The following is a 143,642-nucleotide window of genomic DNA, read 5'->3' as shown; positions in this document are numbered from 1 at the left end:
TTTTTTTATCCCATATGAATTTTTGGAGAATTTGTTCTAGGTCAGTGAAATATGCCGTAGGTATCTTAATGGGGATTGCATTGAATCTATAGATTGCTTTAGGTAGTATGGACATTTTAATGTTGATTCTACCAATCCATGAACATGGTATGTTCTTCCAGTTGTTTATGTCTTCCTCTCTCTTTTTTCAATGTCCTGTAGTTCTCCAAGTACAGGTCTTTTACCTCCTTAGTTAAGTTTATTCCTAGGTATCTTAGTTTTTTTGTTGCAATGGTAAATGGGGTTGTTTTTTTTAATTTCTCTTTCTGTGAGTTCATTGTTGGTGTATAAAAAAGCCATAGATTTCTGTTGTTAATTCTGTACCCTGCTACATGCTGAATTCATTTATTAAGTCTAGTATTTTTTTGATGGGTTTTTGGGGTTTTCTATGTACAATATCATCTCATCTTCGATTAATGACAGTTTTACTTCTTCTTTTCCAATTTGGATGCCTTTTATTTCCTTTTCTTGTCTGATCACTATGGCTAGCACTTCCAGTACTATGTCAAACAGGAGTGGTGAAAGTGGGCATCCCTGTTCTGTTCCTGTTCTTAGGGGCAATGGTTTTAGATTTTGCCCATTGAGTATGATGTTGCCTGTACGTTTGTCACATATGGCCTTTATCATGTTGTGATATGCTCCCTCTATTCCCACTTTGCTGAGAGTTTTTATCAAAAATGGGTGTTGGATTCTGTCAAATGCTTTCTCTGCATCTATTGATATGATCATGTAATTTTTGTCTTTCAATTTGTTTATGCGATGTATCACGTTTATTGATTTGCAAATAATGTACCAGCCTTGCATCTCTAGAATAAATCCCACTTGATCATGATGTATGATCCTTTTAATATATTGCTGGATGCACAATTTGCTAATATTTTGTTAAGGATTTTAGCATCTATGTTCATCAGGGATATTGGCCTGTAATTCTCTTTCTTTGTGGTGTCTTTATCTGGTTTTGGAATTAGGATAATGCTGGCCTCATAAAAAGAGTTGGAATTGTTCTTTCCTCTTGGATTTTCTGAAATTGTTTGAGGAGTATAAGTGTTAGTTCTTTGAATGTTCGGTAAAACTCCCCTGTGAAGCCGTCCAGACCTGGGCTTTGTTTTGGGGGAAGTTTTTCATTACTGCTTCTATTTCATCAGTTGTTATTGGCCCATTCAAGTTTTTTATTCTTCTTGATTCAGTTTTGGGAGATTGCATTTTTCTAGGATTTTGTCTATTTTACCCACATTGCCCAGCTGTTGGTAAATAGTTCTTCATAGTATTTGATTACAATCCTTTGTATTTCTGTGGTGTATGAGTTCCCTGTAAATTTTGAGGTATTCCTGTAGTGCTATGAACTTTCCTCTCAGGACTGCTTTTGCTGTGTCCCAGAGATTTTGGATTGTTGTGTGTTCATTTTTATTTGTTTCCAGGAAGTTTTTGATTCCTTTCTTTATCTCGTTGCTAACCCATTCATCCTATCTAATAAAAGAGAAACATGGTAATTAGTGTACGACCGCTACCCTTCCCATTGGCTAATCAGGGCGATATGCAAATTAACTGCCAGCCAAGATGGTGGCCAGCAGCCAGGCCGCTGGAAGCTAACATGAGGCTTGCTTGCTTCAGTGACGGAGGACTCCCAACGTTCCCCGCCTGCCTTGCCGGCCTCTAAGCTTGCAGTTTAAGAAACATTGTAACAAATATAGAAGCTAAACAAAACCCCAGAAACCTGCTTTCAGCCGGCCAGGATCTCAGAGCTGGAGTTATACATTGTTTCGATTATAGAACACAAACAAACCAGATACCTGCTTTCAGCAGCAGAGGCCTCAGAGCTGGAGCCAGAGCTAAAGCTGGCCCAGAATAAAAGAAAAAAAGAAAAAAAGGAGCAGTTGGGAGCTTCAGTTGGCCTGAAAACAGCCCTCAGCCCCTCACCCAGACTGGCCAGGCACCCCAGTGGGAACCCCCACCCTGAAGGGTGTGTGACCAGCTGCCAACAGCCATCATCCCCTCACCCAGGCTGGCCAGGCACCCCAGTGGGGACCCCCACCCTGATCCAGGACACCCTTCAGGGCAAACCAGCCAGCCCCACCCATGCACCAGCCCTCTATCCTATATAGTAAAAGGGTAATATGCCTCCCAGCACCGGGATCAGCGTGACAGGGGGCAGCACCCAAACCCCCTGATCGTCCTGTGGCTCTGTGTGTGACAGGGGGCAGGGCCACAACCTCCCTATCCACCCTGCTCTGTTCGTGACAGGGGAAGGCGCCCCAACCCCCTGATCGGCCCTGCTCTGTGGGTGATAGAGGGCAGCGCCCCAACCCCCTGATCCACCCTGCCCTGAGTGTGACAGGGGGCAGTGCCCCAACTCCCCTATCGGCCCTACTCTGTGAGTGACAGGGGGGAGCTCCTCAACCCCCTGATTGGCCCTGCTCTGTGTGTGACAGGGGGTGGCGCCGCAACCTCCCCATCGACCCTGCCTTGAGTGTGACAGGGGGCAGTGCTCCAACCCCCCAATCGGCCCTACCCTGAGTGTGACTGAGGGTGGCATTGCAACCTCCCAATCTGCCCTGCTCTGTGCATGACAGGGGGTGGCGCCCCAACTCCCCAGTCGGCCCTGCTCTGAGCCCGACCAGGGGCTGCACCTAGGGATTGGGCCTGCCCTCTGCCACCCGGGAGCAGGCCTAAGCCAGCAGGTCGTTATCTCCCGAGGGGTCCCAGACTGCGAGAGGGCACAGGCCGGGTTGAGGGACCTCCCCTCCCCCCCGAGTGCACAATTTTTGTGCACCGGGCCTCTAGCTGTTTAATAACATGCTATTTAGCCTCCATGTGTTTGAATGTTTTGGGGTGTTTCTCCTGTAGTAGTTGATTTCTAATTTCATTCCACTGTGATCTGAGAAGATGCTGGATATGATTTCAATCTTCTTGAACTTATAGAGACTTGTTTTGTGTCCTAACATGTGGTCTCTCTTTGTGAATGATCCATGTGCACCTGAGAAGAATGTATACTCTGCCGCGTTGGGATGAAATGTCCTATAAACGTCAATTAAATCCACCTGATCCAGTGTGTTCTTTAGAGTCTCTGTTTCCTTGTTAAGTTTTTGCCTGGAAGATCTATCCAGTAAAGTCATAGGGGTGTTAACGTCCCCTACTATAACTATATTGTCATCGATATCTCCATTAAAGTCCTCTAGAAGTATTTTTTTATACTTAGGTGCTCCTATATTTGGTGCCTATATGGTTACCAGGGTTATATCCTCTTGTTGGATCGATCCCTTTCATATTATGCAGTGACCTTTGTTGTCTCTTGTGATGGCCTTCATTATAAAGTCTATTTTGTTGGATATGGGTATTGCTACTCCAGCTGTTTGTTTGTTGTTTCCATTTGCAAAATTAGAAAATTGAAAATTAGAAAATTTGTTTCTATCCCTTTACTCTCATCCGCTCTGCGTCTTTTGTTTTGAGGTGGATCTCTTGTAGACAGCATTTAGTTGGGTCATGTTTTTGTGTCCATTCAGCTGCCCTATGTCTTTTGATTGGAGCATTTAATCCATTTTCATGTGGAGTTATTACTGATAGGTACTTACTTATTGCCATTCTAATTCTGTATGGCTAGGTTTCTCTCCCTATTTCTTCTTCTCATAAAAATATGGACTGTTTCACAAATTTGCTTGTCATCCTTGTGCAGATGCCATGCTAATTTTCTCTGTATCGATCCAGTTTTAGTTTATGTGCTGCCGAAGGGAGCACCTGGAGCCTCTTTCTGATGGACTTGGGCTGTCTGCTTTCCAGGAGAATCAGATCCACTTAGAAAAAAGGGAGAAGGTGAGCAGCTGTGGCACCTCTTGTGGGGCAGCAGAGAGGAGTGACAGTCATAGGTGCCCTGGCCAGCACACTCCTGGGCTCCATCCCTGCATCTTCCACTCATTGGGAGCGTTTGATAACAGAAGTGGGAGACCCCTCCAGTTGGTGGCTGGGGTTAGGGAGCGGCATCAAGGATAACCTCCTGGAGGAAGGCTGTTGATGCCCATCTCTGAGCACAGATAGGGCATGAGTGGAATTAGGGGGAAAGATGGTACCCATATGTGCAGACTCAGGACAGGTCACCTGGCCCACTCCTCACCCCTACTCAGGCAGTGTCTGCATCCTTTCCTTCCCTCTGGCCCTAGAAGCAGAAACTAATGGAGGAGATAGTGGTGCTGCAGGGGTTGCCTAGAAATATGAAATAGAGCCTGAGGAGTAATTCAGGGCCTAGTTCTGAGCCCTGGAGCAGCTCAGCGAGAATGAGAGGTGAGGCCAGGCAGGAGTTGGGCAAGAGCAGGGGTGGACTCTCCCTGCTGGTCAGTGCACAGAACCTGTGTCCATGGCTCCCTGGTCCTCCCCATACCTTGCTGTGTAGCAATTCCTGGGGCTCCTGACACTGGGAGGGACACCTGAGGTGTGGATCCTGGGAGCTCACAAGTGCCACTCTGTCCTGCAGTTAAATCCTGCCAGTGGAACACTCAGACCTTTATTCTGAGACAAACGGAAGTCATTGAATGATTGACAGGAAATGATTGAGCTCATTTTTATGGACTTTGACCTCATGGAAAACATGTTTGGGTACAAAATCTCTCATTTTGAAAACTCTTAGGTTTTATCTAAAAGTTTAATGATGTCAGAAAACACAAAATATTTTTTTAAGGGTAACACAACAAATGCCGTATATTTTGCTGGATATGTGTAATGTCCAGCAGTGAAATTCTACACGAAAACAAAAAACGATAAGAACTAAAACAATTTAGGAAGTTGTGACTTTTTCCATGACATTAATATAAATCTTTTCCTTCAGCTATGTTAGTACGTGATTTAAAAGAGAAGAAAAATCATAAAGAAAACAGCACAGCAAGAAGCTTAATGAATGGACAAGATGACGTGGAATAGAGTGGAAATAGAAATAAATATAAAATCATCAGCAGAGATCCAGGCAATTGAGTGTCCTAAGAGTATGGTGAGAAAGGAATAAGGCAGAATACTCAAGAAAACATGTGTGAGGGTGAAGAAGAGAACAAATCTGACATGTTTGGTGTCTAAATTTTATTGTATTAATTGTAATGATACAATTAGTTGAGTGCATCTGCTTCTGAATCCAGTGTCTTGCCACAATGCAATTTGATTGTAGGCCTGGGATTTATTTTTACAAGTACAATTTGGTACAGAAAAAAATTAAAACAATGGCCCACTTTTAGGCAAAACCACCCCCACTCCTCTTTCCCAGTGGATTATACTGGACACACTTCTTTATCCCCACCTTCAATCTCAAATACACCCATAATTTATATCTCAAGACCAATTTTTTCACTTTACAATAACGCAATTGGACTAGATACATTTTTTTCTTTTTCAAAATAAAAGTAGACTTTTTATTGCACAAATATTTCATGGTTATAGGTGGAAAAGAGAAAAGTTTAAAATAAGTGATCACACACTAAGTTGGAAATCATTTTACATATCTTTATATGTATCCTTTCAGATATGTGCACTGTATATATAAATATACACTTACCTATATTTATAAACCATTTTATGTTATATTGCTGTTTGATAATGTAGTCTATTAATATGAAAAATATTTCTGGAAAATTATATCTTCTAGTATCTTTTGTCCTGCTCCATCATAAATCATATAATTTGGCTGTAGTTAATGGATGTAAATTATTTTATTTTCTGCTTTATGAATAATTCTATGATGACCATCATTATATAGGTACTTCTCAACATTTATTCAATTCGTGTTGAGTCATTTCCTGCAAATAAAATTAGTTTCAAAAATACACGTATTCTAAATTTTAGTATGTATGAACTTTGAATCATCTGATCAAATTTCTTTGGAATTTTGATTGGGATCTCATCAGATTTATAGACTGGGTTAAGAGGAATTCATTCACTAGCTCCTTTATCAGGTATGTATTGAGCGTTTCCTGTGGGTCAGGCACTAGAAATGCAGTGCTCAACCCAAAGAGCTTGTCATATGGCATGTTTGCGTGAAAGAGTCAAACCAGTCAGCACATGCATAACCTGAAGTCAGGATGTGCTGCGTGCTCTGAACTAAAGGTAAAACAGAAAGAGACAAATGGTGAGGAGGTAATGTTGTGTAGGATGATATGGTTTGTGGGATTGAGGTGATAGTTGAGGCTGCTTTGGGATATGCATAGATGACCAGCAAAATGTAAACATCCCAGCTGAGCCCTCATTTTGGGCTCTGATTCCAAAGTGTTCTCAGTGACTCTGGATCTTTTTTTTTTTTTTTTTAAAGGTTGTATTTACAAGTAAAATAATTGATATTTTTAGTGTAATACTATTTTAATTCTTGAGGAATAAGAATGGTAGTGGTTTCCATTTTACATATAGTGCTGCTTATTCAGTAGCATTTAAAATTAAATTTTGGATGATGCTCAACCTCACTAATCAAAAGGGAAATACAATTCAGAACCACAAAAAATCGCTTCCCACTGCCAAAATGGCTGTTATAAAAAAGATAAGAAGTAACAAGTATTGGTGAGAATGTGGAGAAAAAGGAATCCTTGTGCACTGTTGGTAGGATTGTAAATTGGTGCACCCACTATGGAAAACAGTATGGAAATTCCTCAAAAACTTAAAATTAGAACTAGCATATGGCCCAGCAATTTCTCTTCTGGTTATTTGTAGAAATCCAAAACACTAATTCAAAAGGATATATTTGCTTCTGTGTTTCTTGCAACAGTATATACAATACTACAGATATGGAAGCAACGTAAGTGTCCGTCAGCAGATAATTGGATAAAGAAGATTTGGTACATATATACTGTAGAGTATGATCCTGTATAATAAAGAGCTAATATGCAAATGGTCATCATGCCCTCATGCCCTCACACCTTAACGGCTCAGACACTCAACACTGGGGAGAGTGGAATGGGGACCAGTCAGGCACAAAGGAGCTCATGAGACAGGAATGGGGACCAGCCAGGCTGTGGCCCAGCAGAGGGAAAAGCTGCCAGCCCCGTGGTCCTGGGCGCCAGCGGCTGTGCCTGTGCCTGCAGCCCAGGAGAGCGACAAGCTGCAGGCCTCACGGTTCCAGGTGCCAGCACCTGCTGCTGCGACCCAGGAGAGGGACGAGCCACTCACCCTGTGGTCCAGGGTGCCAGTGCCTACGGCTGCAGCCCGGGCGAAGCCGCCCGCCCACGGTCCCCTGTGGCTGCGGCCAGCTCAGGCAAAGCCGGCCCAGGTCCTTGGTGCCTGCGGCCGGCCAGAGGGAGAGAAGTCCAGGTCCCAGGTGCCTGCGACCAGCTGGAGGAGGGAATTCTGGGTCCTGGGTGTGGGGTGAGACAGAGGTAGTTAGGGGTGATAAGGCCAGTAGGAGAGCAGTTAAGGGTGATCAGACAGGCAGACAGAGGGGTTAGGGGCAATCAGGCAGGCAGGCAGGTGAGTGATTAGGAGCCAGCGGTTCCGAATTGTGAAAGCAAGTCAGATATCCCCCAAGAGGTCCCGGATTGGAGAGGGTGCAGGCCAGGCTGAGGAACCCCGCCACCCCTGTGCATGAATTTCATGCACCAGGTCTCTAGTCTATATACATAAAAGCCCAGCAACCTGAACAGTGGAACGACCAAAGCAACCAGAATGACGGTTGGCTATGACACGTACTGCGGCAGCCAGTCAGCTTGATCTGGGCCCCGATGCTGCCCCCCCACCCGCTGGCCCAGCCCCCAATGGTCCCCCTACACCACAATTAGGGGTGGGGCTAGCCAGCCAACCACCCGCGGCCCATCCCATCTGCCGAACCAGCCTCATGGGCCCTCATTCTAAAATGGGAACACACACAGAAATCTAACTTTAAAATGGGTACACACACAGAAATCTAAGTCTAGGATATAAACGGGAAATTCATAGAGAGATACAGTTGGGCTGTGAGGAAGAGGATGAAGAAGACCCCAGATTTGCATAAAATTCAGGGCTCTAGGCCTCCTGTATCTGTATAACTCGGTCTCCAAGACCCAGTTTTCCCCAATTTTAGAATAGGGGATTATGAGAGTTTCTAACCCCAAAGGATTAATACAGGTCATTTCCCTCCCCCCCTCCCCTTCTGCTGGCACCACAGGGTGGATGGGACCAGATTTCATGAAGGACGTGGCTTAGTCGTTTCTTGCTGTGGAGCAATATCCCCACTGGCCTGGTGACACTACACATTCGTGACTGTCTGACAGCTTCTGCAGTCAGGAGCAGGGCATGGTGTAAGCGATCCCTCTGAATCAGGGCTCACCAGTCCAGGGTTTTGGCTGAGACTGTGGTCTCCCCTGAATGTCTAGGAGGAAAGGAGATGCTTCTAATCTCACTCGGTTGTGGGCAGAATTCGGTTTTCTGCAGGTGTAGGACTGAGGGTGGGTTTCTTGTGGCCGTGGCTGCAGGCGTCCTCAGCTCTGAGAGGCCACAGGGAGCTTCAGGGGTAACCCCAGCCCAGCCACTTGGTGCTGCAGAGCCCACTGAGCAGAGGGCCAACAACTCCAGCAGAATGGGTGCTGCAGTCTGTGTGAGGAACCCATCAATGTGTCGGTGCCACCACGGTGGACATGTGCTCTCCTGCTGTCTTCAGATGTGTTCCTGGATGGGGCTGGATGGGATCAGAATCAGTGGGGTGGATGCCAGGGTGTCCTACCAAAAGCCACCATTTGGGGTTGAGTGACAGTGTGTGTGTGAGGAGGGTGTGGGCACGAGGAGCCTGTGGATTTAGAAACTTGAGAGAAGTGGCTGCTGAATTGTCACTTGAGTGATCTGACTGGGTGTGTCTGTGTCCCACAGCCTGACCATTCCCTGACCCAAGGCCCTGACGGTCAGCAAGTGGAGCGGGGTCCCAGGACAGGAAGCCCTTACTGGGCTTTTCCCCAAAGGCCTCGGCTGGGAGCCCAGCGTCACCGTCCATGGAACCACCAGGGAGGAGGCGTGTTCTCCTGAGGGCTGGGGCTGCATCTGTGATTCGTGGGGGCAGGAGTCCTGCAGCTGTGGGTGCCGGGTTTGCGTTTCCTCCAGCTCCCACTCTAGCACCCAAACTAGCCATCCCTGACCAGGCCCTTCATGGACTTCCACCCTCTGCCCCGTGCACAGGTGCAGGCCCAGGCTCATGCAGCCCAGCCCAGGGCCCTGGGGCCACCGCAGGGAAGTTCCCGGGTCCTTGGAGGGCAATGGGTGAGAACCTGCTGCCCGAGTCCAGCCCCCAGGGATGTCCAGGACCGATGGGTGTTGGTGTGACTATAACTTCTGGGCAGCCCTAGGCTATCAGTTTCAATAAAAGTAATTGAGGGGAAATACATGTCACACAAAACTGACCATCTGAGTCATTTTTATGTCTACAGTTCACTGGTATGACGTATATTCACACTGCTGTGCAACCACCCCTCCCCCACCTCCACAATTTTTTCATCATGCAAAACAGTAGCACGACCCCCTATCCCCCGCCCTCCCATCCTCTGGCAGCCACCCTTCCACTTTCCCTTGTTTGTGACTATGAGGGAAACAGAAATGTCATGAAAGTGGGATCGTCCATATTTGGCCTGCTGTGATGGGATCATTTCCCTTAACACAGTGCCCTCAAGATGCATGTGCTTGGTCCCAGCAGGTGTCAGGATCCCCCTCCTTCTGAGGCTAATACTGTGGGAGCACAGTATTAACATGGTGTTAGATGGCGGGGGCGGGGGGTGGCAGGGCTGGCAGCTCCCTGCCCACTGCCCCTGTGGGCTCCTTCCTTAGAGACTGAGGTTCCCCTTCAGGGCTGCAGGTTCCCAGCACCACATACCCATCCAGGTCTGGGGGCCAGGAACACACCTCCAGGTGCTCCTGGGATGTGAGGTCCTCGTCCTGGCCGCACAGACAGCCCTGCAGCTTTCACTCAGCTGGTTTCAATACTGGGCACATGTCTAATTTTAAACAAAAGTTGAATTTCTAGCATCCAAATATCTCAGCCATTCAAATATCTCAGCCCAGGCCCTTCCATGCAACAGGAGCAGCCAGTGACATGGACCCTGAGAGTGTCTCCCTGGCCTCTGCCTGTTCCACCTGAGCCTCCTGGCAGTGTCTGCTCCCCTTCTTGGCTTCCAGGCCCAGGGCAGGGGCAGGTTCTGTCCTCAGCTCAGTGCTCCTGCCTTTCCCTGGAGAAGGCTTGGCTGAGCCTGAAGGCCACCCCCTCCCCCACCCAGGAGGTTCCATCTTCCTCCAGAAGCCCCAAGACCCTGAGAAGCTCTGGCCTCAAACCATGAACAGACCCTACAGATCTATGGTCTGACCCAGCTCTTCACAAGGGCGATGTGAGGCCAGGGCAGGAGGGGACATGGGCAAGGCCTTCCATAGAGGCACTCATTCTACATTCATCCTGTTATGGAGGGCTTCCTACCATTGGCCAGGCGCTAGTCCCCTCCCTCAGGCGCTTACAGACACTGGAAGGAGGTGTTTAAATGGATTTAGAACATGTAGACACCCCCCTTGTGATATGCCAAATGTTCCCTCCATTTTTGAAACATTAATTTTTTAACACTCTCCATAGCCTCTGAGAGGATAGGCTTTTTACTATTGCTGAGTGTCCGATGGGGAAACTGAGGCACAAACAACACTGCTGTCAATCTTTGCACCCCTAGAGTACAAATACTAACACCACACAAGGTCTGTGGAGCAGGCATCGGGACATGGTTTGTCTGGGTGACTCTGCCTCAAGGTGTCAGTGAAGCAGGAGATGTGTTTCACCTGAGGCTCGACTGGGGACAGATTTCCTCCCAAGGTCACTTGCCTGTTGTTCCTTAGGGTGCAGTTTGGACTGAGAGCCCGATTTCCTGCCTGTGGCCTGGGAACTCCCTCAGTTCATGCCTTCTACATAAGGCAGCTCAACACATGAAATGCTTGTTCTCCCTGTTCCAGAGATATGACAGACAGACAGACACACACACACATACAGAGAGAAAGTAATATCGAGAGGAAGGAAGGGACCTCAAGAATGAGAGTACGAGAGAATGACGGGACCTGACACCCCATCAGCTGGGCTGTCCTCTATGTTGTTCAGAAGCCAGTTACTGAGCACTCAGCGGACACACAAGGATGTTCCCACCAGGAGGCTGGACTCACTCGAAGCCACTGTGAAGGCTTCCACCACATGGACCCACATGAGGCACATGGTCTGATTCTAAACTTAACAAAAGACACTGGAAGGTTTTAGGCCAGTGAGTGAGAATATCGGAATTTCCTGTCATTTCAAACCCTTATAGGTACAAACTTGAAAATGAGGCCAAATGAGCAGTGACTTCCCTGACTTCACATGCTGTACCCCAGGCTTGTTTTGATTGGTGTTCCTTGATGTGTCCCACTCATTCTTTTCACTCTTCCACCTCTATGTTTGTGTACCGGATTCAAGGCCATCGTGTTAGGGGCCTTGTCTCATCCACACCTGGGCAGCTTGGGAGCCTGAGGAGGCCCTGAGAGGCACAGAGGCTTCCCCAGGACACAGAACAGGTAAGAAAAAGGAGGTGTGAACACAGCTTTCTCCCCAAAGCTGGGGGCCTGGTACATTCCCAGGGAGATGGGGGAGGTTGTGTTAGGTATTGGTGTATAGGTATGAAGATGGCATGGACAAGGAGGGTGAGAGGTCAACAGCATAGAGGGGGTTTGAGGTGACTCTGATTGGAGGAAGGGCCCAGGTCATGCAACTTGAAGGGCTGACCTCACTTCCTTGGTGACAGAAATTAGAACCCTGGTAACCAGGTACCCACATTCTAGAGACAACTGCCTTTCCCGCTCACTTGACTAGAGGAGACCAGGATGTCTCTCTGTTGCTTCCCGTTCTTCCGACGCTCTGGGCAGAAGAAAGCCCAGGGTGAGAGATGTTTCGGTTGCTGTAGAAATTGGTGCAAGCGCCACTGTTGACACCTCTTGCCCTCGGGGAGGAGGCACCCACAGGTAACCAAGGGCAGCCCAGGCCAGGCCCATCCAAGCCAGGCCCCGACTGGGCTCCCACCTGGGGAGCCCCACACCTCTTGCCCCTCATCCCGGGTATGTGTGTGTGTCCGGGATGGTGAGAAAAAGCGTAGAATGAGGGACACACATCCTGGGCAGGAGCAGGTTGGTAGGTGTCAGAAGCCTGGAGAGTGTGTCATGTTCACTGCCCAGGTCATGGCTCACAGGAAGGGTAGCTGGGTGCTGAGGACTGAGCTCCACTACCCACTTGTTAATCTGGGGGTACTCAAGGGGTCATCAACTTCACTCCCTGCCTGGAAGTCTTTGCAGATGCCCCTCTCTGCCTGATCTGGGGAGCAGAATGGGTGGTAGGCATCTTCCCCACTGGTAATGCCCGGGCCCCTGACACCTCCTGGCCCAGTAGCAGGCTCTGTCTTTGCAGAGCTCCAACAAGGGCAGCGTAGAGCAGCTGGCTGACAGATTCACGTATGCCCTCAATGGGTACAAAGGACAAGTGTGTCAAGACAGAGAAACCATCCAGTGCCAAACTGAGGTGAGAGCTGGCCCACACCCAGGACCCTGAGGTGACTGGGGTGGGACCAGAAGTCAGACTCAAATCTGGGGCCTCACAGTTCTCACAGGCCCACTCTCAAAGTGATCTGTACCTTCAATCCTCCCGACCAGGTCCCTGGAAGGGTAAAAAAAACTGTGATGTGTTTGTTGGGATCATAGAGAAAACAGTTTTTGCTGTCTTTATGTTTTGCTAATTAACTCCCTGCCCCCAGTATCCCGTGGACCAGAATAGCTCAGCTGTACTTGCAAACCTTCTCAAAGCCTATACATCATCCCACTTGATAGTGCTGTGTATTTTTTTAAAAGGGGGCAAGAGGGATTAAGGTCTTAGATACTTTTCTCTGCAACCCATTATCTCACAGAGGATGACAAACCATTGTAGTGCGGCCAGGTGAGGAGCTGTGGCCTTACCCAGTTCCTTATCATCCCAACAAGGACAAAGTTTTCCTCAGTGATTCAGGCTTTCACTGTTAGGCCTTGATGTGAATCAGTTCTTGCTAGATCAGCAGGGCTGCTGGGAACATCCCCACTGTGTCCTAATAGACTGTATGAGTGTGCTAGGTCTGCCATTACACAGGAACACAGATGTGGTGGAAGATTCCGGACACCTCCTGGCTCAGTACCCGCTCTGTCTTTGCAGACCTCTAAGGAGGATATCATTGAGGTGGTGGCCCATGGGCCCGACTACACCACCTACCAGGTCAGGGTGCAGGTGAACCAGGCCGATGACACCATCCAGTGTCTGTCTGAGGTGAGAGTTGGCCCAGGACAACTAAGGACCCTAAGATGACCAGGGAGGGCCGAGAATCCAGACTTCAATCTGAACTCAACCAGGGCCCTCCCAGGGCTTTCCCACTAGTGTGTCCACAGTCCCATGACAAAGCAATCAGGTCCTCCACTTGCCCCACCAGCTACATAAGAGAATAGAAAGACACTCCTCACATGTTTGGGGGAATTTTAAAGAAAAAAAATAAGTTGTTTTATCTCACAGTAGGCCAGGAGCACATTTGGATTTTGCTATTTTGTTATTGTAACTCCCTGCCCCAGGTATCCCATGGGCCAGTCAGCTCCACTGTCCTCAAAGACCTTCTCTAAGCCTCACTCATCATCACACTTGACTGGGTGGTTTGTCAAAAAGATGGGAGGAGGCAAACTATTGGATATTTTTCCCTGCAACTTGTCATCTCACAGAGCAGGGCAAACCACCGTAGGCCCGTGGGCCAGGAGCTGTGGCTACTCACCTCCATCCCATCCCATAAAGGACACAGCCTTTCAGGGTTGTTGACCGTGACATGCTGCACCTCTGCTGCTAGTTCAGCAGGGCTGCCGGAACATCCTCACTGTGTCCTAACAGACTGTCTCAGTTTGCCAGGCCTGCCATGGGGTAGAGCCCCAGATTGGGGTGGAAGGTTCCTGAAGCCTCCTGTCCCGGTACCGGGCTCTGTCTTTGTAGAGCTCCAACCAGGACATCACTGAAGGGCTGGTTAACGGGTTCAACTACTCAACCTCCCTCGATCCGGGAAAGGTGCATCAGGCCACAGACACCATCCAGGGCCGGACTCAGGTGAGAACTGGTCTTGAGGGTCTCTATATTCACAACCCCAAGATGACCTGGCAATGCCCGAACCCAGATTCAAATCTGGGGACCCCCAGAGGTTCTCCCACGGCTCTCCTTAGATTGCCCCTCAGCCCCATGACAGGACAATCCAGACCTCCACTCTTACCTCCAGTTACATGGGAGAGTAGAAGAACACACCTCATATATTTATTAGAGAGAAAGCACATTGTTTGACTTCACCGTGGACCATGAGCACTTGAGCATTTCGCTGTTTCTGTTGTTTAAACTACCCTTGCCAGGATCCTGTGGAGCACTCAGCTCCACTGTCCTTGCAGACCTGGTCCAGTTGGGGAGGTCGTTTGTCCAGCGATGCAGCCTTTCAGTGCTGATGGACATGGGCCTAATGCAGTTCAGCTGCCATGTCAGCAGTGCTGCCCGGAACACTGAAGTGTGAGGGAACGGACTGTGTTAGGTTGCTTGCTTGCGCTGCCATAACAGAGGAACACACTGGGTGGTGTTAACAGCAGACATTCATTTTCTCACAATTCCGGAGGCTAGAAGTGAGAGATGGTGCTGTCAGCGGGGCTGGTATCTCCTGAGGGGGTCGCTCCTCAGCTTGTAGATGGCTGTCTTCTCTCTGTGTGTCACATGGACTCCCCTCTGCACTGCCACGTGTCCTCCCCTCCTCTTCTAAGGACACTGGTCAGATTCGATGAAGACCCACACCACTGAATTCACGTGACCTGAATGACTTGCTTGAAGACTAAAACTCAAATGCAGACACATAATCAAGTTCTAGGGGTTGCAAAGTCATGGGATTAGGGGTACACAATTCAGACCACAGTACATGTAATGTCCCCAGCTGGAGATGGACGCCCACTGCTGGGGGAAGGACGTGCACGTGTAAAATTTGAACGGCTGCAGGCAGATTCCAAATCCAAAGGGCTGTGGCAGGGACGTTGCCAACAGCAGTTTCTGATGATGGCTGCTGCCTTGCTCCCAGCCTGACCCGGGAAATCTCACTCATTGAAATTTTCACCTGGCCAACGTTAAGTTGTCCAACTCAAACACAGTGTTCCTTCATTGGCAATTGCCTCATGGGGACACTGAGGCACCTGTCACTTTTCACCCACCACATGGATTAGCTCCTCCCCGAGTCCTCTGGTCAGATTCCTGCCCCGTGATCGCCTTTCTCCCATCTGCAGTCTCCAGGCATTTGCCACCTTGCGGAATCTGCCATCTCCATAATGAGGGTCTTAAAATGCCCTTTAATGTAAAAGGATAAAACATAACTTTCTCTTTTGAAGTCAAAGGCTTTCACAGGCCATATCTACCGTGTACACTGTTCCCACACTGGGGAGGGACAAGGTCCCCACACCCTTTCCACCCATATCAGTAGCAGGGAAGTCCCTGGTACCTGAGAGAGAATGTCATGCAGGACAGTACCCAGTTCTGACCTGCATGCCCTTGAGCAGACATTTGATATCCCTAAGCCTCTGTGTTCTCATCGCTATAATGGGGACGTTCTTGAGGACTCACAGGGCCCGGGCTCTTCATATAGACTATTACTACAAGGAGGTTTGTTGATCCTCAGCTAAAGAAAAAAAAAAGATGCCTGGAAGGTGGCAATTGTATGAACAGGCACGGAACTTCAGTGGCACTTTGAAGACCTAGTACTTCGTCCAGCCCGGGCACTCCTGTCCCTCCTCTTGCACACGTCCCCGTGGGGCTGGGACCTCCCGACTGAGCTCCAAACCTCCATCCTTGTGGGATTCACGGTCATGCCGCTGACATGGATATCCTTCCTTCTCCCACCCAGTGTGCAGCTGAGCAAACTGGTAACCTGCATGAGTCCTGCAGGATGCAGGCCCTCCAGGAAGGCACCTCGGAGAAGGTGGCCATGGCCATGGTACCAGCTTTCCCGGCGGGAATCGTCCCCCACGTCTCCACGCTGGCCTTCTCCAGAGCCCAACGCTTCCTGGACGAGCTTCTAACTAGGTGAGCACACACTCGTGACTCTGCCCACTGCTAGCTGTGAGGCATGAAAACGTCACCACATCTTCCCGAGTCTCAGGATGCTCCTCTGAAAAGTGGGCTGCTGGGGGGGAAACCTCATAGCACTGCTGTGGGGACAAGCCATGGCAGGTCTCACCTGCTCACTGGCTCTGCAGACAGTGTAGCTGGATGTGCGGCGGTTGTTGGTGGCAATTCTTTCACTCTGTCCCATGGAAAGAACTCTGACACACCCATCAGCGGCCTGTGGCATCGGAGGTTGGAAAAGCACATGCAAAGCAACCTGTTAAGCAGTGTGAGATTTCACCTAGCCGGTCCTGGTCCTTGGTGGACCACACTGGGGATTTCTGGGGAGAGCAGGGGCCCAGGCCCACTCAGATGTATGGCATGCTTCTGGTTGGAGTTTCTTTACTCGACAATGTGCACGCACTTTTGGAGACACTTAGCCTGACTCAAGGAATGAAGCAGACACAATCCCTGGGCCTCAGTTCTGGGCAATGGGTCCAGCAGTCACGCTGTCCATCATTCGCAGGTCGTGTCCACCATCCATCAGGGCTGATGCGATCAGAGTGATTTTTCCATCTGGAGGCACAGCTGCTTACAATGACCGGGGTGACACACCGCAGGACCAAGTCATAAAGTGAGTGGTCTCTGGGTCCAGGAGGGCCCCCTGTGTCAGCAGAGTGGGGACTGTGAGAGGGGGAGTGCCTGGCAGAATCCTAATCGTATACATCATCTGATTTCCAAGAAAGGCCTGAGCTCTGGAGTCTTCTATTCCAGGAGGACAGGAGTCAAAGAGAACAGTGGGTGGGGTCCCGGGCCTTGTAGACCCAGAGGGGACGCTGGCCTGAGTTGTCCCTCAGAGTCCCCTCCCCGCCACAGACCCACCCCGCTCTGCCTGCCCCTCTCCATATCCATCTCCCCTGACCACCGTGGCCAGGCTCAGAAGAGGATTGTGGTGAGCAGGCTGCTCACAAGTCTGTCTCAGTCCTCAGCCCAGATGCCCAGGGCCTGGAGGGTGGGGGTGGGCACTGCACTGGACCTTCAGGGGAGCTGCCCGTGGGAAAAAGAGTCTCACACAGACTCCGTGTTGAACCTGCTAGATCCCATACCTGCTACAATCAGGGCAGCCACATGGGGACCGGGGGTGGCATGGGGCTGTCCCCTGGGTGGGCAAGGGGGGCCTGCGCAGAGGCTCAGTCCCAAACAAGTGTGCCATGGGAGGGCACAGTGGAAGGAAAGACCAGGACTCAGACTCTGCTGCCCACCTGCCTCTCCCCAGGGCCTTTGCTGCGATGGTGGGGACCTGGCTGGACCAGGTCCAGGGTTTGGGGCAGCCCCTTCCTTTTGCCTGGTTTGAGGTAGAGCAAGCCTTGGTACCCATCAACTCCCCTGCCTCACACCTGGTGGGCCACGCCCAAAATCTATGGTTGGAACTGCAGCATCTTGAGCCCACTGAGGCAACTCAAGAAGGTGAGGGGGACTGATAACCTGGGAAGATACTCTGGGAGGGCAGGCTCATGGGCTGGAGTTCCCTGAAAGGCGGTGTCATCTTTTCTGTCTGTGGGAAGTCACAGGAAAGCCAGGTGTGTGAGTCAATCTGTCTCTTTCTCCTCTCCAGGTCCACGCCCAGAGCTCCAGAGCCAGAGGAAGGGCCTGCTCAGGGGCCAGAGCCTGGCCTCGCAGAGGCCTGGCCTGGCCTGAGGCAGTACCTGAAGCCATTATGGAGCCAGTTGCTGTCTGCACTGGAAGCCTTCTCTTTCTTTGTTCTAAGAGTTCTAGGCAATTACCTCAAATAACTAAGAGGAATACACCCCAACTATATATTTATAATAGCAAATAATGATAATTTCCAAAAATACCTAGCTATTTGTGTAGACTATAATCCATTAAATTAAATACTCTGGAACAAATAAAGTTCTTGATTTAAAATATGTGTAGATGATATCTACTCGTGTATATAGATATATGTTTGTGTATATACGCTGATATGGAAAAAGGCTCACTATACCACACATTTTAAAAATAACTTCTGAAATTTAATTTTTTCTGGTAATTAAACAAGTATAAACTGATAAAATGATGAAATACAGTTTGGAAGTGTATAAAATGTTAACACTAGTGAACTCTAGGAAGTGGGACTGCTAGAATTGACAGTTTCTACTCTTTCTGCTTAGTACTTTTGGTTTTTACCAGAGGCCCAGTGCACGAATTTGAGCATCTTTTTTTTAAATTAAATCTTTATTGTTCAGATTCTTACAGTTGTTCCTCCTTTCTCCCCCCATAGCTCCCCTCCACCCAGTTCCCACCCCACCCTCCGCCCTCACCCCCCCGCCCCCGCCACTGTCCTCATCCATAGGTGCACGATTTTTGTCCAGTCTCTTCCCGCATACCCGACACCCCTTTCCCCCACAAGAATAGTCAGTCCACTCCCTTTCTATGCCCCTGATTCTATTATAATCACCAGTTTATTCTGTTCATCAGATTATTTATTCACTTGATTTTTGGATTCACTTGTTGATAGATGTGTATTTGTTGTTCATAATTTGTATCTTTACCTTTTTCTTCTTCTTCTTCCTCTTCTTAAAGGATACCTTTCAGCATTTCATATAATACTGGTTTGGTGGTGATGAACTCCTTTAGCTTTTTCTTATCTGTGAAGCTCTTTATCTGACCTTCAATTCTGAATGATAGCTTTGCTGGATAAAGTAATCTTGGTTGTAGGTTCTTGGCATTCAACACTTTGAATATTTCTTGCCACTCCCTTCTGGCCTGCAAAGTTTCTGTTGAGAAATCAGCTGACAGTCGTATGGGTATTCCCTTGTAGGTAACTGACTGTCTTTCTCTTGCTGCTTTTAAGATTCTCTCTTTGTCTTTTGCTCTTGGCATTTTAATTATGATGTGTCTTGGTGTGGTCTTCTTTGGATTCCTTTTGTTTGGGGTTCTCTGTGCTTCCTGGACTTGTCAATCTATTTCTTTCACCAGGTAGGGGAAGTTTTCTGTCATTATTTCTTCAAATAGGTTTTCAATATCTTGCTCTCTCTCTTCTTCTGGCACCCCTATAATTCGGATGTTGGTACACTTGAAGCTGTCCCAGAGGCTCCTTACACTATCTTCGTATTTTTGGATTCTTTTTTCATTTTGCTTTTCCGGTTGGGTGTTCTTTGCTTTTTCATATTTCAAATCTTTGACTTGATTCTTGTGATCCTCTAGTCTGCTGTTGGAACTCTGCATAATATCCTTTATTTCAGTCAGTGTATGCTTAATATCTAGTTGGTCCTTTTTCATAACCTCAAGGGTCTCACTAGATTTCTTGAGGGTCTCACATTTATCGGTGGTCTCACCAGACTTTTTGAGGGTCTTACTAAATTTATCGGCGGTTTCTAGAAAGTTCTTGAAAAACCTTAAAAGTGTGGTTTTGAACTCTATATCCAGTAGTTTGCTTTTCTCTATTTCTGTCATTTGTGTCCTGTTTCTTTGTCTCTGCATTTTTTATTCTTCCCTGTGTTGACAGAGTGGCTTTCTGTGCTAGGTGTCCTGTAGGGCCCAGTGGCTCAGCCTCCCCAATTACCTGAGGTGGACACTCTTGGTGCACCCCCTTGTGGGCTTTGTGCACAGTCTTGTTGTAGTTAAGCCTTGATTGTTGTAGGTATCACTGGGAGGAATTGACCTCCAGGCCAATTGGCTGTGAGTATCAGCTGTGTCTGCAGTGGGAGAACTTCTGTGCTGGAAACACCCCTCCAGGGCAAGACTTGCTTCAGTGGGGCTTTGGTGCTCACTGAGTCTGCCCCCTGAGTGTGTCCTTTATGGATCCGAGGAGCTGCAATCTGGATGGTCCCACTCTGACCACTGGGTAAACTGGCTCCTGGATCTCAAAGGAGGTGCTAATCTAGCCTTTGCCTGAGGCTACCCTGCAGGAGCTTAGCTGTGAAGCAATGCAAGTTGCCATGGGGCCTTGGGCCAGCTGAAAGTTTGTTAGGTAATTTTCAGATTGCAAAGGGCCAGGCCTTTCATATGCAAAAGCCGGTGCACAGCTTGGGCAGGGCGGGGGTCCCAGGGTATCAACAGGGCGGAGCAAGCAGCTATGGCTGCCCTCAGAGGCCCCGTTTCTCAGTGTCCTGGCAATCGCTGCAAGCACCTCCGAGAGAAAGCTGCCCTCGAGTTCCGACTGATGCCAGACAGTCCAGTTTCTCCCGTATGAGTCTGGGTCCCCAGAGACTCACCCGGAACTGGAGCTCAGAGCTTGAGACTCCCTACCGATTGAGAAAGACAACCGTGTTCTCAGCCACCAGCCCTCTCTGTGTGCACCTCCGTACCTCTGTACTTTACTTCCGCACCGCAGCTCCTCTGAGTCTCGGTATGCTTTTCTCTTTCCTTCTAGTTGTAGAATTTCCACTCAGCCAGTCTTCCTGTGGTTCTGGATGATGTCCGTTCCATCTTTTAGTTGTATTCTTGAAGTGGTTGTGCTAAGCAGCAATCTCCGGTGTTTACCTATGCCCGAATTTGAGCATCTTGAAAGGAACTGTGGGCTGCGAGGCTGCGGTGGGCACAGGGTCGAGTCTTGGCCCATCCTCCATGCCCCCACCCGGCCCCATTCACTGTGGCCCCCGGTCCTGTATGCCAGCAGTCCTGCTCCTACCCACTGACGGCATGGAATAGTTGGGGCCGGTGCCAGCAGCTGGTTCAAGCAGCGGCTGCTGCCCCAATTGCCCCTTAGGAGCAGGGGGAGGTGTAGAAGCCCTCAGGGGCTATCTGGGCCAGCAGCTGCTGCTCGCACCCACTGATGGTGCTGAGCGATTGAGACCAGCGCCAGGTGCTGGCAGTGGGTGCAAGCAAGGCTGGCGCAGGCAACAGATGCGAGTGCTAGGCGGGACTGCGGCGCACGGGAGCAAAGAATTTTCAGTAACCACTAGAGGCTCACCCCAATGACAGAAACCAGCGCCCCACCTTGGTCTGGTGCCCCTGCTCACCTGCTCCACCATCCTGCCGTGGCCGATGCCTGCCATGTTCCGCACGTACCCCCTGGTGGTCAGCGCACATCATAGCGACTGGTTTTTCCACTGTTCGGTCTATTTGCATATTAGCCTTTTATTATATAGGAAATTACCTTCTGTCTTAGGTTCAACCATTTCTTTGAGAAGCTTTTGTTCCTTTTATTGGAGAATGACATTAGAACCAAGACCAAGGTACAAGTGGTATCCTAGTTTCTGAGCATTATGTTCTTTCCCCCCAGATTTATGGAGGTATAACTATTATACAAAAATGCACATAATTAATGTATACAATTTAGGAGTTTGTGGTGATATCAACATACACTTACGTTGCTATCATCACAACCAAGGTATTAAATATTTCCATCACCTCTGAGTTCCTTGTGTCCCATTATTTATGGGTTTTTCTGTTTGTGCTAACAACACTTAACATGAGATCTCCCCTCTTAACATATTTTTAAGTGCACAACACATTATTTCTTAACTACAGGCATGATGTTGTGCCATAGATTCTCGGAGCTTTTTCTTTATCTATTGATATGACCGAGGAATTTTTGGCCTTTATTCTATTTATGTGGTGTATTACATTGATTGTTTTGCATATGTTGACCCTTCCTTGCACCCCAGAAATAATTCCCACTTGTCATGGTGTATGACCCTGTTAATGTTCTGTTGAAATCAGTTTGGTAACATTTTGTTGAGGATTTTCACATCTGTAATTTTCAAGGTCATTAAAATACAGTTTTCTTTTGTTGTGGTGTCTTTATCTGGACAGATTCAAAATGGTTATTTTTCTCTTCATCACAAGAATCTGGTGGGGCTCCAGGGATAAAACCCATGAAAGAGTAGCAACCTCCCTAAGACTGCAGCCTCCTGCAGTTTCTCACTCTTAACCCCAATCCACACTCAGCATTCCGCAATGTGTCACAATTACCGTTTAACGTTCCTAAGTGCTCAAGGCTCCAGCAGCTCCGGCTCCGGCAGAAATGAGAAGGCCCTGCTCTCTGGAGTCTCAGCAGGTATCAGGGTGACGAGTGCAGGAAAAGCTGTTGGTTTTCAAATTGTTCACACTTTTTCCTTCACGAAGAATAACAACTTCTAATGCTCTACATTTCAGCTGTTACCACAGTCAAAGTAGTTAATATTTTATAAAAGTTATGGTCCAATTTAGATTGCAAATTAAAGGAAATAACCAATCCCCAGGCCAGTAATGTCAGAAGTGCTGTTATTGTAGCACCAGGGGCTAATAGTAACCCCCAATGCTGCTGGTGCCACACCATCAGGAGGCGGGTGCAGCAGAGGGTGTGGAGACCAGTGTTTTGTCTGCACACGATGTGAATCCTATGTGAACAGGGCCTACATCCTCATTGCAAATGTGCTGATGGGCACGTCCCTGTGGTCATTGCCCCAGGGGCCTGAATGAAACGCAATAAAGGCAGCACCTAGATTTTCTCCCTCAGTCTTGCTATGAGACTGGAGCACAATGTACACAAATATTGAGTAAAATTTTTATTATTACACTCTGAGACTTCAGGCCATTGGACACAAAGAAAGCCTAAAATGAGGATGAGAGAAACATCGATCAGCCGCCTCCCACATGCGCCCCGACCAGAAATCAAAGCTGCAACCTTTTGGTGTACAGGATGACACTCCATCCACTGGGTTCTCACCCTGACATTTCCCACCAGCCACCGGCTCCTGCTGTTGCTGCCCATCCCCTTACCTGGGAAGGCAATGAGCTGTGAGCACTGCGCCTTGGGGGCACCCCAGCCCCACACCCACCTTAGTGCCCCTCCCTGTCAGGACCCTCCAGCCTACCCCTTGGCAGGTCCAGGGTCAGCTGCAAAGGCCCAGGGCTGAGGACACAGGGCTCCTGGAGCAGCATGGGCACAGGCTGAGACAGCTGCCCAGGCGACACCTGCCAGGTGAGGGAGGACCCAGCACAGGCGGTGTTCGTTTCCAGGAAGGACCAGCAGTGTTGAGTGTTGGCTCCAGGCTGCATCCTCAAAGCTCCCTCTGGGCAGCAGTGAGGGGGAAAGGGTCTGGGTGACAGGAGAACGGACACCTCCTCCTGAGGTCCTGAGGTCCGGGGGGGGGGGGGGGGGAGGCGAGGGGGGGGCGGGGAAGAGGAAGTGGGCTTTGGAGAGGGAAGGAAGCGAATGACTCTGGTGGAGGTGACTGCAGTGGGGCGCTGTGTGGAGTCAGGAGCTACAGCGCACAGGGGTGGTGGTGAAGAATGGACGTTTGGGACATCCTGTGAAATGTCCAGATGTTCTGGTGGCCAACCCTATCTGTTGGGCAAAATCTGTTAGGAAAATGACTGAAATGCCAAAGAAAAGTGACCTAAATCTAAAAGCCAGAGGATTGGGGACACATGGGGACGCAGCTTTCTGACCTTTATTTCTGACAAGAAAGGTGTTTTTTAAAAATTAGTTGTAACTTTAAGGCCTTAGACTCAAATGTATTTTTCACACTGTTACACTGCAAATAGGAAAGAGGTAATCAATTGGCTGATCAGGTGTGAAATGATTTTCACAAGACTTTACAGAAAAAGCTCATGTGACATCCCCTGCTTGTCAGCTGATGACAGGCCACCACACTGACGCCCCTTGGTCAGCACTAGGGCCTGTCACACTTGGGCCTCTCCTTCTGTGGTCCTGCCACCAGCAGCCACTAGAGCAGTCTTGCAGGCCCCTCGCTGGGGCCAGGCCGCAGGGACCGTGTGGGGCCACAGAGAGCCCCCTCAAAGTGCAGCACGTGTCGCGTTTGGACAGTTTTTATTTATTACTTTCACATTCACAGACTCAGGCGACCCCTTTGAGAAAGGGAAGGGGGAAGCTGCCTGGAGAAAAGCTGGGCTCATGGCACGTGGGACTTCTCACAGGGAAACAGTCCTCGGTGTCAGCAGGCACCTGGCATGGTGGCCACAGCTCGCTCCTCGGTGCCTGGGAGATGCATTCCTGGAGGCTGCCTCAGCCCAGGATTTTATTGCTGGTGAACCTCATTGTCCAACTTACAGCCCGGGATGACGGCACTAACAAAACAGGTCCAGGGGAGCAATTGGCTGAGATGAAACTGGACCATGTAAACTGCACGGACTGCCACGCTGCCCTGCTGGCCTTCAGCCCCAGGGAGGGCCTGGGGAGATGGAAAGGGAAGCCCCGCTGCCCATCCAGGTGGAACAAAGACAAGAGAGGGACAACCAGCAGGATGGGCACGCCCACATCCACAGCAGCCTGAGCTCCAGAACCCACCAGCTCTTCCTTTTCCCAAAGACGTTCGCTTCTCAGGTGGGAAGAACACTCCACTCCCCTTTTTCTGAATACGTAGCTCTTGGGCTCAATGAGAAAACCACCTGGCAGACAGAGGATCGGAAATATGGACTAGGGGTGCTCAGGCATGTATTCTGAAAGGACGGACTGCCAAAAAGTGTCCTAGGGTCACCCCGAATCCCACAGGAAGGAGACAGTCATGGAAAGAATGGTTTACCTCTGTGATTACAGCAGTGCCAAGTTGAGAGCCAGCGCTGTCATTTTATTATGCAGACTTGGTCTTGCATTAGCTCCTGCCAGTTCTGCACACCATCAGCTCCTCAGGTCTCCTGAAAGCGCGAGGTGCCCTTCCTGCCGCCCCCCGGTGACAGGCAGGCCCTTCCCCTCCTTGACAGCCGAGGGAAATGACGCCCATGCCGTGTAACTGCTCCTCCTGGTCTGTCAGACTGCAAATGTTTAGTCTTTTTACCCTCCTGGGGACCAAAGGCCTCATGGCATTGGTAGGCGTGGGGGCGAAGGCCCTCAATGCACCTGATGTCCACACTAAGCCAGAACCGTTGGGTGCAGCTTCACCGGCCGAGGTGCACATGGCCCGTGGGTGCCCGCAGGAGTCTTGAGGGGTGGGATGGAGGAAGTGTCCGTTCTGTGCTCAGATCTCCACTTGCTTAGCCTCTGGTCTAACAGAGGTATCTGAGTTCACAGATCTACGCGTTAGTTTAGCAAAAAATCTGGCTTCTGATACCCAAAGAGCTTAAAGTCCCCTTCAAAACGGGCATACAGGCGCCGGATGTCCCGCTTGCTGACGCCCAGGAAGTAGTGCTCCACCTTGGTTCTGTTGTACACGGTGATGCCCGGAGGGATGGTGGGGTATGACACCAGGTGGTCTATGCCCGCCTCTTTTAAGATGTATGGGGCGTCGTCCTCCAGGGTCTCGTGGTGACCAATCACACTGTACGATATCTCACAGGGCGCGCACAGCTCGACGTACGTCACCCAGTGAATGATGTGGTCCCCAAACTGGAGGTCCAGCCATCTGTGGTTTGGGTCGCCCAGGTAGCGCACAAAATCCTCAAACTGGATGCCCCGGGTCTCCGTCCGGTTCCGCCTGTACTTCCTGATGATGCCGGGGGCAATCTCGTGCCTGTACCAGGGTTCAAAGCGGGGATTGTGGACGAACTTGTCCTTAAAAGCAGATATCAGTCTTTCAAAGGGATCTCTTACAATAAAAAACTTGAAGTAGGTTTTCAAGCTAAGGGAAAAATGTAGATAAACAAGAGGTGAAGCCGATGCTACTGGTGGTGACGGCTGTGAGAGTGGGAAGAGTGTAGAAACAGCTGGAGCAGCTGCAGCCGCCATGTCCTGAACCCTCCCCCGGGTGAGCTCTGAGATGAGCGCATCACACACATCTCGCTTAATCCACTCAACACCACTGAGGGCAAACCTGCTCGCTAGCACCCATTTTATAGGTGAGGAAATGGAAGCTCCGAGACTAACTGTCCAGGGCCTCAGCACTCACCCTCGGGGGCCACTGTGAAAACATCTACTTAACCTATGTTTTGTTTTACTTGAGAGTTTCAAAATTTTAAAAGGACATTTAAAAGTTTTGTTCCTGGGCAGAAAATCCTAAGGACAGAAACTTTGAGTGAGTTAGGAACAACGGAGGCCAGGAAAGTTACTTTATATCTTAAAAGGCTCAATTCAAAATTGCCAGGGGCAGGAAAAATAAGAGCAGTGGTGGTAGAAGATGGAGTGAGGCTCAGGCCCCAGCGGGAGGAGAGCTGGCCCGGGAGACCTGCGGGAGTGGCAGTGGTGGCCCCAAGGCGACCATGACGACAGCGAGGCCACTGCTGCCACTGCAGCGGCTTACTCCGTGCCAGAAACTGCTCAGTGCTTTGCAGGCCCTAACCATTTCCTGACAAAAGCCCAGGATGGTAACAGGGCAGCCCTGACCCAGCTCGGCTCTGGCACTGAACAGCTGTGTTCTGAAGGGTTTGGACACGTTGGAAAGCCTCCGGAACCAGGGCTGGAAGGAAGAGAAGGTGCTGAGAGCGAGGCAGGGCCAGGTTCAGGTGGGTCCTGACATTCTTATTCCTGTTGAACTTGGCTCTGGCGGGGTCATTTCATAGCTAGTAAAGAGAACTTTTCAATCTATAGCTAAGTTTTAGCGCCAGTACCCTCCCTGCTGTGATGGTGGGTCTGTCTGCTGGCTGTGCTAGGTCCAGTCCACACCACCACTCCCAGGGCAGTGGCGGGGAAGCAGGCTCGGGGCCTTGGGGGAAAAGGAAAACTAGGTGGGGTTTCCCTGCAACCTAAATCCCTTTCTTATGAAGAAACAATCATATCCAGTATGGAGGCCATAAAACTAAACACAACCAACACAGAGCAAAAATGACCCCTCACTTCTATTGGGAAAATGACCTTCCTTCATTCCCATGGACTGCATGAAGGTGAGGGTGGAGAGCCATTCTGAAATTCCCATCAAGATTTCCGAGTTTAAATGCACTGAACTCTGGGCATGGGCGAAGCTGCCTCTGCCCCACGCTAACCAACAGCCCACTGGAGTCCTTGGCGCAGTGTGGGACACAGGGCAAGCACAGAGCCCAGCCTGGGACGTAAGGAAAAGCCCCTCCCTGCAGGAACCTGCTCCTACCGCTTCTGAATTTCTGCATCGCTGAAGGCAGAGAGGCGAGGGAGGCCGTTCTTTTCATGGTCATGAACCACGTTCTCGGGGATGTCTTCGATGGAAGGAAAGGCACCTAGGAAGTAAACAAGGGAGAAGTTGTGTGGCCCCTCAGTGCTACCTTTAAAGAAGATGCCCGTCTCTTAGGCCCATGTTCCCCGCAAGTCATCCCCAACATCCATGGTGATATCGAATTCCAACTACGACGGGTGAGACGTGGCCAAATGAGAGTGCAGACAAGCTCTGGTCACCTGTAAGCCAACAGGAGGAAACAAGAGGAGTTAGGAGGAGGAGGGCGAGGGAGCGAGTAAGGGGTGGAAGGAAGGATGATACCTAGCCCTGGTAGCGCGCTGGAATGGGCGAAATCTGACCACAGACACATCGCTGCATGCAAACAGAATGCCTAAGGCCTCCCACACTCACTCTCCTGTGAAACCGGGCTCATGAGAACCACCTGCTCACACCCACAGCACTCACAGGCCCGTCACTCCCGACAGGCAAGGTGTTCCCAGGACCGCATCCCTGGGCCTCAGGTGGGTTCCTAGGCAACCTCAGGGCATCCCAGAGATGTGGCAAGGGGCAGAGATGTTTGGTGCCGGAACAATCCAGCTAACGTCGTGGGATAGATATATTTGAAGCAAGCGTCGAGGATGAGACGGAGTGACTGGGGAGAAAATGGCAGGGTCAAGAGCACAGTGCTCGGAGGCAGGCTGATGCATGTAACCTGGGGAGGGGCATCTTGGGTTGGCGGGTTGGGCAGGTTTTTCATTCTTTTCCCAACTTAGACAAATGGAAATAAAGTGTCATTACCCGAGCTTTTAGCCAAGCCTCTGCAAACTTTTACATCCATCTTTGTGTTACTCCTGCCTTGTTACGCGTGGAGTCTGGTGGTGGGGGGGGGTGGGGGGTCTCTGTTGGGCCATCTAAGCAGTGGCCATAGCCCAGGGGTGGGCAAACTTTTTGACTCAAGGGCCACAATGGGTTCTTAAACTGGACCGGAGGGCCGGAACAAAAGCATGGATGGAGTGTTTGTGTGAACTAATATAAATTCAAAGTAAACATCATTACATAAAAGGGTACGGTCTTTTTTTTTCAATAGTTTTATTCATTTCAAACGGGCCGGATCCAGCCCACGGGCCGTAGTTTGCCCACGGCTGCCATAGCCTATTTTATTTATTCTTCCCCCAAATGTGTAAGTGCCAGTCTAGACCTCTACGCTACCTGCTGTGGATGGCTCTAAATGGGCAAGACTGTCAAATGAACCAACCTGTGGATTTGCACATGGGCCCGCTCAGGTATCTGTCCCCATCCAGGTGCATGTAGGGCCGGCAGAAGGCAGCCACAAGGACCACCCGCTTTTCTATTGCAGGCATACCTTGTTTTATTGTGTTTTGCTTTATCACGCTTCGCAGATGCTGTGTTTTTTTTACAAACTGAATTTTTACAATTGAAGGCAAGAACCTCCACCAGCAAGAGGATTGTGGCTGGCTCCCCTGCCATGTCTCCTTCACAGCAGTGGTCTGGGAGGGTCGCAGTGCCTCTTGGGTGCGCCTACATGCGCCCTGGCAACCTGCTCCTGTTTTGGACCTGCCCTTGACTGATGCTTCATACAGTGGTGGCAGATTTGTAAGAATCGTGTATTCATTGTTTCCAATTCGATTTGTAACCTCATTCTACAACATCAAAAATCCAACATGCAGTCAGATTACTCAAGCATATACATTATATACCAGAAAACGAGGCGAGTGTCTCTCTTCTCCCCCAGCCAACCTGGGAAAAGGCCAATGACAACAAACTCTGACCCCTGACTGAGGGCAGAGCAGCAGTCGGACAGGGGACAGAGGCCAGGGCCACCGCCCACAGGCCTCCCAGGTCGCATTCTTCATCCAGGGTCACCTGGCTCTGAGCTAGAGCCGTGCTTCTTTTACAGCTGAATTTAAGACACAGAACCCATTAAGTATCTTGTCAGTTCAGAGTACGTAGAGTTTAAACTAATAAACATGGTGTCTGGAAGAGCAGTGAATAATAAAAAACTAGGGTATGAGGTCACTTGCCAGTGATCTCATTTGTTCCCAAGAAAACATCAGATTTCCTGAGGCAAGTCAGTTAAATCCTCTGAATATGATGCTTGGTGTAAGATGAGGACATTTCTTTCTACCCCGTGGCACTGAATCCTTTGTCTGTGGGTAGAGGGTCCCCTCCCAGGGCCTGGGGTAGGCGCCCTTCTCACTACAGGAAGGGCAGTGTTGGGGGCGGCTTCCTGGCACTCAGTGAGCGTGGGGCCTTGGATTACAAGGACAGAGCCAGTGTCTAGTAAGAATCGATCCTGTGAATCTGAAGAGAAGGAATGGGACCCACCAGGTGAGCAGGCTGCCTGAGATGGGGGCTCTGCTGTGGAAAGTGAGGAGCTCGTGGCCTTAGGGGTGGCCCTTTGAGAACAACCAGTGTCCTCATGAACCCCACTAACTTTTAAAGTACCACACTCACAGGAAAAACACAACGGAGAACTATCTGGCAGGTTACCAGCTCCTCTTAGGAGATTTCCCTTCCTGTGGCTCCTCCCTGCCCGCTTGTCTGCCTCCCCCGACCCCCAGGTCACAGTGGCCCTCCCCGGGCAAACCCCAAAGTCACCGAGGGAGGACACACCGCGGGCCGGCACGCACCGTTTAACACGATCAGCACTTTCTTCCACTGCGTGTTGCCCACTTTGGGAGTCTGGCAGAAGAGGATCTTGTGCTTGTCACAGACAAATATTCGGTCCAGGACAAACTTGGACACGGCCGTGTGTGAGAGGTTCTGCAGGGCCGCGTCCCTGCAGACGTTTCGGATGAGCTCCAGGCGCTCCATATAGACCAAGGGCTGAGCAAGCTGGCCATCTGCGAGCATCTTCCCAGTTGGCTGCAGGGACAGGGAGGCAAAAGGGCCCGAGGGCCTCCTGAGCAGAAGACAGGCTGCCGCCGGGGAGCCCTGCGCTCTGACCTCCAGCTGGGCACACAGAGAAGCTGCATCCGACATAAGCAGGGCCTTGTGGGCCGGATTCACCTCCAGGGGCCTGGGACTCAGGTCCATGTTCAGAGAGAAGCGAACCCTCTTGTTCCTCGTCCTCAGCTTGGACAAAATGAGGGGTGGTGGGTGAGGTGTCTACCAGTCACTTTGCTGATGAAATTATGACCCTTAATTTTCTGGAAACTGCAGGACACTTTTCATTCAGGGCTTCAGGGAAGGCCAGTTCCCTCTCCCCCCTCCCTCTCCCCCCTATTCTCTATAGCCTTTCCCTCCCTGTGATTCTACGTGTGCCTGTATGGCCTGTATAGAAGGACCAGCTGTCTACATGGTGACTATTTGGGAGATAGTCTGGTTTATTAATTTAAAAAACACCTTTGCCCTAACCGGTTTGGCTCAGTGGATAGAGCATCGGCCTGCAGACTCAAGGGACCCGGGTTCGATTCCGGTCAAGGGCATGTACCTTGCTTTCCAGCACATCCCCAGTGGGGAGTGTGCAGGAGGCAGCTGATCGATGTTTCTCTCTCATCGATGTTTCTAACTCTCTATCCCTCTCCCTTCCTCTCTGTAAAAAATCAATAAAATATATAAAAAAAAATAAAAATAAAAAAATAAAAAACACCTTAGGTCATTTAGTATGTTTTGAAAACGCAGCAGCCATGACTCCATTTCCTCAGTGATAAGTGTAGCAGGAGAGTAGGAAGCTAGGAAAATCCCCGGGTAAGTGGAATGGGGAAACCGGGACAAGAAAATGAAACAAGGCCAAACAGTTTGGGCAGCTTGCAGCCAGCGTGTGAGTCGAAAGACCTTACCTTCCCCAACAAAGGACACTTGAGAGCACGTGGTCTATACCCTCCTCCCTAACCAGAGAACAGACATCTGAAACCCCCCTGGCCTGGGAAAACAGAGAACAAAGACCCAATCAAGGCCATCTGTGCCAGCTCGACCCAAGGAACAAATAACAAAACCCCCATTCATGCCCAACGGACCCAAGATAACAGTAAAACAGCCCAAAGAATAACCCCAAGCCCCCCTATGCAGTCATTTTGATGCATCAGCACATTAAAAATGCACCTGGGAAGCTGATGAAGAGTCTGGCCTGCAGGAAAAAAAGGATAAAAAGCCCTCAGGAAAGACAATGTGGGCTGGCTCTGGAGCTCGCCCCTGCCCCTTCCCAGGCATGAACTTTTTCTTTCTAAGGATCCCCATGAGACAACCAGCGGAGCAGTGGGCAGCGACCACTCCACTCGGCTCACCCTGACCCTGTCTCCAAAGCCCCTTTCTCTCTGACTTCGTGAGCTACAGCAGCCCGCCCAGGCTACCTCGCTCCTTTAACATTTCTAAAGAGCCAAAGCAGAGCCCTACCTTGTTTCTTTACCCAATTCCTTCCTCTGTTTCACTGTCCCCAGCTTTAATAAACGTTCATTCAAACCCATCTGGACTCAAGTTGCAAAACCTTTCCTACACAAAGTCAAGAACCCACACACTAGAAGCCGGCCTGCGGCAGACCTGCTCTGGCAACAATGAGCACACAATGGTGTTTCCTGTGATGCAGGTGAAGGAGGGTTTTGCTTGGTGGTCCCACAGGCATTCAGCACTATGAGCACAGGCTGGAGGGAGCACGCCAGCACTCGCTTGTTCTCTAAGGAGTTATCAACCAGATGAGAAAATCCGTGACTGTGGGACGAAGGCTCTGATGCCAGAAACCCCTACCAACCAGGAAAGTGGGCCCGAGACCAAGCAGGGGCGGGTGTGCTGACAGACTCCAGGAGCCCGAGGCCACAGGGACAGCAGGAGCACAGCCTCCTGTTGGGTTTCTGAGCTTGGGGTCCAGCTGTGGGAAACTGTTTATTGCCTTCACTATCTGATAAGCATAGACAGAGAACCCCCCCCCCCCGCCCAAGGCTGGGTGCCTTTGAAGCCCTCCCAAAGCTCGGAGCTAGGCGCCACCTCTGTTTGTCCACACAGTGGTAGCTGAAACTACTCCCCCATTTATTATTATGTAAATCCTTGCTGATGGGCTAGTCTACCTGTTGCAGGGGGTCACCTGCCTAGGGCTATGCTATGGGTGCATCCCAGATCAATAAAAGCTTGGTGAGGCCTGAGCACGAGGAGGAAGTCCTTCAGGACTTGCCGCCTGGTCCCCCAATATTGCAAAATTATCTTGTGTCTTTTTCTCTCATTTGTTATGCGGCTCCTCTTTCAGATACCGAACCCTACTCCACGGGAGTCGTGGAAGGAAACACTCAACATCCAGCCACACTAGGGAAGGGCAGCACTTCTTTGCTCTGCGATGTCACCACTTTTGAGTGTTGGTTCTGACCATCTCTGTTATCTGGAAAAGGTCTTTCAATAGCTTTTCCCCTCAAAAACATAGTACATAGGAGGCATAGCTCCTAGCTGTGCGTGCCTGAGACAGGCCCGCTGCTGCCCCCACACAGAGCAGACCCTGAATGGAAACAGAGTCACGGCTCTAGCCGGTTTGGCTCAGTGGATAGAGGGTCAGCCTGAGAGTGAAGGGTCCCAGGTTCAATTCCAGTCAGGGGCACATGCCTGGGTTGTGGGCTCGATCCCCAGTGTGGAGCGTACAGGAGGCAGCCGATCAATGAATCAATGATTTGCTCTCATCACTGATGCTTCTCTCTCTCTCTCCCTCTCTGAAACAAAACAACCCCACAAAAACAGAGTCATGGCTCTGCCGCCCAATTCCCGAGCTGAGGCCTCACTGCAGGGATCCCACCCCCACCCCCATCTGACTGTCATTTCTTTGTATGCACCCCATTTAAAAAATATTTTATTATTATTATTGATTTTTGAGAGAGAGTGAGAGAGAGAGAGAAACATCGATTTGTTGTTCCACTTATTGATGCATTCATTGGTTGCTTCTTGTGTGTGCCCTGATGGGAGATTGAACCCACAACCTTGGCATACCGGGACCATGCTCTAACCAACTGGGCTACCAGGCCAGGGAAGAAGTCAACTATTATTTATTTATTGTTTAATCCTCACCTGAGGATATGTTTCTATTGATTTTGAGAGAGAGAGAAAGAGAGAGAGAGAGAGAGAGAGAGAGAGAGAGAGAGAGAGAGAGAGATTGTTGCCTCCTGTACATGCTCCAACTAGGGATGGAACCCACAACCTAGGTACATGCCCTTGGCCTGAAATCAAATCCATGACCTTTCAGTGCTCAGGGGATCCTCTAACCACTGATCCACCTGGCCATGGCTAACCACCCATTTTAATCCCTGGGTGGCTTATAGCATTTTCTCCTCTTGATTCTAGCACTTTCAACACTTGGCCAGGAAGTGTCAGAGTGGGTCTCTTCACCGATTTGCCTGGAATACAGTGAGCCTTTCTGCCTTTATCTTCAGCTCAGGAATCTGAGACAGGGAAAGGTCATGTTAAGCTAGGAGGTGCTCCAGCATTCACCCACAGCGGCTAAACTTCCAAACCCCGCCCTTCTCCTCAATCCACGTTACAGAGAAACATGACTGTGTGCTTATCCTGGGGAAACGGAGTCACAGGCCATACATATATGCATAACACCTAAATGGGTTTTAAAAAGGAAATATACAAAAGTTGAGCTTTTTCCTTTCAATTTTGGGTATTTCTTTAAAATACACAAGTATGTATTACTTTTTAGTAAAAAACTTGATTTAAAAATATTGGCTACAGCATCGAGGCCACCGGCATGCCATCCAGACGGAGGAAGCTCCGGAAACATCAGGGCCGCGTGAGCCATGGCCACAGCCGCATCGGCAGCACGGGAGGCACCTGGAAGGCCAAGGTCCTGCTGGTGGCTCACATCATCACAGCATCAACTTGGACAAATGCCACTCATTTGGGGAAGTTGGTGTGAGGCATGGCCCCTTCACAGGGAACCTGAGCTTCTGCCCAACTGTCAGCCTCGGTAACTGTGGGCCTTGGTCAGGGAGCAGGCCCAGGTAAGTGATGCCAAACACAAGACGAGTTGCTCCCATCACTGACGTGGTGCGATCGGGCTACGACCAAGTTCTGGGGAAGGAAAGCCCCCAAAGCAGGCACCACTGTGAAGGCCAAGTTCTTCAGCAAAGAGCTGAGAAGATAAAGGGTGTTGGCAGGGCCTGGGTCTTGGAGCTCGAAGCCACATGGAGGGAAATTTATTAAATGCTCACAAATGCAACAACAGCAGCAAATATTGGCGAGGGGGTGTGGGCACCTATAGAGACTTCTGAGAAGTTCTAGAAAACTCTCCCAAGTCCTCTGTAGATTAATTCTATCCGAAGGCAGCTGGGCAAAGACAGCACAGCATTCTTCCCTCTTCCTTCAGCTCCACCTTCCACAGCCTCCACCAAGCACCCTGGGTTTCTTCGCAGGGCTGGCCTGTCCCTTCCTCCCCATCCACAGGCCCCTTCTCTTCTTCCCTCCCTCCCTGCCTCCCTCCCTTTTCCTACAGTGACAACCACTCTTCCCAGCCACTTCCTGATGCCCTCGTCAAGGCCTTCCCCCGCCCAGTGAATCACGGGGGTGAGTCATACATGGCAAGGGGAGCGGATGCATGACGGGTTCATCTGATTTTCCTTACAAGAAGCTGATGAAAAAAGCCAAAACAGAGAAAAAAGTTCAAGTTCCAAAGTACGGCACATACCCCTTGGCACGGCTTCAGCATTTAGACTATCTGTAACACAAGAACACACGCGGCACTGCATGTGTGTGCATATGTGCATGTTGGGGGCAGAAGGTGGGGGAAGGCACTGCTGACCAGGGAGCCTTTTTCTCCAGGCCCACTCCTTTGGCCACTTCGAGGTGTGGCCCTGTTCTGCAGCTCGTCTACTTATTCTGCTGCTGCATCTACTTATTCCCTTAAAGTTGCAAAGAACTTCCTCCCAAGATTTCAAAGCAGAGGGCTCCTCTAAATTAACAATTAAGTGGACCAAAATGCCCTTATCGTATTTGTTAAAATGCCGTAGGCTCCCCAAGCAATCCATTTATGGGGCAGTTGTAACACACTGTCCTTCCCAAACAACTGGGTCAGTAACAAAATGGGAGGACAGAGCCCTGGAGAACAAGGACACTGGAAATTTCGGGACAATACAGGTTTCACCCCACCACCTGGCTCCCTGCTCTTCCTTCAGGAATCGACTACAACCAACTCCCTGGCTCACATCACCTCTTTCAAGAAACTCTTGCTCTCTCCTGTGTTTGATCAAGTTTCTTGCGTTTCCCTGGAGGAGGGAAGAATGTCTTGGGGATTCCCACCTCTGCTTCCCAGGGCGAAGACACTGAGGAAGGGAGAGAGAGTGCCCCCTCTGTCCTCTGCAAAGCGACCTCTGTTCCTCCCCAGAGAACAGTCTTACCCTCCCTTTGGGTCCTTACTCATCCCAGTCACTAAACATCAATTTCCTTAACTCTTTCTATGAAAGCCACCCTCCTACTTCTTATGGGTTTGCTTCTTGTCCACCCACACCTTCCTTGCCCTGGTCTACCCCAAACTGAGAGCAACATCGCAGGCCCACCTGACAAGAGGTCTGCAGACCAGATCCTTACTGCATCCACTCTTGTGAACAGTTAACTCCAACAGAAAGTCACTCTGAGCAGGTGCTGGCTTTTTAGACTCTGGGTTCTAATTCCTCATCCTTACACTGTAAATCACAGGCAGAAACGGTCCCTCCTCTGTTTAATTCTGAGCTGATACACATCTTTAGAGCTTGTACTACCCATTTCATTCCTTCCAGCTTAATTGCAACCTAAACCTTTCAGACCCAGAATGGGGGTCAGCAAGTGAGAGGGCGTCCCTCACTGAGGCATGGCTAGGAATTTATGTGTGAAAGGAGCCTGAGAAGACAGACTTAGGTCAGAACGTCCATGTGATTCTGGATCATCAGCCTTTCTCCTAAACGCAGCTCTCACCCACACCACTCCCGCGCTGATGACCCGCTCCTCTGTCCAAGACCCTGTTAACTCTAAACTTCCCTGATTCTGGGTCAGAGACCTTTTCCCACAGCCCTGGTTTTCTCCTGACCTTGCCCAACATCCTCCACCCCCCGGCAAGGTTCACTATCAGCTGGTCAGGAATGCAGCACAACGGGCATTTACAGAGCACCCACGATGTACAAAGCCCTGTGAGGAACATAAATAAGTGTGACTGTGCCTCCCCAAAGAGAAGCTCAAAGGTGAGCAGAAAGGTGCAGAAGGGACAGAAGCAGTGACTACACAGCAGAACATGATGGTAAGTGGGAACAGCTGATGAGCTCAGGGAGCGGGCAGGCCAGTGCCCATGCAGTGATGGGGCAAACTGCTGGTGCTGGAGGGAGGGCGCAAAGAGACTGAGACGCCACAGGGAAGAGTGGGAAGAGGCAGCCCTGCTCCTCTGCTGACCAGGCCGGCAGGCCGGAAGGGACAAGGCCTTCTACCTGGCTGTGCCTACCTTCAGTTCCTCAGGAAACTGCTGCTCTCCCTGTAACTTCCCGGAATCCGGCACGGCTGTCAGGAACAGGAACTCCTGTTTGGCGCTGTAGGCTGAGAGACAGAGAGGTGAGAACTCTTCTCATGGAGAAGCAGAAAAGAGGCCTAGACCTGGGCCCACATGGACACGCCCAACCAGTATTTGACAGGTGCAAAAGCAATTGGGTAGAGGGGGATGTCTTTTCAACAAGTGGTACTTGAGCAATTGAACATCTATCTATATATATAAAAGCCTAAGTAACCGTTCTACCATTCAACGAGTAGCTATGATGTGCACTACCACCAGGGGGCAGACGCTCAATGTACAGGCATGGAAACATGGGACAGACTGATGAATCTCAGAAGGAAGGGGGGAGGGCAGGAAGAGATTAACCAAAGATCTTATGTGCATACTAGAGGCCTGGTGCACGGATTCATGCGCTGGTGGGGTCCCTCGACCTGGCCTGCGGGGATCGGACCAAATCTGGCTTTCCGACATCCCCTGAAGGGTCCCGGATTGCGAGAGGGCGCAGGCCAGGCCAACGGACCCCATCCACCAGGCCTCTAGTAGACACATAAAACTGTAAAAATAAAAATAAAAAACATAGGAGAAAAGTTTTGGAAAATTTGATAAAATAAACCTCCTCAAAATAAAAACTTTGCTTTGCACAGATCACAGAAAGGCAAACTACAGCCCAGGAGAAAAAATCTGCAAAGGATTTATACCTAGAATACATGAGAACTCTCAAAATTCAACAGTAAAAAATAATCCAATTAGAAAGTGGGTAAGACATGAACAGACATTTCACCAAAGAGGATAAACAGGTAGTAGATAAACACATGAAAGGATGTTCAACATCATGAGCCATCAGGTAAATGCAAATTAAAACCACATCGAATTGCTACAGGGTGGGGCACAAGTAGGTTTACAGCTATTGGCATGGAAAATAATACAATAATTAATAAACAATAATACAAGAATTGTGTTTCATGTACTCACAACTATAAACCTACCTTTGGTCCACCCTGTAGTTAGAGAATAGTCACAAGGATATAAAGTACAATATAGGGAATATGGTCAATAATATTGTAGTAACTGAGTATGGTGTCAGAGGGCTACTAGATTTATCAGGGTGATCAATTCGTAAGTTATATAAATGTTTAATCAGCCCTAACCGGTTTGGCTCAGTGGATAGAGCGTTGGGCTCTGGACTCAAGGGTCCCAGGTTTGATTCCGGTCAAGGGCATGTGCCTTAGTTGCGGGCACATTCCCAGTAGGAGGTGTGCAGGAGGCAGCTGATCAATGTTTCTCTCTCATCGATGTTTCTAACTCTCTACTGGGACCCTTGAGTCCGCAGGCTGAAGCTCTATCCATTGAGCCAAACCGGTTAGGGAAAGAAATTTAATTATTTAAAAAGCCAGGTTAGAAGTCAAGTTAGTGCTTACATACTAATTTAAAAATTCATGGGAACTGCCCTGGCCGGTTTGGTTCAGTGGATACAGCATTGGCCTGGGGACTGAAAGGTCCTGGGTTCAATTCTGGTCAGGGGCACATGCCCGGGTTGCAGGCTCAATCCCCAGTAGGGTGTATGGGGGAGGCAGCCGATCAATGATTCTCTCTCATCATTGATGTTTCTATCTCTCCCTCTCCCTTCCTCTCTGAAATCAATAAAAATACATATATATATTTTTAAAAACCATAGGAACTGAGATGAGACTAGAGAAATCTTACAAAATGCTAGTCCAGAATAATCAATTTATAGCCTGCTGATTTTTGGAAGACCTTTGGAGCAAAATTTGAAGATAAGTTTCAGACCTCTATAATCAAACATTTATTTTTCAAAGCTTTGCAAACACTAATACATACCTAGAAAAAATAGAGCAAATAAAATTATAAAAATCAGCAAAACGAAGCATGGACAGTTCACTTTTTTAAAAAAATCAAAACCTCCCCCCTTAGGTCATTAATACCAACACTGCACGCTCCCCTGCAGCCCCCACCTGCCCAGTCCTCGCGTCCCCCTCCCCGTCCAGCACTGCCAGGAGAACGCACAGGGAGAACTCCTTACCAACGCCCCGACAACAGTAACCCATCTCCACAGCTTCCTTTTCTGACTCCAGTAGAAATCTCTCTGCCATGCACCTTTATGAATCCCACTAAAGTATTTTTTCCCCATTTTATAGGTTTGGGTTAAAAGGCAACCTAACCAGAGCTGTGCCCAGCAGCTGTTCTGGACCTGTAACAGGGACACGAGTGTTGTTTATGGTGCGGAACTAGACAAGGCATCAGTGCCATCAGCAAAGCTGCTGGACACACTCGGGCTCTGACACCAACGTCTGTCTATCCTCCTCCTGCACAATCTGGCCACCTTTGGAGCAGCACTAAGGTGCTCAAAAAAAGGTCACATTCCCCTCCCGTCTGGTCACTTCCTGTTCCCACAGCATCTTCTACTACTAGCACTACAATGCTTACCTAGTTCAACACTTAGTTCAACAGACTTCTGTGGAAATCTAAGCTTCTAATAACATTGAAATAGGACAATGTGTTGTGAATTTTAAACAACTAACCTATCAATCAATCAGCTTTTGAAGAGCAGCCCATTTCATGTACCAGGATTTGCTACCTGCGTTTCAGGAAATGGAAGCATGATCCTGCTGTGTTGCCAGTTATTTCCTTATGATAAATATTTCACACGAGGCTTTTGGTTCAAAGGTGAAAATACTGTGACCACCAGTAAAACAAAGCCTAACACATGAGAAAAATCTCTTGCAGACACAAGTTTACAAAACTCTTTCAGTTTCCTGTTCAGCTCTCAGACCCACCAGGGGGTTAAGGCTCCCCGCTACCCCCAGAGACAGAGGGGGCAAGTGACCATTCCCACTAAAACGTAGGGCTCAGGGGCAGGAGATGCCTGAACCACCACCCGCAGTCTTCTCTGATGGCCTTCAGGGGGGTTGTTTAACTTCAAGGAGCTCAATCATCTATACTAGTAGACCCTGTGTGAGAGCTCACTGCCTTTACTCATAACTCAGCTAACAGACATCCATCTCTGTGATTCTAGCCAGGCACTTAGGGACAAGTCCTCCGTAGTCAAAGATGGCTGCGCCGTGTTGTGGGCCCAACAGCAAAGAGTTCTCACTGAGTTCAGTGCACATCATGGGGCCGACACCACCCTCCCTGGTGGCCCGTCCCCACCAGGACCCTCTCCATGCTTCACTGAGGGGGGCCCAAGTGTGCGCTGGCTCCAAAGTTCCCACCTGGAGTGGTTCACTGGCCACAGCCATCACACAGCCACACGGGGCACCAGAGGGCACGAGGAATTACCACTCACCTTAAAGGGCTGGAGATACCTGGTGAGCAGCACAGGGGACTACACCCATCTTTCCTCAGGTCTTAAATCCCAAAGCATCCAATAGATTCAATAAAACATTTCTAAAATAATAAATAAAATTCCAAAACTTTTCATCCTTCTCTGTAGGTTTTTCCTTCTTTCTCTGTAATTTTTTACTCCCCTTTACAAAACCTCTAAGCTTTAACACTTTTCTGAAAACATTCAGCATAAAATCTGCCAAATCAAAGCAGAATGAAACCTCGTTTATCAGTTACCACTGAGGAATGAGGTGTAGTTCTCTAGAGGAGCCAGAGAATAATATAACGCGAAACACACATCTAATTTAATTATTTTTTATGGAAGTCTCATAAATATATTACCTATTCTACTTTCTTAAACAAAATAAGCCATAAATACTTTAACCTCGTGACCTGCCCTGTAGGTGCCTTCCTTACCAGGAGGTGATTTTAAAGAACTCACAAGTAAAATGTGTGGTTTCATGGTCTCAGCAGCTCCGATTCTCGTTCAGCTTCCCAGCTCTGTTCACACTTGGGGTTCTCCACCGGGCCCCACTCCTAGATTCAAAATGACTTAGTCTCTGGTTGGCCTCAAGCAGCAAAGGTTTTCAAAGCCCCCAGTGATTCTGAAATGCCAGGAGGAGGAGAACCGCTGCCCTACCTCTCAGCAAGGGGCCTCCATTCTCGGTAACCACGCTGGAGCAGCGGAGCCATGTCCAAACTCCCAGGCTAAGCTCACCGCCTCAAAGTCCAACAAGGCTCCGAGACGGAGCCCGTGTCTCAGAGAGGCCCCAGTGCCCAGGGCGAGCCACAGCTCCCTGTGACGATCCTGGCCACTGGATACCCGCAGGGATGAGACTACCGTCCCGAGGCTGCGAAGCCTCAGGTTCTCATGAGGGCCATGGATGATGAGGGGTGACTTGTGAGGGGATAGCCTGTTGGGCCTCAAGCACTAAGGGCCTGGTGACTGACAACTGTTGTTAGTGGAAACTATGGAGCTAAGAACCCCGCCTTGGGGCTGATTTCAGGGCTACCCTCTTCTGCCTGCAGATCCTCTTCCAACCTTGCTGTTGCTGAACAGACAGGAACAGACAGGGAGACACAGAGACGGGAGCAGGAGATGGGGGGCACCAGGCAGCCCTCAGTGCTGCAGGGACACACCCAGGAGCTCTAGGCATAGCAGAGCCTGCAGGCGAAAATCAGGAAAATGCTCATGTGATAATTTTCTAATCTTTGCTAAGGGCCACCCTCTGCAGGATGTACAAAGAGTCGTGCAAAATAAGGATGATGAACACACCCACGGTCACAAACATCTTCCGTTAGGAGACCGCGTCAGGCCAACCGAAAACTGCTCCCAAGCCTGACACCTCCCCTGTGTTTCGCCTCACTCTGCCTCTGAAAGGAGTCACTTTGGGGTTCAAGATGACCACCACTGCACCTCCTTGTGCATGCCCAGCACTTCACCGGTCACTCAGAAAGCCTCGCTGTGCTCAGGTCAGTCTTAGGGGCTAAGACCCAGGTAAGCGAAGGACAAGAGCAAGACCTAGAAGCGGCTCTGCTGAAGCTGGGCTTGATGCTCTCTGTGTCCTCACCTGACTGCCCACATCAAGCCAAGGGAGTTAAAAATCCTCAAACACAACCTGACATGCACATACTTAAATCACCTTCTTTCTGATGCACTAAGGTGACCTGCAAACGTGTGGCCACCAGTGCACAGCGCCAGCTGGCACTCAGGCATGCTGATCAACCACAGTCTTGTCTCATGATGGTGCCAAGCAGAACACATTCTCAGATTCAGAGCCTGTGGGATGCCATGGAGGAGGCACCAAGGAACCCACCAAGAAAGCATGTTCTGTCCACCCTGAAGGGCGGAGCTGGTGAGAACCATCCCCTGCCTTTTCACCCCACACCCTCTATATGGTTAAGGATGTGGATGCCATGACCTCCCCGGAATCTTCTGGAACAAAAGTCCTTGGATTCCGTGACAGAGATCATTTGTGCATGTACTCAGAAACAATATCACAGCAATGTCTGGATTAGCCAAAATTCATTCCACAAGGCAGCATACCTACCATCCGGGTCTTTAAAGGTCAAGGTGATGAATTTGCTGGCCACCATGAACATGAAAATCACCCAAAAGCATGCAGCCAACAGAAGCCACTGGTGGTGCATGTTGTCAAACATCAGCCATTCAGTGATTCTTCCTGGAAAACAAGCGGAGTGCTCCTGCTGCTTACAAATACATCAATTAAACAAATGATCAGATAAACAATAGGGGAGTCCAGTTAATAGCATCAGTACAAATATTTTTTAAAAACCTTTTATTGATACCATGGGTATTTTGACTTAGTCTTTAACTTAACATTTTATTTTTAATTAATAATAACGTCTCGATTTGGTAATTAAGTCAAAGGTAAAACACCTGGATGGGAAGGAGCCACTTCTCTCTGCTTAGGAACTTGTGATAAAATTTTACTTTTGCAGATTTGCCTCTTGACTGCTTTCTGGGTCAGACTAACATCTAAATGTTTCCAGTCTCCTGTGCTGAGGATCGCCATCTGCAGGAGGCTGTGCGTAGTGTCATGCAGAATAAGGAAGCTGAGCACACCCAAGGCTACAATCATCTTCTGCGAGGCAGTCCTCGTCAGGCCAACCTAAAACTGCTCCCACACCCCCGACATCTCCCCTGTGCCTTGCCTCACCCTGCCTCTGAAGCGTCGATTTCGGGTTCAAGATGACCACCACTGCACCTCTTTGCAGGTACCTAGCACTTCATGCATCAAAATGTTTCTCTTACCCAGCGCCCGCCAGGGCCTAGAAGCAGGTGGGCAAGAGGAGTCCTGCCCAGGGCTAGACCTTCGAAGAGGGCAGAAGCCATACTGGGCATCACAAGCAGGCTGCTTAGAACCCTGACTTCCCGACGAGATGTAGCCACACTTAGAGAATCTGTACACAGAATCTGTACACAGGAGAAATGAACATCAAAACTTCTGTCTCCATTCACTTGCCTGCAAGGGCCAGTGCAGAAACTGCGGGGTGGGTGTTTCTCATGCTTTCGTTGCCCAGGAGGGATGCAGGTCACACAAGTCCCACTCTGCTGCAGGAGACAAAGAACCAGGAAGTCAAGTCAGTTCTCAGCAAGAGAGACAAACATGCATGTTTCATTTCACCTTTAACACAGCGCTTCTTCAAGCCAAACCAAACCCTTTAAAGGGGCCATGCTGGCTGGGCTGGTTTCTGCCAGATGGCTGAGGGCATCCATCACTCGCCAGTGGTGAGAACTGGTCCTCTCAGCATGTGTTGATGGCAAACAGCTTCAGAGAGCTTCTAAACACTAGATGGGACGGAGCTCGGGGTGGACCCAGGGGATCAAGTCTCCTCCTTGTCTCAAAAATGTTTATGTCCTAGACCAGGGGCGGGCAAACTTTTTGACTCGAGGGCCACAATGGGTTCTTAAACTGGACCAGAGGGCCGGAACAAAAGCATGGATGGAGTGTTTGTGTGAACTAATATAAATTCAAAGTAAACATCATTACATAAAAGGGTACGGTCTTTTTTTTCAATAGTTTTATTCATTTCAAACGGGCCGGATACGGCCCGTGGGCCGTAGTTTGCCCACAGCTGTCCTAGACTCTCACTGGGACCAGGCATCTGAAACCCAGATGTCCCCCACCATGTGGTTACCCAGCCTACACCTCACGCCCTGCAGCGGGGAATTCACCACCTAACGTGCAGCCTTTCGCAGGTGGCTTGTGCATCACCTTCTGTCATCCTCAGCTGCCATTCATTAGGCCCAGTGTGCTTCCTGAGGCCCCCAAGCAGGGGACCAAATTAAACAGATTAAGCAAAAACACAAGACACCCAGTTAAGTCTGATTTTCAGAGGAACAACAAATAAACTTTTTAGTATCAATATATCTCAAATAGTGCATGGGATATACTTACACTAAAAGAAGCTATTTGCTATCTCTCTGAATTTCAAACTTAACCAGTGTCCTGTATTTTATTGAGCAACACTACCCAACAAAGGGAATGCCACTCCCTCTCCACCTGCTTGAAGCCAGCTGGCCTTTCCAAGCCGAGTGCCCTTTCTCCTCTGTCATCATCTTTTGAGACAGCACTGCAGAAGCCAGAGAGACCTGGCTGGGTCCACCACTCACTGGCTCTGTGACTTAGCAAGTGACTTAGCCTCTCTGAGCTTGGCGTCCCATCTCTGAGACCAGGCCTTCCTTCCAGGTGGTCATGGGATTAAGTGTACCTACCTGGTTTGGAGCAGACCCCCTACAAACGGGAACTGGCCGACATCTCAGCGCCCTGTGACTTTCTGATTTAATCAATATACCCTTCTAAGGGTGGTGGTGGGAAACTGTTGTGCCAGGCTGCTCTGCCCCAAGATGAAAGGAAAGGGAAGGCCAGACTCAACCCAGGCGACTCAAGCTACTAGCCCTTCCTTCTAAAGACAAGTGAGGCAAAGACTGTGCCCAGCGGTGCAGGGTACCGCACTCCTGAGTCCACTAAGCTTGTCCTTCCAAGACAGTGGCACTCAGTAAAGTCCATCCCCATCGGCGGATGCCCCACCGAGAAACCCCAGCTGTAGCCTTTTCTAACAGAGGCAACGAGGATAGTGTGGACTGGGGAGTGAGTACAGAGAAAGGAGATAGGAATCCAACAGGTGGTATGTAACCTAAGCAGAGAGGCATCTGCTCCTGTGCACTGGTTCTCAGGACGAGTTAGAGGCGGAGGAAGAGGGCCGATGCTGAATGGCCTGGAGCTTGCAGTCCACATTTTGCTAAGTGCCGTAGCTAGTGAACACAGACGAGGGAACCCTTCACATATGCGCACATACTTCCACTGCACAGCAGGGATCACAAAGACCTCTTCACTGCCCACTCTCAGCTTCTTGCTCTGAGACCCTGTGCACCTCCTGGGTCTCAGGCCCTCGCACCAACCCAGCATCAGGCCCACCCCCAGGAGGTTTTCACGGTTCAACTTTCCAATGGGAACTAGGTTTTTGATAGGGTCTAATTCGAGTCCACCCAACAAGCTCACCTCTAAATCAAAGCAGGGAGATCATGAAAATGAAGAACACATCTGCTCTCCAGGAAGCCCAGTGGCTTAGGGGTAGCATTTTCCATCTGGCAAGTTGTGACGTGAGACATGCATGATCCTGAAGCCATGCCTGCCTTCCCAAGTCTTGGGTTTTCATTTAAAGTCAGGAGCACCTTGCTTCTTCCACCCAGGCCTGGGGCAGGGGCAGGATCTGGTCTACTCTCTTCTTCCCTGAGCTGGGAGGCTGGGGATTAGTCAACGATTAGCTCTCTGGGCCCCATTTCCCATCGATAAGGATAAAACAGCCACCTGCGTACTTTCCAGTGCGCTGTGAGACAGAACCTGCCTCCTCTAAACTTGTATCACCTGCCCAGCCGGCAGGGCTCAGTGGTTGAGCATTGACCCAGGAACTAGGAGGTCATGGTTCAAATCCTGGTCCGGGCACATGCCAGGTTGTGGGCTCGATCCCTAGTAGGGGGCATGCAGGAGGCAGCCAATCAATGATTCTCTCTCATCGTTGATGTTTCTCTCTTTCTCTCTCAGAAAACAATTTAAAGAAAAACGTATTTAAAACAAAGGCTATAGTAAGAGACAAAGAAAGACACTACATAACGATAAAGGGCGCAATCCAACAAAAGGATATAATCCTTGTAATCATGTATGCTCCCAACATAGGAACACCTAAATTTTAAAAGCAAATTTTGATGGATGTAAAGGGACAGACTGACAGTAACACAATCATAGAAGGGGACTTTTATACCCTATTGACATCAATGGGTAGATCTTCCAGACAGGAAATCAACAAGGAAAGTGTGGCCTTAAATGGCACACTAGACCAGATGGATTTAACTGACATCTTTAGAGCATTTCACCTCTAAGCAGGAGAATATACATTCTTTCCAAGTGCACACAGCATATTTGCTAGGATAGACCACATGTTAAGAGACAAAACATGTATCAATAAATTTAAGAATTCTGAAATTATATCAAGCATATTTTCTGACCATAATAGTTTGAAACTAGAAATCAACCACAGGAAAAAAAACTGAAAAACTGAAAAAGACATGGAGGCTAAATAACATGGAACTAAACAATGAATGGGTTAACAATGAGATCGAAGAAGAAATCAAAAGATATCTTGGGCCCTGGCCAGCATGGTTCAGTGGTTAAAGCGTCAGCCTGCAGACCAAAGGTCACAGGTTTGATTCTCTGGGTTGCAGTTTGATCCCTGGCCCTAGTCAAGGCATGTGCAGGAGGCAACTAATTGATGAGTCTTACTCACTTTCTCTCTCTGTCTCTCTCTCTCCCCCTCCCTTTCTTTTTTCTTCTCTCCCTTCTACTCTAAAAACTCAATGAAAAAAATAGCCTTGGGTCAGGATTAACAAACAACAAAAATCAATGGAGCCCTGACCGGTTTGGCTCAGTGGATAGAGCGTCGACCTGCGGACTGAAGGGTCCCAGGTTCGATTCCGGTCAAGGGCATGTACACATACAAACACACACATATATATATGCACAGAATAAATTATTGAGGGTGAGTGGAGTCATTTTTTGCTTTGTACGATTTTGTATTTTAAAAAAATTTTTGCAATAAGTACATATCCATCCTATATAATAGAGAAACCTATAAATTAACCATCCCTCCACTATGCTCAAGCCACACCCACAAGACAATCAGGCGTGAGTATGCAAATTAACCCAACTAAGATGGCGACAGCCACGGAGCTGGAACAGCAGGAGGCTTGGGTTGCCCCCGGCGATGGAGGAAGTCAAGCTTCCCACCTGCCCTGGCCAGCCCTGGGCTCCGCTCAAGGCTACAAAGTTTCAATTATAGAAGATAAATAAATCCCAGATACCTGCTTCCAGCCCACCCTGGCCTCCGCTCAAGGAGGCACTGAAAAAAAAAAAAAAAAGAAAGAAAGAAAAGAGAAAAAGGAGAGGCTGGGAGCTTGGGTCGCCAGGGGGCGTGGCCAGCCTGAAAACGGCCATCAGCCCCTCACCCAGGCTGGCCAGGCACCCCAGCGGGACCCCCCCCAAACCCTAAAAGGGCTGTGGGCAGCCTGAAAAAGGCCCTCAGCCCCTCACCCAAGCTGGCCACACTCCCATGGGGTGAGGGTCCCTAATGGGGGGCTTGGCTAGCCTGCAAAGAGCCATCAGCTCCTCACCCTGGCTGGCCAGGCACCCTGAGGGACCCCTCCACCCTGAAGGGGCTGTGGCCAGCCTGCAAACAGCAATCAGCCCCTCACCCAGGCTGGCCAGGCACCCCAGTGGGGACCTCCACCCTGAAGGTGAGGTGAAGGTGAAAACAGCCCTCAGCCCCTCACCCAGGCTGGCCACACTCCCATGGGGTGAGGGTCCCCGCTGGGGGGCTTGGCCAGCCTGTAAACGGCCCTCAGCCACTCACCCAGGCTGGCCAGGCACCCCAGTAGGACCCCCACCCTGATCCGGGACACCCTTCAGGGCAAACCAGCCAGTCACCTCCCGTGCACCAGGCCTCTATCCTATATAATAAAAGGGTAATATGCAAATTGACCCTAACAACAGAACAACTGGAAATGACTGGTCACTATGACACACATTGACCACCAGGGGGCAGACGCTCAATGCAGGAGCTGCCCCCTGGTGGTCAGTGTGCTCCCACAGGGGGAGCTCTGCTCAGCCACACGCCAGGCTGACGGCTGCCAGCACAGCAGGGGTGGCAGGAGCCTCTCCCACCTCCTCAGCAGCGCTAAGGATGTCCGACTGCAGCTTAGGCCTGCTCCCCGCTGGCAAGTGGACATCCCCCGAGAGCCCCCGGGCTGCCAGAGGGATGTCTGACAGCCAGCTTAGGCCTGATCCCCCAGCCAGCTTAAGCCAGCAGGTGGACATCCCCCGAGAGGTCCCAGACTGCAAGAGGGCACAGGCCGGGTTGAGGGACACCCCCAAGTGCACAAATTTTTGTGCACTGGGCCTCTAGTTTTATAATAAAAACCAATAAAATATAGAAAATGCCAACTATATACATGTACCCTGTTGTCTTTATTTCTGTGGTTTAATTTTTTTGTCTCATTTCTAACAAATTCAGTTTACTTACCACTTTGTAAAGTATGATAAATACTTTCCTTTCTGGGAAAAACTCATATGAAGTGGCAAAGTCAGTATGTATCTGAATATTTAGTAAATACATCTCTATCATCATTGTTTTTTAGTTTTTAAAATATGTAATATTTAAAACATAAAGTACAGAGGATAACATAACAAATATCTGTTTATGGACACTCAGCTCTAATAGTTTTGTTGTACTTATTTGAGTTTTTTAAAAGGAAATCGAGTATACAAATAAGGTTGGCACCTCTCTATGGTCCTGCCTGGTCCTAATTCCTTCCCTCTCCAGAGCCACCCCTCAACCTGGGCGATTACACTTTTACATCAGAAACTGCTCCTTTGATAGACACAGCAGCAGGGGCTTAGGAAGGTGGTCTTCCCTGCCCAGATAAAGGAAGGCAGGCTGGGGAAGGTGGGAAGGTGAGTTTACTTGGGACCTGCAGGGAGATACTGCTCTACGTGAGGATGCTTTCATTGCGTGAGGACACAAGCCAGAGGAAAAGCCTGGCATGGGGAGATACACAGTTATGAAGCACTTACTCTTTTATCTTTCTCATGGTATTGCAAGAAAATTCATAAATTGTACACAGACTCAAGTGAAAAAGCTGTCAAGGTAAACTGGTTAAAAATTTAGATAAACTGAGATTTGTTGGGGGTGGGGGAAAGGGTGGGAGGGAGGGAGGGAGAGAGAGAGAGAGAGAGAGAGAGAGAGAGAGAGAGAGAGAGAGAGAAACATCGATGTGAGAAAACACTGATGTGAGAAACATCGGCTGCTTACCTTCCGTAAGTGCCCTGACTGGAGATCAAACCTGAAACCCAGGCATGTGCCCAGACTGGGAATTGAACCAACAACCTTTCAGTACACAGGACGATGCTCAAACAGCTGAGCCACTCCGGACGGACAACTGCATACACTTTTTAAAAAAATTACATTAGTCCATGTGACTTTTCAAAAAATATGTTTTTATTGATTTCAGACAGAGAAAGGGAGAGGGAGAGAGGGATAGAAATATCAGTGATGAGAGGGAATCATTGATTAGCTACCTCCTGCACACCCCCTACTAGGGATCAAGCCTGCAACCCAGGTATGTGCCCTGACTAGATATCAAACCATTACCTCCTGGTTCATAAGCACTGAGCCACACTGGCTGGGCTGCATAAACTTTTAAAGGACACAACCTAAAAATAATTATATTTACCAATATCATCATATAAGGCAGTGATGGCGAACCTATAACACACGTGTCAGAGGTGACACGCAAACTCATTTTTTTAATTTTTCTTTGTTAAATGGCACTTAAATATATAAATTATCAAAAATATAAATCTTTTTTTTACTATGGTTGCAAATATCAAAATATTTCTATATGTGACACAGCACCAGAGTTAAGTTAGGGTTTTTCAAAATGCTGACACGCTGAGCTCAAAAGGTTCGCCATCACTGATATAAGGTGTACCCACCCATCCAACAGAACAGCAGGGATACTACACTGAGTCTCAAACCAAGACACACACACGGTTCGTGTCTTATGGAGCCTGCAGTCTACTGGAAAGACCCACATGCAAAAAAGAATCTATCCAAGAAGTGGCATGAGGCAGAGGGACGTGGTGCTGTGAGAGGACAATACAAAAGGACATGACCTGGATAGAGAGATGGGGACAACACAATTACCTAAGGAGGTGAAGGGGTCGGGTTCCAGAACAGGGGAACAGCATGAAACTAGGTCCAGAAGTAGAAGGGCGCAAGCTGGGGGCCCCTGGGTAACTGAAGGAAGGCCATGTGGCTGCAGTTTCCAGAGCTTGGTTATCAACGAGCCTAGGAAGATATGGTCAGATAATGCTGGGCCTTAGAGAGCTGTTACAGAATTTGGTTTCTACCTTGTGAGCAATGGAAAGCCACTGGAAGGAGTAATGCATGAGAAGAAGGGGGATAATGTTGTGATACACCTTAAATTTTGAAACCATTTCTCTGGCAGCACAAAGATGTAAAGTGCAACTGTCCACTTGGCCTCCCTCCAGTCTCAAGGCATTTCCAACAATGGAGCAGGAATATTCTACCGGGCACAGCAAGCCCAGCTAAGTGTTCCACATCACACATCATCCTCTAGATGCCTCAAACCAGAGAATGAACCAGTAAGATCCACAATATACAACAGGTTAGGTCTTTATAAATTCTAAAGAATGGCATGTCCAGTTAGCCATGGCATGTTTTTGCATTGTGATTGCATGCATTCTGAATCTAGATAGCTACCTAATAGTGTCTGACTTTATGTTTAGGGCAGTGGTTCCCAGCCCTGGCTGTACATTAGAATCATCTGGGCTTTAAAAACATATAGCAATGCCCTGGGCCCCAAGATCACTTGAGCCAAGACAAGACAAATCTCTGGAAATGGATCCTGGGCAGGTTTTAAAAGCTCTGCCCAGGATTCCAATGAGCAGCCTGGTCCAGGCCCTCAGCCCCTCTCAACTTTAGATGACCAAAGGAATCCGCTGGGGAATCTTGTTAACCTGCAGATTCTAGGCATTCTAACATAATAGATATTTTCCTAACACCCCTTTCCAGTATAAGGAAAATTGGTAGCAAAAGAGTATCTGCCAGCTAGAGTCTACTGATGATCTGAATTGTGTCAGAGCTCTGTAAAAACAGCTTAAAATTAATTAGAATCAAAGACCTCCACCACTGTTTTTCAGCCCTCCCATCTGTAGGTAACGGACTGTGTAGAATTAGGGTTTGGTCTGACCTTGAAACAATCATGATAATTTGACCCAACTCTTTAGACAGAAAGAAAGGCATTCCAAATTCCCTTCACCAGCTCCTCTGAGCCCATGCCAGAGTCTGCACTGTTTCCTTGAATACACATGTTCTCCATGGAATTTACCTCCTGTCCAGGAGGACACCCACAAGGCTCACTATTGCTATCTGCAGAGAGACTGGGCTTGACATCAGCAAGACGTGGCTCTGCCAAGGGCTGCGGCTGTCCTTGCAGCCTGGTGACAAATGGCCTTTAAATTTCCTGACATTTTCTGTAATTAACTCTCCTTTGTTCAAGGAGACAAGACAACTCTGAGAGTGGCTCTTGCAGCTAACAGTGGCAACCCTGAGTGTGCCCCAGGTCCCCTTTGGTCATGGTGGGCTGCTCTGAACAGAGCCCTCCAGACCCCGAGGACTTTCCTATTTCCAGTCATTAAAGGAGATTTTCACGTGACAAGGTGGCAGGGTCTAAACCAAGTCACAGGGTTGGGCTCTTTAAAACCCATAAGGCGGAACCTAAGATCTTACTGGGAAAGCAGGGGCAGGAAACCAAGAACATAACTGAACATACAAGAAATCCTTGTGTGTGTGTGTGTGTGTGTGTGTGTGTGTGTGTGTGTGTCTAAACTAAAAGAAAGCACACATTTTACATGTTGGTAATTACTAACAATGGGTTTGGTACTACAGGCACACCTTGGAGATATTCTAGGTTCAGTTCCAGACCACCTCAATCAAGTGAGTACTGCAATAAAGCAAGTCATAATCTCTTTGTTGGTGGAGGGTCTTGCCTTCAAATTATAAAAAACACAACATCTGTGAAGTGCAAAAAGCAAAGCACAATAAAATGAGGTATGCTTGTATTACCATCTTTGGGTGCAAATTCTCCCTTCCCTACATTTTCAAAATGATGCTTATAAACCCATTTTGCTCAGCTGCCAATCACATTCCTGCCAATGGCTCCCCCCACCCCCCCGCCCGGTGTTTGAGTTGTCACCCAAAAGCACAAAGCCTTTCTGAATTTGTGAAGAGCCTGACTCCCACCTGCCATGCTCCACTTCTGCCATGCATATCTGCTTATTAAAGGCTCTGAAAAGTCCTGTGGTATAAGCCCATCTAACTGTTTAAAACAGCTATTTCCCAAATGTCATTCATTCAGCAATATTTACAAAGCGCCAACTCTAGGCCAGGAGTTCTTCTAGGTCGTGGGGATATGTAAGGTAATACATACTCCCTGCTCTCACGGTGCTTGGTGCTAACAGAGGATGACAAGACATAAACAAACAGAGCCATTAATGTATAGGATCACACCTATGTATAGGGCACTCGATGCCACTGATGGTAACAAAGAAGAGTAAGGGACAAAGGGAAAGCCGCTAGTAGGGTATGATGCTGAGAAGAGGCAAAGCAGAGTGAGGAGACAAATAATACAGCCACCTGGATGAAGAACTTGGCTGGATCCCAGAATCCCAAGAGCAGCAAGGAGACCCATGACCCTCGTGGACTGAACACCAACGAAGAATCCTGTCAATGGCCCTTTACTAAGATGGAAGCTCCTGGTCCCCATCCCCATCACGCACAAACCCCAGGGGAAGGACCATGTGTCTAATGTTCAGTTTCTAAAACATTCTCCCAAAACATATCTAGACACTAAAGTAAACTGTACAAAAATAATCCAGTAATGCACAAGAAACTGATAACCCTGGGAGGACTCGCAGGAAGAAGGGAAACTAGACAGCTGAGGGCTAGAGCAACGGGGGACATTCTACAAAGAAGTCAACCTTTTCAGGCCTTTGAGTTTGAACTAAAATGTATTACCTAATCAATAAAATTATTAAATCACAACTTAATAAAATAAAACATTGCATATGATCATAACATATTATAAAGTTCTATTACGGTAACTGTGATTTTTAGATTCATAGTTAGGGTTTCTCTCAGTCTAAGTTCAGAAATTTCCTGTGTCTACTTGGCCATCATTATAATTTACCATCTTAGAATGACTGCTCATCTAGTCACATCTGTCCTAACTCAGGACGGATATGAGGTTAAGCCAGATTTTCATGAATAATAATAAAGAACAAATCATTAGCAAATACCTGTGTAGGGCTCACTGCATGTCAGGCACTCCTCTTAGCAAGTACTAAACTCAACTAATCTCCAGGCCAGGCTTGCTCCTATAATATTTAAGAAAACATTTCTTCAAAATATATGTGTACAAACTCCTATTGAGGAGTTTTAATGTTCCTAAAATCTCCACATGAGCAAGAAAGGAGGCAGTAAGAGTACAAAATGATGCAAATCTCAGCTAACTAGTGAGCGCATGTTCTCCTTCACATACCTTCTGAGGCCTGGGGTCCACATTTCCCAGCAGTATTTACTTTGCCCGGGGTTCTTGCTTCCTCCTGTCACTGTATAGGATAAATTTTAAAACCAATTAGCATCATTAAAAGCGACAAGATCAACTTACTTAACACAACTTGGTTTATACAAAGTGGTTAACCACTTTGATTATTCAAGTACATTTTCCACAACAGGTTTCTTATAGAGGTGGGTAATACTTGGATTTCTTGGTAAGTGAACAAGCATTCTAAATGTACCAACAATGCCAACTATTTAAAAGAATGACCTGCAATGTAGTAGGAAAAGAGAAATATGTTTTGTAGCAAAAATAATCAAATCCTGTTATACCTGTTTTATGTATTTGATATTGGGTAAAGAATTCCTGTGTAAGATGATCAAAACTTCCAACGCAAGGTGTTCCCTGGGTTTTGCATTTCTCTGAGCTCTAACACCCTAGCAAATTCTAGTCAAATGTCATATCATGAATAACCAGAAATAAGTAACACTCATGGAATTAGAGAGATTACAGATTTGACAACATTTAACAGAATTGTATGGCAAAATAAACAACTCATTTGACACACAATGTAGCCCAAACTGCCCAGGATGCATGTGTCACAGTCCAGCTGTGCTTCCCTCAACTCTTATGAACTCAATGTGAAAATTAAAAGCAGTTTCATGTTACGGAGATAAAAAGATTAAGCTTTATGTACTCACATCCAGATTCTTCCAGACCGGTATTGGGAGAAAACAGACTCTCTTGGCTGCTGCAATCTCTAAGGCCCTGCATTCACCTCTCTCCCTCCTTTCCAGGTCTGGCTCCCTCCCACCTTCTTATTGTATAACATCAAGCATCTGAAAAATGACCTGCCTGTAAATGCAGATGGCCTACGATATGCACTAATTCTTTCCTTTCTTTGTTCAGTTCTGTAAGCACTCCAGGTAAGGAAAGAATTTTTCTGTCCGGTATTTCTTTGAGATTCTTTTCTTCAGGGTCAAGAGCAAAGATGGAACGATTTTTCTTTTCATCTTAACCCAAGATGGACTATGTCCTCATTTTAAGGGGAAAAGGGAGAGGGCCACTTCTCTCTGTGTGTCTTTCCTTTCACCCAGCCACTCACTGGAAAGGGTAAATGCTGGAGACCAGCAAGCCGGAGCTAGACTCAGCTGCCTAATTTGAAAAATGTCTGAGACATTTCTCACCCTGGCGGTTAAAACTGACCAGTACCCAACCCTCCGTGGCTCAAAGCCCCAGACTTTGGATTTTTCAGACAAAAACTCCTTTATGACAGCGCTCCCGCTTAGCTACCCAGAACCTGGCCGCGCTGTTTTCTATTCACGGTGGGCCCCGTCAGCCTTGGAAACAAAAACGACAGCTTTGGAAGGCCCGGTTCATCTTCCCAGCCACAAGTGCAGAATTCATGCCTCAACCTCAACTTCTGACAGGCCTCTGGGTTGTCAAAAGCGGAGCTGAGCGCACTCTGGGGCCTGGCTGGAGGGAGACTGCATTTGCAACCTCCCCTTTCAGCTCACCCACCAAACTGTGCACTTAGGAAAGGGCGCACACGGCCCCGCACCCCTGCATGCTCCCTGCACCCAAGAGGAACCTTTTCTTCCTCTTTCCGCCCGCAATTACTAATGCAAAATCTCAGCCCAGGATGAAAGAAGTGACAGGTCACCGCGTGTCCATAATCCCAGCGAGCCCAGCATCCCGCGGGGAGGATGCCGCCTCATCGCCACAATGAACGCGAGGAAGGTTCTCCCCAGGAAACCCGCCAACTAGGAAGGTCCGCACGTCGCCAAACACTGGGATGCTGCTCGCAGAGAGAAGGCGGCTCGCCCCGATCAGTCCACCCGGGTGGTGTGGGGGGCGGGTGTGAACGTCCGTGGAACCAGCCCCCGGCCGGGCCCCGAGCTCACCCTCCGTTGAGCCGGAGCGTTTCCGCGGCCCTTCCGCGAAGCTCAGCGCGGCCTCCGGGGCTGGGGGCCAAGGGCGCGGGTCCCGGCGTCCGGAGCGGGCAGCCCGCCCGCCCGCAGGTCCCCCGCGCCGCCGCGCCCGGCCCGGGAAGAGCCGGCCGCGGCGCCGGAAAGAGGAACCCCACGCGCCGGGCCCTCTCGGGGGGGCGAGGCCACCACCGCCCCCCGCGGCCCCCGCGGCCCCCGCGCGCCTGTACGCGTCGGTACGTGCCACCCGCGGGCTGGGCGCGTCCACACCGCCAACCCGACGTGCGCGCGCCGCCGGCTCCTCCGTGCGCGAACCCGCCGCCGTCCCACCGGGCGCGCGCCTCCAGACCGGGCCGGCGCGAACGCACAGAGGCCGGCGCTGGCGCGGCAGGGGGCTCCCAGCGACCTTGTCTGCCCGGTTCTTCCTCCCCATGAAAACAAATTACACCCCAGGAAATTACCGGGACAAGGGCGGCCACTTCGCGTCCCACCAGGTCTCCAGCCAGAACACAGGTTTGGTGTTTCAGAACGGAAAATCGCGGGCACACACACACACCACACAAAAACCCCAAAGTTGTAAAAATAGGTGCCTGCCAACATTTCCCAATCAGCCTCGCTAGGAAAAGCGGGGCCTCTGTTCTTTGCCCAACCTCCGCGGCAGCCGGTCGGGGGATGTACCTTTGCTGTCAAGGTAGAGTTGATTAACAAACAACTGAGAAAGGCCCGAACAGTGCACAGTCCTGTGGAGCTGTAACTTTACAAACTCTAAAAAAAATTTTCATTTACAGTTGATATACAATAATATATTCGTTTCCGGTGTACAAGGTGAAGGGATTACAAAGTCCAAGTTGCTAGTTGTAACTTAACCTGCAGAAGTGGATGTGACAGCAGGATTTTAGAACCTGGTATGGAAGTCACTCCCAAAAGGGTTAGAGGTTTTATTGCCCTGGAAAAGGTAAAGTAGTTTTGTTTTGATCTAACCTACATGTTTGTTAACTACCTCACTATTCTATATCTATTTAGCAAACAGGGTAATATAGATATGTGCACACAAACACACACATTTTTGTCATGCATTCAAGAAAACAGCGTTTTTGTTTTGTTTTTGTCTACCCTGTTGGTTCCCTCCTCAATTAGTTAAATATATCAATGGGGCACGGTCTTTCAAGATTTCACTTTTTTAAAAAATATATATTTTATTGATTTTTTACAGAGAGGAAGGGAGAGAGATAGAGAATTAGAAACATCGATGAGAGAGAAACATCGATCAGCTGCCTCCTGCACATCTCCTACTGGGGATGTGCCCGCAACCCAGGTACATGCACTTGACCGGAATCGAACCTGGGACCTTTCAGTCCGCAAGCTGACGCTCTATCCACTGAGCCAAACCGGTTTCGGCAAGATTTCACTTTTAATGTGAAATTTAAGCTGGCATAGCTTAAAACGGCAAGATGTTCTACTTGGCCTAAATATCAAGACATTCAGCCCTTTGGGCACTATGGTCAACCTGAGACATTTCCTTTCTTCTTGAGGATTTGAATGGGCCCACATATATGGGAGAAGCACAGTAAGCAAAATTGGAGCTTAGATGTGACATGGAATATTGTGCAGGACTTAAGCGCCCAGTCTCTGGGAAGTAGACCTCTTGAGTTCAAACCCACATCTGTCTTGTGATCCTGTCTTCTTTTACCTTTCTCTGCCCCAGTTTCCTCATCTAGAAAATGGGATTATATGGTATTTACCTCAGAGTTTGCAAAAGAGTAATGGAGATACTGCATTTGAAGTACATAGCACAGTTCTTCCCCAGTAGTGAACCTTACAACAAACATAAGCTACTTTCGTTATTATTTATTGCATTCCCAGGATGCTGTTCAAATATTAAACGATAATAGTTCTTTCCAGGGGCTTGCACTTTGATGACTAAGATAACTGAGTATTTTTCTTGGGGTTTTCCCCAATTATTTCAGTTCCCTTTGTTGTTTCTATAAATAAACTCCAGGAAATTATTAGCAGTTAATCTTTATAACGGGAGGATAGTTTCTAAAATAGTGGTTCTCAAAGTATGATCTGTGGACCCCTAGAGGTTGCAATGTTAAAACTACTTTCATAGGACCTACAGAAGGCCAAGACAGATGGAAACATGTTCAAAGTCACTAATCATCCGAGAGATGCAAATCAAAACGACAATGAGGTACCATCTCACATCTGTCAGAATAGCTGTCATCAACAAATCAACAAATGACAAGTGCTGGCGAGGATGCAGAGAAAAAGGAACCCTTGTGCACTGCTGGTGGGAATGCAGACTGGTACAACCACTGTGGAAAACAGTATGGAGTTTCCTCAAAAAATTAAAAATGGAATTTCCATTTGACCCAGTAATCCCACTTCTAGGAATATATCTCAATAAATCAAAAACACCAATCAGAAAGGATATATGCACCCCTATGTTCATAGCAGAACATTTTATAATAGCTAAGATTTGGAAACAGCCTAAGTGCCCATCAGCAGATGAGTGGATTAAAAACAATGGTACATCTACACAGTGGACTACTACGCTGCTGTAAAAAAGAAGGGACTCTTACCTTTTGCAACAGCATGGGTGGACCTGGAGAGCATTATGCTAAGCGAAATAAGCCAGTTGGAGAAAGATAAATATCACATGATCTCACTCATTTGTGGAATATAATGAACAACATAAACTGATGAACCAAAATAGAGCTAGAGAAAAAAATATATTTTAGAATATAATAAAAGTAATCCTGTTATTTGCAGATTTTTAATATTTCCTATTCCTACAACTTTTGTGATATTATGTTAGTATAGTTTTGGTAATATTATATTTTAATTCTTTTTTCTTGAAATATTAATTTTTATTGCATGTAATATTATATTTAAAATCGTTTTTCTTGAAATATTAATGTTTATTGCATGTAACATTATTATACTTAAGATTGTTTTTCTTGAAATAAAAAAAAATTCCCTGAATGCAAGGGAACAAAAGTGAAAAAACAAACAAAAAAAATACTATCACAATAATACTAGAATGTTAGTTGTCTTCACTATACAGGTATTTGCTCTGATGGTGCAAAAGTCTTGGTGGGTAAAACTGATGACACTTAGCATGCATCCAAGCAGTGGAACAAAATTGACTTGGTAGTCACCACCATACACTTAAAGTAAAAACAAACATACCGAAGTGTCACAGAAGGAAGCCCCCTTCAGAATGGAAGGGAAAGTGCACAGAGCACTCCTGCATACCCAGGTGTGGTGGTTGTCAGGAGGCAACGCTCTTGGGCGATGGTTTGCAATGCAAAACAGCTAGCTGCTTTTTTTAATGGAACATCACCATTTTACTTGAAAGAACTGACAAACTGATTCCACAAGCATGGGTATTTGGCAGTCATTTTCTCCCAAATGAATGAAATGAGCCTATCATTTCAAGGAAAACAACTGAGAGTGTTTGTCGCCAATGGTAAAATTCAGACTTCCAAGTGAAAAATCAGATTTTTGAAAAGACTGCATTTGCCACTATGAGTTTGACAACATCCCAATATTTAAATATTTTTCTGATGAAATCAGTGGTCATACTAACAATCTTATTTTAAAAATATGTGGTATACTGATAGACTGATTGTGGCAAAATAAGAAATATATACTTGGCCTTTTCTCCAGTTCATGACTGAGACTTCTAAAACCTTTGTAAAGTCCCAAATGATAGGAGTGATAAGATCATCCCTTGTTCTAATATTTGGTCTTTGTTCCTGACAAAACGCTCCTACTCTTTGGGTTTCTTGATAATTTTTAAAATATATTTTTATTGATTTCAAAGAGGAAGAGAGAAGGATAGAAACATCAGTGATGAGAGAGAATCATTAATCAGCTACCTCCTGCATGCCCAACACCAGGGAATGAACCCACAACCTGGGCATGTGCCCTGACCAGGAATTGAACCCATAACCTTCTGGTTTATAGGTCAGTGTTCAACCACTGAACCACGCTGGCCAGGCTGGGTTGCTTAATAATTTTTAAGAACTGTACATGGGTTTGAAAACTGCTATTCTAAAATAACTGCTATTCTTTTACCAAATTCTTAATGGTAAAAGAAAAATATACCAGATTCTTTTACCCTCTATAACTGCCAAGTGTGCATCTTTAAAGTCAAAGCTAACAGTGCCTGAGCTGGAGGTGGCACTGGGGAATGACAGAAATTAACCACTAACCAAAAAGTATTGCCATCTGTTTGAACCAAACCTGTGCATTAATCAAATTGATACTTTTAGAAAAACCCAGATGCCTCTTATAGAGAGCGTGGGTTATATGAACAACCATCATCCCATGAGAGTAGGAATTTGCCATTTCATCTGAACATTCTATGGTATTGAGATTTTATAGAGAGTTCGTTTATGTTGCTTTCAGACCTAGTAGCTGCTTTCTCCAGCTCAGCCTTCAAGATGGGGAAATCCTTCACCAATTTCATGTGCAAGGAGGACTTGCATCCCGCCTCCACATCCCATATCAAGAAAGTATGGATGGCAGAACAAAAAAAATTCTGTATAATAAAAGAGAAACATGTGAATTGACTGTTCCTCTGCTACACTCACCAGCCAATCAGGAATGAGTATGCAAATTAACCCATCAAAGATGCAGCTTGGGGGGACATGGCTCCCTCGGTCACTCCTTTGAGGGGACGTGGCTCCCTCTGTCGCAGGGCGGAGAGCAGAGCAGGAGGGCCAGAGGCTTGGGGGGCCGTGGCTCTCTCGGTCGCTCCCAGTGTGGGGAGCACCAGGAATGCTGGGAATCGTAGTTCTGGTGGCAGATGGATCTCCTAGACACTAGAGCAGCTGTGGGCAAACTACGGCCAGTTTGAAATGAATAAAACTAAAAAAAAAAAGACCATACCCTTTTATGTAATGATGTTTACTTTGAATTTATATTAGTTCACACAAACACTCCATCCATGCTTTTGTTCCGGCCCTCTGGTCCAGTTTAAGAACCCATTGTGGCCCTCGAGTCAAAAAGTTTGCCCACCCCTGCACTAGAGCAAAGTAGCCTGGAGCAAGTTACTGTTACGGTGGGGGATGGAGGGAAAGCAAAGGTGAGAGACATAAGTAAAATCAGAGTGTCTAGTTTAAATTAAAGGGAAGGTATTCTAAAACTTCCAGGAAATCTCCACCAATGAAGCAAAGAAAAAAAAAACACCTCTATTATTCTGTGAGCAACAAACCAAACTGGGTTGAGGGGGTCTCAGACAATTCGCTCATATGATTGCAAAGACAGACAGAAACGCTCGGATTGGAGAGGGCTCCCTGAAGGCTCCCAGATTGGAGAGGAGCACCGGGTCCCTAGTCATATGATAAGAAGCAACAAGAATTAATGAAAAAATATCTTAAAGAACAAGAATCATATGATAATAGATTGCTTATGGGAGATGAGCATATAAAGAATGGTCTTAATTTCATGTATGAAGCCCCACCATGAGCTAAAAATGAAAATGAAGAGAAAGAAGAAACAGGAGAGACTGAATACAAATTTGAATGGCAGAAAGGAGCGCCACAAGAAAAATATGCCAAAGATGACATGAACATCCAAGATCAGCCCTTTGGTCTTCAGATTCGAAATGTGAGGTGCATTAAATGTCACAAATGGGGTCATGTCAACACAGATCAGGAATTTCCTTTGTTTGGTCTTTCTGGAATCAATGCAAGTTCAGTTCCCACCCCTGGCTCAGGACCATCAATGCACCCTCTGGAGCCAATAGCGGAGGTGAGAGACAGTGGGTTTGCACTGAAATGAAATGTACTCTGCAGAAACTTGACCGCAAATGATTCATCATAGCAATATGTTGCAAGTGAGGGTGAAGAAGATCCAGAAGTCTGATCTTTAAAGTTACTAACGACCAAACAAAAGCAGAAACTTCCCAGGAAATAGGATCGACTTGAGAAGGAACACAAGAAAAAGAAAAAAGGTAGAAAAAGCTTCAGAAGAGTAGAAATAAACACAAACACAAATCTTCCTCCCCCCCCTTCCTTCTCCTACTCTTCCTCCCCCTCTTCCTACTCCTCTTCCTTCTCCTCCTTCAGTGAGACTTCAGAAAGCAGCAGTGAGAGTGACAACAAAGGAAAAAAATACAAAAGAAAGAAAAACAAATGTTCAAGAAAGAAAAACAGTGATATGGGAGAAAAGGACAAGTCTATGAAGAGAAAACTTTATGAAGAACTTTCTAGCAATCACTGTAATAAGGAAAAAGTCAAGGAAGAGCCTAGATTTTTTAAAACAAGAGAGTTCTAGGGAGACTAGCAAATGAAATTATTTTGATTTCGACAAAAAGCCCAGGAGCCATAACCACAGCCCAGAGAACAGAGGATCTGAAAGAAATGAGAGGAGCAGGAGAAGCCGAAGCAGAAGTCATAGTAGTTACAAGGAAAGGAACGTAAGAAAATGGTCTTAGCAGAGTCCCAGTGAAGAGTGGAATACAAGAAATGATGCCAGAAGCCACGGCACAGATATATACAGAGGAGGAAAAATGGACAGAGGAAACTCGGGAGATAAGCATACTAGAGTGACACACAGAGAATGAAGCAGTAGAGAGAATAGAGACTGCATGTGACAATTAGCTGGGAATAAAAATATCTCTTCTTATCAAATACTTTTAGCAAGGGCTAATATGTACTATTGTCTTTCTAATAAAAAAGCTCTCTTTTAGTTTTCCATCTCTGTAAACTGCCATATCAAGGAAAAACTACATGAATCTCATAAGAATGAACTTTGCAAATATTTGTAAGTAATCTGTTTTGGAGCTGTAAAAATATTTTCTATTGATAAGTATTTTTGTGTCCTCTATACCAGATTTAAAAAACACACAAACACCATAAACTCTGGGGAAAAAAGATTTTACAAGTTTCTCTCCAGTTCTTTATTTTGAGTCAAGCATGTATGGATTTGGAGTCCTTTGGCGTCAGTGCTATAAGTGGACATTCTTTTTCTTCTTGCCTCTTCCCTAACCCTTGCTATGCCATAGAAAGGCTCCTCATTCTGCATGTCAGCTGGGGCAGGAGACAGTTCCCACAATACCCTTGTTTCTGATTCCATCTCAGTGGACACCAGCCACTCATAGGCTTCCTTGGGGTTTCTTTGAAAGAAGTGGGTGGAAATTATTTCTCAGCCACCCTGGTTTTTAAAGCTAATGGTAAATTACTCACCGAGAGAGCATATCCCATTTCCTTTTTCTGATCCCACTGAAAAATTGCTCTTGGCTCCTTTGATGGGCGTATGAGGAGATGCTTACCAGAGTTGAAATGAGATTTTGTCCAGGTTAAGGCTTTAGGAAAGCTGTGGTGGCCATAACCAGGCATCTGTATGTAGTTCTAGATCTATGAAATGTTTACTTAATTAGAGGGCTCTTCTCAGCAGACATGTTGTTAGAGCAGGGGTTATACAAACCCACACAAGTTGATTTCCCTTTGCAATTTATAGATGGCTGTGCAAGTCAAAGGTTGTTTTTGTTTTTTGTTTTTGTTATTTTTACCAGTAAATGGCTGACAGAAACAGGATGGAGCCCATGCTCTGGTCCTCAGAAAATCTCTAGTGAGTTTATTATGGCCTTTATGTTTTTTTCCACTATATTTTTATTTTTTAAATATTACTTTGTATTAGTTTCAGGTGTACACCATAGTGGTTAGAGAATCATATACTTTACAAAGTGTTTCCCCTGATATTTTCAGTACCCACTGGCACCATACACAGTTATTACAATATTATTGACTATATTCTCTATGCTGTACTTTACATCCCTGTAACTATTTTGTAACTACCAATTTGTACTTCTTAATCCCTTTAGCATTTTCAACCAGCCTCCCACCCACCAACCCTCTGGAAATTATTAGTCTGTTCTCTGTTTCTATGAGTCTGTTTCAATTTTGTTTGTTCATTTATTTTGTTCTTTAGAATCACATATACTAGTAAGTGAAATCATATGATATTTATCTTTCTTTGACTGACTTATTTCACTTAGCATAATACCCTCTAGGTCCATTCATGCTGTCACACATGGTAATACTGCATTCTTTTTTATGGCCAAGTAATATTCCATTGTATATGTGTATCACCACTTTTGATGGGCACTTGGTTTGCTTCCTTAGCTTGGCTATTATAAGTAATGCTGTAGAGAACATAGGGGTGCATATATTTTTTGGAATTAGTGTTTTGGGTTTCTTTGGATATATATCCAGAAGTGGAATCACTAGGTCATAAAACAGGGCCACTTTTAATTTGTTGAGTAGTCTCCATACTGTTTTCCATAATGGCTACACCAATCTGCATTCCCACCAGCAGTGCATCAGGGTTTCCTTTTTCTACACTGTTGCCAACACTTGTTTATTGATTTATTGATAACTAGAGGCCCGGTGCATGAAATTAGTGCACAGGTAGGGTCCCTAGCCCTGGCCAGTGATCAGAGCCAATTGGGCCTTCAGGCTGTCAGCTGGGGCCTTCCTTCATTCCGTGTCGCCCCCTGGTGGTCAGCACATGTCATGGCGATCGATCGAACTCCTGGTCTCCTGGTCAAACTCCCAAGGGGACAATTTGCATATTAGGCTTTTATATGTATAGATAGCCATTCTAACAGGTATGAGGTGATGTCTCATTGTGGTTTTAATTTGCATTTCTCTGATAATTAGTGACGTTGAACATCTTTTCATATGTTTCTTGGCCATCTGAATGTCCTCTTTGGAGAAGTGTCTGTTAGGTCCTCTGTTCTTTTTTTAATTGGATATGTTGTTTTTTTGGTGTTAAGTTCTTTATAAATTTTGGATAGTAATTATGGACAGTTGTTTTCTCTAATATGTTAATAATGTGTCCTAAATTTGCTAAAATATGATAGGGCTTCACATTTGTGAAAATTCACCAAAAGAATTTAAGTCAGAGGCATTTTTAAGACCTATATTTTGAACTGTTGAAAATATATTTTAAATATTCCTAAAATGAAGGAATCCAAAAAGGTGTGAATTCTTGAGATGGAAAGAGACCACAGACATGCCCAAGGTTAGACTACATTTCAAATATACTTGGATAAGGATAGAAAATTATATTTGGAAGTAAAGTGACCACACAGAGTATGTTTGGACTATGTGATTGGGCCAATTAGATGTACACAGAAATGATCTAAGCCAGCAGACGCCAACCGGTGGTCTGCGGACCACTGGTGGTCCATGAGGTCTGAAAAGTTGGCGACTGCTGGTTTAAGGAAACCTTTGGAGCAGTGGTTGCCAACCGGTGGTCTGCAGACCACTAGTGGTCCATGAGGTCCGAAAGGTTGGCGACCACTGATCTAAGCCATCTATAGGACTCACTCTTAAGAACATGCCATATGTTCCAGAATGGAAGCAGCTGTGATCCCTGAGTCACCATTTGGAGGAAAGTTGCAGTACCTGCACAGAATAAGATGAGCAAGAAATCAGTATTCACTGTGCTAAGCCAAGGACAGTTCAGGGTATATGCCTTATACAGCACAGCCTATCCTAATACAATATCCTAGTCTAGTGATAAGAACACTGGTTTCAGAGTCAGTAGACTTAGGTTCAGTGAGGTTGAACTATAAGAAAGTGCTGATAATTAGTAGTATTTAATATTCAAGAATGGCAATTTCATATAATTCATACTAATAGTTCCTCCTCTGTAACCAGCTAGATATGTAGCATTGAATAATCCACAAATCCCATTTTGATCTCATTTTCTTCATGTATTAAAATCAGACCTAATAGACCTCTTAAAACAACCCACCCAATAACAGCAGAATACACATTCTTCTCAAGGGTACGTAGAACATCCTTTAAGACATATATGCTATATGCTAAGCTGTAAAACAAACCTTAATAAGTTTTAAAGAATAGATGTTATACAAAGTATGGTCTCTAACTACAATGGGATTAAAATAGAAATCAATAACAGCAGGAAATTTGGAAAATGCACAAAATTAAATTAAATATACTCTTCAATAATAATAAGAAACCACAAGAAATTAGAAAATACTTTCAAATAAATAAAAAAGGAAAGCACAACATACCCAAACATATGGAATACACGGAAAGCATGCTCAGAACTTTATAGTCACAGATGGGAACATTATAAAATAAAACGATCTCAAATTCAACCTAACTTTTCTTTTTGTTGTTGTTAATCTCACCTAAGAATTTTTTTTCCATTGATTTTTAGAGAATGGAAGGGAGAGGAAGAGACACAGAGAGAGAAACATTGATGTGAGAGAGACACATGGATTGGTGGCCTCCTGCACGTGCTCCAACTGGGGATTGAACCTGCACCCCAGGTACAACCGAGGACCCTTCAGTCCATGGGCCAATGCCCTAACCATTGAGCAAACCGGCTAGGGCTAACCTATCATCTTAAGAAACAAACAAAAAAAGATCAGCAAACTAAACCCAAAACAAGAAAAAACAAAGAAATAATAAATATTAGAGTGAAAATAAGAGAAACTAGAAAAACAATAGAGAAAATAACAAAACAAAAAATTGATTCTTTGAAAAGATCAGCAAAGTTGATGCACCTTTTTCTAGACTGACCAAGAAAGAAAGAGAAAGGAATCAAATTACTAAAAGCAGGAATCAAAGGGGGAACATTACTACCAAACTTATGGAAACAAAAAGGATTATAAGCAAATATTATGAACAATTAATTGTATGTGAACAAATTAATGGAATAGACAAATTTCTAGAGAGACATAGACTACCTAAAATTGACTCACTAAGTAACAGAAAATATGAATAGATATATAACAAGTGAGAGATTGAATTAGTAATTTTAAAATTTTCTACAAAGAAAAGATCAAGCCGAGGTGACTTCACAGTTGAATTCTACATCTAAAGAAGAATCCATACCAATACTTAACAAACTTTTTTAAAAACCAGAAGAGGATGGTGGGATATATCTCAATGCATTCTATGAGGCCAATATTACCCTGATCTCAAAACTAGACATAGACATCATAAGAAAAATATAGACCAATATCTCTTATGACTACGCACACACACACACACACACACACACACACACACACACACAAACCCCTCAAAAAATTCAAGCAAATTGAACCCAGCAATATATATAAAGAATTATATATCATGACCAAGTGGGATGTATCCCAAGAATGCAAAGTCGTTTTAACATCTGAAGAATAATGTAATATATCATATCAATAGAATAAAAGACAAATCATAGAATAAATAGGAGCAGAAAAAGCATTTGACAAATTTCAATTCTCCTTCATAATAAGCACTTACGACAAAAACATGAACTTTCTCATCCTGATAAATTGCATCTATAAAACCTCACTGAAGTACCATACTTAACGATGAAAGACTGAAACTCCCTCCCACCCCAAATCAGGAACAAAACAAGGGTTTTTGCTTTCATCACTTCTATTTAACATTTTACTATAGGTTTTAGGTAGGACACTTAGACAAGAAAAAAAATAGAAGTATTGTCAAAATTTGTGATGGAGACCTTAACCTAGACAGGAATCTGGAGGGCCAGTGGAAGGAGCTCTCACACCCTGTGTCAGTCACAGAATCTCTACAAGAAGATCTCTAGGTTTACAACAGGGTATAACACGGCTGTGGGTATAACAGCCCTGCCCCTTAACATCCTCTCCCCTCTGTCAAAAGGGTCTTCCAGCTTCCTCTTGCTCTCTTTTAGTACATGGCTCCCCATGGCTGCATGTACTGGGTTGCAATCCTTTCTTTTTCCCAAATAAATTGCTTTGGTGAGGGAATACTTATTTGACCTTTGTTTATAGTTGACAATATTTATATTGGAAAGGAAGAAGTAAAACTCTATTTTCAGATGACATGATAGAAATTCCTAAGGACTTCACTAAAAAAAACCTGCTAGAACTAAAAATGAGTTGAACAAAATTATAGGATGTACACCCATTTAAAAAATCAATTGTATTTTTATAAACTAGCAATGAACAACCCAAAAATGAAATTAAGAGAACAATTCTAGAGGAGAACCAAGATGTTGCTGTAGAAAAATGCCTCCCACAATCACATCAAAATTACAACTAAAATACAGAACAACCATCATTCAGAACCACCTGACATCTGGCTGAATGGAGGGCCTACAACTATAGAAGTAAAGAAGAAAGTACATTGAGATGGTAAGAGGAGCAGAGGTGCTGAACAGGCTGGTTCAATGCCCATGTTTGGCATTTTTTTAGTCAAGAGAGATATCTCTGCTGTGGAGGCCTCCCATGAGAAGCAAGGGATCCCAGCCACACACCAGAGCCCCAGCCCAGAGTTCCAGAGCTGGGAAGAGAAGTCCCCCATAACTTAGAGCTGTAAAAATCAGTGGGGATTGTGGCTGAGTGACACAGAGGCTGCCAGAGTCCCAGGCTAGAATAAAAAAGACAACAGCAAGTGTTGATGAGTTGTGGAGAAATGCAACACTCATACATTGCTGTTGAGACTATAAAATGGTGCAGTTGCTTTGGAAAACTTCTTGGTTCCTCAAAATGTTAAACATAGAGTTACCATATAACCCAGCAACTTAACTCCTAGATATATACCCAAGATAAATGAAAACATATGTCTATTCAAAAACTTGTACATGAATGTGAATATTCACAACGTCACTATTTATAATAGCCAAAGAGTAAACAACACAAATGTTCATCAGATGATGAATGAATAAACAAAAAGTGTATATCCATACAGTAGAATATGACTTGGCTGAAAAGAAAAAAGGAACAGAGTACTGATACAACATGGATGCACCTTGAAAACATTATGCTAATTGAAAGAAGCCAGACACAAAGGACCCTTTATTGTATGCTTCCATTTATATGAAATGTCAAAAATAGGCATATCTATAAAGTAAGAAATTAGATTAGTGGTTGCCTGGGGCTGGAGTGGGGGTCAGGAATTGGGAATGACTAGTAGATATAGGGTTTCTTTTGGGGGTGATGAAAATATTCCACAATTGGGCTGTGGTGATTACTTTTAGCTGTTTAACTGTACGCTTTCAATGAATGAGCTGTAGAGTATGTGAAATATGTCTCAATAAAAATGTTATTAAACGGTGATGTGCAGTGGTTTTTAAAAATGTATTGCATATATTGCAATTCACTTCATTGTGGTTATCTAGTGAACAAAATGGTAGCTGGAAAGAATGCTCAGCTAACAGGAGATGTGATTTCCATTCTGGCTTTGAGGTAGACTCTGGGAAATCACTTAAATTCTGGGCTCCAGTTTTCTAATATGAAAACAGCCTGTTTTTAAATGATTTCTGTGTTCCTTTCCTGCACTAACAGCCTGTCATTCTGTGGAAGTTAGATGTGAATCTTTATAGAGCTGTAGGGAATATATATTTATGTCTGAGTTTAAGTCCTATAACAAAGTAGCAAAGTGTAGAATGAGGGGGAAAAAAGTCAGAAACATTCATCTAAGAAAAAAAATAGGAGAAATAAGGAGAAAAAAATAAGAAATGAGTAAGTAGATTTTTTTGTATATGTGGCACATAGTTAGATAATTAAGTATCCATCTAGTTGGTTGAACTAAAAATTAACTCAAAATGGATTAAAGACTTGAACATAAAACCTGAAACTATAAAAATACAGGGTGAGGCAAAAGTAGGTTTGCAGTTGTTCATATGGAAAATCATACAATAATAAGTAGTAATTCAAGAATAAATTCTATGTTTTACATAGTCACAATTGTAAATCTACTTTTGCCACACCCTGTACATAGAAGAAGACATAGGCAGTAAGTTCCTTGACATCAGTCTTAACAATGTTTTTGTGGATTTGATTCCAATGGCAAGGGAAACAAAAGCAAAAATAAACATGTGGGACTACATCAAACAAAAAAAGCTTTTGCACAGCACAGGGAACAATCAACAAAACCAAAAGGCAGCCTACTGAATGGGAAAAGATATTTGCAAATGATGCATTTGATAAGGAATTAATATCCAAAATATATTAAAAAAAACTCATACAACTCAACAACAGATATACAACCTAATTAATAAATGGCAGAGAATCTGAAAATATATTTTTCCCAAAGAAGTCATACATATGGATTGCATGAAAAGATAGTCAACATAACTAATTATTAGGGAAATGCAAATCAAAACCACAATAAGATATCATCTCACACCTGTTAGAATAGCTTTTATCAAAAAGGTAAAAAACAACAATGTTGGAGAGTATGTGGAAAAAGGGAACCCTCACACACAGTTGTTGGGGATGTATATTAATATAGTCAGTATGAAAATGAGTATGGAGGTTCCTAAAAAATTAAGAATAGGTCTATAATATGATCCAACAATTTCTTTTCTGGGTATTTATGTGAAGAATATGCAAACATTAATTCGAAAATATATTGCATATCGATGTTCATTGCGTTATTTACAATAGCCAAGATATGGAAACAACCTAAGTGTCCATTGATGGATAAATGGATAAAGAAGATGTTGTATTTATATACAATTGAATATTATTCAGTTTTTAAAAAGGTGAAGTCCTGCTATTTGTTATAGTATGGACCTAAAGGGTATTATGCTAAGTGAAATAAGTCAGATGGAAAAAGACAGATACTGTGTGATTTCACTCATCCTATATAATAAAAGCCTAATATGCTAAGTGTCCCGTCAACTGGTCGGACATTCAACCAATCAAAGTATAATATGCTAATGATATGCTGAGGCCGCTACAACTGCTCACTATGACAGCACTGACCATCGGGGCAGACACTCTGACCAGTAGGTTAGCTTGCTGCTGGGGTCCAGCCGATTGGGACTGAGCAAGATGGCCGGACACACCCTGGAGCCCCCCCGCAGCCCTCCCTGGCTGGCCAACCTCCTGCATCCCTCCCTGGCCCCGATTGTGCACCGGTGGGTTCCCTCGGCCTGGCCTGTTCCCTCTCACAAACCGGTGCCCCTCAGGGGATGTTGGAGAGCTGGTTTTGGCCCGATCCCACAGGCCAGGCCAAGGTACCCCACTGGTGCATGAATTTGTGCACCGCACTTCTAGCCTATATAATAAAAGCCTAAACAACCATTATGGCGAACGACGAGAATGACCAGTCGCTATGATGTACACTGACCACCAGGGGACAGATGCTTAATGCAGGAGCTGCCCCCTGGTGGTCAGTGTGCTCCCACAGGGGGAGCTGTTCAGCCAGAAGCTGGGCTCATGGCTGGCGAGTGCAGCTGCCAAGGCAGGAGCCTCTTCCAACTCTGCGGCAGCAGGCACAGTGGGCCAGGATGAACGTGAGTGGCACCCAGCCCTGGATTGGGTTCCTCCCTGGCCGCCTGCCACTTCACACACTGCTACATCCCCCGAAGGGTCCCGGACTGCAAGATGTTGCAGGCTGGGCTGAGGGAACCTCCCCGCCCCCCAGTGCATGGATTTCGTGCACCGGGCCTCTAGCGTGGAATATAAAAACAAAACAAACAAGAAAACAAAAACAAATTCATAGAGGCAAACAACAGGTTGGTGGTTATTAGAGGGAAAGAGGGGTGACAGAGGATTAAAAGGGTAAAGGGGGTCAGTTGTAAGGTAACATGGAAACTAGGTTTTGGTGGTACACATGATGTAGTATATACAGGTGTTCAATTATAATGTTGCACACCTGAAGCTAATGCTAGCTAAAAAAAATACAGATATACTATTTTCTCTTCAATCATGGAAGGACGGGACCTATTTTTATGTCTCTTACTTATAAGAATTAAAATAAAGTTATTACATTTCTCATTCAGGGCATGCTGCTTGGAACAGAGCAGTGGGACCATCTCTTATAGTAAAGTAAAGTAGTGCTAGGTTGACACTTTGAAAAATAGGTTCTAACTCTCTTCTAATATTGCACTCACAAAGCATAGAACAAACACTCTGCATCAATGGAAAGGTAGGCATTCATCATGCGTGCGCTCTGTTTTCTTTACCATCCAAGTCTGTTCCTAGGAATGGAAGATGTGTCTCAATTCTGCCTGGTGGGGTGGAAGTCCAGGCTCTTCACATGGTCCCCACTGACACCATGGGAAGGGGGTTGTTACTACCCAGTGGAGATAACCATCCTGACTGCCTACTCAGTCTTTTTGATTGTTTGTTTTAGCATTTAGACCCTTAATTTTACATTATAGAAAGATAATGTAAACATAAAGTTTAACATAAAGTTTATACATCATATATTATTTATGTCCATAGTTAAAAAGAATATAAGAAGAAATCTAATTGATTAAAAAAAATTTTAAACATCACATATTGAATCCTATTCTTCTGATTACTTTTCAACTTAGAGCCACTGACAGAAGTGATTTCAATACAATAGCACCATCAGTGCCACCGAAAACATTGATGATGGATGCAGTGTGTGTGTGTGTGTGTGTGTGTGTGTGTGTGTGTGTGTGTGTGTGTTTAAGTGCTCTACTGACAGCCACATCATAAGTTTGATTGATGCTAGTCCTTTCCTATTTGACTGCTCATAGTTATGCTGTCTCCTCCATTGAATCACAGGTAGCTGGAAGGTAAGGGCTTCTCTTTGAAGTCAGCAGAATGCAACACATGCATTGATTGCACTAGTCTCTTATTGCTTTGAAAATTTTCCCATTTATTTGGAGGAATTGGCAATTTATCCCACCGTGAGTTGCATTGCTTGGTGTGGAGAGAGAATTCTTCAGCATCTTGCAACATCAGCACCACCTGGAATCTCTGGCCCCACCCCAGGCTCGCTGCATCAGAATCCTCATGTTTAACAAGACCCGAGGTGATTCAAGCTCGAGAAAAATTATTGCAGCTTTATCCCTTTGTAGGACGCTGTTTCTTAATTGCTGTAATGTTCTTGGTTGCTCCTTCTGGACTCCAGCCTGGCAGTCCCTCCTGGCCGTGGGCCTGTCTCCTCAGCTGCTCCAGGTGGGCACCTCACACCGGGTTTTCAGCACCAGCTCCTCCTGTGTTGCCTGCACCGCAGCGTCCAGCTCCTCCTGGCCGCACTGCAGCTCATCCCCAGGCCCTGGCAGCATGGCCCCCGGGGGTGAGGATGCACGTGGATGGGCTGGAGGAGACACCTGCTCTGCCCAGGGTGGTGGGTCTCTGCTCAGCTTCCTCTGACATCATCTTGGCCATAGGGTTGGGCCTGGCAAAGGTGAAAGTCGAGGCTCCCCAAGCAGCCTTTGCCGGTAGGGGCTGGGGCAGGACAACTTGCTGTGCTGTCTTGCTGCAGTAGAGTGGTTATTTTCTAAAAGTTTTCTGTCTTGCTAGGCGGACCCTTTCTAAGACCTTTGGATATAGAAAGCAAGCTTCTGTTGGGGCTTTTTCGGTCTGCGCTCATCGGCACATTTCAGGGTTGGTGGCTTTTCCAGCACCAAGTCTGGGGCATCTGAGGCGGAAAGAAAACCCAGAGGACACACCGCCATGTTGTTCTTGGGGCCCTGAGGCCCCGTGTCAGGTACAGACCTTTCAGAGCCTCTTACATTTTATATGTCATGGCCAGGGCTTCTAGTTGTACGTAGTGGGAAGAATTGCTCTGGAACAAGGCTTGACTTACTTTTCACTCAACATTGTGCTTTTAAACTGTACTTACAATGGCACATTTAAAATGATTTGTTTATCTAATTAACTCCTATATAGTGTTCCATTGTATGACTAAACCTAAATTTACTTACCTATTCCCCCAATGACGGACATGTATGCTGTTTCAAACATCTTTGTTGTAACAGAGCTTCATTGAATATCCTTCCTTGCACCTGTCTCCTGTGTGCACATGGGTTTATGTACACACCTACATGCAGCCCGGGTGAGCATAGAGTGGGCACATTTTCAGCTTTACCAGGTATTTCCGAATTTTTACTCTCCCACCGCTTCTTTGCCACACTTAGTATTGTTAGACTGTTTGATTTCTGTCAGTCTGATGTGTGTGAAGTGGTATCAAATTGTTTTACTTTGTATGTCTCTAATCCTAGTCTACTGGTCTTTAGATTTCTTCTCTGAATTGCTCGTTCATATCCTTTGCTGAGTCCTGGCTCAGGCTGTCGTCAGCTATGTGATATGGAGCAAATTACCTAAATTCTCTGTGTCTGTTTCCTCATCCGTGGAATGAAAAGTGTATAATAGGATTACTTTATAACTACAGGGCGATTATTAGGATACAGTGCCTTCATGTACGTTGAAAGCTGTGCTTCATGTATAGTAAGCACTGTGTAACTAATTATTATTCATTCATAGAACATGTATTAATTTTTATATGGATATAAATTCCTCATTTGTTCTCTTATAAATATGTTCTCTCTGACTGTGACTTGTCCGTAAACTTAGTTTATAGCATATTTGATCAGACAGAAGTTTCAAATTTTCATAATAGTATATATCAATACCTTCCCCAAAAATTCCTGCTATCTTTTTAAAGAAATCATCTTTCCCCCAAATAATGAAGTAGTTCTTTCATTATTTCTTAGTGGGTCAATAAGAAAGTAGCATACTTTCTTCCAGTTGTTTTAAAATGTTGACTTTCACTTTTAGATATTTAATCTCCCTGGCATTTATTTGTATCTGGTGTGAGGAGATAGAAAGCTGAGTTAGGCCAGGACCACAGGTGCTGGTTATGGGCATGAGGACTGGTGAGGGCGATGATCTGCACTCAGCTCCGTTTCACTCTCTGTCATTTACTTGGGAGCCAGTCAATGACCAGGACAAAGGATCACAGGAAGTTAAGGGCATTCATACAATAGAACAGCTCTCCAAAATTTCCTTTGTGGTCACAGAAGTGCATCTGATATTTGGTGTCTCAGCAGGCCCAGGAGAGGAAAGTGCCAGAGGCTGCAAAATCAAGACAGCCTGCCTTTTACATTATCTTGGAGGTTGAGAGGGCCCAGGAGAGTCACATCAAAACGTAAGATAGCACTGTGATCTCATAAAGATATTGGTACAACTCTGCCTTCCTTTCCATTTCTAATTAGGCCTTCTTGTGATTTTGGTGCCAGGAGATGACACAATTCTCCCAGCTCCATGAATTGACTAGTCTTTCCCTGAAACCGGTAACATCTCCCACACAAAAGACCTCCTAACGGCCAAGATCTCTCTGAATACAGTAGCTAACATCATCCACGTGAAACAGACATCTGCAAATGTTGGCCATTTTGCTTTTGCTTTGTAAAGCCCGAATGCTTCAGAGCTGACGTTAAAGCAAATGACACATTTGCTTGCAGTGACACATTCCAGTGTTTAAAGATTCATCACCCAACGCGGAGCCTTTCTCTCCAGATGCCTAATGGTATGCCATGGACTCCGCACTTGGAAGTGTGCCTTCTGGTAAATACGGTGGGGTCAGATGTAACAGCTGGGTAGTTATAATGGCAGGAAATCTGTAGCCTGTTCACAGTCGGAACCTGAGTCAGTCCATAAATTGACCGGCAAACTCTCCAAAAAGAAAATTACTAACATGGGAAGTGGAGGAGTAAAGTGCAGTCACAGTCCAGTTTTATTGCCTGTGAACGGATTGCTTCCTCAGTAGTGGGCAATGTGTTCTCAGTGCCAGGGGAAGCTCACGCCCCCGTAGGGTCATGATGGGTAATGAAAACACAGAGTCCTGAGGAAGGGTTTAAGGATGGCCCCAGAATAAAAAGTGAAATGAGCTTGTGACATCTGACTAATGGAGAGATGGAGGGTTGTGAGAGTTATTCACAGTGGGTCATAAAATGAGAATGCCAAGAGGTCAACAGAAGGGGCAGCCAGCAACGCTGGGGGGTTGTTTGCACACGGCTTCTCTAAATGACACATTCTAGTCGTCAAAGCCTCAAAACTTCCCAGCCACCAGGGCTGCAGGGCGAGTGCACAAATGGTATTTTTACACACACAGATGGCTGTGCACCATCACAGAAACATTAGCAGCTGTGATGGAGCCGGGCTGTGGCACAGATAGCCCAGGACATCCTATACGGCTTCTTGGAAGTCCTCTATTATTTTTGGCAGGAGATTTTTCTTTGTCAGTGTGATACTGTGATTTATAAGAAATATACATTTGGTCTTTTTCCACAGTTTCTGGCTCACAGTTCTAAAACCCTTGGAATTTTCTAAGTGATGAGAGCGTAATGAGGAGGTGTCTTTGGTTGTGTTAATAAGGTGACTTTTGGAAAGTATCTAAGGTTGAGGGCAGGTTGTCAGGGGAGGGTTGGAACTTTTAGTCCCACCAGCCTTCCCCGCCCCCACCTCCATGGAGGGTAAAGGGGCTGGAGGTTGAATCAGTGGACGATGCCACTGATTTAATCAACCTTGGCTATATAATGAAGCCTCCATAAAAACCCAAGAGGACAGGGTTTGGAGAGCTTCCAGACTGGTGAACACGTGGAGATGTGGGGAGAGTGGTGCACCTGGAGAGGGCATGGGATCTCAGTCCATTCCCCTTACCTGCCCTATGCATCTCCTCCATCTGGCTGTTCCTGAGATATATCCTTTTATAATAAACCAGTGAGATAGAAAGTTCTGAGTTCTGTGAGCCATTCTAGCAAATTAATCAAACCCAAGGAGCTGATTGTGTGAACCTGTGATTTACAACCACTAGGTCAGAAGTACAGAAAACAACCTGGACTTGTGATTTGCATTCTGAGTTGGAGAGGGTTGTTGGCACCTCCAGTTTGTAGCCAGTCAGTCAGAAGCCCAAGTAACAAACTGGGTTTGTGACTAGCATCTGAAGTGGAGGGTGGTCTTGTGGGACTGGGTCGTTTACTTGTGGAATCTGATTCTATTTCCAGGTAGATAGTGTCAGAATTGAGTTGAAATCTCAATCATCCTGCAGTGGTCTGAGGATTGCTTGTTGATGTGGGGAAGCCTACACACACACACACACACACACACACACACACACACACACAAACACACACACACTGGAACTGGGTCCAGGAACACTTTTCAGTCAGTAATTTTCCAGAACTAATCTATATATATAAACCCCTAATATGCAAATAGACCAAATGGCAGAACAACCAAACAACCAAACAATTGGTTGCTATGACATGCACTGACCACCAGGGGGTGCGCACTGGATATGGCAGGCACTGGCTGGGGCAGGGTGGTGAGCAGGTGAGCAGGGGCACCAGAACAAGGCAGGGTGCTGGTCGCTGTCATCAGGACGCGCCTCTGGTGGTTAGTGAAAATTCTTTGCTCCTGCATGCTGCAGTCCCGCCCAGCACTTGCACCTGCAGCCAGCGCTGGAGCCACCGCTCACACCCACTGCTGGCACCCGGCACCAGTCCTGATCGCTCGGCACTGTTAGCAGGTGTGAGTGGCACCTGCCGGCCCATATCGCCCCTGAGGGCTTCTCTACCTCCCCCTGGCCCTGAGGAGCGACTGGGGCAGCATCCGTCACTCACACTTGCTACTGGGACAGGCGAGTGGGGCTGGCGCTGTCAACGCATCAACGCGTGGGAGGTGCGGAGGGAGCGGGGCTGCTGGTAGACAGGGAACTGGGGGCCACGGTGGGAGGGGCCTGGTGAGGGCATGGAGGATGGGCTGAGACCCACCCCTGTGCCCACCTCAGTGTAGCGGCCCACAGTACCTTTCAAGGTGCACGAATACATGCACTGAGCCTCTAGTATAAAAATAACTTTGAGTGTCCTGAGCATCCCTAAGGTGATGGAAAAGGAAAGTCCAGGACCATGCTGGCTAGAGGCAGAGGCAGGAAGAGCCTAAATGAACTGAGAATGCACTCTTGAGTGAAGAGAAATTGCCTAGTTCTGCTTGAACTGAGATTCTGAACCTGCTGCTCTTGAACCCATGGTAGGGCTTCTTAAACTCAGATTACAGCAGAACCCCTGGGGAGCTCATTTACAATGCAGATATTTTGTGCATCACACTCAGCAATCCTGATTCAGAAAGTTTGGAAGGGGACCCACAACCTGCATTTTCACGTGCACCCCAGGTATTTCTCTTTTTAAAAAGTTTTTTGATATGTTTATTGATTTTAGACAGAGGAAGGGAGAGAGAACGAGAAAGAGCGAGAGCGAGAGCGAGAGCGAGAGCGAGAGAGAGAGAGAGAGAGAGAGAGAGAGAAACATCGATGTGAGAGAGAAAGATTGATTGGTTGCCTTTCATACTCATCCCAATTAGGGACCAAACCCACAACCTAGGTATATGCCCTGACCAGGAATTGAACCCACGACCTTTCGGTGGAATACACTCCAACCAACTGAGCCACACCAGCCAGGGCCACTTCAGGTATTTCTGAAGTGTGTAGTCTGATGACTACATTTAGAGGAACCCTCTCCTGAGAGTGGGTGGTTGTCTGTGATGTAGGTTCATGGAAAGGGATTGTGGAAAGAACTATGTGCCAGAACCTCTGAAAAGATGTGAAAATCAGGCATTCAGATATGTCTGAATTTTTCAGAGATGAGAATCCATAGCTTCCTCACATACTCAGAAGGATCCATGTCCCCTCAGAACTTACAAACCATGATAAAACATGGTCCCCACAAAGCTAATATCTCTATTTCCACTTCCAGCCTCAGATGGCTCCCCAGAACCCATCCAGCATCTCACAGAAGTATGAACACATTTGGCACTGAGAAAGTTCTGGTTGGAAAGAATGGCTTGGGTCTCTGACTTTATCATCATTATGTTGGGAAAGTTACTCAAAAGATACATCAGGCCAAAACCGGTTTGGCTCAGTGGACAGAGCGTCGGCCTGCAGACTGAAGGGTCCCAGGTTCGATTCCGGTCAAGGGCATGTACCTGGGTTGCGGGCACATCCCCAGTGGGAGTTGTGCAGGAGGCAGCTGGTCGATGTTTCTCTCTCATCGATGTTTCTAACTCTCTATCTCTCTCTCCCTTCCTCTCTGTAAAAAATCAATAAAATATATTAAAAAAAAAAAGATACATCAGGTGGACAGGCAGCTCATTTCTGCAAAGATAGCAGTGCAGTTGCTAATGGTTCCCAAAGACACCCCAAGGAGCATGAAGCTCCCCTGGGAGCTGGTCCTCCTCAGTCAGGAATTGAACCCACGACCTTTCGGTGGAATACACTCCAACCAACTGAGCCACACCAGCCAGGGCCACTTCAGGTATTTCTGAAGTGTGTAGTCTGGTGACTACATTCAGAGGAACCCTCTCCTGAGAGGGGGTGGTTGTCTGTGATGTAGGTTCATGAAAAGGGATTGTGGAAAGAGCTATGTGCACTTAGCTATATGCACTATGGGCACTCCCAGGAAATGACTCTCAGAAGTGGGCCAAGTCTCTGTCAAAGGTCTAACTGGAAAGAGGAGGCTCTTCAGTTCCAGTGCCCCCTCCAGAACCTCGTGAGCTTCTAGAATATTTTTCTCCTGTCCCTTGGGCTGTGCAAAACTGCCGGGGTCCAACCCCAGCGGGTCCAGGGGTCCCCAAAGGTGTGGACGGAGTCGGCGAAGAAGGAATGACACGGAGACAGCGTTCAGTTGATCAGCAACCTAGCCAGGATCTCTAGCCCGGATCTCCAGAGAGGTTCTGTTTCGGATTTCCAGCGAGGTTCTGTAGCCATGTTCCCTCGCTAGGTTCTCCAGCCAGGTTCTGTCCAGGCTCTCCAGTCAGGTTCAGTGTCCAGGTTCCAGTCAGGTTCTCCTGCCAATCTCTGTAGTCAGGTTCAGTCCAGGATCCCTTGCCATGTTCTCCCACTAGGCTCTGTCTCTAGGCTCCGAGGCCAGTCCCTCTCCAGGATCCTCCGGCATGCTCTCTCCAGCAAAGTTCTTCTGTCTCTAGGCTCCGTGTAGGTTCTGTCTTCTTGATTCTGTTCTAAGTTCTGAGTCATGAGTTCTGAGTTCTGTCTTTTGAATTCTGTCTCATGAGTTCTGTGTTCTAAGTTCTGAGTGTTTCTGTCTTGTTACAACTGTATTTATACCAGTTGATTCAATCCTATCACTCTCTATTACAAAGGTTAGGGCGTTTCTTATCTCCATTCCAGGGAGAAAAGATTATGTAGTTTAAGCATGATTGCTCGTAGTTAAAGGGATTAATTACCCGCCTGGCACTTAGTTGAGGGTTTTATTCCCTCCCTAACTTCAGGGGAAAATCCCTACCTGGGGATTCAACCTTTCTCGGAGAGGTGACCTTGGTTAAAACACAGCGCCAAGAAGGTGAGCAAACATATTAAGAACCATATGCCATATATGCCAGGTCCCTTAAAACAGCAAGGATGGACCGGCTCCCGGCACAAAACTATGAAGAATAGCCGACAATTGCAAAGAGTGCCCCCAATGACCATGCTCACCTTAACTCTGAGCTTAGCCAGTTTTTTTCATTTCCCACATAGCTTCTCAAGCAAATTTACCATTAATTTACATAATTTGTTCTTCAAACTCTTTGCTTAAATAAAAGAACCATAGGTCTTAGTTTATTATCATTATTTTACCTTTGCACAATGAGAGATAACCCTCTTCTGATTTAGAGAGCAGACTCACAATGCAAGTGCCTTTTAGAAAACATCCCAAACAGAAGGTGACCAGAGCAGTACATTTTTAAAAAAGACCAATTAAGATTGTGCCTTCCTGTGCACTGCAGGCTATTCCCACAAACCTTGGCAGCAATCTGAAGTTCAGGTGTTTTGTGAATCCTGTGTTAGAACCAGCACTGACAAGCATAGTTAAACTAAAGGCCTGGTGCGCCAAATTCGTGCACTCGGGGGGGGGGGCGGGTCTCTCTGCCCAGCCTACACCCTCTCACAGTCCGAGAGCCCTCGGGGGATGTCTGACTGATGGCTTAGGCCTGCTCCCAGTGGGGAGCAGGAAGTGGGGAGTTGGGAGCAAGCCAGCAGTCAGACAGCCCTGGCGCTGCCGCGGAGGTGGGAGAGGCTCTCGCCACTGCGCTGGCCAGCCATGAGCCCAGCTTCTGGCTGAGCGGTGCTTCCCCTGTGGGAGCGCACTGACCATCAGGGGGCATCTCCTGCATTGAGCGTCTGCCCCCTGGTGGTCAGTGTGTGTCATAGCGACCAGTCCTTCCAGCGTTTGGTTGATTTGCATATTACCCTTTTATTATATAGGATGATGTAAACATTTCTTTGTGTTTTTTGTTTTGTTTCAGTTAGAGAAGGAGGGATATAGTTTCTTCTTAACTAACTGATATATCTCTTACCAGCAATTACAGGAATCCATTGTTTCAAGGCCTACATTCTGTTACTAAGCACTGCGAGGAATAAAGCAGGAGTGCTTTGGTAAAATATTTTAAAATTTAAAATAGAGCAGGAAAACGTGAAAGAGAATTGACCAAATTGAATGTGGTGTGAGAGGTTATGCATGAACTCCCTGCTTCTCCTAGCCTCGGGCCAGGCAATTTAGCCTCTTCTTTACACGGGTCATGTGATCTGGCTCCGATTCCTTCCCACTGTCCTGGCCTGGGTGTGCCTTCACCTCCCTTTCCCCTGTGTCAGAGGCAGAAGACCCATGCCTCCTCTTGGCTTGTGATTATTTCCCTTCTATTACTCTATCATTTTGGCTCCTCAGTTTCCTATCTCCCTGTTCCCACCAGTTCCTCTCTTCTACCTACCTATGTGCTCAGGTCTCCCTCACTCTTTTTGTTTGTTTGTTTGTTTTTGGTTTTTTGTTGGTTTTTTTCTTTCCCTCACTCTTAATTTATGATAAAGTGTCATTGTCTCAAGCCCCTCCACCTTCTGTCCTTGAAAGGATGGTCTGTATTTGCCTCCCCTGGAGTCTCCCTGTCTGCCACTCTCACCCCAGTGCCTGCTGATGTTGCTCCCTGAAGACATGCTGACTGCTAACTCCCCTCCACTCTGCAGGCCTCTCCCCACAATTCCTTCTCCAATCCCTTTCCCCCCTCTGTTCCTTCCCTGCCCTAAGCATTGCTATTCCCCAAGGTCTGGTCACTGGTCTCACGTTCCTTCACTCCATTCATTCTCACAAAGTGAGTGACCTCGTCTTCTCTAGTGATTTCAGCCACCGCACATATGGTCCTAATGATTAAATCTACACACGTGACCTGAGTCTCTTCCAGCTGCAGCCTGAATACCGCCATATGTAGCCTCTGCAGGAATGAATCCAACAGGCCAACCCACTCTCTTCCCTGCACACCTGCACCATCTCAGTCCAGTCAGCCACTCTACACTCTGCACTGCAGGCCTGACCCCTTGGAGGCCTCTCCAGCTCCTTCCTTTCCTTCAGCCTCCAGACAGTCATCCCGACTCCTGCCAGTTCTCCAGTTAAAATGTCTGAGTCCGCCCCCTCCTTTCCATTCCTGGTGCCACTACCTTGGGTCTGGCCCTCCCTGTTTTTCACCTGCAGATGCCTCCTAACAGATTTCCCATTTCAGGTCTCACTTCTCACCTAAGCTTCTCTCAGGAGCCACAGCTGGGTCAGATCCCAACACCTCCTGCTTCAAACCTCAATGACTTCCTGATATTTGCACAGCTTCCCCCCCCCCCACCACCACCACCACCAGGAAAGGCCACCTGTAAAGCAGTTGTCTGCATGAGAAAGATGACCTCTGCAGTGAGGGAATGACTCTGCACAGGAAACCGGGGTCTCTGCTTTCTGAGCTTTAACCCCAGAGCCCCCAATCCTGGCTTCTACTCACACAGCTTCAGTCCACTCTGCCCTCCCTTTGCCGGAGCACAAGGTGAGTGGCTCCACGGGGAATTTTGTGCATTTGCCCTTTAAGAGGGTGCCTGAATTTTCAACCATCTCTCCCTGGCCAACAGTAACTTCACTGCTTTTCACAGCCAGATGTTATGTGGGTACCCTTCTCAGTTCTGGTGCTCTCTACTGGAGGGCTCAGCTTGGGGATTAGACCCTAGAGTTCTCAGTGGCAACCCCCACAGCTGAGATATCTCTCTGGAATTTCAGTTGCCGCCTGTGGGAGCCCAGCCAGCCCTTTGGTACCTCCGCCCCAGTCTCTATGCAGTCTCTACTTTCCATCCTTGGTTATCAGGGTTCTCTCCAGAGAGTCTTCCGTTGATTATTCAGGAAGTTTTCTGTATTTTAGTGTAATTCCAGTGTGGTCCTGGGAGTGTGTATGTGCAGTATCCACTTATTCCACTGCCATTTTTAATCCTTAAACTCTTATTTTAATCGGTCCCTATGAAACTTCTTTTTCTCATCCAGGTGTGTTCTTACACAGAACTCCATTTGATATAAGCAATTTTCTTTTCTGTTGATTGCCATCCCTACTTACTCTTTTTTGCTTGCTAAATTACTAACCTTCACCTGTACTCTTCCACTACTTAGTCTCACTTTCCAAACACTAGTGATAACTCTTCTCTCTTACTCTTTTTTTATTGTCTAAATTTTTACATATGTCTCCTTTTTCTCCAGTTGACCCCCCCCCCCAGCCATTCCCACCCCGGGCAAGCCCCCACTGCCCCAATGTCTGTGTCCATTGTCTTCTCTCTTACTCTTAAGTGTTGCCCTTTCAATACCTCTGAATCTTTCCCTGTGTTTGCTACAGATTCTTTTCTGACTTCTCTATGTCTGTGCTTCAAATAGAATCTTTATATTTTCATTTACTCATGGCCACAGCACTTTTATTTGTAATAGCTCAAACTAGGAGCAACCCAAATGTTGCACCAAGAACTGTGATCCACACATGCAATACAATACTCTTCAGCAATAAAAATGAATGAATGATTAAAAACGCCAACAACTTAGATCTGTTTGATTATGCTGAATAAAGAATTCAAATTTAAAAAAAAAGAGTACATACTTAAGTTTCCATTTATATAAAATTCTAGAAAATGCAGCAATAATGACAGACCCCAGATCAGTGGCAGGTGAAGGGGAGGGAGAGATTACAAAGGAGCAAGAGAAACTTTGGGGGTGGGGGGTGGATATGTTTGTTTGTATTGTATCACCATGTATACTTTTGTTAAAACTATTCAAATTACACAGTTCAAATACTTACAGGTAACCACAACAAAACTGTAAATAAATTGTCCTGGAAGGAGGCTAGAAGTCCAAAATGGTAAAAGGTGACATTATCCAGAGGTTAGCAACTGCAGAAAGTCCCATCTACCCATGATGTTGGAGGAGCATAAGGAAAACTGGTGTTCACAGAGCCCATGTTCCTTGGCCACTAAGACTAATGGGGTCCTGCTAGGGCTGCTGTTTCAGTTACAATCTCTGCTTCTATTCAGGAGGCTGGGAGCAGGCACTCTCTCTATCCTCTAGAACCTGGGGAGTGAGAAGGTGTGTATAGATGCTGCTGCTAGAGCTAGAACCCCTAAGTGTTGCTTCCACTGGAGCCATCTCCCAACGCAGGAAAAAATAAATGGCTCTCCCTTCTGTCTCTCAGACTCCTCTTCCATTGACAGAAGGCAACTGGGAAGAAAATTTATTTTGTAGGTTTCCAGTTCTCTGTGATTGGAGGGGAATTAGGAAAGGTATTTATGAAGCTCAAGAATAGTGGACAGGTAACGGGCACAACTCTTGACAAAGGAAAGTATAAAATATGCAGAGGCATGGTTCTGCCATATCATGGATCTTGTCTGTGAGCGCATCCTGGTTCTCCTGAGTTACATGGCTCTCCCACCCCCTGAAACTACTAAATAGCAAAAAAAAAAAAAAAAAAAAGGATGTATTCAAGTGGGTGGGACAGTGTTAGCAGATGGGTGAGGTTGGCCTTTACTGCCACCAAACAGTTTTTTAGGGGATTTGACAGCCAGGCTCTGAAATAAACCTATTACTACTTTCTGTGAAATCCTGCTGCATAGATAGATGCCCTCAAACATTAATTCTTGTACCTGTAAAGTAAGTCATAATTTACTTTAGACTCAGAAGGTTCTTGAAGAACATTGAGTACCACAAGAACTCAGAGAATTATACTTTGAACACTGAAACTTATCATTGATTTTGAAATTTCATTTTGTATATCCTCCAGATTAAAGTTCAGTTCCTTGAAAGCCTGCTGAGTTTTATCATAATAATAACTTGTAAAGCGGAAGTTAATTTAATGAGGGAAGGAGAAGGAATTTTAGTGTAATTCTCTGGCGTTTGCTTCTGTTTCAAATGGTGTGGAAAGTTCACATAGTGAGTTCATTTATTTTTTTTAAATTGTACCTCATTAAATTGGCTTGGCACTGACAAGCCCACTGGTCACAAGCTTTTCAATAATTCCTAACAAATAAAGCACTTCGGAGAAATAAATGTAATTTTAAAAGAGAAGAATTGATCTTTCACATATATAAGTTCAGGTCTTTCCATATGTTAATCTATTTACTGATAATATTGTTTGGAGTTTATTATATTTTTGAATTTAATTTTGGTTATACAATTAATTCACAATTAGTCAATGCAAAAATTCAGAAGTACAGGTAATGCAAAAGGTTTCTATGAGCCGCTCATAATCCATTACTCTAGAATCAGTGCTATTTGTGTGTGGTGTGTAGCGTCCCACCCTTTTTCTTTGCATCTACCTCCATAGGTACTTATGGAATTACAGGTGCTATTTTGAATAAACTTGTACGTAAATGGAGGTTGGTAGATTGCAAGATTGGCCTTACCACTTTTCGGCTCCTCTCATTGACAGATGGAGTTGTTTTCCCCACCCCTTGAATCTGGTTAGCCATGTGACTTGCTTTGACCAATAGAACGCAGAAGTGATGTTGTACCAGTTCCAAACATAGCACTCAGAGGTCTCGTAGCTTCTACTCTCACTGTCTTAGAACCTTGACACCAGCAGGAGAACAAGCCTGGACGAGTCACCAAAAGAATGAGAGACTAAATGGGAAAAGGCCCTAGACACCCAGTGTATTTACCAGATGAATACAAGCGGCTAAACGAGTGCAGCTAATTAGTTGAGCCCAGCCCAAACCATAAATACTGGCAAATCGAGCCCAGCCCAAATTACTGACCTGCAAAAATTTTAGCTAAATAAATTATTGATTTAAAGAACTAAGCTTTAAAGGCTTTTGTTATGAACAGAAGCAAACTGATGCTAGACCAATATGGTGTGGAGTTTTATAACTTCCTTTCTGTACTCATTATGTTAGGAAGAGTTTAACTTTTCAATAGATCTTCTTTTTTAAAAATCCTCACCAGAAGACATGCTTATTCATTTTAGAGAGAGGGGAAGGGGGTAGGAGAGAGAGAGAGAGAGAGAGAGAGAGAGAGAGAGAGAGAGAGAAACATTGATGAGAGAGGAATATCATCAATTGGCTGCCTCCTGCACTCCCCATTCTGGGGATGGAGCCCACAAACCTGGCATGTGCGCTGACCAAGAATTGAACCAGCAGGCTCTTGGTTCCTGGGTCAATGCTCAACCGCTGAGCCACACCAGCTGGGCAGTATTTTATAGTTTTTAAAGCTAGTTACATTTTCTAATACATTTTATAATTCATTTCTATTCGTGTCTATGAAAATTATTCCTGAAAATAGTTTTCTCTAAATCTAGCCACAGTAAACTCTTTTGTATTCTAATAATTTACCAGTTGATTCCTTTGGATTTTTTGGGTAGATAATCATATCTTTGGAATGAGAATTTCTAATGTTTACTTTTTATTTCATTATTTTATTTTATTTATTGAATCCGCTAAAATCCCCTGTATTTGCATTAGTCTGCCCAAGCTGCGATGACAAAAGAGCACAGGCTGGGTGGCTTAACCAACAGAAATTTACTTTCTAACTAGAGGCCCGATGCATGAAAATTCGTGCAAGAGTAGACCTTCCTTTCCCTAGCTGCTGGCACTGGCTTCCCTCTGGCACCTGGACCCAGGCTTCTCTCTTCTGGCCACCCACAGGCACCCAGGACCTGGGCTGGCTTCCCTCTGGCCCCGGCTTTGTCAGGAAGGACATCCAGAAGATGTCTGGTCTGATTAGCATATTGCCCTTTTATTGTCTATAATAGTTTGGAGTCTGGAAGCGTAAGATCAAGGTGCTAGCAAGATTGTTTCTGGTGAGACTTCTCTCCTCAGCCTTCAGACAGTGCCTTCTTGCCGTGTCCTCTCTGAGCCTTTTCTCTTTGTGCGTGGAGAGAGAAAGAGAACTCTGGTATTTCTTCCTTTTCTTAGAAATCAGTCATAACCAGATTAGGGTCTTATTCTTGTGTCTGATTTAACCTTAATTACCTCTTTAAAGGCCCCATCTCTAAATACATGGGGGTCAGGGCTCCAGCATATGAATTTGGGGTGGGAGACACAATTCCATCTATAGTAATGTTGAATTCAGATTTTTATTGCTTATTTCCTTTTTCCTATTTCTGAAATAGCATTAAAAATAACATTTTGATTATTTAAAATCCTGAATATATGAGAAATAATGTGAGCAAACTATGCAAAGAAAACAAAATAAATTTGATATAAATCATAGTTATCACAGAGGTTTATTTGAGAAAGGTATGTTTGGGTATAGATCACCTAGTTCACTGGAATACACAGACCAATGTCCCAAAAGTGCTTGGTGATTGACATTTAGTAGAACTGCCACAACCTTTGTTATTATGTGTGTGTTCTGTGTCTAAAATGTCCAGAAGTAGCTGTGTTTAATACCATATTGATAAGTGGTTTATGTTCAAAAAGCATTTATTCCTTCATTCATTCAGTAAAGACTTGTTCCTAGGCAGTGGGCATATTTTAAAGACTTTGGGTTATTCTCCTTGAACAAAAGTGAGTAATCCTATAATAAATAGAAATCTCTATTTCTCACTGGTTCAAAGAAGTAGGCAAAATATTATGGCTATAAAGTAGTTCGTACCAGTAATTCCCACTCTTATGAATTAGAAATTTGGTGGCAAAATTCATAGTTTAAGTCATAAACATTCTGTGTTGAGCAACTCCTAATCAAAATTATTTTTTAAATCTTCATTCATTTAAAAATTACATAATATGACAGGTAAATTATTAACATGTTTTAGGCATATTGTAAGTATTCCACAGTTGTTAGTTAGTCCATAAAAGAGAAAAACTTAAAGATATGCATGATGAAAAAATCCAAACATTTATTTAATATAGGCCATGTCTGTTTCCTCTCTTGTAAACAATACCAGACTTCATTTTTTTATCTTCTTTCTTTTTAAAAAATATGTTTTTATTGATTTCAGAGAGAGGAAAAGAGAGGGGCAGAAAGGTAGAAACATCAATGATGAGAGAGAATCATTGATTGGCTGCTTCCTGCACACCCCCTACTGGGCATCAAGCCTAGAACCCAGGCATGTTGTTTGACCGGGAATGGAACCATGATCTCCTGGTTCATGGTTTGATGCTCAACCACTGAGCCACACCAGCCCGGTTGTCTTCTTTCTGTCCCATATCTAAACTTTTTAAAAAATTTTTCATTGATTTTTAGAGAGAGACAAACAGAGAGAGACAGAGAAACATCAACTTGTTGTTCCACTTATTTATGCATTCATTGGTTGATTCTTATTTGTGCCCTGGCCAGGGATTGAACCCTCAACCTTGGTGTATCAGGACAATGCTCTGACCAACTGAGCTACCCAACCAGAGCCTTAATTTTTCTATAATGATCATAAATTTCATGTGCAAGTTTTAAAAACAACGTTTGTTTAAATTAGGGGTGGGGAACATCTGGATATGGCCCACAAATGATGTTATAAAAATCCAAATGGCCCTTGTCATAAAATAGATTCTCACCCCTGTGTTAAATAGTCTTTGAAAGTTTTTTAAATCTAATTCACTACAGAAGAATAACATTTTACAAGTAAGTACTTTATCAGGCCTCTAGAAATATAGGGTGGGACAAAAGCTGGCTTACAGTTGTGAGTACACAAAACACAGAATTTATTATTATATTGCTAGAGGCCCAATGCATGAAATTCATGCAAGAGTATGCCTTCCTTCCCCCAGCTGCTGGCACTGGCTTCCCTCTGGCACCTGGGACCTGGGCTTCCCTCACAGCTCTGGCTTCATCCTGAAGGACATTCAGTCTAATTAGCATATTATGCTTTTATTGCTATAGATTATTTATTAATTATTGTATTATTTTCCATACAAACAACTGTAAAACTACTTTTGCCCCACTGTGTATTGCATAGCTTCTCAAATGAAAACATATTTTAAAGATATTTTTTATTTTTATTTTTTTCAGTTTTTTTATTTCAAGAAAAACAATTTTAAATATAACAATGTTACATGCAATAAACCTTAATATTTCAAGAAAAACGGTCTTAGTATGGAGTTTCCTTAAAAAACTGAAAATGGAACTCCCATTTGACCCTGTGATCCCACTTCTAGGAATATATCCCAAGAAACCAGAAACACCAATCAGAAAGGATATATGCACCCCTATGTTCATAGCAGCACAATTCACCATAGCTAAGATCTGGAAACAGCCTAAGTGCCCATCAGTAGATGAATGGATTAGAAAACTGTGGTACATCTACACAATGGAATACTATGCTGCTGTAAAAAGGAAGGAACTCTTACCATTTGCAACGTCTTGGATGGAACTGGAGAGCATTATGCTAAGTGAAATAAGCCAGTCAATAAAGGAAAAATACCACATGATCTCACTCATTCATGGACAATAGAGACCATTATAAACTTTTGAACAATAATAGATACAGAGGCAGAGCTGCCTCAAACAGATTGTCAAACTGCAGCGGGAAGGCCGGGGAGGGATGGGGGGCAGGAGGTAGGGGGGTAAGAGATCAACTAAAGGACTTGTATGCATGCATATAAGCATAACCAATGGACATAAGACACGGGGTGATAGGGGAGGCTAGGGGACTGTCTAGGGCAGGGGGATAAAATGGATACATATGTAATACCCTTTGTAATACTTTAAGCAATAAAAAAAAAATAATAATAAAAAAAAGAAAAAGAAAAACGGTCTTAAATATCATAATGGTATATGCAATAAGCATTAATATCTCAAGAAAAACTATTTTAAATATGATAATGTTGCATGCAATAAACACCAATTACAGTGGGGCCTTGACTTACAAGTGTCCCGACTAACGAGTTTTTCGAGATATGAGCCGTCTCTAGGCCAATTTTTTGCTTTGAGTTGCGAGCTAAAATTCTGGTTACAAGCCAGCTTCAGATACCCCACTGCCAGTAGGCACAGCGAATGTCACAACATCAGCCCAGCATCACGTGTCTCACTCTTTCACTGTTGATTTGACATACGAGTAATTTGAGTTACGAGCTCCATCACAGAACGAATTAAACTCGTAAGTCAAGGCCCCACTGTATTCAAAAAAATGATCTTACATATAATAATATTACATGCAATAAACATTAATATTTCAAGAATAAAGGGATTGTAATTATAATAATACTAGAGGCCCGGTGCACAAAAATTTGTGCACTCGGGGGGGGGGGGGGAAGGGTCCCCTCAGCCCGGCCTGTGCCCTCTCAAAGTCTGGGACCACTCGGGAGATAACACCATGCTGGCTTAGTCCTGCTCCCGGGTGGCAGAGGGTAGGTCCAATCCCTAGGTGCAGCCCCTGGTCGGGCTCAGAGAAGGGCTGATTGGGGAGTTGGGGCACTGCCCCCTGTCACGCACAGAGCAGGGAGACTGGGAGGTTGTGGTGCCACCCTCAGTCATGCTCAGGGTAGGGCTGATTGGGGGGTTGGGGCACCACCCCCTGTCACACTCAAGGCAGGGTCGATGGGAAGGTTGTGACGCCACCCCCTGTCACACACAGAGCAGGGCCAATCAGGGGGTTGGGGCGCTGCCCCCTGTCACTCACAGAGCAGGGCCAATCAGGGGGTTGAGGAGCTCCCCCCATCACACACAGAGTAGGGCCGATAGGGGAGTTGGGGCACTGCCCCCTGTCACACACAGAGCCTCAGGGCGATCAGGAGGTTGGGGAGCTCCCCCCTATCAGGCACAGAGCAGGGCTGATCAGGGGGTTGGGGTCCTTCCCCTGTCACGAACAGAGCAGGGCAGATAGGGAGGTTGTGGCCCTACCCCCTGTCACACACAGAGCCGCAGAGTGATCAGGGGGTTTGGGCACCCCTGTCACACTGATCCCAGTGCCGGGAGGCCTTGCAGCTCCGCTGATCCTGGTGCTGGGAGGCATATTACCCTTTTACTATATAGAAAGAGGCCTGGTGCATGGGTGGGGGCTGGCTGGTTTGCCCTGAAGGGTGTCCTGGATCAGGGTGGGGGTCCCCACTGGAGTGCCTGGCCAGCCTGGATGAGGGGATGATGGCTGTTTGCAGCTGGTCACACACCCTTCAGGGTGGGGGTCCCCACTGGGGTGCCTGGCCAGTCTGGGTAAGGGGCTGTGTGCTATTTTCAGGCTGGCGGGTGACTGAAGCTCCCAACTGCTCCTTTTTTTCTTTTTCTTTTTTTTATTCTGGGCCAGCTTTAGCTCTGAGGCTTGGCTCCAGCTCTGAGGCCTTGGCTGCTGAAAGCAGGTAGATGGTTTGTTTGGGTTCTATAATCAAAACACTGTTTCACCTCCAGCTCTGAGATCCCGGCTGGCTGAAAGCAGGTTTCTGGGGTTTTGTTTAGCTTCTATATTTGTAACAATGTTTCAAACTGCAAGCTCAGAGGCCGGCAGCGGCAGGCGGGGAACGTTGGAGTCCTCTGTCACTGAGGCAAGCAAGCCTCATGTTCGCTTCCAGCTGCCTGGCTGCCGGCCGCCATCTTGGCTGGCAGTTAATTTGCATATCGCCCTGATTAGTCAATGGGAAAGGTAGCGGAGGTATGGCTAATTACCATGTTTCTCTTTTATTAGATAGGATTACCAAAACTGTACTAATATAGTATGCTATCACAAAGTCGTAGGAAATATTAAAAATCTGCAAATAATGGGATTACTATTATAGTCTAGTATATTTTTCCCCCTCTGGCTCTATTTTTGTTCATCAGTTTATGTTGTTCATTATATTCTACAAATGAGTGAGATCATATGATATTTATCTTTCTCTGACTGGGTTATTTCACTTAGTATGATGCTTTTAAAGTCTATTTTGTTGGATATGAGTATTGCTACTCCAGCTTTTTTTTTCTTTTCCATTTGCATGGAAAAGTTTTTTCCATCTTTTCACTTTCATCCTGTGTGTGTCTTTTGTTTTGAGGTGGGTTTCTATTAGACAGCATATAGTTGGGTCATGTTTTTTTATCCATTCAGCTACTCTACACCTTTTGATTGGAGCATTTAATCCATTTACATTTTGGGTTATTGTTGAGAGGTACTTATTTATAGCCATTTTAATTCTTTATGGCGAGGTTTCTCTCTGTGTTTCTCCTTCTCATCAATCCCTTACAGCAATCCCTTTTACATTTCTTGGAATGCTGGCTTGGTGGTGATGAACTCCTTTAGTTTTTTTGTGTGTGTGTTTTTCTTTTTGTGTGTTTGTTTGTTTGTTTGTTTTTGTCTGGGACGCTCTTTATTTGACCATCTATTTTGAATGGTAACCTTGCTGGATATAGTAATCTTGTTCTCAGATCCTTGCTTTCCATTACCTTGAGTACTTCATGTCATTCCCTTCTGGCTTATAGAGTTTGTGATGAGAAATCAGGTGTCAGCCTTATGGGAATTCCTTTGTAGGTAACAGTTTTCTTTTCTCTTGCTGCCTTTACGATTCTCTCTTTGTCTTTAATTTTTGGCATTTTAACTATAATGTGTCTGGGCGTAGGTCTGTTTGGGCTCTTCTTGTTTGGGGTTCTCTGTGCCTCCTTAACTTGTGTAACTTTTTCCTTTACCAGATCAGGGAAGTTTTCTACCATTATTTCTTCAAACACCTTCTCTATTCCTTTCTCCCTTTCTGCTTCTTCTGGCACACATGCTATTCTAATATCGTTACATTTCACATTGTCCCACAGCTCCCTTAAGCTGTCCTCCTGGTTTTTAATTGTTTTTTCTTTTTGGTTCTCTGATTGTGTGATATTTTCAACTCTGTCTTCTAATTCACTGATTTGATCCTCAGTTTACCCTAATCTGCTGTGTATTCCTTCCAATGTGTTCTTTATTTGTTATGTCATTCTTTATCTCAGACTGTTCTTTTTTTCATAGTTACTATGTCTTTTTTCAAGCTGTTGAGCATTTTTACCATCATTACTCTGAACTCTGTTTCAGATAACTTTCTTATCTCTGCTTCATTTATCTCTTCTTCTGGAGAATTCTCTAGTTCTTTCATTTGGGAGTTGTTTACTCATTTTGGTTGTCTATTTGGGTTTGTGACTATGTTTTAGGTAAATCCTCTACACCTCTCAGTCTCTAGTGCATGACAGTGTTAGACAAACAAACACACAAAAATTGTATCAGGCAAACACAGTAATTGTATCAGGCAAAGACTCAAAGCCTCCAGAGTCAGACCAATAGGATTCTGACTTGAATTGCCTCCAGGCAATTGTCCTTAAGTGTGGTGAGAGTTGTTTCATCAGGGTGGGGCATTTGCTTCTGCCTGGAAGCTAATTGTTACTTTAATCTCTTAAGTGGCCTTAGGGCAATGTATTTTCAATAGGTTGTGTCGACTGTTTTCCCCCCAGGCAAGGCAGATGTCTATGTGGGAAAGATGTCCTCTGCTGTGTGAGGAAATGAGTTAACCTAGGACACTTGGAATGTCTGCCTTCTGAGCTCTATCCCTCAAGTCCCCAGACCTGGGTTCTGCTCTCACAGCTCTAGTCCACTTCACCCTCCCTCTGCCAGAGCACAAGGTGGGTGGCTCCACAGGGAATGTTTATGCATTGGCCCTTTAAGAGGGTGCCTGTACTTTCAGCTGCCACTCCCTAGCAGACAGCACCCTACTGCTTTTCACAGCTAGATGTTATGTGGGTACCCTCCTCAGTTTGGTGCTCTCTGCTGGGGAGCCCTGCTTGGGGATTAGATCCCAGAGTTCTCAGTGGAACCCCCCCCCAACAGCTGAGATATCTCTCTGGGACTTCAGTTGATATCTGTGGGTGCCTGGCCAGCCCTTTTGTGCCTCCACCCTTCTTACCAGTCTCTATGCCAGCTCTACCTTCAGTCCTTGGGTATCAGGGTTCTCTCCTGTGAGTTTTCCCTTGATTATTCAGGAAGCCTTTCTGTATTTCAGTTGTAATTCCAGCTTGTTCCTGGGAGCATGTCCATGCAGCATCCTCCTACTCTGCTGCCATTTTTAATCTCCCATATCTATTCTTAAGGGGACTCGTTTTAGAAAACAACAACAACAACAACAACACCTACCTGTTATCCCACACTCTTAAAGACATGACTGCATCCCTGGGTCCAAATTCCTCATCTGCATTCTTGATGGGTTGGTGACCTTGGCAAGTTCCTTCATCTTTCCAAGGCTCAGTTTCCCCATTAATAAAATTAGCATAATACTATAGTCCTTATGGATTTTCTGTGAGAATTACATGAAATAACCTATGTGAAGTGTCTAAAACAGACAAAATCTTAGTAGGTGGAGTATTATTATGATGATTAAACATTGTCATGTTTTCTTGAATACTGATTTAACAGATCATAATTACTTGCTTATATAAATGAATCTGGAGAAACCTAAAAGAGTCTGATTTTCAACCATGATTTCTTTAAAAGAACCTTACATAATTGAACTTTTTAGTTTCTTGTAATGTTATATGCTGGACTCCAAATTTTGTTCTCAATTGCACCAAAGACTACAAAACATCCTTTGTTAGTGATGGAAAAGAAACAGCTTCCTCAGGAACAAGACTTGATCATGCAAGAGTTTATAGATTTATGTCCAGATCTTTGATTTAAAAAATAGAAAAAGCCTTTCTTGAGAGTCAGTAATGTTTCTCAAACCAGTATAGAATAACAATTATGATTCTCCACTTTTTGGTTTTATTGCTGGATTTAAAAGGATAACTCTCTACAATGCCAACACCAGGAGGATATTATTTCACAAATAAGAACCCAGCATGACATTTATGAGAAAGCCGGGGTCCTCCTGCGCAAAGCTGATTGGTGCTTAGCCAATGGGCTCCGGGCATTACTGGACTTATCAGACACAGAGCAGAGGGTTGCCTGTACCTGCTGAACTTCAGAAAACGCTCACGTCTTGTCCGAGCAGGACACATCTGTGGCCATCAAAGAGCAACCAGATTTTAAAGATGAAGTATCTTCCCCAATTCCCTTCCATCTTGGCCATCTATTGCTTCTGCCTGCTACAGCATCCCTCCTCAGGTAAGGGGACCCCTTCACCAGACCCTGGCTGGCCTGAGCTCTAAGAAAGACAGAGATGCTCCTTGATCCTTCTGGAGGGAGGCAAACTTTATTCCCCCACCTGCCCCTATTTCCACCCTTTCAATTTCTGGCTTCTCGTTTATCTCTAACCTCTAAGAGAGGGTGGACAGAGCTAGATATCAAGCCTTTTACTAAAGCAGGCAACTTTCCCTCGTTGAACGGTCTCACAGGCTCTTGCCACTGTCCTGAGGATGTACCCGTTGAAACTGCGAGGGATAGGACTTGGGGAAATCCTAACTTCTTAGCCATTTGTGCTCCCAGAATTCTGAACAGAACTAGAGACTGTAGAATTGAGATTACAGACTGGAGATTAGCGGCAGTTGGAGAGGGCTGGGGTAGGAGTGCGCACAGGAAAAGGGAATCTTTTCATAGCCTTGTTGTGGGCTCCCACAGCTTCCAGGTTGAGGCGTTGTCCGAGGTGCTGACTGGAACCAGTGGTTTGTAGGGAACCAGTGCGTTTGTATGGGGTCAGTAGTCTGAATCCATTACCCATCTCAGGTAACCCTCCGTATGGCGCAGGGAAGGATGTGGTGGCAGAACAGCTGGGTTGTAAACACAAACTGTTTAGAATTTTGATTTAGGGGAGTAGAAATCTTTGAAAATATATTTAAACAGAAAATATATTTCAAACAGTATGTGTGTTTTTTAATCATGTCGTATAATCACAAAACCTACGTATTTCAAGGAACTGTGAAAGTCATTTGATTAGCCTCTCATGGAGAACAGGGATTTCCTCTATGATTTTCCTATGTGATTACTTTCAGTAAAACCCAATGCACAACCAGCCTGAGATAGCCAGTAGCTGCCTCCTTTGGGCTCCAATAGAATATTGTTCCTATTACACTTTTGTAAATTTGTTGTCTTTTATATATCTGCATATATTTATATTCACCTCCTTCATTTTTCTATTTGACTTCATGTTCCCTGAGGATATGGTCCCTATGGTCTTTATGGTTGTATTGTTAACACAGAACTGATTAATAACTGTTTATAGGACTGGTTTGAATTAATTTGCATTTTTGAATGGCACCAACCATCAAGAACTTCTTTACACTAAACTGAAATCTGATCACATGTAACTTCTAACCATTAACCCTAGCTCTTTCCTTTGGGGGTGTACAGAATAAGTCTAATAACACTTAGGACAGTTCTCAATATATTTGGAGGTAGTTAACATATGCTTCCTAATTTTTCTCTTTGTCAAAGAAAACTATGTTTGGCTCCTTTTATTCTACCACACATCTTACTATTTCAACTAGGACTATTATCTTTCAAGGTTTGGACACTGTTATTTGAATATAGCACAAGATTGCCTTAGTTTTTAGCCTTTTCTTGACTCATAGAGAGATTTCAGGGAGCAAAATATCAATTTTCATTTAAAAATATATTTTCTACTCTTGGGCCAGATATTTCTTTTCTCACATTTAAAAATCTAAGTTCGGAGTTTTGTATTTATCCCACTTAATTTCAGCTGTTTAGTTTTGACCTATTTAGTTGATTCTTCCCATTGCAGTATTAGCCATTCCTCCAAGTGTTGTATCACGTGAAAATGGGGCGAAGACTTCATGTAGGTCAGACACAGGTTGACAGGCACAGGATCCATCCGCATGTTGGTAACAACCTTTCCCACAACCCTACTCCTGACGAGTCTAATGAAGCACAGAGCCAGGCATCCATATTTCTAAATGTTCCAAGAGTGATTTTGATGCACATACTTGACACCGTTTCCTGGTATTTCATTTTCATAAATTCCATCAAAATATAAATTAAGTTGTTGCGTAGGCATTTTGCCCTTTTTCCTGACTTGATAATTCTTGTACTGTTAACTCCTGATAAATAGAAAATCAAGCTATTTCAATTAATTTTGGTGAAAATCTCATGTTTGCTAGTGGTAGGTAGAGTGTGTTTTCTTTGTCAGTCCTTTTTAACAGCATTTATAGAATCTTTGTATGTTTTTCATGGTAAAGATTTAAAAGTTCATGCTATGACTTCTTTTCTCCTAATTGATATTTTTATGATTTCTCACAATAGGATATATTCGACCTTTAGATGATTCTCCAGATGGCTTGGATATTGTGCAGCTGGAGGTACACTGTTGTTCAGTAATGTGAGGTTTTTATTTAGTCTTGGCCTTGAAAATATCATGTGGGTAATGTTCACTTAAAACTATTTTAAGAACAGATTCTTGGCCGCAGCAGGACTCACTATTGTCATTTTCATGGCCTCATTTAAGGCATCCTGAGAATTGTGTTGAACTTTATTGCCACTGTGTGAGAAGATAATACAAGGTTCATTAATTGGGACAATTTTAGAATTATATGTGTTGTAATAGAATGCTATGGACTAATGAATTTATACTTAATTTTGATTCATTTTCCTCATTTTTTAGTGGCTGGCATATTGGGCAACTCTTTCTAGGCAACCTAAGGTAAAAAAGCCACCCTAATATACATATGACAAATTTTAGTTATAACATGTTTATGCCATAATTGATATCTATAATAACTGCACTATTTTGCTATCTACAGGAGAATTTTATGTGTGTTTGTGTAAGAATAGAGTTTTAGGAAATAACAACTGAATCTCTTAAATAATTTACTGTAAGATATTTGTAGTTCATCTGCATTCTTACAATGACCATAATCACATATGCATATCTAATTACATTAAATGATATGTTGTGTTATAGCATAACATGAATTAAAAATTGATACACTGTGATTTGACAGTTCTCCAAAACAATAGATTTCATGTAAAGGACCTAGGAATAACTATAGTAGCCACAACAGAAATATTTCAGTGGGTACAAAGTGAATGTTGATTTATTCTAAAGTACAAGAGCGTGGTATCAAGGAAGAGTCCATGATTCTTAGCATAGACTACATGTTTTTACTTTGAGCTACATCTCTTCCTCCTCTACCTCTAACTCACAGTATCCCGTGCTCCAGCCACAATGAACTTCTTACTATTTTCCACAGGCACCAGGCTCTTATGTCTTTGCACAGACTTTCCCTTAGCCAAAAATGCCTTTGCCTCCTTTGCTGGCTGTGGTTAATATCCCAGACTCTAAAGCCAAAGTAACTGGGCTCAAAACCCACATCTATTTAACCTTAGTAGGTGTCTTAATTGCTCTGTGTCTCAGTTTCATCATCTGTAATGTGGGAATAATAGCTGTAATAGCCTCACAATATTATGTAAGTAATGTTCACTTAAATTGTTTTAATATTTGTGAAGTATTTTCAACAGTGTCTACAAGATAGAAAGTGACAGCACTTAAGTGCTAGCTGTTATCATTGTTTCTTTTTTTCATTTATCTTTATTGTTGAAGGTATTACAGATGTCCCCTTCTCCCCATATTGATTCTTATTCCCCCTCCCCCCATTGATTCTTGATGAAATGAATTTCTATTCTTCAAGACTTAAACATCAGTTTCTCTCTTAAACTTCATGAGTATATCGTGCCCATCTCTTCTCATTTTTAGTTTACCATTATGCATATGTTTGAAGACAATTGTCATCTTTTAGAACTAATCATTACAACCTTGATACCCAGAGCAAAAATCCGGGGTGAGAGAGTTCTCCACCTCCTTGCCACTGCCTTCTCACTCACACCGAAAGGGCTCCTTATCCCTCACTCACACCAAGGCTGTGGGGGTGCCCCTCCACAAGCACAGGAAGTAGAAGTGTGGCTTCACATGTACTACCCTTCAGTACTAAATTGGGTTGTGTGATTCCCCAGTTGCAAAGGTGCACTTGGATGTATTTCCTTCATTGTCTGCATTTTCCCATGGCTGATCCTGTTCATTGTTTCCAAACGCAAAAGAGCAAGGCATTGCTCAGTGAATACAACTACCCATATTTTAAAGCTATTAATAGAGAGACTGCGGCTCTTCTGCCTTGAAGTGTAACTTTCAACATGTCACTTCCTCTCCTGGGCTTTGGTCTCCTCTCCTACCCAGTGTCTGCATGGCTTGCGTGGCTCTACGTCCCCTTCAGTGCTGGTCTCCAGGAGAGTCCAGGTCTGTGTCTCTAGGGAACTTTCATAACAAGGCCACTCAAAAAGCATCACAAATCTGCGGACTGTAACACTCTGTGTGTTTTGTGCTTCTGGTCACTATGTGGGATCAGAAGAATTTAGATGGGAAAGGGGGCAACAGATTCGTATGAACACAGCTCCACTATTCATCCCTTTGAAAAGGTACTTATTGAAAGCATGCCATGTGCCAGGTGCTAAGGATATACAGTGGCGATCAAAACAGACAAAACTACCTGTTCTCATGGAACTTACATTGTAGTTCGGGAAATAGATAATTTAGATAAGTACATTTAAACATTTTTCTTTTTAGAGTAAAAAAAAAAGGAAAGAAGGTTCATATATAATGTTGAGAGTGGTGTTTAGCAACTGAAAAAACATCTTCGTATTTCTTTTTGTTTTTTGGTCTGAAAGGTAATGGTAAAAAGTTGATAAACATGGTACAAAAAAAACACACACACAATTGTTCACCCAGTACGTTTTCAGAACACACACACACACACACACACACACACACACACTCAGCAAACAGATGCTGACAAGGAGACCAAAAGCTATAAAAATAGTAAATGGTAAATTTTAGAATTTATAATTATAAGGAAACTAGGGGCCCGGTGCACGAAATTCGTGCACTGGGTGTGTGTGTGGGGGGGAGTGTCCCTCAGCCCAGCCTGCCCCCTCTCACATACTGGGAGCCCTCAGGCGTTGACCCCCATCACCCTCCAATCGCAGGATTGGCCCCTTGCTGAGGCTTCCGGCCCGGGCAGCGGGGACCCTCAGCTGCAGCGGCCCCACGATCGTGGGCTTCGCTTTAGGCCCAGGCAAGGGACCCCTAGCTCCCGGGACTGCCAGCTTCGACCATGCCCAGCTCCCATCGCTGGCTCCACCCCTACTTCCTGCTATCACTGGCCAGGGCGGAAAAGGCGCCTGATTCTCCGATCATGGCTGGGGGGCAGGGCAAAGGCGGCCCCAAGGCCGCCTTTGCCCTGCCCCCCAGCTCTTAGCTTCCCCTTGGGTTTCCGATCACTGTCAGTGGCAGGGGGCTTCTTCCTGCTTTCCCTTTCGCCTCCCTGCATTGTGCCTACATATGCAAATTAACCGCCATCTTGTTGGCAGTTAACTGTCAATCTTAGTTGGCAGTTAATTTGCATATAGCCCTGATTAGCCAATGAAAAGGGTAGCTCGTACGCCAATTACCATTTTTCTCTTTTATTAGTGTTGATAGAGGAACTCACTACAGAACCTCTGCTATTAATGATGTTGGAATTCTATGGGTTGGGCAAAGTAGGTTTACAGTTGGAAGTACATGAAACACAGAGTCTATTCTTATATTTTTATTAAGTGTATTATTTTCCATATGAACAACTGCAAACCTACTTTGCCCACCCCCTGTAGTATGTGTCTGTGCCCATATGTATGTATGTGCATGTATGTACCTGACAGAGAGAGAGAGAGAGAAAGAGAGAGAGAGAGAGAGACTGCATAGATATTGGCTGCTGCAGAAACTCTCCACAAAGTTTACAGGGAGATGTAATCATAGTCAGAGCAACAAAATTAGAAGTGTTGTTAAAAACGTTTTATTTCTGTGTTAATGGAGTTTAAGCTGATTCCATAATGTTTTAATGTGAATGAGATATGAATGATCAATAGCAGCCAGATCAACATATTTAAAAGTGCATTCACAGTAATCATCTCTAGCAATTTTATAAAATACAGACATGGAATCCTGTGCTACCATTTTGTGAGACCCTTCTTCACAGCATCCTTGAGTGGAATATGCTGCCCACACACCTTTTTCCAGGTTGTCATCTATGCAAACAAGGGCAGGTGGTGCTCTAACAAGGACTTAGAAATGAAAAACTATGCTTTGTGCAAGAACAGTGAAGATTCGTGTTGAATGTTTTAGGAAAAAAAGTTTGGTCAATTGGAGCCAATCATTAAAAAAGCTGTATTCTAGGATATACCCAGCAGCAAATTAAAAATTACAATCATTATTTTGTTCCAATTCTATATCAGGTGGTTATCTGGGAATAGATTCTGGTATCTCTTCTATACATCATAGAGTATGTTTTCCCCTGAAGCTTGAAAAGATAAAATGAGATTAAGTTTTAAAATGATGGTGTATTGCTGTCAACTTTTGTTTTTCATAAGATCCTGCATCAGTATAATCTTAGTTTATGTAATGACTTTCTTTTTAGCTTGGCAATTTATTTGATAATATTAAGGTACATCCTATATATTTCATGGTGTAACTTAGATACTGAAAACTTTTTCGGTTACCTGCCTCAGTAAAATTCTATGTAACTTACCCTCACAATTCTCTTTCCAGGATAATCAAGATATATACAAAAGGGTGAGTACCGCCCAGCCCAGTAGCAAGGGCATGCAACTTCTACTTTGTAGCAAGTGACACAATACTAAAATGAACCTTTTTTTTTTTCTTATTCAGTTTTTATTTGACTACTCCAGAACTCGGGAGCCAACACAGCCAGTTAAAATTGGGGTTGGTATTGTATCGTAATCATCTTTGTAAAAGTCCCTCCCCTCTGCATGCCTTTATTCCTTCCTAATTAATACGTGCAGATCAGCCGAAGGTCTTAGACTCTGTGTAACAGCTTCCCAGATGCCTTTCCCCAGGCCGGTAGGGACTTCCTGTCTCCCTCCCTAGGTTGGAGTGGGAGGAGGCTGACAGATTTAAAAAGACAGAGAATAATTTATAGAAAAGGAAAAATAAGTAAGAAGTAACTTTTCATTATGCACTTAAACAGATGTACAAGAACCTGACAAATGGAACTCTATTAATATTGTTCCATATTACCCTCTGTTCTTAAATTATGAAAAGTGTTTTGTGAAGTGTAAAGCACCATACCCCCCAATAGTGGTCCATGGCTGTTCTTTTTTCGTCACCGTCACAATGTGTGGGTGCTATTCCAATAATAAACATCCCCTCTAACTTCATTAGCATAAACTTGAGTTACCCTCGGGTACAGGTTGTGTAAGTGAATTTCTGCAGGGTATGATTTGAGAATTATTAGAATCATAGAATAAAATTAATTCAGGTGCCCTGACACAACAACTGAAATTTGACCATTAGAAAGGCACTTATTTATGTATTCAAGGCTTTCCAAGTCTTCAAGAAGACCCTTAAAAGACCCAGCAAAGTACTTTTCCCCCTTAAGAGGCAAAGATTCATGCCTAGTACAGGTTTGGGAATGGGAATCAAGGTATGATGGGGATTTTCTCAAGAAAGGCCATGGGCACTGCAGGGGGCAATGGAAGGGGAAAGATAAACATGGGCTGTGACACAAATTAACCTTTACTCTGAGTCAGACTTCTCAGGAGGATTCAGAAAGACTAGATAAGACACAGGCGTGTGTGTGTGTCTGAGTGCCTGCGGGCAGTCACAGACAAGAAGTCTGGGAAAATGAATGCATCGGGGAGAGAGGGTCAGGGAGCTGCCCTCCCAGTTGGTCCCTCAGATTAGGAGAGCGCACCTGGAGGGCAGAAGGATCTGCGTGGAGATGCTTCTTCGGAACAATGCACTCCACACCAAAGCAGGAAAACTTGGGGTCAATGCAGATAAAAGTCTGGTTGATCCTAAGGGAATATTTTGAAGTGATGTGTTGGAATTGAAACCTGCTATCCAAGCAGGCGAGTCTTTATTGAAAACATAAAATTTCAAGCTCGGGCTCGGAAATGATATTACTCTGAAAATTAAACCCATTTGTAAGGGAGTAGAAAGGATGCGAAGAAAGCTGGGCTCCGCTGCCTGCAGCCTCACAGCGCCCATCTGTTGCAGTTTCCTCCGGTGCGCCCTGAAACGCGGCTGGCCGCCAAGCTCGCCAATGGGAAGATGAAGAGATTTCTACAGCGCGTATGTGCTTTTTTTTCTTCCGCCATATTTCATGCCTGTAAAGGTACATTAACCAGGGTATGTATTGATACCCACAGCAAAAATATATAACCAGGGTATAACCAGGGTATATTAACCAGTGAGTTCGCCTTGGAACTCACTTGCATTCTCTCCTTAAATCTGTGTCTCCCGGCAGCAGGGAGCGCTGGCCCATTGACCTTACGCAAGTTACTAACCTCCTCCATCCATAGTCTCCTCCACTGACCCCGTCCACTGGCCCCTCATGGCTCCGTCCTCTCCTCTGCTGAACTCTTCATCCACATTTTTGTTGTTGTTGTTAATCCTCACCGGAGGCTATTTTTTCCATTGATTTTTAGAGAGAGTGGAAGGGAGGGGGAGAGGCAGGGGGAAACATTCATGCAAGAGAGACACGTTGATTGGTTGCCTCCCCCATGAGCCCCTCATCAGGGCCAGAGATTGAGCCTGCAACCGAGGTATGTGCCCTTGATTGGAACCAAATGGGGCCCTTCAGTCAGCCAGCCTGCACTCTATCCACTGAGCCAAACTGGCCAGGGCTTCATCCACATTTTTTTTTCGTTTGTTTTAGCTTTTGTGTTGTCTGCCTCTTTTCCTGTCCCTTCTTTCTCTTGACATGAACATTTGCCTTGGGGGCTCTCGGTTTCCCATTGCCCCACCTGTCCTTTTGTCCATACCTCAGAGCTTTGTTTTTGTTTTCTTAAGAAAAAAAATTAAGTCCCTAGCTGATTTGGCTCAATGGATAGAGCCTCAGCCTTCGGACTGAAGGGTCCCGGGTTCGATTCTGGCCAAGGGCACATGCCTGGGTTGCAGGCTCGATCCCCAGTAGGGGGCGTGCAGGAGGCAGCCAATCAATGATTCTCACTCATCATTGATGTTTCTATCTCTCTCTCCCTCTCCCTTCCTCTCAAAAATCACTAAAATATATTTTAAAAAATTAAGTTTAGAAATCGCCACTTTCAGTAATAGCTGAACCTCAAAATCTTCATCAAGGTTTGTTGCATGGTAGCAAAAAGAAAACTTCTTTTGAACACTGTGAGCCCAAGGCAGGTGACCAATGCATCCCGGTATGCCCGTGACTTTCCTGGTTTTAGCTCTGAAAATCCCAAGACCCTCAGGAAACTGCTCAGTTCCTGAGAAATCTGTTGATCACCCCAAGCAGAGGGAACCGTTTTTCTGATCTGATCACAGCTCTCCAGGCTGGGTCTTGCCTCCAGTGGTATGCCAGATTCACGGGCAAAGACAAGCTGAAGAAGCTGAAAGGCCTTATCTGGGACATGTGTCTAAACCAGGGGTCAATTTCAAGTTGAGGCTGTTGAGAAGAGCAAGCAAATATAACATTGTCCAGGACACAAATGGTAACTCAATCAAGAAAGCATGCTTGCTTTCCTGAACAGGAAATTGAAATTGGCCACAGAGCTGTGCCCTTGAACAGGGAAGTGCAGAATCCCAGCAGAATAACAGCTAGCCTCACGGATGTGGTTCCTGTGAAATTAACCTGTGCCTTTTCCTTCACAGGATCTGGGGGCTGTGGCACTTGACTTTACCAAGAAGGTATGTAAACCTTGTGGAGAACACAACCTCCCAAGAAAGATCTGCGAGAGGACAGGGAAGCACTTGGAGTTGGGCCACCTTGACAATCCTCTGGCTGTGAATATCTTATCTCCAGGCTTGTGGATGAGCCACCTGGGGCCATCTGTCCTGGAATTGGCTTTCTGTGGCTCAGGGCCCACACGCCAGTTGTACCAACTTGGAGAGGTACTACAAGTGGCACAAACCCTATATACCTGTACTTCTCCACATTGACGGTGCATTAAAGATATCTGGGGACCTTGTTAACGTCTGGAGATTCAGTAGGGGTCTGTGAATGTGCATTTCTGACAAGTTCTCAAGTGTTATTGATGCTTTGGGACTGGGGACCATGCTTTGAAATCTGCTGTCATAGACATATTTGAGAGGCCTTCGGCACAACATGGTTGCATAATGGTTTGTGTTTTTATGTTGCAGGATCACGCTGCTACCTGGGGACGACCATTTTTTCTATTCAGGGTATAACATGCTTTCTCTGTTTTTAACCCTGATTCCCTCCTGCTGAATGAGCAGAGCGGGCCCCACGATGAACTGGTGAACAATTGTGTGGACTCTCTAACTCTTTAGTTAGGGGGTGACTCTCAAAGTTTTCCCCTACAAAGTCAATGCTTGTAAAGGAAAGGGTCCACCAGGACACAGGCTGAGAGCACCAGGGAACACAGGGGTGGGGAGTGGGAGTTCTAGTGATGGACAGACACGAGGACCAACCAGAGTTTGAGTCTGTGTTTCTGAATATGAAGGTCTGGATACCTAGCCCCAAAACACACTGGCAAGAGGAGTCTAGTGCCACCCTCTCCTCCTTCCCAGGGGACTTGAGCCTCTTGCAAAGATCATGGAGCCAGAGAGCTATCTCTTAGTATTTGACCTGCCAATCACTCACTTTGTTTCAACCCCTAAATACTCAATGTTTGCATCAGAAAAATGTGCAAATCAGCCAGACTTGTACCCCTCAAACTGCATTCTGTGGGCCATTGGTGCTAAGAGCTGCTGTGCGAAGATCAAATCAGATTAGAAAACACTGCACCCAACATTCCTGAAGGTTTACAATGCACACTAATGTGTCCGGCAGAAAACAGCCTGTTTAACTTGACTTTATCATATGTTGTTTCCCAAACTGTTTTGTCTATGGAAATGCTTCTCAACCCCCATGCCACCCCACATGCACCTTTTTAATCTGCATGACCTATTAGTAGTTGTTCTCTGGAAAGGACTTTATGAAACAGTGGGTCTCCATGATGTCTTTGGGGTGAGAAGTCCTGTGACAAATAGCTTCAAGACTGTCCCGCCACAGAAACAGAGGCTAAGGGGTGGAGTGCAGGAGCAGGGACAGTGTCTGGGCTAGAGGGGTGGAGTACAGATAGTGTCTAAGCAGCTAGGGTCTTGGAGCCCTGCCATAGAGGACCTACAGACTGAGACGGGGCTAAGGCTCACCCAGTGAGCCCCCCAGGAGGCTGCTGACACCCTAGTTAGGAGAACAAGGCCTTAGGGCTCATAAAGAAAGAATCTGAAACGAAGAAACATGTTCCAGGCAGTTTTGTTCCAATGTTTCTAAGTCGCTCCTTTTTTTTTTTTTTTTCAGCCCAGGAATGGAAGAAACACTGAACACCCAGTAGGATAGACCAAGGTCAGCCCATTCCAGCTTTTTACCTCCAAGGGAATGTTATGAGCCTGACGGGGGTAGTGAGAGGCGGCCAGAGGGGTGATAGGTCAAAGAAAGGAGAGCTATGTGGAACTCTCGAGGACCTCCTGCCCCGTCCCCTTTCCTGCTCTCAGCCCCTCCGAGCCCCATTCCAGCCGGCCCTGGGCAAACATTGCCGCCTCCACTTCATGCTGGCTCTTTGCAAGGGAACTGTCTTCAGCTGTGCCTGTGAGGGGCTGCAAGCTCCATTTGGCCCATCTGATTCTCTGTGAGTTCTCACCTGGCTCTTCTAATGAGGAAAAAACTACCTGGGATGCTTGGGGCAGGGCATAAGCTCCCTATAGTGGGAACATTTCAGAGCACAGCCCGACAAGGCCATTCCTTCCATTCAATGATGCTCTGAGACCGGAGTTTCAGTCTGGGGAGATTCCTGGTCTTCGGCCTGTGGAAGCAGACATCCCTGTACAAGGGCAGCTCTAGGTCTCCTCTGCCTCTAGTGGTGATGTGGTCTCAGGGCCACGAGGCCACTGTCCTGCGGAGGCTGTGTATCTTCCCACCTGGAACCTGATCCTGACCTGCAGGCCGTAGTCAGGGCCCCAGTAGGCCCAGGTGCCTGAGAAAGCTGCCCAGATGCTGGGTAACAGCTGCCCAGGTGAAAAGGGGAAGGTGTCCCCTAGGGCCACAGCACTCACATAGGCCTAGTGGTCTAATTAGATACAGCAAACACAGACCTTATAAGTATCGACTGTGGGCATTTATGACGTCAATTTGAGGTATAATTTTAAAATATGCTATATAATAACATGCCCATGGTCTCATCTCAATTCTGAGAATGATTTCATCTGAGTTGTATGTTTTCTTTCTTTCTTTTTCCAGAGTTCAGTGGCAAAGGGAAGCTGGATCAGATAAGACAACCCAGCAATTATTTGGGGCAAATGTCAAATTTCTTCCTATGAACAATATGTAAAGATAATGCTCTTGCTCTATATTCACTGAAATATTCAGTTGTATAAAGAATAAAGTAACATTGACACATTTTCATTTCTTGTTGGAAAATCTTGGGGGAAGGATCAGTGTGTATTTAAAATAATGGGATTTTTCTTTTTTTAAAGTACTTTTTGGGGTATCATTTTAGCACGCCCCAACTATCTTGTTATTATTGAGAACTGAGCACACAAGCTTGAGAGAGATGGGCTGCTTTCAAATCCTTACTCCACTTTGTAGCTGGGGTACCTTGGGCAGGTCACTTCCTACCCTGTGCCTCAGGCTCTGGTAAAATGGGGTTGGTAATAATGGCACCTACACATAGTTTGTGTGATGATTGAGTAGCTGGTCCATGTAGAGGGCTTAGCATGGAGGTACATAGTGAGCCTTCAGTTGTGTTGACTCTAATTATACCTCAAAGATGATTTTCATCACACAAATGGTGTCAAAGGGACTTACCCTAATGAGAGCTACTTCTAATTGCTGACCAGGGGCCAGAGGTCACAGCATTAAGCTAATGCATAACAACTCCAAACTCCTTTCGGAACCAGAAGGCCCAGGCCGTTACCTTCTCACGCTCCTCCTCTATAAATAGTATTTGACTTCCAGACTCCTCCTCAAGATCATCGGAAGGAATAGACGGTGATGCAGAAGACAGGCACACAATCCAATGAGGGGCCCTAATGATACATGCATGTAACCGTCTTTTAAGGCACTAAAGTGGGTGCTTTTATTAATCTTCACAGTCCTGCAAAGTAGTATGTTAGAGTAATGCTAGTTGCTACAACAGATAAACCTCAGAATCTTGGTGGCTTGGCCTACTATAATTTTTCCCCCCCAAAATGGAGTGAAAATTTGAATGAACGTTCTGGATATATGTTTCATGATTATATCATTCAGGTAACTAATTTTACTTGTATTATAGAAAATATATTTGCCTAATACAATAGTAAAATAAACATTTTTCTAACCTTTTTCCTGATGAGTAGATGGAAATATAATAATACATCTTGTTTAAAAGCTTCATTGAATTTTACATAACTCTACAAATATTTATTCAGTTGGGTCTTAAAATAGCTAATGCTTTATACTGTTCGGCAATGAAATATTTATAGGAAAACTGCTTTTTTTGCACATTTAATAGTTATATTCTAAGACTTGGCCCCAATACTTCCTCGTGTATACAGAAGTTTGATGCCCCCTTGTGAACACTTCACCATTCCTTTTTGCCTCATTATTTTTTATTAAGGCACCTATAAATTGGTAATACTTTTTGGATTAGATTTTCACCATTTATCTAAAATACTAGCGGCCCAGTGCACAAAATTCATGCACTCAGGGGGTTCCCTCAGCCCAACCTGCACCCTCTCGCAGTCCGGGAGTCCTCGGGGGATGTCTGGCAGTTGGACATCCTTAGTGCTGCTGTGGAGGCGGGAGAGGCTCTGCCATCACTGCACTCACCAGCTGTGAGCCTGGCTCAGGGTTCCTGGCTGAGCTGTGCTCCCTCTGTGGGAGTGCACTGACCACCAAGGGGCAGCTCCTGCATTGAGCGTCTGCCCCCTGGTGGTCAGTGCACATCATAGCGACCAGTCGTTCTGCCATTCCGTTGATTTGCATATTAGCTTTTTATTATATAGGACTAGAGGCCCGGTGCACAAAAATTTGTGCACTCGGGGGGAAGGGGGGGTCCCTCAGCCCAGCCTGTGCCCTCTAGCAGTCTGGGACCCTCGGGAGATAACGACCTGCTGGCTTAGGCCTGCTCCCGGGTGGCAGAGGGCAGGCCCAATCCCTAGATGCAACCCCTGGTCGGGCTCAGAGCAGGGCCGATTAGGGGGTTGGGGTACCGCCCCCTGTCACACTAAAGGCAGGGTCGATGGGGAGGTTGTGGTGCGACCCCCTGTCATGCACAGAGCAGGGCCCATCAGGGGGGTTGGGGCTCCGTACCCTGTCATGCACAGAGCAGGGCCCATCAGGGGGTTGGGGAGCTCCCTCCTGTCACGAAAGGAGCAGGGCCCATCAGGGGGTTGAGGAGCTCCCCCCTGTCACTCACAGAGTAGGCCCGATAGGGGAGTTGGGGCACCGTCCCCTGTCACACACAGAGCAGGGCTGATCAGTGGGTTGGGGCGCCACCCTCTATCACCCACAGAGCAGGGCCGATCAGGGGGTTGGGGCGCTGCCACTGTCACACTCAGGGCAGGGCTGATGGGGAGGTTATGGCTCTACCCCGTCACACACAGAGCAGGGCCTGGTTGGGGGGGGGGGTGTTGGGGTGCCGCACCCTGTCACACACAGAGCAGGGCCGATCAGGGTGTTAGGGCGCTGCCCCCTGTCATGCTGATCCCGGTGCCGGGAGGCCTCCCGGCTCCGCTGATCCCGGTGCTGGGAGGCATATTACCCTTTTACTATATAGGGTAGAGGCCTGGTGCATGGGTGGGGCCGGCTGGTTTGCCCTGAAGGGTGTCCTGGATCAGGGTGGGGGTCCCCACTGGGGTGCCTGGCCAGCCTGGATGAGGGGATGATGGCTTTTTGCAGCTTGTCACACACCCTTCAGGGTGGGGGTCCCCACTGGGGTGCCTGGCCAGCCTGGGTGAGGGGATGATGGCTGTTTGCAGCTGGTCACACACCCTTCAGGGTGGGGGTCTCCACTGGGGTGCCTGGCCAGTCTGGGTGAGGGGATGAAGGCTGTTTTCAGGCTGGGAGTGATTGAACTCCCAAACGCTCCTTTTTTCCTTTTTTTTTTTTTTTTTTATCCTGGGCCAGCTTTAGCTTGAGGCTTGGCTCCAACTCTTAGGCCGTCGCTCCTGAAAGTAGGTTTCTGGCCTTTGCATACAATGTTGCGAATCTGCTGGATGAAGTCTGGCGGTATTTGTTACAATGTTTCTTAAACTGCCGGCTCAGAGGCCTGCAGCGGCAGGCGGTGAACGTTGGAGTCCTCCGTCACTGAAGCAAGCAAGCCTCCTGTTAGTTTCAAGCTGCCTGGCTGCCGGCCGCCATCTTGGCTGACAGTTAATTTGCATATCTCGCTGATTAGCCAATGAAAAGGGTAGCGGTCGTACGCCAATTACCATGTTTCTCTTTTATTAGTGTAGATAAGCTCCTTAAGGAGAGAACAGGCATGGAAAATTATGTATTTTCATATTGACTAAGAAACAAAAGCTATATAGCAGAGAAATTATAACACATGCCACTGAATCAGTAGGAGGCAAGCAGAAACCTGAGGCGGGAGATGATGTTGATTTCATCAACTTTCACATCAGATTAAAGTACATGCTATCATATTTTGCTAAGTACTTATAAAGAAATGACATTTCTATGAGCCAACCACTTATAACTCTCTGATATGATAAATGGAATATCATGCCTCCCCTTTCTTTCATTTCTACAAAGAAAATACTTTTTCTGAGGTGTATTATTAAAATAGTGTTAATCCTGAATCTCGGCCTACATAAAGGCCAAATAGTTGTCTTTCTAGGAAAAGAAGATTTCTACAAGGTTGAAAGATTCATTTTATAGATTAATTTTATAGATCAGATATGCAATAACAAGTAGTTTGGGCTTAAGTTTTAGAGTTACTTTAACCCATGCTTCAAACTTTATCTATAGCCTTATAAACTACCCTACAATGTTGATTTAATTAAAGTAATTCTGTTCATTGAATACATTTATTTTCATAGGGATTGGATAATGTTTTACCGTAACTCTTCATTACATATATCTCAAAAGTTTTACTGACTGAAAGCTTCATAACCTATCACAAATGTTATGTAGAGGCTCTTAAAATGTAATTTAAATTTTAGGCATTATGTTTAGAGCATTCAAACTTAATTTTAGTGACCCAGTTGATAATATCTATAAATTTTAAACTCTTAGAAATCAAAACAAAACATGCTAGATTAAATGTTTAAAAGTTACATTACTATGCTATATTAATGTGAATGCTTATATATATGGAATTTCATTTTTATGATGTTTGTATTAATGGGGGTGATTAATGCCACTACAAAAGCCCTAACTTCTGTGCCTAGCGTAGAAGCCACATTTCTTTTCTCCTTCTCTTTCTTTCTTTTTCTTTTTTCTTTTTTTTTTTTTTTGAGTGAAAACCCTGAATTTAATGTGATATTAGGGAGTCCCATCTCTCACTTTCTACCACTCACTCATCAGACCTGTTGTGAGTTGGGTGAAGGCTGCCCCCAGTCAGTCTCCTGGGTTTGTCTCTGACTCTCCTTCTCTCCTATTCATAGAGTGCCTGCTTGCACTCCTGTAGGTTTTCCTGCTGGGCCCAGGAGGACCTGGCAAATGTTATGGCTGTGGGCTGAGGGCTCCCCAGGCCAGGGATGGGGAACTGAGGTGATGCAATGTCAGAGGGCTTGTGCAATCATCATAAACGCCCACCAAATGCCTACTTTGCAAGTGAGGCACTGTGGTAGGGTCTTGGGGGCAGAGGCCAGGGAAGGGACTGGGTCCCCTCAAAGATGTCTTCAGGTATGAGAGCTACGACTCCCTCAAGTATATTGGTGAAGGTCAAGTCTACGCAACCAGTCCTGGCTGACTGGGGCCGCAGTCTAGGGTGTCTTTGCCGCTTCAGGTACTCTGTTCTGAATGCTAGAGTGAGTCGTGTCCCCATCTGGCCCAATTCTTTGGCCACAGCTGTTGTACACAGAGGGAGCTCCTCATTCCCCTCCCCCAGCTGGCGGTGAGCAGGACACAGCCACTTGATATACCATGAAAGGCACAAATAGTGACCACAGCAGTTCTGAGACCCAGTAGGCATGTGACACCTTCACAGAGACTAGAGTCTCTGGACTCCAAGGGTAAGAGGCTATACAACATCCTGGATAGAAAATGGCCAGGAAGGTGCTACAGCCGGGGAGCAGGTTGACTATGTTGTGGCTGAAAGGTGTCAGGTAGTTGGGAATGAGGACCCTGAGACAGTGATCCGTGAGTCTGCAGTCCTGCTGGCCAGCCCCAGCACCGCACGTTTGGCACCACCAACCCGCGAACGACGCTGCCCAGCAGTGCACCGCTGAATTGGAAAGCACAGGTGCAGGACAAGGAGGCTGGACCCGAGGGGCACGTGGAGTAGCAGCGCGAGGATGGGCTCCGGAACCACCAGGGGAGGCTCCATGGAGGTTGCTGCAGGAGCTCCTAGGCTAGGGGCCACATTTCCAAAGAGTGACACACTTGCCACAGGTCAGTCCATGCAGCTCTCACATGGTCCACTGCAAGTGCTCCTAGTTGTTTAGTTCAGAGTCCAAGATCCTTTCTACATTGTAGGCTCTGCCCAGGATGGGCTCAGTGAGCCTCCCCACCCTCTCTAGACACTGATTGGACTGGGAAAGAGAAGATGCTGTCAGGAGCGAGGCTTTTATGGGCCAGGCCTTTCCCTTTAGTAGAACTCAGTCTCATGACCATGTCTGACTGGAAAGGAGGCTGGAAATGTCACCTTGCTGTGTGGCCTGGAGGAAGAGAGGCAGATTTGGTGAATAGCTAGTCACTATCTACTGTAGTGTAAGTGTTATCCTTAGGGAGCAAGAAAACCGACACTCAAAGAAATCAAATACTTGCCCAAGGTCTTTCACTAAATGTCAGGGTCACAATTCAAACCGCCGGGGCAACTGACCCCAATATCTGTGGCTCTTCACCAGCACAAGCTGTCTCCCAGGGACAGTTAGCCTTTGGCTGGGCCAGCAGTGGAATGGGATAAGGAACACTGTTGAACTGTACGTGAAGTCACAAAGCTACAAGCCCTACCGCCTCAGCCCTGACTTGTTAGGTAGAGATGATGTACCCAGTGCCAGGTCAGAGGGAAGCGAGAGTTCACCCCAACCAAGCAATGCAGGGCAGTGCCTGATAGGGGGCTGAAGAGGCATCTAGATGAATTGGGGGAAGTTAAGCAGGGACCCTCCCTTACCTCTGCTTGGGGTTCCAGGTTCTTTTCCAATTCAACATATTTAGACACTCTGGTTTTCTTAGTATTTATGAAGTTATTTACTAGTATCTTGTATATCTCACTACCTGAAAGAACAAATATGCCTGGACCAAACAAACCCCTTTGAAGAGTTGGAAAATTTCCACTTTGGACAATTTTATTTTTTGCTCAATTCGCTGATCTCTTTGCTGACTCCTGGTATTTCAGCTTAATATTAAACCATCAATTTGCTTCAAGAGATTAAGTCACAATCAATGGAAACCCTGAAGGAACAGGCAGTAGGACTTACTTTATTTAAACACTTAGTCTTCCAGACCTTGGTGAAATGGATGTAGGGAATTGCTGTAATAAAGCAGAGCCCAGGAGAAGAGACATTCACTGCATGGCAGCTGCAAGGATGCTGGGCACTGGGCAGCTGGGCAGTAGGCCCGGAGGCTAAAGCAAACAGCAGTTAGCATAAAAATGCAAAAAGAAACATTGGAAGGCCAATGGACTTTGATATTCAGCAGGGCTGAAAATCAGCATAAAATTGCCCTGTTGTGGGCTCAATGGCTCAAAGCAATTTCCTAATCTGATAATCCTTACATTGTTTACCAAACTTTACCTTTGATCTGCCTGTATGCATTGCTAAAGGGCAAATGTGTATTCAAGTAAATATAAAGCGGACCAGGCCAAAGGTGGGTGTGTCTCTTCAAGAAAGAGGCTCCACCGGCCCCCAATGCCTTCTAAATTCATATTTCTTGTATAGTATTTTCATTTGTGCTTTGGTCCCTCCTTCAGATCCTGAACCTAGCAGTGAAGATTGTGGCACAGACTCAGAAGAAAATGTGGCCAAGGGAAGAGTTACCATTTATCACTATTCCCTGGGGAAAAGTCACCATGACCTCAAGTAGGTAAAGAAGAGTGAGGAGCATTTGTGGGAAGAAAAGGCACAGGAGAGTAATTTTATCCTTGACTGTCACTGAAGCAATGGACAGCATTGCAATATGTATCTTTTTGTCAGGGGATAAGGTCCCTTCCCACTCAGCAAGGAAACAGATATTTGGTAATGGGACTTGTGTTACTTGGAGTCCCGATGTGAATGACCCAGGCCAGTAGAGCACCTCTGTTCTTTGAGCTGTGCAGAAGGAAAGGACCTTGAAAATCATTGCTTCACTAAACCCCACATTATCAAATCTGGGTTGCCCCCAATCTGTGCTCCAGCACAATGTTTTAAGTCCTGGGCCTGGAAATGGCAAACATTGCTTCCCTCCCTTGGGGAGAAATCAACAACAGGGCAACACTTGGGATGTAGTTCACACTTGGGTGGCCACAGTCTGCTGCCTTAGACTTAGAAGAAGAGGAGAAGAGTTCTTGGAGGGCAACCACCACTAACAGAATTCAACGTTGAGGTACAGGAAGGGATCCTTCAGCAAAGTGCTAATGCTGTGATATGCTAGGGGGTGGAGTTGGGAGAGGCTGCTCGGTGTCTAGCAGACCAGGTATTCCAGGACACCTTGAAGAGAGAGTCTCCTCACTGCCTTAAATATTCCAGGCCAATTGTCCTCCATCCTCCCCTAAAACTCCTCATTTCTTGATGGCTCCTTTCTTCTGGCTAAGTCATCCTACCCTTCCTCAGTGCTCTCATCTACAGACATCCTGGCTGCACTTCCTCTTCCCTCAAGGGATTTCATAATTTGTTCATGGCCCTCCTCTCCACCTCATGTCCTGTGTCATTCAGGTTGGCATCAAAGCCGCTGTGGACATCTGTTTGACACTCTGGGATTGGAGTTCTTGACCACCTCATTGACAGAGCTTTTCATCTCTTCACTCTGGCTGCCCACTGGTTCTCTCCCCAACCTCACTGCAAGTTCCTTAGGTGGAGGATGCTGGTATCGTTAATAGCTTTAGAGATTGTAATTATATTAAATGAAAGGTTGTCGTGCTTGATCATGACTGAGAATGTTAGATCTCTGTGTGGGTCTTTTACAAGAAAACATCTAATGATCACGGAGAGGCAGAAGAAGGGACTGATTTGAAATGTGATAAGAAGTAATCATTGACAATTTCATGGTGGCCAGTCCTCTGAGTTCTTTTCTGTGACCTGGGATCTAAAATTGGTAATCGAGTCAAATATAAGCAAACAAACACTACCATCCTCCTCCCCCAAATACAGATCAAGGACCATTTTCTTTCTATTTAAGCTTAATCAGACAAAAACCACTATGGACAAGCCTGAAATCTGACAGAATCAGACTTATTGACCTGATGCCATGAGGGAGTCACTCCAGAAGAGCCATGAAGTGCTTCTCAGTAAAAGGGGAGACTTGTAAGGTCACGCTCCTGCTGAAGGATCCAGGAAAGTCCAAAGGCAGAATTATGAAAAGTGGGACTAATTAGGGTTTGGGTGGTATAATGAGCAAGGGTGGCTCAGCATTTGGGAATCCCTAGTAAAAGATGGGTGAGATAAAGCAGGTCTGGGGGCATCATTGGTAAGAAAGCAGTGGTCATTCAAAGTGGGCATTGTTATGGCATTTCACAGCTGCAGCCAGACCTTGGGAGAAAGGCTGTTCTCTGTGAACTTCGCATTTGGCTTTATCTGAATCTGTCCTCCCAGCCTGGGTAACAGCAGGGCTGCTTTTGTTCTTTTTCAATCCAAGCTTATTTTCACTCTTTCAGTCCCAAACAAGTTTTAGCTCTTTCTGTTAACTGGATTTAGCCAAGTTTAAATATTCCCTCTTAAATCATACTAAATCTAATGTCCACATTTCCCTCTACAGAAGTGACCATCAACCACACGCAGGAGCAAAATCCTGCAAAGACTAAGGTGGCATGTGCAGGACAACTGTAGGGTGGTTCATTAAACAATTAGAACCAAATAAAGTACAAACTAAAGTTAGAGGTGACTTAGTCCCAGCAGAAGTGGGGTGAGCATCTGCTTGCTGTGGCATGATCAGCTTCATGTGACTGGTATTGAGGAACTTTTTTCTTTACTAAGGCTCTAAAGCATTCACTAAGAGGAAGCACTTACTAGCTCCTCTTCTCTCATTTCTTAAAAAAAGGGGGGGGGGGAACCACTGAGAATTTGGACACATTAAGAGCCCAGCTGTTATAGCTGATGAGAAACAACTCATATTCCAGTGGTTCTCAAACTTTAATGTGCTCCAGAAACACCTGTAGGGCTTGCTGAAACCCAGGTTGCAGTTCTCTCTCCCTAGAGATTCTGATTCAATAGGTCTGGAGTAGGCGCCCAAGAATTCAGTGTCAGCAAGTTCTCAGGTGATACTGATGATGCTGATGCAACGACCATATTTTGAGACCCACTTCTCTAACTCAGCTCTTCCTCATTGCCTCCACCTTCCATACTTTTACACTTTCTGTTTCTCCTGCTTGAAATGCCTTCCCTGCTCTCCATGTAACTGGCTGTTTGTCTTAAGTTATACAACCTTGCTTGGCTATTGTATTAGTTTATCTATTGCTATGTAACAAATTACCCCAGGTAGGACCTCCAGAATGGTAGCATGAGGTGTTCAGGGAAACCATTAAACTGGTGGAGATTAATAAAGACTACCACGCAAATCTTTAGAGATTGATCAAAAGGTTTACAACAGGTTGAGAAACATCAATTCAACAAAATCTATGGAAACTTAGTTGGAACAGTGGAAATCCATGGTATTGAAGCTAGGGACTGCATCATCTCCCCCACGGCTCTGCCTTGTTGAAGAACTAACTGTCCCAGTGAGCTCAGCAACCATTGAAGAGTAAAACCTCCCTTACCACCATAGCTCTATAGAGATGCCCTCATGGGCCCAACAGATGAATGACAGCTCCCATCTTCCCCAGCTTCTACTTAGGAGTGGCTGCACCCTGGTATGGGACCACTTTCCGCACCATTCCCATCCCTACCTTGCCTCACCGCCAACACACACACAGCTCCTGGTCAGTAAGGAGAATCCAGGTGGGGTAGTCAGTCAAGAGTGAGTTCCTCACCCCTCCCTCCAGCTCCGGCATCAGAGCCTCCATGGCTTAGGTTCTGCCCAGGGGGAAGAGGGCAGAGAAAATCTCAAAGACCAGCCCAAGTGTCCAAGGAGGGAAACTGATTCTTTAACTCAAATTCGTAGGACTTTCATAGGCAGAAGCCTGGAGCCTAGCGCCTGCACTTCACAATCAGACTCTGCTGATCTTTACTCAGTGCCTCCAGTGTGCCCATAAAAGGCTAAACGTTTGTGCAAATATGGATCGCCTTTCTGGTTTTGTCTGTCGTGATCACTGCTGAATGCGTAGAGCCTAAAATAGTACCTGGTACCAAGCAGGCTCTCAATAAATGTCTTATAAATGAATTGCCTTATCCGACGCTGAAATGATAGTCTTAACTCCAGGTGACCCTGTATCATGTTTTATTGTAACACTGCATTACTGAAACATTTCTATTTCTGACTTCTAGGCTTAGATTAGACTTCTTTTGCACATCTAGGTCTAGAGCTGGAGTCTGCTCCACCCAGCCCACCGCTCCAAAGCCAAGGACCAGCCCTAATAAGGTAGCACTCAGGGCTGGCCCCGGGTCACGTGATTTGCGGCACAGCCAGAAGGTAGACGTCTCCTGGCTCGCGTGTGCGCACAGCTTCTGCGCCGGTTTCTTGAGGAGCGCGCGCAGACTCAGAGGCTCGCTTCCTCCCGGGCTCCGCCCAGCTCGCTCCCGGTGGGCGGGGCGACAGCTGAGCTGGGAGAAGAGGCCGGGCGGCAGCTGCGTGCATGCGCAGAAGAGACCTGCGGGATCGGGCGCAGTGGTCGGCCTGTTTTAAGATATTTGAGACAAGATGCAGGTGAGCAAGCCTAGGGGCGCGAGGCCCGGGGGCTGCGGTTGCTCGTGGACTCCGCTAGGTCCACGCCGACGACGGACAGTCCCGTCCGGGCCAGCGGGAAGCGCCAAAGGCCACTGGCACGGGGGACGCTCGCTAGTCCAGGCCCGGCGCAGGCGCAGTGCGGGAGGGCGGGCGCGTTCCTGCCGCCTGGGCGTCTCCACCTCCGTTCTTTGGGGCTACCTCTCTTTGAGGTCGTATCCCACCTGGCAGTTACTTCTTTCCTAGTAACTCCCTCACTGAGCACCTGAGCAGGTGTGGTATGGACCCTTTGCACGGATCGGGAAACTGAGGCTTGGAGATGTGAAGGGCCCCTCCTGGGGGTCCCATAATATAAAGCAGAGGTGGCACCCCGTTCCTGACTCCACTTAGAGCCTGGGGAGCGGTTAGTTCCACTCTTTCCTCTAACGTTGGAGTTCAGGTTGAGGGGGCTCTCCTGGCTTTCAGAACTCAGCCCGAAGAGCCCCGATGCTCAGTTACTTTAAGTCTTAAAACAAGATCCTCTTGTATTGCCCTTTTATTGTCTCTGGAACTTGACTAAAACCCAAAGGAAAGTGAAAGAAAATGAATGAAAACACAATGAGAATGGGTGTTTTTATGAGCAAAAACCTGTGATAACTAAGTCGTCAAGGACGCTGCCCCACAGGTCATCCTGCTGCCCTCCAGACCTCGCTGTGGGCGGGAATTCTGATTGAACGGTTTCTGGCTCAGTGGGAAATGGGAATGAAGTTCGTGTGGGTTTGGTTGGGGCCGGAGGCATTGAGGCTGGAGAGGATGATCCCCTGCAAATACAGCGTGTCTGCCACAAACCAGACGCTCTCAAATGTTGGTGAGGAAGCTCCGGGGCTACCATGGCTCCTTTGCATTCTTTTTAAAAATATATATATTTTATTGATTTTTTACAGAGAGGAAGTGAGAGGGATAGAGAGTTAGAAACATCGATGAGAGAGAAACATCGATCAGCTGCCTCCTGCACATCCCCCACTGGGGATGTGCCCACAACCCAGGTACATGCCCTTGACCGGAATCGAACCTGGGACCTTTCAGTCTGCAGGCTGATGCTCTATCCACTGAGCCAAACCGGTTTCGGCTCCTTTGCATTCTTTATCCTTCAGGCCCCTCCTTAAAAATGTCACCTCTTCCGAGGCCTTCCCTGACCACCCGGTTGAAAGGATTCTGTTCATCTTTCTTTTGCTCTATCTCAGCTAAACCGCGACGTGGAGTGGGCTGGAGCCCGGTTATCCAGCGCCCTTTCCACAGGGCTCCTTGATTACACATTTCAACCCGGATCCATTAGCAGTGTTCCTGCCGAGCTGTGCAAGGCCAGCGTTTGAACAGTTGGGTTCTGGAGCTAAGAGCCCACTTTGACATTTATCCTTCTGACATTTGCTGGGCAACTTTGACTTGTCACAGCATGGCAATGGCTTCCTAAATGCAGTGTCTCCTGGGCTAGTTAAGATGAATTAAGTCGATACAACTAAAGGGCTTAGAAAAGTATCCAGCGCCCAACACTCAGGTGTTAGCCATCGTGAGCTAGTCTGTGGGTCCCAGCTCTTCCTCTCAGGTTTGGCTGTTAGAGAATTTGTCAGCCTAGCATCAGGCTCTCCTCGTGCTTCTCCTGCAGCCACAGGACTTTGAGATGTTCAATATCGCTGCTCTTGTGTTACAGAAAAACCGGAGAAGAACCAAGCAACGCTTAGAGAGATGGAGTTACATTTATTATTACGCGCGGGCCCAGAGGAAAATGTCTCCCAAATTCTGGGTGCAGTCACACAGGAAGTTTCCTGTATTTATACTATCTTACCCTCTTTGTCTCCCCAATATGGAGTTTTTCCGGTTCCCTTTGCAAGTTCTTAAAGGGCCCTATGTGCTGGCGCTTTGAGACCTCTACCAAAAGCTTGGCCTGACACCAGCACTGATAACTTCGTCTGGGGAAGGTTTAATGGCTTCTCTGAAGTGGGAGTAGTCTTATTTTCCTTATTATTTAAGCCAGCAAGCATTTACAGAAGCCAGAAATAGCAGGGTTAAAATTTCAAACAGCAGTTTTTATATAAGATGGATGCTTCACCTGGGCCCTTTGATCATGCTGGTCCCTCTGCCAGAAAGTAATTTCCTAAGTTCTCACTCATGTCTGATTCCTTCTCACCCTCCAGAGATGGTTAAATGTCACCTGTTCTGAGGGACAGTCTTTCCCCATCCTGAGGAATGCAGGCCCTCGTAATTCTAGGTCAGCAGCCTGTTGGCCATTGCACTTGCTATAGTTTGTAGTAAGTCTGTGATTGTGTATTTAATTGTTTGATGCCTGTCTCTTCCTCTCAACTGTAAAATCGATGGCTCTGGTATTCACCACTCTTCCCTACTATTGAAATAATTTGCATATAGTACATGTTCAGTAAATATCTATTGAATGAATCATTCTAAGTCATTAACAAGAATATTGGATAAAAGTCAGGTCAGAGCCTTGGTTTCAGCTTTATTGTTGATCTGCATATCCTATCCTGTTTTATACCCCTCAGGGATGGGGGTGGAGTGGAGGACAGGAAGAATGGAACGGGGCCTCTGAGTCTTTTGACACTTTCTCAGAAACATAATTTGAATTTTTCTTCCCACCACCTTTCCCATTTGACCCCTTGCCCGATATGGCACCCTCCTTAGTGGACTTTGCACTCATGGCATGTATCCTTGGTCCCCCTGCTCTAGGACCCCAATGCAGACACTGAGTGGAATGACATCTTACGCAAAAAGGGCATCTTGCCCGCGAAGGAAAGTTTGAAGGAACTGGAAAGGGAGGCAGAAGAGGAAGAGCAGCGAGTCCTTCAGCAGTCAGTTGGTGAGCTTGCTTTTATTACTCTCTGTTCTGTGTCTATCTGGGTAGGAAACAACTTTCTGAGCCTCTAAGTGCTTTGGTGGAAGGATCCTCTGAGCAGGAGTTGGAGCCAGGGATTGAGGTGCCAGAATTAATGCTGTGGGGCCGCAAGCGAGTCATAGCATGTCTCTACCTTTGTCTTCCTGGGCCGTAGCAGTAGGGGACTTCAAGGCCCCCTTCCTTTCCACAGTTCCTTGTATGGGTCAGATGAGCACATGACAGTCTTGAACTTGACTTTCTAGTTTGTGATTCACTTGGAATAATGTCATGGAAATATGCTCAAAGTTTATAGTGTTTGTATAATTCTGAGCTTATACTTTAGTCTCTTTTGCCTTGATTGAAAATATTTAAATACCTTAATTTGGGGAAGCATAAGATGCTTACAAGGTATGGGATCTGAGAGGGGTTTTCTCAAAGGTAGCTGTACTACTTGAATTGGAATCTTTGGGGTGCTTGTAAAAACTCAGTTCCTACTGAATCAGAGTCTTGGGAGGGGGGAGGCGAGGCCCAAGAATCTGCATTTTAAGCAAGTGCCTCAAAGGATTTCTGACTCCCACTAGAGTCTGAGAACTACTGACACAGAATCTTGTTTACATATTAGAGCTAATTTAGAGAAGGTCTTACTACAAAGCATGTATCCAGCGAGTGGTTATTGAACGGTTACCGTGTGCCGTGTGTTTTTCTGGACAGGGGGGCTTTAACCGTGCACAGGCCAGACAAAAACCCCTGTCCTTGTGGGACTTACACTGCAGTGAGAGTCAGACAATAGACAATACATAATGAAATACAGGAAAATAAGGCAGCGAAAGGGCCTTGAAAGGGTTGGAGGAGAGTTGAGTATAATTCTAGATAGGGTCAGAGAGGACCTCACTAGGAATGACATTTGGGTAGACCTGAGGGAGGTAAACTGAGCCAGTTTAGTGAAAAGTATGTTGGAGAATCTGCAAGGAAGCCATTATGATTCGGAGAGAGGAGTAGTAAGTTCAGAGAGGTAACTAGGGGTCAGACCACTTGGAACCTTGTAACTTCTAGTGAGGATCTTGATTTTATGTAGTGAGTTGGAAGTCATTGGAGTTTTATGTTTCAGCAAAGGAGTGACATGTCTCCTCCATGTTGGCAGCACCATCCTGTGGCCGTCTTCCTGAGGGGACAGTGGGGGGCAAGGCAGGAAGTATGAGACTGGTCTGTAAACTACTGCAGTAATTCATGCAAGAGGTACCGTTGGCTTGGACCAGCGTGGTGGTGGTGGTGGAAATGGTGAGGCGTGGTCAGGTCTGAATATATCTTGAAGGTTGGGCCAACAGGATTTGCTGATGGGTTGATCCTCTGAGGGGTTTGAGAGAAATACGTCTAGGATGTGTACAAGGCTTTGGGCTTGAGCCACCAGAAGGATGGAGGGACCCCGACTGAGATGAGGAAAGCTTGGAGAGAGCAGGTTTGGAGGTGAGATCAGGAAGTCTGTTTGGGACATAGTAACTTTGAGATTTTCATTAGACAAATTAGAGATGGTAAGTGGGCTGTTGGGTATGTTTTTCTCCAAATCAGAAAATACGGGCTGGAGACATAAATTTGGGAGTTGTCAGCATACTACAAGCCATGAGATACCATCAACAAGGGAGTGGCTGTAGATAAAGAAGAAAAGGGATCAAACCAACAAAGGGTCCAAAGGAGGGCAGTCTTAGGGGTGGGAGGAGGGGAGAGCGTAGGGATCCTGGGAGCCATCGGAGGGCAGTCTTTCACAGAGGAGGCAGTGGGTGGGATCACATGCTGCTCAGTCAAGGAATGATCATTGTTGACCTTGATAAAAGCAGTTCTTTGTTGGGATGGGGTGGGTGTCAGGGACAAAAGCCTGCTTTGATGGCCAAAAGCAAGAGCGTTTATGGCAATAAAAACAAAATACAAGTGTTATAGCATTTTCCTAAAAGGAAAGATAGAGCGGCCTGGAAATACCAAGAGCCTGTGATAATCCCTGTAACTCTAGGAAGGGTGTGCTCACAGTGGGAGGACACCCACTGGTCTTCTTCCATCTCCTGGGAGATGGGAGAGCTGTGATACACCACCCACTAGTGTATGGGCTTGCTCTGCCAGGTGAGTTATAAACTTGGGAGACCTCTCATTCATGTCCTTACTATGGTGTGTAGGAAAGTCAAGCCTGTAGATAACAACACACTAGTTCTGTCTTTTTAAAACACCCCAACTTATTTTTACTAGTGTAATGCCTGAAGTACTTTGCATCCTGGTTTTGGTGGGCTGGGAGTCGTGGGTGTTGCATGCACATCTTTAGGAGAAAAGTGAAGGAAAAAAACCCAAAATGCATGTTTGTTCTTCCTTTAAATTTTTTGGTTTTGCTAACTTAATTACATTCAGTGAAAACATACGAAGATATGACTCTGGAAGAATTGGAGGATAATGAAGATGAATTTAATGAGGAAGATGAACGAGCTATTGAAATGTACAGGTTAGTGCCACTCAGAGGGACTGTTTTTTTGTGTGGCACTACAATGTGTGTCATTTGGAAAATGAATTTTTTGACTGAGATCACGTTTGGAAAAGGCCATAATTAAATAATAATATTTCAGATTTCGGCAAACAGGTCTTAGACTTTTGCCACGTGGCAAATAAATAAACCTGGACCTTTATGAAGGTTGCTGTCTGAAAGATATACGTGTGTGCACATGCATGTATGTGTGTGTGTGCACATGCATGTGTGTGTATGAGATAACTCACTCCTCCTGTTGTGCAGGCAGCAGAGACTGGCTGAATTGAAAGCAGCTCAACTGAGGAATAAATTTGGAGAAGTTTTGGAGATCTCAGGAAAGGATTATGTTCAGGAAGTTACCAAAGCCGGAGAGGGCTTGTGGGTGATCCTGCACCTTTACAAACAAGGGTGAGTGATCTTATGCTTTGTCTCTCAGTGCTCATTTGAGTTTATATCTTGAACATCTTGGGTTTATTCCACATTGGAGGTTATTTTATCTTATGTGTTTTTGTGGCTGATTTGCCCAAACCTTAACGCCTAATTTTTGTCTTAAGACTTTCAAATTAATGTTTGTGACTAACACAAATGCGTTTGTTACAGTGTAATAATAGAGACTTTACTTTTATTGAAAATAAATTCCAAAAAAAAAAAAAAGAAAGAAAAGAAATTCCTAAGGTATTTATTCCTCTAGAGAAACTCTGGCTTTTCATAATCCCACATGTGAGTCACTCTCGTAGGTGGCGAGGGTGGCCTTTGTAATGATTGTCCACACTGAGTGGTGCAGTGGTCCTCCATGTTTCTCACCTCCAGGCCTATCCTCAGAGTCAAGCTTGTGTAGGGTTTCTTTAGAGCAGAAAATGCTTTCTGACCTGTTTTACACATTCTGAATCTTGAATATTCTGTCATGGAGAAGGGCATAACAATTATCTTTTACATTGACGCTGTTTTTCCGACTTACATTTCGGAATATTAATTTGGATTTTGGATTTTGAGTTCTTCACTTTTCCTAAACATATTAGAAGGTTTGTGGTTCTTTTAAATATATATATTTTTTTATTGATTTCAGGGAGGAAGGGAGAGGGAGAGAGAGATAGAAACATCAGTGATGAGAGAGAATCATTGATTGGCTGCCTCCTGCACGCCTCCCACTGGGGATTGAACCCACAACTGGGCATGTGCCCTGACCGGGAATTGAAGGTGACCTCCTGGTTCATAGGTCGACACTCAACCACTAAGCCACAGAAAGTTTTTTTAAAAATGTTAATTCATCTTGACTGGAGTAGCAGATCCTCTTGTGAGTTTTCACTTAGGGCAGAAGGCTAGTTGAGCTTTGTTCTGTATAAATGCAGAATCATAACTGCTTCTATTTTTACTTTGTAGGATTTTTCTCTCACTATTGTTTCCTATTTCTGTCTTACAGGATTCCCCTCTGTTCCCTGATAAACCAGCACTTCAGTAGACTTGCCAGGAAGTTTCCTGACGTCAAATTTATCAAAGCCATTTCAACAACCTGCATACCCAATTATCCTGACAGGAATCTGCCCACAATATTTGTTTACCTTGAAGGTGATATCAAGGCTCAGTTTATTGGACCTCTAGTGTTTGGTGGCATGAACCTGACAATAGATGGTAAGGGCCTCTTTGAGATGGTCGAGGGCACAGGAGAGGTGGCTAGTGCATGGTAGAGATGGGGAGAAGCATATTTACTCTCTCATCTCAGACCAGTCAGTGGGGCAGAATAACTGGGCTCTAATGATTCTCAGTGAAAAGAGGACAAGGTGGACTTTTAAAATATACTTAATATTAATGTTTTATTTGTCCCTATATTTGAATGTTTTCAATTATAGCTCGAGATCATATCATTCACTTTTGTTTAATTCACATGAACATATTAGGACAGATGCATATATCTATCTATCTATCTATATAAAAGGCTAATATGCTAAGTGTCCTACCGATCGCTATGATGCACACCACCAGGGGGCAGATCCTCAACGCAGGAGCTGCTGAACTGCTGTTTGGCAGTGGCGGTTCTCGGGTGACACACCTTGAAACCAGAGAGCAGGGAGCCCAGTTCCTCGTGGGGCTGTGGATTCTACCTTGAGCTGTGGGTTATGTTGTTGCTGGGCCACTGTTGGCCCCGAATCTGGTTTACTGCACCCTTGCGTTTGCGTTCCACACCCTATACTACAGCAACTTTGCAGAGTGCCCTCTTGCACTTAGGGACCCCTCTGGGGATATTGGAGAGCCAGTTTCTGCCTGATCCCCACAGGCCAGACTGAGGGACCCCACCTGCTGGAGGGACCCCACTCATTCCACAGATGCCCTTTGAGCCACAGCACCACCCCAAGTGTGGCCAGTAGCAGGAGGGATCGACAGGCAGAGAGACCATGGGAAGTTGGCTCCAGGGCGTGTCTGGCCCATCTCGCCCAGTCCCACTCCACCAGCCACCTTCTAATGAATTTCCTTTCAATGTACATGAATCCGTGCACAGGGTCACTAGTGTATGTGTGTGTATATGCACACACACACACACAAACACATATATACATATGTATATATACACATATATATGTAAATCATCTCTATAATATTTTCTCAGTTGAATATCTTAGTAACTTTTAAATTAAATTAAAAGTTTATTTAATTCTCTCTCCTAACTTATAACTGATGTCTTTTTATTCCTTTCTACCTGTTAAACATGGAGTTGTCAAATCTTCCTATCTAATAATAGACTAACATGGTAATTAACCATACCTCCAACATGCTTCCCATTGTCTAATCAGGGTGATATGCAAATTAACTGCCAACCAAGATGGTGGCCAGCAGCCAGGCAGCTGAAGCGAACAGGAGGCTTGCTTGCTCCAGTGTTGGAGGAAGCCAAGGTTCCCCGCCTGCCGCAGCCTAGCTCTGAGCTGCACTCTAAGTAACTATGTTGCAATTATAGAAGCTAAACAATCCCCAGAAACCTGCTTTCAGCCAGCCGGGCCTCAGAGCTGGAGTTGCAACAGTGTTTCAATTATAGAAGCTAAATGAAGCCCAGATACCTGCTTTCAGCAGCCGAGGTCTCAGAGCTGGAGCCGAGCCTCAGAGCTAAAGTCTTCTCTCAGCTCCAGTGACAGCCATAGAAGGTAAATAAATCCCAGAATAAAAATAAATAAATAAAAAAAGGAGAGGTTGGGAGCTTCAGTCACCTGCCAGCCTGAAAATGGCCCTCAGCCCCTCACCCAGACTGGCCAGGCACCCCAGTGAGGGCCTCCACCCTGAAGGGGGTGTGACCAGCTGCAAACAGCCATCATCCCCTCATCCAAGCTGGCCAGGCACCCAAGCAGGACCCCCACCCTGATCCGGGACACCCTTCAGGGCAAACCAGCCGGCCCCCACCCGTGCATCAGGCCTCTCTCCTATATAGTAAAAGGGTAATATGCAAACTGACCCTAACAGCAGAAGGACTAGGAATGACTGGTCCCTATGACACACACTGACCACCAGGGGGCAGGCGCTCAATGCAGGAGCTGCCCTCTGGTGGTCAGGGCACTCTCACATGGGAGGAGCTCTGCTCAGCCAGAAGCCAGGCTGATGGCTGTCAGTACAGCGGTGGTGGTGGGAGCCTCTCCTGCCTCCTCAGCAGCGCTAAGGATGTCTGACTGCAGTTTAGGCCTGCTCCCCGCTGGCAAGTGGACATCCCCCGAGGGCTGCCGGGCTGCCAGAGGGATGTCTGATTGCCATCTTAGGCCCAATCCCCCAGGGACCGGGCCTAAGCCAGCAGGTGGTCATCCCCTGAGGGGTCCCAGACTGTGAGAGGGCACAGGCCGGGCTGAGGGACCTCCCCCCCCTCGCCCCCCAAGTGCACAAATTTTTGTGCACCGGGCCTGTAGTATATAATAAAAGGATAATGTGCAAATCAACCAAACGGTGAAAGGACTGGTCACTATGACATGCACTGACCACCGGGGCAGACGCTCAACGCAGGATCTGTCCCCTGGTGGTCAGTGCATTCCCACAGGGGGAGTGCCACTCAGCCAGAAGCCGGGCTGACAGCTGGTGAGCGCAGCAGTGGTAGCGGGAGTCTCTCCCGCCTCCACAGCAGCGCTAAGGGTGCCCATGAGGACTGGGTCTAAGCCATCAGTTGGACATCCCCTGAGGGCTCCCGGACTGCGAAAGGCCCCAGGCCGGGCTGAGGGACACCCCCTACCCCAGTGCACGAATGTCATGCACTGGGCCTCTAGTGTGTGTGTGTGTGTGTATTTAAAGGAAATTCACCACACAAATAATGTGAGAGAGAGAGACTGAGGCCTGAGGGCTTCCTGCTAGGTCAAAACCTCTTTATTGAAATAACCTGTCTAACTATGCTTTAGTAGTCTTTAAAAACATGTTAAAATATGATTATATACTACTTTATATAGCTCTATATGATATTCAACTGGGAAAAGTGTAAACATGCACATCAGTATGTTACATCAGTTATTCCAGTGTGTAAAGGCATACAGCATACATATACTTATATGTATGAATCTATGTGTGGATTTAATGTATTTTTGAGTCAAGAATCAGAAATCTTAAACTTGGGTTTTGTGGTGTGTGTTTTTTTAAGAAATTGGTTGAATTTTTGTAACATTTAACTGAGAAAACTGAAAATACTGGTGTTACTCATCTCCATGAGCACCTTAAAGTACTATGACTTCAGTAAAATTGGTTGTCTGACTTTAATGGCAGGATCTAATTAACAGAGGATTGCTTTAAACCAGGCTGTTGTGGACTTTCTCCTCCAGTCCCTTAATTCTGCCTGGACCCTCTACTGATTTTGCTTCACAAGGTCTCACTGATTATCAGAGAGTGAAATACAGTAACTGAGGCATTAGTCACTCATTCATTTTGTGATATATTTTTTTAATTAGTTGGAACAAATGATCAGTTCAAGGATGTCATCACCCATTTAGCCTTTGATTCCTATTAGAGATATTGGACATGAGGATGAAGAATTTTCTTTTGTTAACTAAAAGAGGACTTAATGATCAGATAGCCAGCATGACTGTGGAAAGAATTTCCTTTAAATGCTTCAGACTGATTTCCTTCCTAGGAAATTGTGGAGTCTGAGAAATTGAAGTCATTAGGAGACGGGTTTAGTCTCTTCTTTTAATTACCAAATAGGTCCCAATGTATGTAATATCTCATCTGATCTCATTGTCTGGAAAAGTGTTTGAAAGTATTTTTGTTTTCCTTCTTCAAGGTTCGATTTTTTTCCTTTCTTCTAGGTACCTTATAATTATGGCACTAAAATTAAATTGTCATCAAATGTTGTAGTTTCTGCAAAGAAAACAACTGACTCGGTAGAGCCCTGTGCAGTCTGACTGAGGTGATTCGCTTTTTCTTTATTACTTAGAGTTGGAGTGGAAATTGTCTGAGTCTGGAGCAATCAAGACGGACCTGGAGGAAAACCCTAAAAAGCCAATTGAAGACGCCTTGCTGTCCTCAGTGCGCAGCTCCATCCCCATGAGCAGGGGCAGCGACTCCGAGGATGACTGAGCTGTGCCGTACTGTCCTGCCTGCGCAGTGCCCTCTTGGTTCCTGGGTTGATGCTCAACCACTGAGCCACACCGGCTGGGCCTGAGCTTTCTTGATATGACAGATGATCTGGATTTTTTTTTTTAAAAAGGAAAAAGTAGGAATGAATCCTTTGTTTTTTAGCCTTTTATAATTATGTTTCAAATCTCGTAGTTCTCAGGAATAATCATTGCTGGGAATCCTATTGGATTTCTTAGAACTCTTTTTAAATTAATAACATTTTCTTAAAAAAAATAAAGACCAGCTGTTGGTATGGCAAATGTCTTTGTTTTCCTCACTTGTGGTTTAAGAAAGCTATAAAAGTATTCACTATTTATTCACATATCATTATATACAAAGGAATATGGAGGTTTTTTTAATGTGAATAATATATACAGTGGAAAAACTGCAAACTAAGCTTTACAGTTACATTATTGTTTATATTCTTTTATAAAGGTAGCAATAGAATTAATAGCTCAAAGGGATGATTGGTAGGGAAAAAAATCTTAGTATTTATCCTATTTAAAAGAATATGCAATGATTTTTATAAAAACAAACACTATCTTCTTAAAGCAATAACTGAAAGATCTCAATTTACTGCCACTTGGGTTAAATATTTTTTCCAGCTAAAGTAGTTTTTTGTCTCAAACTGTTGAGATGTCAGCTAATCTCAGTTACTGCAAAAGGCTACCTTAATTTTTTAAATAAACATGTAAGCATGCACGTAGATAAACAGGATCTCAACCAGTTAATAAAAAGCACATCAAGATACTTTTCTGCCTAGAATCCTCTTAGCATTTATCACTTCTTAACAAATCAACATTAACACAATAATTAGGGGAAATATTATTCCCTAATATTTGTGTTGAATGGTGTAGCATTTAATGCTGGTTTGAATCTTAAAAATATGAATCAGAGAGGGAACAGAGTTCCTTCCGATTATCTTGTAAAATTTATTTTTGCTGTAATTCCACCAATGACAAGTAGCTTTGATTCATCTGTCAGAACTGTTCGTGTTAGTGAATATTGGTTTCTCTACACACATGAGAGCCAGCGCTGTTGATAAAAAGCTACTCTGTCACGGTTTACCTTGAAGCATCTTTTCTGAAATTTTCATTGCAGGGTTAATACAAGCTTGGGCAGGTCTGTCAGTTGAAGGAGAGCTGCTTTCTTAGGTTTTCTGTTGTTAGCTGACAGTGAAATGAAGTGCGGTGGGAGGAACACAGGTGAAGGCTCGAACACTGCATCTCCTAAGGGCTGCAGTTCGCGCAGCTCCCAGAAGAAGAGAACTGTGCTTGAATGTTGGCGGGCCGGTGAGCCAGGTCCACAGTGATGGCGCCTATACCAGATGGAATTCTTAATGTTTGCTGTACCACTTGGAGCTATGTGAGTGTGTAAACTGCCTCATAATCTTGCCTCCAGGCCAGACTAAGACACTTAGGTTGTGGTCAATTAAAGCTCAGTTGCCTGTGGATTTGGCTCATGAGCCCCCTCTGGCCACAGAGCCCTAGGCCCCAGGCTGCTGTTTAGTCATGCTGACCAAACTTGATAAAAAAGGTAGAGAGAGACCGGCTATGGCCACATCACCGAATGCGCCCAATCTCATCCAAAAAGAGAGAGAGAAGCATCTCTATCCTAAAATAACTATTGGGATTTAGAACCTGACCTGCAGATTTCTACAGGTTAATAGAAATCTGGGAGATTTTCCTATAATATTCACCATTAATGTCCTTCTATTTGGAGCATTTGTGATGTGACAAAAATGATACAACTTGGCTCTTGAGCATTGAGTTCATCTAATTTCACAGCAGAAAAGTGACCAGGGAGCCAGAGCCTGTCTTCGGGGGAAAATGAAACACACTGACTATGGTCAAACACCGGATTTTTTCTTATTTTCCTTATTTGTGGAGGAGAAAAAGGATGTCAATAGATGGAGTACACCTTCTCCATTGCAAACCTAAGTTTTCATTCTCACAGACAACTGTTTCGGCAGAGGCCCTCACACGGTGGTTTCTGGGGCGTCAGGAGCACTTCAGAAAAGTCGTACCGGATGGAAAGGCACTTTCTGAGCAATGTGAAAGGCTGTGTAGAACAGCGGTCACCAACCTTTCGGACCTCACGGACCACCAGTGATCCACGGACCACCGGTTGGCAACCGCTGGGTTAGAAGGGTGTCCCCTGTCACCAGTGCCTGAATTTGTTGTCATCTGTTACCTTCAGCTTTTAATTCAGTTTTCTTAAATAATCAGCACAAATTTGGACAAAGTGCTTTTCAAATGTGACAGGCTAAATGTGTTGTGATTGTGTTTCCTACTTTAGAAACATGTCCTGATGAAAGTGATTTTGTCCTGCTACGGAAACCAGTTGTTACTCATAAATACAGCCTTTTGACAAGTGGCTTTCAACACGTGTTCTTGATACTGTTCACATTTACACAGCAGGTGGTGCAGACCCTCTACCCTCTGCACACCGCCCCCCACTCAGCAACTCCACTGGAGACCTTGTCACTAGCGTGCTATGAGGACTCTCCTTGGCTTTCGGTCTCACCACCCCATGCCCATCCTTGTCTTCTCTTTCTGTTTTTCTGTTTGACCTTCTTCTCTCCCATATTCTTTAGGACTTTGTTCCAATAAATCATCTTGATTTCAGTCTCTCCCTAGATGCACAGCGTTAGGCAGTAGGAGTGTTTGGGTCCTGTGGCAGAGATTGCTACTTGCCTACCAAGTACTGTATCCAGGATTCTCTAGTTCCACTCAAGCAGCAACGGGACCAGCTAAAGGATCAAACTCCCAGCCTCTCTTGGAGCTACAGATTGCCAGAGGGAGGTGGGCACAAGTCGGCTGGGAGTTCTGGGCAAGCTCCATAAGAGCCACACTGGCATGTGCCCATTTTGGGCATAATCCCCTTCTACTTTCTGACTAGAGCGTCCATGTGATTGCAACCTAGCATAACATTCCTGATGACATTGTGGGGCCACTATAACCCAGCTCCTGACTGCCCTCACTAGACTATTGTTATTGCAAAAGAAGTAACTCTCATCCTGGTTTCTCTTAGTAGCGGCTGCAGCATTTCCTGAGAAAGCCACCAGGCCATTGCCAAAAAAATAACAACAAAACAGTCATCCTAGCTTTCTACTCCCCACTTCTCAAATTGCTTGACCAACAGAAGAGCATCTGTATTCCTGCCTCTACTTCGTCATTGCCTTCCAGTAACTTCATGAGTCAGAATTTAGGACTTCCGTTTCCAGTGTGTGAAGAACTAGGCACTCGGAGGGGGTGTGGGTGAAAAGGGGGCCTGGCAAGCACAGAGGAGGCCTGATGGCTGGTCTTACAAACTCAGAGGCTGAAAGTAACCACAAAAGAGGGTCTGAAATGAAAACTTCCTAACTAAACAAGTCACGGCGAGTAGTCATGCCCTAAGCCTGTATCTTCCTTTACGAAGATGAGTCTTTACCTTAACCGAGCCTGTCTAATCTTTTTGTATCTACTATAACATACCTTGGGAATGTCAGTGTAACTTCCTTTTTTCAGGACCCGTTACTACACCAGCGCAGAGACCACAAAACCGCTCGTTGTTGTGTTAATTAATTGTTAACTATTCTATACCCACCAATGTAAAAGAAGCATGTGTCTATTTGTTTTATGCAATCCCAGAGATTTCCCCACTTTTCTTTCTCCCACCTCCCTAATCTGTCACCAGTGGGTTTCATGTAACCCTCCTTAGGCCTCATCCTTTGATTGTAATGTATAAAATGAGGTGCAAAACTGCCATTCTCTGGAGCATTTTCTCAGTCTGTTGAGATTTTGCTTCCTGGCAATTGTCATCAGTTTGACTCAAATAAACTCGTAAGAAATCTTACAGGTTTGGACTTTTCTTATGTCGACATTGACTTGGTGTAGTTGGCAGGATTCCAAAGAAGCCCTCCCAGGACCATCTTGCAGACCCGGACCCATTCTAGGTACCAGCAGGGGCCCAAGGACTCCTCATTTTGTATCAGGTGAACTTGGGTGAGTCTCCCTTGGAATTTCAGACCTCCCTGTTTTAAGGTAAGAGGATGACTTTATTTCAGCTCTTTCTTTTTTCTTCTTTTTTTAATCCTTGAGGTGGAGCTAAATATAAATGGCTGAGAGAACCCAGGCTAAAGATAAGAGTGTAGATAACTAAGAACAGGAGGGGGAAAAATTAGTTTGGCTTTTCATTTGGAATTGCTTTCTGAAAGTCTGAGCAAAACATTTTAATAAATGAGAGCCTGAACTCATTCAACTCTGAAGATGAAGGGCACTTCCTCCAGCCCAAATCTCAGGTATTCCTAGGTGACTAACAAGCTTTGTGGAGCTGTCCGAGGATATCCCTCACTATGTGCAGGAGCCGCATAGGAAATTCCAACCAACTGTTATTAAATACCTGACTCTTCTGGGGCCATGCACATATAGGTTGGTTACCTAGCACTTGAGCCCTCATAGCTGTATTAGACTGTCAGGGAAAGAAACCAAGAAATGTAAAGAGGGTTGAATGAGACTCGGGAGGTGACAGCCCCTTGGAGCTCAACCCATAAGCTGCCTCTTAACCAGATGAAGATAATGATTTCCTTTCTACACAATATCCCTAGAAATTTGTTCAGACTCCAAAGATTTCAAAATAAAACATTAATATGGGAAATCATGCCTCCAAGGCCAGGGACTTCCAGACCTCAGCCCCCATTAATACTCCTGCTTTTAAGTTAAAAGCCTAAGCGACTGGCTGACTGACCAATAGCTATAACATGCACTGACCACCAGGAGGCAGATGCTCAATGCAGGAGCTGCCAAGCGACAGCAACTTTGCAGAGTGCCCTCTTGCACTCCGGGACCTCTCGGGGTATGTCAGACTGCCGGTTTCGGCCCGATCCCAGCAGGCCAGGCTGAGGGACCCCACTGGTGCACAAATCCATGCACCGGGCCTCTAGTAAAATAAATAAGTCTTTATTTATTGATTGATAATAAATAAATAAAAATAAATAAAAAGCCAAACTAATTTTTCCCCCTCCTGTTCTAGTAAAGTAAATAAGAAGCACTTACAGAAATGGAAAGATTTAACTAGGAATGTTACCAACTTTATATTCTGAAACCTAATTATGTTTTACTAGAGACCTGGGGCATGAAATTCATGCACAGATAAGGTCCCTAGGCCTGGCCAGTAATCAGGGCCAATGGGAGCCTTCTGGCTGCCAGCCAGAGCCTTCCTCCATTCAAATCCTTGGCTATGGCTCTGCATTTGGACAGACTCAAACTATAGACACATGACAAGAACAGAGTGCCACCTTTCTGACATTAGTTATAATTGAGAGGTAATCCCAGGATGCAAGAATGAGGAGCTGAGGGAGGTCGACAGGGAAGGGGAAAGGGCAAACATACGGGTGAGAGACTGAGGTCAGTGCTGTAGGCAGTGAAAACTCAATCCCTCTAAGAAGCAGAGTTGTCCACCTACACATGGGAGCCTGAGTTATTTACCTCCCAATCCTGGCCCCTACTGCTTGAAGGCTGCTCCCAGCGGGGTTCATGTCCTTGCAATTCTGGGCTGTGTTTGCACCAAGGCTGAGCAAGTATCTGTGTCTGGGAGAAGGACCTGGACAGACAGACATGGTGTGTCTTTTAGGTGGGGTGCTGGTGGTGCAAGGTGAGTTGGAATTGCATGAAAATTAGTTCTAATTTATACATTTGAAAGAGCTTGCTTAGACACATTCAAACATATATTGTTGTCATGTATATTTCTTGTGCATACATACAAAGAAAAATAGAATCAAAATAAATTGGTTAAGGTATTCCTAAAATGGCCTTCCAGGAAGAGACCAGTTCTGACTCCATATTCTGCTAGATTTGATGCTGCACTTCCCCGATCCAACCAAAAGGTGGCAGGCAGTGACAACCTGATCACAGTTCCTGCTTGGACAACAGCAACTACAGCAAAATGCACCCTGGCCTCAGAGATGTTAAGAATGAGGGAGGTCCTAGTCAGTTTGGCTCAGTGGATGGAGTGTTGGCTCACGGTCTGAGGGTCCTGGGTTCGATTTTGTCTCAGGGCACAAACCTCGGTTGCAGGCTCCATCCCAGCCTTGGAATGAATGCATCTCTCTCACATGGATGTTTCTCTGTCTCTCTGACTTCCCCCTCCCTCTCACTCTCTAAAAATCAATGGAAAAATATCTTTGGGTGAGAATTAACAACAACAACAACAAAAGAATTGAGGGGAAATGTACTTGGAACTGATGAAATGAGGAAGTTATATCCCACAGTGGATGAAGGTGCATTGGTTATTTTAACTTGACCATTCTAGCTTTTAACTTTGAAAGCAAATCATTAACTGAATCTGCTTATCCACATTTAAAATATTGAAAATACCAACTAGCTAATAGAAAAAATGCTGCTATTTTTCCTTGTATACCTATTAAAGCAAATACAGTTTTTTAGAAACCAATATTTCTCTTTTGTAAGTAACTTTCTCTGAGATGGTGATTAAAAGTTTTAAAAAAAAACATTTCACAATACATATCTATATATATAAAAGGCTACATGACCAACCATCCAACCGACTGACTGCCCGGTTGGTACATATGACGTGCACTGGCAATTTAAAAATAAGCATTGACTCGCGCATGCACGATACATATAAAGCTCTCGCTGGTGCCAATCGCACGTGTGTGTTTCTTCCTAGAATTTAATATACATTTACTTAAATTCAATACTAATGCAAAAAAAAAAAAAAAAGAGAGCTAAGCAAATAATCTACACTAATAAAAGAGAAAAATGGTAATTGGCGTACGACGATACCCTTTTCATTGGCTAATCAGGGATATATGCAAATTAACTGTCAACTAAGATTGGCAGTTAACTGCCAACAAGATGGCGGTTAATTTGCATATGTAGGCACAATGCAGGGAGGCGAAAGGGAAAGCAGGAAGAAGCCCCCTGCCACTGACAGTGATCGGAAACCCAGGGGGGAGCCGCCTTTGCCCTGCTCCCCAGCCATGATCAGAGAATCAGGCGCCTTTGCCGCCCTGGCCAGTGATAGCAGGAAGTAGGGGTGGAGCCAGCGATGGGAGCTGGGCACGGTAGAAGCTGGCAGTCCCAGGAGCTAGGGGCCCCTTGCCTGGGCCTAAAGCGAAGCCCACGATCGCGGGGCCGCTGCAGCTGCGGGTCCCCGCTGCCCGGGCCGAACGCCTCAGCCAGAGGCATCCTGCAGGGGCATGGGAAGAGCCCGTGTGATCACGGCGCCCCCCGCTGCCACTGCGGGTCCCCGCTGCCCGGGCCAGATGCCTAGGCCAGAGGCATCAGGCCTGGGCTGGGGGCAGAACCAGTGATGGGGGGAAATGAGGGCAACGGGCCGATCCTGCGATTGGAGGGTGATGGGGGTCAACGCCTGAGGGTTCCCAGTATGTGAGAGGGGGCAGGCTGGGCTGAGGGACACTCCCCCCTGCCCCACACCCAGTGCATGAATTTCGTGCACCGGGCCCCTAGTCTATGCATAAATGTCCAACTCCCTCTTGCATCAAAAGCATAAGGTTTCTGTAAAGGAAAAGCAGAGCCAAAAAGAAATTAAAGATTTATTATCAAAAGATTGCGACCTAACATAATTGAAGCTGAAGTATTCACAGGATCTGCGGAAGGAGTGTTTGTTCTGATTCCAAGAATTTATTTGTCATCCCTGTCTGAGACTGGCCTCTCATTTAAATTAATTCAAAGACAGTTTCCAGTGATGCCAGCATTTGCGATGACTATTAATGAATCACGAGGACAAACTCTAGATAGTGTAGGAATAGTCCTACCTGAACCTGTTTTTGGACATGGTCAGTTATATGTTGCTTTTTCTCGAGTTCGAAGAGCATGTGACGTTAAAGTTAAAGTTGTAAATACTTCATCACAAGGGAAACTAGTCAAGCACTCTGAAAGTGTTTTTTACTCTTAATGTGATATACAGGGAGATATTAGAATAAGTTCAATCAATTTATCAGTCACTGTTTATATCAATGTAGTTTTTATATCATGTTTTTGTTTTTATGTCATTTCTTTGTTGTTATGTTGTTATTGTTTATTAATCAATTTATACTTTTCATATACATTTTACTAATTTTCTTTCATCTCTGACACTTTTATTATAGAGAAAGGGCAAATAGAAATATTAAAATATTTATTCTAATTAATTTCCTTTCAATGTGCACGAATCTGTGCAGTGGGCCACTAGTATATTTCATAAAAAGTTGTAGTTTGTAAAATGTTAAATCCTTTGTCTTTTAGCAAATGTTATACAAAAGAATAACAAGCAACTTTTTGTTCTATCCGGGGATCTGAGAGATCCAAATGACATAGTTTGATACACACACACAAAAGCAAACTGAACTGAACTGGACTAACTAACTAAATCGAAGTCAGGGGAGATCTGTCAGTTCCCAAAGGCTTTCTGATTCTGTTTTGGTTTCCCAATGCAACTGGGAAGAAAATGTGACAACTCCAGTGCACTTGGCAGTTAGTTATATTTCCTCGTGTGAATTACTGTATTTCCTGAACTGTGTGCCGACGTGCCTCCGTGCCCTCAGGAAGTTTATGGGAGCAGAATATTCTAAGGTTTCAAGGGGAACGTAGCAATACTGCATATTGATCGAACACCACAGGAGCTTCTAGCTCTGAGGAGTTCACAGTCAACACTTACTTCACTACATTCCTTTGGACGGTGTCATATCTTTCCAGAGATGGGGTTTAGCAGTTGCTGTGATTAAAGCAGGTACAGCTCAAAAGTCAATGTGGAGCAGGAAATGAGTGGTAGCGCCTTAGCAAATGTCACAGCTGGATAAAGTGCCCAGAGCCCACCAGGCACTCACATCACATTAATAAGTGATAAGTAAGCAATATTTTTCTTCAATTTTTCATATATTTTTTCAAACAGCTAAACATTTTGGGGCATAAATGCTTATTAAGTTGTTTGGGCTTAGCTACTTACTAAAAGAGACAGATTTTTATTTTTTGGCTTAGGGACAACAGTGAAACAACTTCTAAGCTATGAGCCAATGGAAGTTGGGAACTTCTAACTTGATAAATTGGCATTCGGTTTATAATTAAATCTGAGATTATTTTGGTGGGTACAGATCCATCCTGGGTCTTGATTACCTGTGGATTAACTCAACAAAGGATATTCAAAGGCTGAGGACTACACCCTGAAACCTGGGGTGACTCCAAAGTCCCTCAATAGAACCGGCCTTCATGAAGCAAACAGCTTCCTCTTTGTCATTACCTGCTGCAGAGCTGGTGGCTTCCCATAGGGCCATTCAAATGTGTTTACGTTCCCTGTGCTTCCATTTTTCTGTCTAAAAAGGATCCAACTCAAGTGGGTATTGTGAGGAATAAATGAGCTCAGATTTGTAAAGTACTTAGAATAGTTCTCGGAAGTTTTATTGTTGATGTTGATAATAATAGTAATTGTCATCAACATCATCATCATTGTCACCAGCATCCTATTTTTTGAGGACATTTAGGTTTTGGCATCATGATAGATTTGCTCATTTGAGATTACTTGCTAGGTCCTAATACTTGCAATTATGAACTGGGCCTCACATAACCCAGGAACTCTTACGGTAAGTGTGTCAATACATTTAGGGAAAAATCTTTTTTAAAAAATTGTTTTAAATGAAATTTATTGGAATGGCATTGGTTAATAAGATTATATAGGTAAAAAAAATCTTAAATTATATCTTTTAGCATTCTTATTTGAGGAACTTCATATAGCTTTCTTCTCCTTTATATTTCCACCATTACATAATCTTCATTGCATAATCTACTTTTTTAATGCTCTTTTACATTTTTCTTAGGATGTTAAGAAATACCCATCTCTCTCTCACACAGTTATCTTTTACTATTTGGTGTCCTACTGAGTAAAAATCTCAGTATAAAGCACATGAAGCTTCCATGTTCTCACAGTGTGACACACTGGTCACTTTCCAAGGCAACCAACTCTCCTGCACACGGAGTAAGTGCTGTTTTTCACACTGATTTTCTCTCTCTAAAGCAGCGGGGAAGATTTATTACAAGCAGATTCAGACTCCCCCCAAAAGGAGGAGGGCCCAATAATGGGCTGTCTGTTAAAGCCTTGTAGTCCAGGGGTATATGTTTGCTACAAGCCTGCTCTATGTCTGCCTGTGTTGGCACCTGATTGACTCTCTCAATTGATTTTGCCCAGCGACGGACCTAAACTTTCCCTGTTTCTATGTGCTCTTCTCTGTTCCTATGCTGAACTTTCTCTGTTTCTATGTGTTCGTACAACTTGTTTATTGCAGGCCCTCTCTTGGTTTCCTAGGCCTCCTGATTTGAGTCCAGAAACACTTTATTATTTCTGCTTGGTTGGTTCCTGTAGTTCAGCTGCTCAAACTACCATGTCAGCCCCTGTCTATGTCCCACCTGCCTTTGTTTTTCACTGGACCCCAGCCCTATCTGCCTGCATTTTTTTTTTATCAGAAACATCAATGATGAGAGAGAATCATTGATTGGCTGCCTCCTGCATGCCCCCTACAGGGGATTGAGTCAGCAGCCAGGGCATATGCCCTGACTGGGAATTGAACCGTGACCTCCTGGGTCATAGGTTGACGCTGAACCACTGAGCCACAAGAGTTGGGGAGTTTTGTTCATTTTAGATTGATCACTGGAGTAGAGGAGACTTACGTATAGGATTTTTGCATATCGAATGGCACTGCACTCAGGATTTGACACTGTGATTCTAGGAAAACCTTTAAAATGGCATTGTCTTTTATTGATAAGGATATGCTACTGGGAGACAGCAGGCCTACTGAGTAAGCACACAAGAACGCAAGATATTCACATGTACCCAAATAAAACAACTGCTAAGCAGGGCCTTTAGCTCAAGAAGCAATTTTTGGCTGCATGAATGGCTGCCGTGATGTCAAGTAGCTGCTGCCTGTGGCCTGAAAAACATCAGTGCAGGACCAGGAGTCATCATGGGGTTGGTATGAAAGGTGAATAATAAACTTGCCCTTTCCTAGGGAGAAAGTGTCTTTTTATGAGATTTTTGTCCAGGTGTGCAAAATAGGTGTGTTTCCCTAGAGCAGCGGTTCTCAACCTGTGGGTTGTGACCCCTTTGGGGGTCGAATGACCCGTTCACAGGGTTGCCTACGACCATTGGAAAACACATATATAATTACATATTGTTTTTGTGATTAATCACTATGCTTTAATTATGTTCAATTTGTAACAATGAAAATACATCCTGCATATCAGGTTATGCAGGATGATTCATAACAGTAGCAAAATTATAGTTATAAAGTAGCAACAAAAATAATTTTATGGTTGGGGGTCACCACAACATGAGGAACTGTATTAAAGGGTTGCAGCATTAGGAAGGTTGAGAACCACTGCCCTGGAGTGTCTGATCACATCTTAGCAACAAAGCAGAAAGAAACAAAGGATGCTGCGTGGGTGCTAGGCCCACAGGTGGAGTTGATGCAGAAAGTTTTAGCCCCAAAGATTTGGGCAGAAACAAAGTTCATGTCCTGTGGTTTAAGAGTATGCATTCTAGCCTGGCCAGCATGTCTCAGTGGTTGAGCGTTGATCTATGAACCAGGAGGTCATGGTTCGATTCTCGGTCTGGGCACATGCCTGGGTTTGATCTCCAGTGTGGGGCATGCAGGAAGCACCAATCAATGATTCTCTCTCATCATTGATGTTTCTCTCTCTCCCTCTCCCTTCTTCTCTGAAATCAATAAAATTACATATTTTTTAAAAAGAGTATGCATTCCAGAGCTAGAGCCCCTTGTTTTGAATGCTACCTTTGCCCCTTAGTAACAGTGTAACTTTGGACCAGTTACTTAACTTCTCTGAGCTTCAGTTTCCTCAACTGTAAAATACAGACAATAATATAACACCAGGATGTTATAAGGTTTATATTATAACTAGAGGCCCGGTGCACAAAAATTTGTGCACTTGGGGGGGAGAGGGGGAACAGGTCCTCAGCCCGGCCTGTGCCCTCTCGCAGTCTGGGACCCCTCAGGGGATGACCACCTGCTGGCTTAGGCCTGCTCCCTGGGGGATTGGGCCTGAGATGGCAATCAGACATCCCTCTGGCAGTCCGGCAGCCCTTGGGGGATGTCCACTTGCCAGCAGGGAGCAGACCTAAGCTGCAGTCGGATATCCTTAGCGCTGCTGAGGAGGCGGGACAGGCTCCCACCACCACCGCTGTACTGGCAGCCATCAGCCTGGCTTGTGGCTGAGCAGAGCTCCTCCTGTGGGAGCTCCTGCATTGAGCGTCTGCCCCCTGGTGGTCAGTGTGTGTCATAGTGACCAGTCATTCCCAGTCGTTCTGCTGTTAGGGTCACTTTGCATATTATCCTTTTCTTATATAGGATAGAGGCCTGGTGCATGGGTGGGAGCCAGCTGGTTTGCCCTGAAGTGTGTCCCAGATCAGGGTGGGGTCCTGCTGGGGTGCCTGGCCAGTCTGGGTGAGGGGCTGAGGGCCGTTTTCAGACTGGCCACACCCCCTTCAGAGTGTGGATCCCCACTGGAGTGCCTGGCCAGCCTGGGTGAGGGGCTGAGGGCTGTTTTCAGGCTGGCCACACCCCCATCAGGGAGGGGGGTCCTGCTGGGGTGCCTGGCCAGCTTGGGTGAGTGGCTAATGGCTGTTTGTAGGTTGGCCACAGCCCCTTCAGGGTGGGGGTCCCTGCTGGGGTGCCTGGCCAGCCTGGGTGAGGGGCTGATGGCTGTTTGCAGGCTGGTCACAGCCCCTTCAGGGTGGGGTCCCTGCTGGGGTGCCTGGCCAGCCTGAGTGAGGGGCTGATGGCTGTTTGCAGGCTGGCCAAGCCCCCCAGCGGGAACCCTCACCCCATGAGGGTGTGGCCAGCCTGGGGGAGGAGCTGATGGCTGTTTGCAGGCTGGCCACAGCTCCTTCAAGGTGCAGGTCCCCCCTGGGGTGCCTGGCCAGCCTGGGTGAGCGGCTGAGGGCCATTTTCAGGCTGGCCACAGCCTCTTCAGGGTGGGGGTCCCCCCTAGGTTGCCTGGCCAGCCTGGGTGAGGGGCTAATGGCTGTTTGCAGGTTGGCCACGGCCCCCAGCCACCCAAGCTCCCAGTGGAGGCTGGCTGGAAGCAGGTATCTGGGGTTTGTTTATCTTCTATAATTGAAACTTTGTTGCCTTGAGTGGAGCTCAGAGCCGGCCAGGACAGGCGGGAAGCTTGGCTTCCTTCATCGCCAGGGCAACCAAGCCTCCTGCTTGCTCCAGCTCTGTGGCTGGCGGCCGCCATCTTGGTTGGGTTAATTTGCATATAGTCACTCTGGTTGGTGGGCATGGCTTGGGGTGTAGCGAAGGTATGGTCAATTTGCATGTTTCTCTTTTATTAGATTAGATTATAATACAAAGTAATATTTGTATCTTACTTGGAACAGGGACTCACACATAGTAAGCATTAGGTAATTGTTTATTAACACATTGTTTGCGGGTAGTTTTTATAGCGCGCTAACAGGTGGCATGGGCCATTTTTGCTAATTTTTTGCGCAAATGGCAACATTCAGTAAAATTACGATAACTTTAGTTTACGTATTTATACGTTACCCGCATTCTACCGCTAGTCTATAAAAAACGTATTGATACATGTCCTGCGCTCTACTACACTGGTAGAACGTATAAATACGTAAAACGTATAAATACGTTTCCCGCATACAATGTGTTAAGTGAACTCATACATAAGACCTGGAGTTCCAGGTACCATTACTGCCCAATAACCCATCACAAACCAAGTGGCATAAACAACCACCCTTTTAGTATGCTCACATGTTGTGTGGTCAAGATCCAGTAGGCATGGCTTGCCTTTGCTCCATAACGTTGGGGGCCTTGGCAAGGAAGACTTGAATGCTGGGGGGACTCAGGTGGCTGGGGCCGGTCCTTCACTCATGTTTCTGAGGCCAGATGGGACCATGGGCAGAGCGCCTGCTCATGCTTTGGTCATGGCCTGGCTTTGCACATCCTGGGAGCTGGGTTCCAAGAGTGTGTTTCAAGAGCATGTAAAAGAGTCAGAAGGAAGCCATGTTGCCCTTTGTTTCTGAGCCCTAGATGTCACCGGGAGTCACCCCCACTACCGTGTACTGGCTGAAGCTGTCACCCAGGCTGATATTCAAGGGGAGGTGATATAGACCCCTCCTCTCCATGGTGTTTCATGGGACAGGAGCGCCTCCACAGCCCCATCTGCTTTGGGAGTCCCGTGTGCACTGAGTGAGTGGGCAGAGCTGCCACCCCGGGTGCTCCCAGAGGAGCAGAGCCCTGCATTGATTCTGGTCACCCCCGCTAGGCGGGCCTGCCTGAGAGGACTCTAAGACTCATGCCACTTTGCATAGGGACTGTGGTGCAGGACTTTGAAGTGACTGGCAAGGCCACAATGCCAGGATCTGAACCTTGCTCTGCATCTCCTGCCTTCCAGCACCAGGGCTGATATATCCTGGTACCTGAACTAGTGCTGCATTGCTATCTTTAGCCCACTGAGGTTTTAGTTATAGGTTGCTAATTCATTTTTAACATCAGCCATGGGGTTAAGGATACTGTCCTTTTAAAAGCCACACTCCTGGCCTGAAAACTCATCAGTGAATCCGAAGACAAATGTTCCCATGGTGATGGTTAAAAATAGGAGTGTTGGGAAAAGTGGCAGAATGAGATGAATGTCATTGAAATATAACTACATTTACTGGAAGCGCGAGCTCGAGGAAGAGTCTGTTCTGGGCAGAGATGCTCTATAGTGCTTGTGGCATGGAAAACCCAAATCCTTAGCCGATTGCTGCTTTTGTGTTTTGAATGTTTATAGTGTGTATTGTTATGGATAGTTCTCAGTGTCCTTCTTACCAGGGCTATTTGAAAGGACCCTGCCACTCCAAAGGAAAGTAAGAACCCTATAGTTCAGTTCTTTTTCTTTTTCTTTTTTTAAACCTCACCTGAGGATATGTCTTTATTGATTTTTTAGAGAGAGGGGGAGAGAAAAATTGATCAGGTGCCTCCTGTACACACCCAGACCGGGAATCAAACCTGCAACCTTTTGGTGCACTGGATGATACTCCAATCAACTGAGCCATCCGGCTGGGCTAGTTTACCTCAATCTCAGAATGTAGCTTTTCCCTTGTTCTCACTGAGCAACGTTTCTATATTTCTATATATGCTGTATATCTATTAATCTACATACCTATTGTTTCTACATTTCTATATATCTCCTGCCGTAGCAGTCAAGTGCTGGATTGGACATATTTGAAAGGCAGGGCTTAATGTTTTCTTATGTGAAAAAAAGTTTGTGTTTTTCTGATTTTAAATCAATACATTCTTACCATATAAAAATTTTAAAAATATACAAAGAAAGTAAACTATCTTAAATCCAGCCACACACAAATAAAGCACTGTTAACTTTTTGATGAATATACTTTCAAATCACAATATTTTTGTGGATTTAGAGAGATAATTCTGTTTTATTGCTGATGTTAAATATATTCTGGGACCTATTTTTATGATAATACCTAGTTACATTATCATGTGTAATGGCAAACGCATTCCAAAGGATCAGTACCCCATAACTTATTTAATAACACTAAGTGTCATAATGAGCCAAGGAAAATTTGGCCTATAGCTAAAAATTATTCTTTTACATATTGAAAGGCAAATGATTTCATGTTTATATATAAACTAGAGGCCCAGTGCACAAAATTCTTGCACTGGAGGGGGAGGGGGTCCCTCAGCCCAGCCTGTGCCCTCTCACAGTCCAGGACCCCGCTCCTGCTTGCTGCTCCCTACT

At 45.7% G+C, this 143,642-nt stretch overlaps 3 protein-coding genes, 1 long non-coding RNA gene, 1 other non-coding gene and 2 pseudogenes across 14 annotated transcripts; 4 read left to right on the top strand and 3 right to left on the bottom strand.

The window, feature by feature from the left end:
- Nucleotides 1-3,664: 3,664 nt before the first annotated feature.
- On the bottom strand, nucleotides 3,665-3,771 carry LOC132213969 (U6 spliceosomal RNA). Its single transcript, XR_009448083.1, has one exon. It is a non-coding gene; the product is annotated as a U6 spliceosomal RNA (small nuclear RNA).
- A 20,088-nt stretch (nucleotides 3,772-23,859) lies between these two features.
- CHST10 (carbohydrate sulfotransferase 10) lies at nucleotides 23,860-55,206 on the bottom strand. 10 transcript variants are annotated; one of them, XM_059659138.1, is made up of 9 exons: nucleotides 54,971-55,206; nucleotides 53,049-53,118; nucleotides 44,875-45,118; nucleotides 42,831-42,923; nucleotides 41,899-42,026; nucleotides 36,461-36,552; nucleotides 29,715-29,949; nucleotides 27,022-27,127; nucleotides 23,860-25,620 (listed from the first exon to the last, which is right to left on the bottom strand). In XM_059659138.1, the coding sequence occupies exons 4-9, from the start codon at nucleotides 42,875-42,877 to the stop codon at nucleotides 25,083-25,085; spliced, it is 1,146 nt and encodes a 381-aa protein (XP_059515121.1). In that variant the 5' UTR covers nucleotides 42,878-42,923; nucleotides 44,875-45,118; nucleotides 53,049-53,118; nucleotides 54,971-55,206; the 3' UTR covers nucleotides 23,860-25,082. The 10 variants fall into 10 exon arrangements, with proteins under 10 accessions (XP_059515121.1, XP_059515123.1, XP_059515117.1 ...); XM_059659140.1 differs by lacking the exon at nucleotides 54,971-55,206 and adding an exon at nucleotides 53,768-54,964; XM_059659134.1 differs by lacking the exon at nucleotides 44,875-45,118.
- Nucleotides 54,792-96,510, top strand: LOC132213931 (uncharacterized). Its single transcript, XM_059660803.1, has 4 exons — nucleotides 54,792-54,806; nucleotides 55,012-55,507; nucleotides 96,096-96,151; nucleotides 96,454-96,510. The coding sequence occupies exons 1-4, from the start codon at nucleotides 54,792-54,794 to the stop codon at nucleotides 96,508-96,510; spliced, it is 624 nt and encodes a 207-aa protein (XP_059516786.1).
- Nucleotides 59,393-61,849, top strand: LOC132213084 (corepressor interacting with RBPJ 1-like; annotated as a pseudogene).
- Nucleotides 96,511-100,543: 4,033 nt separating the features above from the next.
- LOC132213770 (uncharacterized) lies at nucleotides 100,544-106,240 on the top strand. Its single transcript, XR_009448060.1, has 6 exons — nucleotides 100,544-100,599; nucleotides 101,896-101,970; nucleotides 103,504-103,539; nucleotides 103,993-104,034; nucleotides 105,155-105,199; nucleotides 106,091-106,240. It is a non-coding gene; the product is annotated as an uncharacterized LOC132213770 (long non-coding RNA).
- A 2,316-nt stretch (nucleotides 106,241-108,556) lies between these two features.
- LOC132213930 (lipid droplet-regulating VLDL assembly factor AUP1-like) lies at nucleotides 108,557-111,323 on the bottom strand (annotated as a pseudogene).
- A 5,459-nt stretch (nucleotides 111,324-116,782) lies between these two features.
- On the top strand, nucleotides 116,783-131,712 carry PDCL3 (phosducin like 3). The gene is made up of 6 exons (XM_059659131.1): nucleotides 116,783-116,929; nucleotides 119,666-119,795; nucleotides 122,199-122,289; nucleotides 122,575-122,718; nucleotides 123,731-123,939; nucleotides 127,694-131,712. The coding sequence occupies exons 1-6, from the start codon at nucleotides 116,924-116,926 to the stop codon at nucleotides 127,834-127,836; spliced, it is 723 nt and encodes a 240-aa protein (XP_059515114.1). The 5' UTR covers nucleotides 116,783-116,923; the 3' UTR covers nucleotides 127,837-131,712.
- The last annotated feature ends 11,930 nt before the right edge of the window (nucleotides 131,713-143,642 follow it).

Source organism: Myotis daubentonii, chromosome 12 (genome assembly GCF_963259705.1).
Source record: "Myotis daubentonii chromosome 12, mMyoDau2.1, whole genome shotgun sequence".
Classification (NCBI taxonomy): Eukaryota; Metazoa; Chordata; class Mammalia; order Chiroptera; family Vespertilionidae; genus Myotis; species Myotis daubentonii.
Note: the sequence above shows the minus strand (reverse complement) of the source record. Positions and strands in the feature narration are given on the sequence as shown.

Bases quoted from the DNA above. Each gene is read 5' to 3' on its own strand.
- LOC132213931 (XM_059660803.1), top strand. The intron at 55,508-96,095 runs GTTTGGTGTTTC...TTCTCACAATAG, and splicing joins GGTCTCCAGCCAGAACACAG to GATATATTCGACCTTTAGAT. The intron at 96,152-96,453 runs GTACACTGTTGT...CTCATTTTTTAG, and splicing joins TGGATATTGTGCAGCTGGAG to TGGCTGGCATATTGGGCAAC.
- PDCL3 (XM_059659131.1), top strand. The intron at 122,290-122,574 runs GTTAGTGCCACT...CCTGTTGTGCAG, and splicing joins CGAGCTATTGAAATGTACAG to GCAGCAGAGACTGGCTGAAT. The intron at 122,719-123,730 runs GTGAGTGATCTT...TCTGTCTTACAG, and splicing joins CTGCACCTTTACAAACAAGG to GATTCCCCTCTGTTCCCTGA.
- CHST10 (XM_059659132.1), bottom strand. From the start codon at position 42,713: ATGCCCAGTATGGCTTCTGCCCTCTTCGAAGGTCTAGCCCTGGGCAGG. The intron at 27,128-29,714 runs GTGCGTGCCGGC...TTTACTTCCTAG, and splicing joins AGTGCTGATCGTGTTAAACG to GTGCCTTTCCTTCCATCGAA. The intron at 25,621-27,021 runs GTAGGAGCAGGT...TTTTTCCCTTAG, and splicing joins GATGCAGAAATTCAGAAGCG to CTTGAAAACCTACTTCAAGT.